At 39.7% G+C, this 115,466-nt stretch overlaps 2 protein-coding genes across 2 annotated transcripts; one reads left to right on the top strand and one right to left on the bottom strand.

Annotated features, from left to right (window-relative positions):
- The first annotated feature begins 38,996 nt into the window (after positions 1-38,996).
- Positions 38,997-87,084, top strand: GDA (guanine deaminase). The gene is made up of 14 exons (XM_081940249.1): positions 38,997-39,388; positions 54,656-54,744; positions 59,429-59,600; positions 62,490-62,577; positions 63,731-63,836; positions 69,227-69,254; positions 70,824-70,931; positions 74,852-74,959; positions 76,292-76,389; positions 77,444-77,511; positions 78,492-78,641; positions 79,815-79,933; positions 82,212-82,239; positions 84,064-87,084. Exons 1-14 carry the CDS (start codon positions 39,266-39,268, stop codon positions 84,132-84,134), a joined length of 1,356 nt encoding a protein of 451 aa, XP_081796375.1. The 5' UTR covers positions 38,997-39,265; the 3' UTR covers positions 84,135-87,084.
- Positions 87,085-99,021: 11,937 nt separating this feature from the next.
- ZFAND5 (zinc finger AN1-type containing 5) lies at positions 99,022-109,809 on the bottom strand. Its single transcript, XM_081943311.1, has 6 exons — positions 109,385-109,809; positions 105,942-106,098; positions 105,614-105,725; positions 105,170-105,270; positions 101,215-101,340; positions 99,022-100,643 (listed from the first exon to the last, which is right to left on the bottom strand). Exons 2-6 carry the CDS (start codon positions 106,090-106,092, stop codon positions 100,495-100,497), a joined length of 639 nt encoding a protein of 212 aa, XP_081799437.1. The 5' UTR covers positions 106,093-106,098; positions 109,385-109,809; the 3' UTR covers positions 99,022-100,494.
- Between the last annotated feature and the right edge of the window lie 5,657 nt (positions 109,810-115,466).

The following is a 115,466-nucleotide window of genomic DNA, read 5'->3' as shown; positions in this document are numbered from 1 at the left end:
AAGGTTTGGCTGATTAAACTACCTAGCTCCTTACTAATGGCAGGCATGAGTAAAGCATTTCCAGTGCTCCAGTTCTTTTTTATGTAAGAAAAAATAGAACTGGGTGTTATCATCATGGGAATGAGATAAATGCTATGAAACTAACAGATGCAGACATTCCTTCCCCCAAAAAGAAAATGAGCTGTGAAATCAACAATCCTTGGAGCATTACAAAGTGCTCTCAGTTGGAGCCTGCCAGCCTACCCAGGATATAATTTAGCGGCTGGTACCAGATGCCACCAGGATAATCGCTCCTCTTCTCGTGGTTTAGGGTATCTATTACACTGACTGAGGCATTTTCTGGGCCAAATCTTGGCCTGAAGTCTGATTCTTTTTCTGGATCATTTTCAGTCAGCCTTCAGAAGTGGCAAAACTCAAACAGCACCCACCCACTCCAGCATTATAACTAAAAAGCAGAGTTAATGACAATAGTTTCAGCCTTAAAGGTCTAAGGAGAGTTTTGTAACAGCCTCTTACAAAGCCCCATTGAGATCCATGAAATTACAATATTTGTTAATTCCAATGTTCAACTAGGCAAAAATTCCAGAGTCACAACTAAAAATATTGAGTCACAGCTAAAAATATTCCACTATGCAAAGCAATGTTGAACAAGAGTAATAGCAGCTGGGGCACAATCAAGTTGAAATACTTTTTCCAGAATTATTTTTTAAATAAGACAATACTAGTAGTTTATTGCTTGGATATCTGGCTAAATAAGAATGGAACATTGGAAAAATGCCTTAAAGGAAAAGGTCAACTATTTTTTTTCCTTGGGCCCCTTTAGACATTGAAAACAAGGGAGGAAACTTATCTCTTCACCACCTTTATGTCAGGTATTAACAGAGAACAAGCACATCTAACTAGAAATTTTAACAAGAAGTTGAGAAACTAACGTTTTACTGTTCTGTGCAGTGATGTTTACTCTAAAGGCTCATATACATCTGATAAACTTCCTCCTAGCAAGCAGTCATAACTGCTGGGAAAAATGGCTAAAGACATGGTCTAATACGCTAAAGGTGAAAGGAAATCCTGACAAGGTCAGAAAAATATGTCACAGAGAAAGCAATCTCTGAGAAATAAAGGGCAGCTTTTGCTACAATACGAGTGACTAAACTTAATAGTTCAGATGGCAAAGCAGAGCAAGCAGATGGCACACCAAGCAGGACAAAACAGGAATTGGGAGGGGAAGAATAACGATTTTTCTTCTTCCTGCAGTGTGACATTTTTGTTATCCCTTACCTATGTCCGGCACAAACTTTCCATTAAAAGTTGTTTCTTGTTTCCACCATTGTTGACTGGGGAAGCCTCACATGACATACAGCATAAGGCCAGTTCACAATGTTCAAGCAGCCTTTTTTACAGACATTAAGAGGGAAATGCAGAAATTTTTCAGCTTATTCCAGCTGCATTATCACAGCCCTATTTTTATGTTTACAATGATATGGTTAACCTTTCTTCAAACAGCTAGTCCTCGCTTGCCAATCACAATTGGGACTGCCAACTTTGTCACTAAGCAAGAAAACCATTTGACCATCCCAGCCTTACAACATTTCTACCTCTGTCGTTAAGTGAATCACTTTAGTTGTTAAGCAAAACATCACATGACTATAACTTGCAATTTTATTGCCAATTTCTCCATTGACTCTGCTTGTCAGAAGCTGGTTGTGAAGTTCCCGAATGGTGATCACATGACTATGGGATGCAGTAATGATGGTAAATATCCACCAGTTGCGAAGTGCCTGAATGTTGATCATGTAACTACAGAAACCTTGCAGTGGTTGTAAATGGTTGCAAAGCTATTCTTTTTTTCAACTGTTGTAATTTTGGTCATTAAACATAGCAGACAGTAAGTGAGGATTATCTATAATCATGTACAGAGATGGAGAGCATGTTCTGGCTATTTGCAGAGGTTGCTCATCCTTAACTGAATGGTTTCCAGCTCTTCCGGTTTTATAAAAATGCTCTGTGATCCATTTAAGCAACAAATGGATAGACAACTCAACATAGAAACAACTGAACATGACCACTTATTTATATTGATCTTAGGTAACTTAACCTCATATTCCACATCTCCAATGGGAAAGCCAATCATAATATGTGGAACATAATTATTTCATGAACAATGAGATGCTGAAACCTCCTCCATCTCTCTCTCTCTCTCTCTCTCTCTCTCTCTCTCTCTCTCTCTCTCTCTCTCTCTCTCTCTCACACACACACACACACACACACACACACTTAAGATAATAATCACAGTTTAAGAGGCAGATGATAGAGATTTTCTCTGAATTGTACGCAGCACAGTTAAAATATTAATTCAGTATCAGATTGTCCCATTTAAAAATAAATATTCATAACATAGCTGTCTTGGATAAAGAGTATCAGCTATAAGTGGGCAGCAACAGAAAGTTATATTTGGAATAAAAAGTGGCTTGATTAGAAAATACAGGATGACAGAGAATTGTTATTTATATCTACACAACAAGAGATGATGAAATTCTCTTTTTACAGTTTAACGAACAGGATAAGAGAAATAAAGGCTGGAGAATTTTGGAAGTTGAAATCCACAACTCTTAAAGTTGCCAAGGTTACACAACCCTGATCTACTATATACAAACACCCTGAGCTTAACAAACTACCAGTATTACACGGACAATTTCAAATGGAAGGGTCCCACCCCCATCCCCCATTGTCTCTTCTGTTTCACTTATTTCTGTGATTTCACTTCTGGGTTATTCCTTGATACACATTGTGTCCCCAGACCACACTATACAAAAACAACTCTAGGAATGCTCATAAACCTCCTCCTCCTCCTCTATTTAATGGAATCTGCCTGTGCATGTGTTTACAGCTAGAAGAAGGCAAGGATGCCTACATTTAGGTCTTTTAATCAATCCTCAAGCCTCTAAACCTGATTTTGGTCCCACAAAAAACACCTCTTTAAAGTGAAGTCCGTGGAGACCCTCCAACGCCTTCATGCCCCGACGGAGGCACCCAAGAGCGCCCGCGTCCACCGCAAGGCCATCGAGTCCGAAAGCTCCAAGAGTGACAAGGAAAGCAGTCACCGCATGCACAGTAGCCGCGAAATGCCGGTGCAGAAATTCAAGTTGCATGGCCTGCCCTGTGTCAGCTGTGGAGGCGATCACGCTAGAGCAACCTGCCATTTCCAAGATGCAACGTGCCGGCGGTGCAAGCGAAAGGGACACATCGCCAGAGTGTGCCGCAGCGAGTTCCCTGCAGCCACTGGTCGCCCTGAAAGAGCGGAGAAGGGACCGAATCAGAGACAGCGACCCAACCAGATGCCCCCCAGGAGGACAGAAACCGGCGACCAGATAGCCAACCTCACGGCGACGGCCCAGGGATGCCAGAGTCATATCAGGAAGCCGAACATCACGGTTCCTGTGCGGCACATCCGAACCAGACGCCCTAAGAAGCTAAAGGTCACCGTTTTCCTCGAGGGCACCCCTTGCAAGATGGAGATCAACACTGGGTCGTCGCTAACAATCATCTCATGGTTGGTCCTGAAACAGATGGTCCCGACCATATAGAAGAAGGACCTCAGACGCCTAGACGTCCGCCTGCGGGATTACCAGGGAAACCTGGTTCCCCTTGTGGGCCAAGGCACGTTCAGAGTGCGCTACAAACAGATCACCAAGGAACTACAATCAATCGTGGTCTGGGACGATCTCCAAAGCCTTTTTGGACTGGACTGGTTTCAGGCATTGGGGGTGGTCATTGCCGAAGTAAACACCCTGAGCGAGATGAGAAAAACACAAGCCGCTACTGCCATCGGGAACGCCGCGGAAACGATATTTAAGGAGTTCGAGGATGTCTTTGCCTCCGGTCTGGGTGAGTACAAGGGGGACCCTATTTCCTTTAGCCTAGACCCAAATGTGGCCCCCATTTGGCTAAAGCTCAGGAGAGTGCCTTTTGCCCTCCGACCAAAAATCGACAAAGAAATTGACAAACTGGTGAGCCAGGGAATCCTCGAACTAGTCGATCATGCCCGCTGGGAAACGCCGATCGTGACCCCGGTTAAGCCCGACGGGTCTATCAGATTGTGCGCCGACTATAAATGCACAATCAACAAGGGGTTACAACAAAGTGCATACCCCGTACCCGTAGTCCAGCATTTGTTGCATTCCCTCGGCCCGGGAAAAATATTCACAAAACTGGACTTGGCGCAGGCATACCAGCAGCTGCCAATAGATGGCGCCACGGCAGAGGCCCAAACCATCGTGATGCACAGGGGGGCGTTCAAATGTAATTGCCTACAATTCGGCGTTAGTATCGCCCCTGGGCTATTCCAAAGTATGATGGAGCGTCTTTTGCAGGGGATACCAGGGGTCGTCTCCTATTTCGACGACATATTGGTATCCTCCGCAAATTAAGTGCAACTTTTAAAATGAGTTCGCGCTGTACTAGACAGAATCAAGAACAAGGGCCTCCACCTAAAAAAGGAAAAGTGCAGAATAAATATACCCAGGGTAGAATTTCTGGGCTACATGATCGATGGCTCCGAAATCCACCCGACTAACCAGAAAATCAGAGCTATTAGGGAAACCCCTACTCCGAGGAATCAGATCAAACTCCAGGCATTCCTAGGGCTCCTTAACTTTTATAGCGTGTTCCTCAAGCAGAAAACGACAGTTGCTGAACCACTCCACCGCCTGCTAGCAAAGAACGCGGAGTGGACATGGGGGAGGACTGAGGCCAAGGCATTCGCCGCCATGAAGGGACTGTTATCGGCGGACTCCTTCTTGGTGCAATACAGCCAGACCCTGCCCCTGGTGCTGACCTGCAACGCCTCCCCCTTTGGCGTCAGCACGGTCTTGAGCCACTGGATGCTGAACGGCACAGAAGCCCCCATCGCATTTTACTCAAGGACATTGTCCGCCACCGAATGGAACTACAGCCAGCTGGACCGGGAAGCCCTGGCTGCAGTGGCGGGAGTCAAGCGCTTCCACGAGTACTTGTACGGCAGTGATTTCGAATTGGTGACCGACCACAAGCCTCTGTGGGACTATTGGCTGGGGACCGCCTGACACCAGTATCACTTTCCCCCCACATGACCCGATGGACTATTTTCCTGGCAGCATATTCCTACCGACTCATCCACCGTCCAGGCACCACACTGGGACACACCGATGCGCTAAGCCGATGCCCACTACCAGATCTGCTCACCAACCCCACCCCCGAGGCTATGATACTCCTGCTCGACTGCCTAGACTCAGGCCCCATCTCCTCCAGCGACGTCGCACGCCAATCCTCAAAGGACCCCATCGTCAAGCAAACTTTGAACTGGGTGTGGAGGGGGTGGCCCAAAGGGCCGGTTGGAACTGAATTCAAACCATATTTTGCAAAGCGGGACGAACTGTCATCCATCAGGAGTTGTCTATTGTGGGGGGACCGGGTAGTCATTCCCAAGCAACTACGACAGTGGTGGGTTCCTACCGGTTCGCACCGGATCGCGCGAACTGGTTGAAGACCGAACCCGGAAGTAACCGGACCCGGAAGTAACCGGGAACCGGCACCGGTCCTGTCACTTTATCCCCCTTGCCATCCCAACGGAGCTCGCTCGCTAGCCGCTCATTGATTGGCTGGAGTTCAGCCAATCAGTGAGCGGGCTGGAGGCGACCTGTTTAAAAGCGGGTCGTCCTCCATTTCAAAACTCCCTTCTCTTCGCTGGGAGCTTGCTGCTTCCCTCAGGTAAGCAACTAAGCACGAGGGGGGGCGGCGGGAGGCTTGCTTAGCCGAGGAAAGGCCTCTGGGCCTTTCCGAGACGAAGCGCCATGCTCGCGTGGGCGACGCGGCCGGCGGGAGGCTTGCTTCGCCGAGGAAAGGCCTCTGGGCCTTTCCGAGACGAAGTGCTGTGCTCGCGTGGGCGGCGCAGCTGCCCGGAGCTTTGCATCGTCTCGGAAAGGCCTTCGGGCCTTTCCGAGACGAAGCGCCGTGTTCGCGTGGGTGGCATAGCCGCCCGGAGCATCGCATCGTCTCGGAAAGGCCTTCGGGCCTTTCTGACACGAAGCCCCGTGCTCGCGTAGGCGGCACAGCCGCCCGGAGCATCGGATCGTCTCGGAAATGCCTTCGGGCCTTTCCGACACGAAGCCCCGTGCTCGCGTAGGCGGCGCAGCCGCCCGGAGCATCGCATCGTCTCGGAAATGCCTTCGGGCCTTTCCGACACGAAGCCCCGTGCTGGCGTAGGCGGCGCAGCCGCCCGGAGCATCGCATCGTCTCGGAAAGGCCTTTATATATTTACGCACTTGGACAGTGCTACTAAATAATTACATTCTTCCCCAGTTCTGTTTAGAGAAGGGGGAATATATTGTGAATTTCCACTGAATCTGTTTCTTTTATAATGTTATGGTATGTGTCATGCCAACTTTCCGTTTTTACATTGTCCCATTTCTCATATTATGTTGGTTTTTGCACTCTGCAAAAGATTGTGATTGTATTATGGGTGATATACTATTGAACAGTATATGAGGAAAAAATAATATTTATTGCTGAAAACATTTGTAATTGAATCAGAAGTCTTAAGCACATTTTCTTGATTCAATCCTGTGCCAGTTCTAGTAGACATTTAGTACTGAACTCCTGTTTTTAAAGAGTTTCCACTCAGTGGCCAATCTCTCACATGGCATTTATATGGGTTATACAGTGTTATAATAAGCCCTAGCAGCTACTTTTGGTATGTGCCTACTCTGACAAAGTTAAGAATAACACAGCAAATGCTGCAAGTAGGTTATTGCACATAGTGTGAAAGAGATTGAGAGAGAGAGAGAGAGAGAGAGAGAGAGAGAGAGAGAGAGAGAGAGAGAGAGAGAGAGAGAGAGAGAGAGAGATTGTAAAGTTACAACAATATGTACAATGGGATCTACGGTCACGACCGTAATCTGTTCCAGGACTTTAGTTGGCACCCAATTTGGTCATGACCGGAAGGAAGACTGACTGCACATGCTTGTGCACACAAAAAAGGCGTGGAAGGGGAAATTGCTGCGGCAGGGAAAATCATTGCAGCTGTGTTTGATCGCCACCTGAGGATGTGTTCATGAACAGAGTGAAACATTTAGTGGGTTTTTTTGGTTGGCACCAGATTTGGTCGTGATCAGAAGAGTTCGTGACCTGAGGTCCCACTATATTACTGTATTTCCACCCATCCAATTCAGTATTAATTAAGAAAAAAACAATGGGGGTGATAGGGAGAAAAGAGCATTAATTGTGTAGAGACAATTAGGGCAATATTTAGAAGAAAAATGTGAACAACAATCTGTTTTCCCTAGAAACTAGATAAATATTGTAAATCTTTATCTATACCATATGAGTTTAAAAATGATCTTTTTGTACCAGGCAAGTGTGTTTCTACACCAGAGAAAAACTTGTGTTTCAGTGTCTTAGTATTACGAGAAGCCTAATAATTGGAAGAGAAGCAATAGCAGTTCTTGACAATTAGCTAGATGCAGCCTACAGTGGGGTCTCATTCAACCACCCTCTCTCCATCAACTTTCTTCCTTTATTCTGCTCTTTAAATAAATTGCAGATGGATGAAAATACTAATTTTTCCCTTGTGTTTCTGTGATATGTACTGAGAAAGAAACTATCCATTGAAGAAATGCAGCTTGCTGCATCCATCTTTATCTCATATCAAGAAAGTCTATTTATCTTTTACATTGATAAATGTAAAATAAAATAGATAAATTACATTGACTGTTACGTTTACGTAATAGTCAAATAAACCAAGGCTTCATTCAAAATCAAGGGTCCACCCAGTCATTTTTTGCCATAAACTAATCCAATCCAGGGCTAGCTTGATTAACCTACATTGGATGAACCAGACATCCTCCTCCAAATATTTCTGACCTAGCATGCCCAGGAGCCCTCACTTTGGATCATGCTAGTTGGAGTGGCAGGGAGCTGTTTAATCAACCTCTGATAAATCCCTAATTAATTGTGATTATTCAATGGTACTGGCTTGCAATCTCTGTGGCTCTCATCTCATTTGTTCCCTGAACTGTTTCTTTCAAGTGGAAAATGAGCAATTCATTACTGAGTAAAATAAAAACGTTTGGTACAAGCAGATATAAAATAATTACTTTTTCCTTATGCATAGCTGATGAATAATTAAGGGTTGGGAAAACTAGACATGTATTTCTTGCATGTGAAAAGATTAACTGATGCATTTAATAAATATGCATTTATTTATATAGTTTCTAGAGTCACTTCAAAATGAGAGGGGCGGAATATAAATTTAAAAATAAAAAAATAGTTTCTACAGAAAACTTTTTTTGTTTATTTGTTTGCAGGTTTAAGTCTACCTATTGTCTTGATTCAACATTTCACATTATATGGTTTCCTGTCCCCCTGTCTTATGAAATTCATGTTTTCTCCTCCCATTCCACTCCACCTTCCTTTTTCTTAATCAATGCTGTATATTTTGTGCAGAATTTCATTTGGGACACTAGATGTCACTAAGAGGCAAGAAAACGTTTGCTTAAGACAGTCTAACTGTAAACATTCATTAATCTCAAGATTAATGACAGTTTCAAGACAGTCAGAATTCCTTTGAACTATGTGTTATTTTGTGAAAACTGGTATGATAATTCTTAAATGGTGAAGCACTATTTGTTCTCACTAACATGAATACTTCTCTCTCCCCCCTAAAAGCAAATATGTATATGTAATATCTGACAATGCTCCTATTTACAATTGTCCTATTTCATACAAATGAATGGCATAAGTGAGATATAAGAAACATACTTCTTGTTGTTTTTCATAATATGTTTTATTTTGCCATTCTAAGCTGAAAGAGATCCTTAACTGATTATAGACAGACGGTTAGAGCCAATCTGTCCAATGAAAGGAATCCCATGGTACAATTTTTTCTGGACAGCTTCTTGTCCAGAGGTAAAGGTAACCCTTGACTTACAACACTTGGTTTAGTGATGGTTCAAAGTTACAACAGCATTGAAAAAAGTGACTTCTGTGAGGACTCCTCCCCAGACACTTTCCAGATGTCAGTTCTGAGCAGGGTTAATCAGTCCCAGGACTCAGAAGGGCATTCGACCAATGGCTCCAAGCAGCCAGCTGAGAGTGACTTTGCTGAAGCACAGCTGCAGCAGGACAACCCAGAGGCTTCAGATGGGAAAGCATACAGCTGCACCCTGTCAGCGATGAGGAAGAGGAACTGCCTTCTGCACCGGATCCAAGAACACGTAGGGCAGAGAAAAGGCAGGAGCAGTGAAGATCAGCCTAGCTACTCAAGAGCAGGCAGCCTTGTTCCTCTTGATGGGTTGCACCAGAAGCTGGCTATTTAAACAATGTGTTCATTTCCTAGCAGCATGTTTCCCGGTAGTTGTGGTTCCTGCTTTGACTTTGGATTATGCCTTGGGAACATGGAGGGAAGTAAGTAGGGGGTTCCACAAAGTTCTGTCTTAAGCCCAGCACTCTTAAATATCTTCATAAATGACTTAGATGAGGGAATAGAAGGGGAACTTACCAAATTTGGGGATGAGACTAAGCTGGCAGGAATAGCTAATACCCTAGATCAGGTGTCGGCAACCCGTAGCTCCAGAGCCGCATGCAGCTGTTTTGTCTCACTGCTGTGGCTCTCCGTTGGCTGATCCCACCACTTGCTGGGCCTGTCCCTTACCCTTCCCTCCCAGTCACTCTTCACCTGGCCTGAAAAGGTAAGGGCGACGGTGGGGGATAGAGACTCGCTCCATATTCCAGAGCGGGAGCGAAACGCCCTTGTACTCCCTGTCATCTTGCAGGTGTTTCTTCTAGCCCTTGTTGGTGCTGTGCGCACTTTGGTCACTCAGGGAGATGCATGACTTGTTCTCTGCCCTGAGACACTGGCCCAGCCCTGCTGTGGCCGATGCTCTGCATCGTAATGGGCTCCAGGAGGAGGAGGAGGAGATGCCATCTCCCCCATTGAGAAGAGTACTAAATTTAACTGTACTGTGCAAAGTGCTGTGAGAGCAGTGGGCAGGCCATGGAGGCAGCAACAGCAGTAGTGTTGGCCACAGCCGAGCCGGGCTAGTATCTCGGGGCAGGGAGCAAGTCATGCATCTCTCCAAGTGACTGAGGTACGCGCAGCACCAACAAGGACCGGAAGAAGCGCCTGCAAGATGAGGCAAGTACAGGGGCGCTTCATCCCCCACCATCACCCTTACCTTCTCAGGCCAGGTGAGAAGTGACTGGGAGGGGAGGGTGAGGGGTGGGGCCAGCCAGTGGTGGGTTCAGTCGACAGGGAGCCACAGCAGGGGAATGAAAGAGCATCATTTATCTGGGAACCTGAAATGACTCTTGATTTAAATCATATGCAAAAAAAGAACAAACCAACCCTTACCTGTTTTTGGAAATGGTTCAAGAGGGAACACACACACATGAGAGAGAGAGAGAGACAGAGAGACAGAGACAGAGACAGAGAGACATAGAGAGACAGAAAGAGGGAGGGAGGGAGGGAGGGAGGGAGGGAAGGAGAGGGGGGCTGTTTCCCACAGAAAAGAAAATACCGGGAGCCACAAAACCTTGGTAGGCGTGGCTGAGGGGGTGTCATGTGACTGGGTGAGAGTCGGTGATGCCAAGTTGGCCACGCCCACCCAGGTTTTGTGGCTCCTGGTGTTTTCTGTGGGAGACAAGTCCAAATGGCTCTGAGTGTTTAAGGTTGCAGACCCCTGGTGTACACTAATTTACATTTGATCTGTAATTTCTGATTTAACTTACATGTGTTGAGCAGGAACAGCCAAGGGGACATATGTGGTCCGAGGGCCGTAAAATGCCCAGGTCTACTTTATGTCTTTCTTCTAGCTTCCCTAGACCAGTATGGATCTGGTCCAGAATTCAAGGTTAGGATGTAGGTGTTACATGATCAGCATAGCCATGACTCCTGTCCTGTTTCATTAAGGCAAAGTCACAAAAGAAAACAGTTATTAAAGCAATATTTAATGTGTAGCTTAACAAAAGAGGAAAGAGAAAACCAGAACATTTTGTGGTCAAAGAACAGGAAATAATGTTTCCAAAAAACCTAAAATCCGGAAAAAGCAACTTCAAGACAAACTCTAATAGTTTCTTATAAATACAAGCTGTTCACTGTTTCTAAAATCATCCACCCCTAATGAGTCTTTGTCAGCCCTTTGAGGTAGGCAATACTATAAATGGACAATAGAAGAGGAAAAAATGGCCACAAGACATCAGAAATACTACATTGTTGTTATAGAGCAGGGGTGTCAAACTCATGTCATCCTGGTGGCATCATGTGATGTATTCGGACTTTTTTCCCCTTCACTAAACCGGGTGTGGGCATGGCCAGCGCATCATGCATCCAGCCTGTGGGCCGGGAGTTTGACAGCCCTGTTGTAGGGCATAATTGCAGAAATTCAGTTATTTAATGAATATACATTGTATGGGGTTGGTGAACTGTTGGCTAGTTTACCACAAAAACAAACAATAACAAAGAAAACAACAGACAACATTAAAATAGAACAACTTGACATGTAAAATATACAATGATGACTAACTGGGATAATTTTGAAAGCCTGACAAAGTTTCTCTCTGTCCTTTCTTACAACAAAAGAATCGAGGCAGTGTTGTTTCAAGGTTCATTCTCATGCATTTTCCTTTTCCAAAATTAAGATGGTCTCCCTGTGTGTGTGTGTTGTGTGTATTTATGTATCCTCTCCTAATGGCTTCTGCATATTTTTAACAAGGTTATGTTTGCATTTTTCTTCACATAAATGAACAGCAATGCTGGTAGGAACATGAATTCCTTGATAGGGACTGGTCTATGACCCTAATAAAGGATTGATTGGTATGGCACCTGTCATAAGGTCAAGAGAGAAGGGCTGAAGCTATGATAATTTACAATTTGAGTTTGGCTCTGAAGTCACAAGGGAAATTACACACATCCTCAAAAATCACACATCCCCCCCCCAAAAAAAAGTTAAAACTGAACATAGAAGAGGGTAACAGCAAACCACTTTTGCATTGTTGCTGAGAAAATTATATAGACATGACTAATATATAAATGAATTTGAATATTAGATAATAAAATTGCCAAGTTAGAATCACACTTCTGGTTCCTAGGCAAATATGTCAACTGTTATGGGTAAATGTGGAAATGATGACAATGCCAGATCAATGTTTCAGGGAACAGGCTTTCTCATGGAAGTTTGATGGTGCCAGCATTAAACCAAGAGTTATTTTCTTACAAGAAGGCATACTATTGAAACATGGAATATAAAGATAAGCTGAAACCATGAAAATGAACCTGAAGTCTATTAGGTTGGATGCTTTAGCAATAATAAAGCTAGGGGACTGAAATAAATAAATCAGATGATTATGTGATATTGCTTTCAATGCATGAAACTATAGGAAGAAATGCAGTAGAAATGATATAAAGAAGGTTGTGGTTAACCATATGTTTCACTATAACCCAGTAAACAACAGATTATATTTATTAGAGTTACTGGATATCTCATGTACCTCAATACTGTACAAGTGAATGCAGTTAAGGTATTATAGTAGATACTGAAGATATTGAACAATTCTATGCCAAATTACTAAATTCATACAACTATATTAGTAGTACCGGCAATACAAAAGTTAAAGAACTGGAGGAACATGGAACTTTAAATAATGTTGTAAGGTAAAGTTGTAAAACTCAGATGTTAAGAATGAGAGAAATATGTAAGACTTTTTCCAAATGATGCACTGTAAATAGTTATTAAGACTACCATAGACTTCAATAAAAATGCAGGAAGATGCAATCGACCCATCTTGTCCCAAATAATCTCTCAGGATGTTTATCAGCAGTCAAAAATTAATATATTGTGGGAAAAAGAATGATGGACTAAAAATGACTATGGTTGACAAGACTGAGTGAAATAGAAGGAAAGAGGATGCATAAGATTGATAGAAATCAGTGAAATGTCCTGAAATAATCACAGATTATCACTATAGACAGGTTAGGGCAGGGGTGTCCAAACTTGGGAACTTTAAGACTTGTGGCATGGCTGGCTGGGGAATTCTGGGAGTTGAAGTCCACAAGTCTTAAAGTTCCCAAGTTTGGACACCCCTGGGTTAGGGTATCCAGCATTTTCCTATGTAATCAGCAGAGTTGACGTAAGCATGCATAATATTTGTAAACACACAATTTGATAATTGTTTTTATCATATAAAGTAATATTTTTCAGTAAAGGACAAGAAAGAGGGCTCTTGAAATTTGTTCAAATATTTTTACTTTTTTTCTTATTTCACTTTTCTTGGATGTGTTTGTGTGTGAGATTATGTGTGTTTACATACACATATATACTGTATATCAATCCGTACTCCATACAGCTCATAGTACTCTTCAACTTACAACTGATTGCTTAGTGTCTGTTTGAACTTACAAATGGACTTTCCCCAAAGCTACTTAATTTTGACATGATTACGACCACACCTCTCACCTCCACAGTTATATGATCATATTTTGGGTAATTGACAACTGGTTCACCATAAGGATTGTCACTGTTTGCACTGTCCTACAGTAAATATGATTGCTATTTTCAATGGGGTTTTTAAAGCTGATTTCTGGAATTTACTTTCAGTTTCCAGCAAAAAATGCCCATTGGATAAAATAGATTTATTTAGCAACTGTGACATTTACATAACAGCAATGGCATTTCCTTAACATTCACAATAAATGCTGAAAAATTGGGTCTGGTCACATGATGCCTGCAACAAATTACAACTATTTTATTTATTTTTATTTTTTTGTTAAATGTATATGCCTTTCCATCTCAATACCTGATGTAAGTTCAAGGCTCAGCTCCTTTTTAACATATTGTAAAAAGTAATGTTTATTGCTGGTCTTTGACCGTAATAAAGATTTATACTTATACTATACTACAAGGGTCAGTTATGGTTGTAAGTCAAGGAATAACCTATTCCTTAGACTGTATGATTCTTTATGATTATATAAAGTTGAACTTTATATAACTTAAAATTCATCAATTGATACAAATATAAAATATTTATATGAAGATCATATACCAAATACCCAATCAATTAAATAATATCATTCTTATTGCCTTGTGAAATGCCAGCAGGCCAGTGCAAAGCTTAATTCCAAAGGCAGGGTTCCAAAGTTGGGGGCCAGTAAAGAGAATGACTATTTTCAGTCTCACATCATCTGATCTGATGCAGGCCTGTTTAGAGAGGTAAGTAGGAACCACACTCATAGACTTGCAAGGTAGATCAGGTTAAGGAACAGACATCATGTAGGCCTAAAACTACTTTTACTGGAATGGCCAAAACTAACAGAATCTTGCAAGTCTGATTGTGTTTCCTCTCTTTTTGCCTTCATGTGAATTAAGGAGGCACCTGCTTTAGTGTTTTTGTGTATCTCTATCTTTATATGGGCTTAATTCACATTTATCTCTTTGTTGCCTAGGTAACGGATCTTCCTTCAAGGCCATGTTGTATATCACCTACATATGCTGAGGAACTTTGGAAGCCATATCTATGTACTACTGAAACTCTTGCATCTGTAATCTTTAACAGGGCAAAGCAATGCATCACAGGGCAACAGTTTCTGAACCACCATAGCTGAAATGGGCAAATGTGTCCAAAATTGAGGGGCCGTGACACCCGTGGGATCTAAATTTGGCAAATATATTGCTTCAGTGCTGATGCACTGCCACACCACTACCTTGGTTCAGTATATTGGTCTCACCCCAGCCCTCCAGGAGGTGGTCAGATGTGGCCAAGCAGGCAGAAAGCTAGAAGTCCCTCTTGCTCACACTGAATTTTTTTGCTACCAGTGGTGATTCTGTTTCTCTGCTTAGGTAAGAAACTGTCTCAAGGGAAGCATAACAGAGTAGGTCACAGGTTGTTTAGTAAAAATGTATGTGTCACGATTAGAATTTTGAATTGAATTTAGGAACCTATCACTAATCAATGAAAAACATGAAAAATAGGTGTTTACGGTAGCAATAATTGTTTGCACCTGCTGGTCTTGACATGCAATTTGCATCTATTATAAATTTTGGTGTATTTCGAAGGCTGTCCCATATGAAATGGATTACAATCCAGTCATGTGGTGATGAGCATGTGAAATATAATCGCACAGCTTCAGGGTCCAAATAGGGATACAACATGCACAAGCTTAAACTGGATGAAAGTGCCTCTTAACACGAATTCCACCAACTATTCCAGCGGCTATCAAGCTATCGCCAGGCCATGTTGCCAGTTAAACAAAATATTTTTTTATCAGACTATGTATTTACCTATCCAAACCAGCACTGCCCCCTGGCACTAGATTACCAACTGTCAAGACCGTCATGCTTTTTCTGTGATTGCAATGTAAAGAAAATTGATCTTGCTAGAAGCTGTGGTGTACATGTGTGCAGTACAGTTCTTTCCAAAGTAAATGCGATGCTTTTTCCTTCAAGTAAAGTAAATGGCTTTTTTTGAGCTATTGCACCTATCTGTCACTGGTTCAGACAAAAGCCTATGCTTCATTGTAAAGCCTAAACCTCCATTAAAAGCTGTCCAAACCCTTAGTGTTGGGATAAATTAACTCCATGGTCTTCGTTGTGGCTGTTAAGAGTGGCAAAATCAAGGGTGGGATTCAGCCAGTTTGGATCGGTTTGGGCGAACTGGATGCTAATTTTACATCTGGTTCACTGAACCAGTAGTTGAAAGGACTGGCTGGCCCCCGCTCACCCCACCCCACCCCTTCCAGGAGTCTCCACGTGGTCTGTTTTGGATGCCAGGTAAAGGCAGAGGGTCTGGGAGGGCAAAAAATGGGCCTCCTGGAAGTTTTGGAAGTCTGTGGGAGGCCATTTTCGCTTTTCTGGGGGCTCAAGGAAAGACTTAGGAGCCTGGGGAGAAAATATCCCCCCTACTGTGGTGCAGGAGGCCAAGTAGGCCACGTCCACCATGGCCACGCCCATCCAGCAACTGGGCAGAGAACCGGTTGCTAAAATTTTTCAATCCCACCCCTGGGCAAAATGTATTTGTCCCTTGTTATTGTATCTGTGGATGCCATCCAACCAGCTCTGTTTCAGGTGATAGGATTGGGAGTGGTTCTGAGGTTTACTTTCTTATCATTCCAGAGAAGAAAAGAAAATTCATTTTATGGAGGAACTGGTTCTAATCAATATGCTTCAGTTTCTGAGTGATGCACACAATTAATATTTTGCCTTTTGTGGAAAATAGATCAGATAAGGAACCCATGAACCTGTCCCAAAGGTGCTTTTTCTAGGGACCACTGGACTTTCTTGTTTTTCTGCTTCTCATCCAAGAAGCTGCTTCTGCTCTGACTGGATTTGGAAGGATTTACTATTTTTCATTCTAGTTTCTCAACCTTTCCGGGCCAAATGAATCAAGAGGAGCATGGACTTGGCTCACAGGTGGTAGAGTTAACCTACATAGAATCTTATAACTGTGCTGGTTTCCACATGGTCAAACAAATCCAGATAACAGTGCAAGGGCACTGCCACCATTATCACATTAGATCATCTCCAAATAGCATCTAACTCCAAATAAATATGAACAACGAAATTCATAAACATAACACAACAGCCGGTTGGAACATTGTCCCATCTGTTAATTTTCAGTGGGGAGCAGGTTATCCCAAGCAGGTTGTTGGACATAAGTCAGCACGCACAACAATATGATTCATTGGTCTTATTATCGCAGAGGCTCAAACCTGGGCAGCTATTTGTAATCATGCATTTCTACTTTTGGTCTTTGACCACTATAACTTTGGCCTTCTTTTTACTTGCATCATTTCTCAGAATTTATCATCAGCCCAGGATTGGTGAGCAATTTCGACCGTTGCCTATGTAACTTCAAATTCACAGAGGATAACTAGATGTGTTGTTGAACTGCTCACCATGCTGTTGGAAAACTCCTGTAGCACCATCTGGAGCCAAGATGCACCTGAAGTGGATCATTCAAGTAGGTCACCCACCCCTGTACAGATTGGATATGACAGTGATATTCCGCTTGGCTTTAAAGAGACCTGAATGCAGTAAAGGACTGAGGACAATATCCTGGCTTTTTCAGATCACATGCTATTTGCACCAAAGAAAATACCAAGGTCAAACATGGGATGGAAATTGTTCTGACCCAGCTACCCAAACACGACAAACCCTCTGAAATTAACTCAAAGTTTCTTTTATTAGGATGCCAGCAACCCCAGCAAAAAGTTTCTCTCTCAACACAGGCTAACAAGTCTGGCCGGAAGTGAATTGTTGTGTGCCAACAATCATCTCCGCCCCCTGCCTTTTATTCCCAGAGCTAGGGTGGGGCTTTGCTAGCAGCAGTGGCTCTTCCTTTCCAAGGATTGGCCCATGGATTTCCTCTGCCTTCTGCTCATCCATGCATCAGGCACTGGACCAGTGGTGGGTTGCAAGCAGTATGCCCCAGTACGGGTGTACTGGAGCCTGCCCAGAGCACCAGATACTGTTCCAGTACGGTGCTCCAGAGGGCCCGCCCGCCCGAGCTCCTTACCAGTCTTTTAAGTCTTTGGCATTTCCATGCACGCACACGGCTTGTATAGCGTCTGTGTGACGCTCCGCTGAGCAGCTGGAGCATCGCGGAGGCTCACGGAGGCACTAAGACACATGCCACATGCGCATACCTTACACGTCCATGTGGATCAGGGGTGGGTTCCTGCTGGTTCTAACTGGTTCGGTAGAAGAGGTTCCACAAATCTACCATGCCGGTTAGAACCTGTTCCAGCTGTGGAAGGAAGGATGGAAGGCAGGAAGGAAGGGGCTTCTTCAGAGGACCTGAGACAAGAGCAGCGTTGAAGCCCTCTCTGAAGCAGCTGGAAAAGGTATGTGTGGGTCAGAGGGAGGGGGAGGAATTCAAACTTCATCCTCCTGGTGCTGTGCAGGGCTTTGGCCAAAGGCTGGAGGGAAGGATCCTGGCTCCCTTGTGCTTTCTCTCCCCAAGTGTAGTTTGATTGCAGGCGGAGCCACATTGCCTTTTCAAACCTGTAATCAGTGAAGCTGGGCTGGATTTTTACATAGCCGATCCGGGGAAAGTGTGTGTGCTACAGCATGGCTCTTTGCCTGGCTTCCTGCCTCCTCCTGTGGTCTCCTCAGTGCTCACTCATGCTCTCCCTCCCCAAGTGTAGTGACTTCCTCCCCAGGCCCCCATCCATTTCTCTCTCTCTCTCTCTCTCTCTCTCTCTCACACACACACACACACAGCTGAATAAAGCTATATAAAAATCAAGCCCAGCTTCACTGATTACAAGTTTGAAAAGGCAACATGGCTCCACCTGCAATCAAAGTACACTTGAGGAGGGAGAGCACAAGCGAGCACTGAGGAGACCACAGGAGGAGGCAGGAAGCCAGGCAAAGAGCCATGCTGTAGCACACACACTTTCCCCCAGCCCCTTTCTTTCGGAAGGCTCGGATTGGCTCCTCTCCGGCTTCTCTGCCTCTCCTCTCACCCCAGCCTGCCACCAGGAGAAGAGTGGGTGGGCTTTATTGCATTCCAGGCATTTCCTACCCAGACAGCAGGCTGCACTTGCAATGGAGGAGGTGTTTGGGGAAGGCAGCGGGGGAATGGGGGTGGGATGGCAGAGGATCTGCTTTCAAGCTAATGGAAAAGATATCCAATCCAACTTGTAATCAGTGAAGCTGTGTGTGTGTGTGTGTTCGTTGGAGAGAGAGTGAGTGAGAGAGGGAAGGAGGTAGGAGAGATAATCCAATCCAACTTCTCTCTGTGTGTGTGTGTGTGTTTGAGAGAGGAGGGAGGGAGGGAGGAGGGGAACGGAGAAGAAAAAGAAAGAAGGAAACTTCTTTTGCAAAGGAGAAAAACAAATGATGTTGCTTTAAATCGGAACTGAGCATGTCTGGCTGTGGAATTCTGGGAGTTGAAGTCCACAAGTCTTAACTTTAAATTGAAAAGGTGCAGGAAAGAACAAATTGGTTATATGGTTATATGTTATATGGTTTTATGCTTTTGAAGTTTTGGGGTTTGTGCAATATGAGCATTGTATTTCTAAAAGGGTTTGGATAATTCCCTGTTTGTGAATGGAGCCAAACTTTCTCCAGGGTCATTATCTCATTATCTCTATGTGGCAGTCATATGGAATGAGCTTCAGGCAGGTTCCTTTGTTAGCAGAAAGAAAGAAAAACAGCACAGCAATTTAGGGCTAGAAGGCTACTAAGAGGTCATCTAGTCCAACCCCCTGCTGCAGCAGGAAACCTTACATTGTATGGATTATTTTGGTGCCTCTAACACAGAGGAAAATTGCCAGAAAGGAGAAATAGTTTACTAGGACAAGGCTGCCATGCAGAGGAAGGTAGAGATAGTCCTTGACTATGGCTACAATTCAGCCCAAAATTTTGGTTGCTAAGCAAAAGTGTTGTTAAGTGAGCTTCATCACATTTTACCCAATCCATGACATCTCCTGGTGAGTGACATCAAGATGGCCACACCCACCCAGTCACATGACTGCCAAGCCACTCCTACAAAACAGGCCACACCTACAGAATAGGTTCTAAAAAAATTGAAACCCACCACTGATGTGGATGCCTCCAGACCCATTCCAACCGTACTGGTTGGAATGGGATCCGGAACCCACCACTGCACTGGACCCAGCTGTTCCTCCTCTTCCTCATCACCTTCCAGACCTGAGGGCTCAAGACCTGAGGCCCTCCAGACCTGAGAGCTGTTCACTCTCCATCTGAAGGCTGACGGATGGCCCAGGCTCCACCTCTGTCTCTCTCTCTGCCAGCTCCATTCCCTCTTTCCCTTCGGAGCTCTCAGGTTGCCTTGATGCCTTGACCCTTACTCCCATGCCTCCTCCTCTGATTCAGCTGCTGGAGATGCCGGCGGCCAACAGACCACAACAGAAGTGATATAACCTGGGACAAGCCTATGGCTATCATATTGGCCATGAAATCCTGAGCTCCATCACCAGTGTCATCATGAGATCCAAGAGCTGAGATAGGTCCACTGCTGGGCATACAAGAGTCTCAGTTTGTCCTATAGACCAGAATCACATAAAAATGCTCACACCCAAGTACTACTTGGGCAATCACCAACATGGTGTAACAAACACTACTTATTTAGCAATATCTATATGTCTGTGTATATATGATTAGTTTCATAAAATCATTTTAAAGCCTTTTTTCAGTGCTAGATGTCACAATAGTCAATTTAGCAGGAAATTCTAAATCTAGAACATGTCTTTACTGGCAGCAACTATCCCAAAAATGGAGTTCTGCTTGTATCTACTTCTGTTTTGATGTGATGAAATTGTGAATTTTGAAATTGTAAAACTGTCTGTGCTTCTATAAGGTATAGAAGCTTCTTTTCACAAACTTCACATTCACAAAGTCAACAATTTCTATTTTAATCAAAATGTTTCTAATACTATATAGCCTTATTTCAGTTTGTTATCAATATACTAATTGGCATAAAGGAGGAGGAGCTTCCGGGGAAATGGCTGCTGACTTCTGAGCTCCGTACGACTACGGAGCTCTCTGACAGGGGAGGGGGCGCCCCCGGCCCTCTTTCCATCGTGAGGGTCGGGAATTAAGAGCAGCGACCACCCTGGCTTTCCATAGAGCCTAAATTGGTCCTCCAGGGTGGCCAAATAGCCAGGAGAGATAAGGAGATAGCCCCAGCTGGAGCCGACATGGGAGGTGGAGTCGGTGCCGGAGCTTCAGCTGGAGGTTGGTGATGGCGGCGGCGGCGATGGCGACTGCGGAGGTAGAGGCAGGACGAACAGGTGGCGGCGGCGGCCCAGCGACCCAGGCGGCGCGACGACGACATCGGCGATGCTAACAAGGCCGAATTGGAGGGTGAGGACCGTCGGAAGTCCGTTCAGGGGTTGAACGAGGCTCGAGACGCTGGAGGCCGGATAGAAGGCCTGCGGGAGAGCCATAGGCCAGCCGGAACAGCGCTCGGGCCAGGACTAGCAGCGGGGGGGGGGGCCGCCGAAGCAGGGGGAGGCAGGCTACGATGGGTCTAGTCCTTAAAGAACTATGCTGGAGCCTGGCAGAAGGAGGGAGACCTGTGGCACCAGGGGCAGGACGGGTTTGTGCCCAGGAGACCGGCAGGAGGCTTCCATCAGCAGGAGGTTCATTGCCAGGAAGGCAAAGGATTTATCAACCCCTGCCATCTGCCATCTACCTGCCATGGCTGTGCCCAGGTGCCCCTCTCTCACCATCAATAACCATCCATAACTACCTGCCCACTTGTTATTTTGACTATCTATAACTGCTGACTGTTGTGCATGCCTGCATGACCTCCCCCCACCATCTTTCACCCGCTTACCATCAAATTTCATCAAATATCTACTTGGACTGTCTGCCTTACCCACACCACAGACTGCCTCCTGGCCTCCATCTATTTACCATCTACCTTCCGCCTATTCACTATCTACTTACCATCCACTTATCATCCACGTACTATCCACATACCATCTATTTATTAATTGACTTACCATCTGATGTGGAACCTGGCTTGCTGACTCAATTTACATCTATAGCACCCTGGCCCTTGCTACAGCTCTCCCCAGTATATACTCGAGGTCAGACTTGCTCCTGCTGCGGGAGTCCCCCCTCTTGCAGATATGGCCCTCTGCCCTTTCAAGGGCCCACCTTAATGACGGGTTTGTTAACCCCGAGAGGTGGAGGAAGCGAAGACTTAGGGGGTTTTTAACCAGATGTTTTTTATCCATTTTAGGGGGTACCAGGGTGGGTGGGAGGGACAATCAGTCCAGGAGGGGGACTTTTGCCAGGCGAACAGGTGAGGTCAAGGGGGAAGTGAGTGGAGTGGGGGGGAAGGGAAAATGACATTCCTATAGAGGATTGTTTTATTCCAACGGTCGTGGGGAGGGGTGGGTGCGAGGACGGAAGAAAATCTCGTAGTCGGTTGGGAGACCATGGCTGTTGGACACGCCCGGTCGCTTGTACCAACCCCCGCAGCCTAGGTGGCCAGGACCTACAGAGCCAGGGCCTGAGGCTGATGCTCTGCAATGCAAGGTCCGCTGTTAACAAGGCCCCCCTCATTAATGAGTTGATCTCAGAGGGGGAGCCGGACCTTGCAGGGATAACGGAGACCTGGTTGGGCCACGAGGGTGGTTTACCCCTCGTGGAGATGTGCCTGCCAGGCTACCATGCATCCCATCAGCCGTGGACCCTGGGTAAGGGTGGTGGGGTGGCGGTAATTATACGAGAGAGTCTGGAACCAAGGGAGTTCACTGTGCCACAGATATCCGGTTGTGAGTTCCTTGGTGTGAAATGGGGCCCGGGGAGGTAGTTGGGCTTGCTGATTGTATACTTGGCTCTTCGCTATGCATCAGCGGCCCTGCCTGAGCTCCTTGAGCTGATCGCGGAGACGGCGGTTGATACCCCCAAACTTGTGGTTATGGGGGACTTCAACCTACCGTCGACGGGTGATGCATCCGAGGTGGCTCGGGAGTTCATGGCTTCCATGACAGCCATGGACCTGACCCAATTAATTCAGGGCCCCACACACGAAGGTGGGCACACACTGGACCTTGTTTTTGTCTCTGGACAGTGGACGAGTGATCTGGGAATAGGGGATTTGGTTATTACACCCCTGTCATGGTCAGATCACTCATCTCTCCGGCTCGACTTTCCCAGCACTACCCCCCACCGCGGGGAGGCGGAACCAAACTGTCCCAGATGGTTCCGCCCCAGGCGACTGATGGAACCGGATAGGTTCCAGACAGAGCTTGGGCCACTTCCTGTAGTCCTGACCCGCTCCCGGACGGAGGACCTAGTGGCCGCCTGGAATAGGGCGACTACTGGGGCCTTGCACCGGGTAGCGCCTTTGCGGCCTCTCCTGCAGCAACAAACCACCCTGGCTCCTTGGTTTACCGAGGAGCTGAGGGTGATGAAACGCCACAAGAGACGCCTAGAAAGCAGGTGGAGGTCCTCACGAATCTGACCGAACACAGGTAAGATCCTATTTACGGACCTACCTTGTGGCACTGAGAGCGGCTAAACGTAGACACTGTGCCGCTCTTATTGCGTCCGCAGATAACCGCCCTGCCACCCTGTTTTGGGTGACCCGCTCCCTCCTATCACAGAGGCCGCGGGAAGCCCCTCTGCAGGGTAGAGCAGAGGAGTTTGGGGAATATCTGCAGGACAAAATCGCTCAGATCCGGAGTGGATGGGCCCCCTTCAGTGGACCAGGGGAGACGTCGGAAGCAAGTCTTGAGGCACCACGCTGGGAGGAGTTTGACTCTGTTGCCCCCGAGGATTTGGACAGGTTACGTGGGCAACTGCGAGCCACTACATGTTTATTGGACCCTTGTCCCTCTTGGCTTGTACTGGCATCCTGGGAGGTTACACGAGGCTGGCTCCTGGGTCTTGCGAACGCTTCATTGGAGGAAGGGTCCTTGCCGGTCACCTTGAAAGAGGCTGTGGTGAGGCCCTTACTCAAGAAGCCTTCCCTGGACCCGGTGGAGCTAGCTAATTATCGTCCCGTCTCCAACCTTCCCTTTTTAGCGAAGGTTGTAGAGAGTGTGGTGGCACAACAGTTCCCGCGTCACCTGGAGGAAACTGACTATCTAGACCCGCGCCAATCCGGCTTCCGGCCCGGTAACAGCACGGAGACGGCCTTGGTCGCGTTGGTGGATGGTCGCGTTGGTGGGCTGTTCCTCTATCCTGGTCCTATTAGATCTATCAGCGGCCTTCGATACGATCGACCATGGTATCCTATTGCGCCGGCTGGAGAGGTTGGGAGTAGGGGGCACAGTTTTGCGGTGGTTCTGCTCCTACCTCTCCGACCAGACGCAATGTGTGTTGGCAGGGGAGCAGAGGTCGACCCTGCGGCCACTCACTTGCGGGGTGCCGCAGGGGTCGGTCCTCTCGCCCCTCCTGTTCAACACATACATGAAGCCGCTGGGTGAGATCATCCGTGGTTTTGGGGTTGGATACCATCTGTATGCTGATGACACACAGCTGTACATTTCCACCCCAAACCACCCCAACGAGGCCGTCGAAATGATGTCCTGGTGCTTGGAAGCCGTTCGGGTCTGGATGGGGGACAACAGACTCAGACTCAACCCCTCCAAGACTGAGTGGCTGTGGCTACCGGAGCCCCAGTTCAACCAGTGGATTCCATCGCTGGCCATAGGGGGTGAACAACTGCCCCCCGTGGAATGGGCGCGCAATTTGGGCGTCCTCCTTGATGCCCGGCTGTCGATGGATGACCATGTGGCAGCCGTGGCAAGGGAGGCGTTCCACCAGGTTCGCCTGGTGCGCCAATTGCGCCCCCTATTGGATCGGGACGCCTTACGCACAGTCACTCATGCTCTGGTGACGTCTCACCTGGACTACTGCAACGCTCTCTACATGGGGCTCCCCTTGAGATGCACCCGAAGACTGCAGGTAGTTCAGAATGCGGCCGCGTGGGCCATCATGGGGAGGACAAGATACTCCCATATAACACCACTCCTGCGCGAGCTGCACTGGCTGCCTGTGGTTTTTCGGGTGCGTTTCAAGGTGTTGGTTACTATCTTCAAAGCGCTCCATGGCACGGGACCTAGTTACCTGCGGGATCGCATCTCACCTCACACATCCCTGCGACCAATCCGCTCTCACAGGGAGGGACTCCTTCGGGTGCCGTCCACTAAACAGTGTCAACGGGCGGCGCCCAGGAGCAGAGCCTTCTCTGTGATGGGCCCAACCCTCTGGAATGACCTCCCCCCGATATTAGAACTATTACCGACCTCCGCTCCTTCCGACAGAAGCTTAAGACCCACCTGTTCCAATTAGCTGGCTTAACTGATTTATAGTCCCATTTTTAACCTCCTGGCAAACATCTTATTGGGTAGTTTTTAAGGGTAATTTTAATGTTTATTTGTATTTTAATTCAAATATTGTACAGTGCATATCCTACCTCCTCCGTTTACCTATTTGTATATTTAAGTATATCTATATTTTTTATTTATACTGTTTTAATGACTGTACACCGCCCCGAGTCCTGTTTAGGAATGGGAGCGGTTTATACATTAAAATTTATTATTTATAATTTATTATTTATTATAAACAACTGTGAGAAATGCCCTCACCATTCAGAAATTTGACAGAGTCATAAAGTGAAGCAGCAAACAATTTATTGTAAAATACGTCCTGACAAGCAGGCACACCCAAGCATTGAAAAGATCAGCTTTTTATGCCTCACCCCTGTCTGCATGATTCTCCCCATTGGCTGAGTACTACAAGGTTTGCAGCCTATCCAAAATGCCCAACAACCCCACATGAATCTCTGCTCCTGTTTACATCTCCCACTACCATGCTTTAAGCACCCCTAACTCTTATTTATTTATTCCTTTTTATAGCATAGTCCCCTGGTTAATTTTTGCACTTTATAACCGCAAGTCTAGTTTCTATTGCTTCGGTCAGAATTTCCTGCTGTCCTAGGAAGATAAGATTACCTGATCATGTTTTTAATTTGCATACCTTTCTACAAGCTGTTGTGGTTAAGCTGCGCATCATTGGAGCTTTTCACTCTTTTCTTAGTACTTTTGGTTACATCAGCTTCCAAGTGCACATTCTACAAGGTCAGTCAGGTTTGAGTGATGCAAAAACATTACTTTGCTATTTTCGACACAACTGATTTCACACTTTTTAACACAGAATTCTAACTACTTTGTATTGTAGATTTGCCTACATATCAGAATTTGAAATGAAATTGTTCTAAGTTATTGCTAATCTGAATAAGTGAATACAGCTCAGATCTCACCCTTCTATTCCCCTCCCCCCAATTACCAGTATCATAGCAGCTACCAAAACAAGAAAATAAAAATGCTTCACTTTTTTTTAGAAACACTGCATATTAATGAATCGCTAGTTTTCTTTATGGTGTGTCTTTCTTGACATTTAGAACACAAGGAAGGAGAAAAAAGTGCTGTGGTTAAGAGGATGAACTAGTCTGGGTGTCGGCAACCCGTGGCTCCAGAGCCGTATGCGACTCTTTTGTCCCCTGCTGTGGCTTCCTGTCGGCTAAACCCACCACAGGCTGTCCCTGCCCTTTGCCCGCCCCTTTCAGTCATTCCTTGCCTGACCTGAGAAGGTAAGGGTGATGGCGGGGGGATGGAGACTCACTTCATATTCCACAGTGGGAGCAAAGCGCTCTTGCATTTGTCTCATCTTGTGAGTGCTTCTTCTGGTCCTAGTGGTGCTGTGTGCACCTTGGTCACTCGGGGAGATGCACGACTTGCTCTCTGCCGAGACACTGGCCTGGCCCGGCTGCGCCAATGCTCCAGGTCATAATGGGCTCCAGGAAGAGGAGAAAATGCCATCTCCCCCATTGTGAAGCACACTAAATTTAATTGTGCTGTGTAAGGCGCTGCGAGAGCAGCAGGCAGGCCATGGAGGCGGGAACAGCAGCGGCATTGGCCGCAGACAGGCTGGGCCAGTGTCTCGGTGCAGAGAACAAGTCACATGTCTCCCAAGTGACCAACATGTGCGCAGCATCAACAAGGGCTGGAGGAAGTGCTCACGAGATGAGGCAAGTACAGGGGTGCTTCGCTCCCACTCTGGAAAATGGAGTGAGTCTCCATTCTCCGCCATTGTCTTTAGCTTCTCAGGCCAAGCAAGGAGTGACTGGGAGGGGAGGGTGAGGAGCAGGGCCAGCCAGTGGTGGATTCAACCGACAGAGAGCCACAGCAGGGGGACAAAAGTGCTTCATTTATCTGGGAACCTAAAATGGCTCTTGATTTAAAGTAAAAAGTACCCAAAGAAGAAAGAACAACATCAGCAAAACAACAACAACAAAAAACTCTCAGCTTTTTTTGGAAATAGTTCAGGAGGGAAGACACATACGAGAGAGAGAGAGAGAATGAGAGTGAGAGTGAGAGTGAGAGTGAGAGTGAGAGTGAGAGTGAGAGTGAGAGAGAGAGAGAGAGAGAGAGAGAGAGAGAGAGAGAGAGAGAGAGAGAGAGAGAGGAGAATGGACTAGGAGCAGGAAGTACCAGGTTCTTCTCTGCCCTTAGGTTTAGAAGCTGGTGTGTGTGATGTTGGGCTATTCATCTCTTTACTCATTCCTCATCTTTCTTCTGCAAAAGAAGTTAAAAATAGGATCAAGAGATTTCACATGCGGCTTGGTGGATAAGATGGATCAAGTTATCAAAGCTGGATTTAGTATATGGGTTAAAAAATCTTCAATTCAAGACTACCAGAACCTGACAATGCTAATTCTGGTAAAATTCTGACATATTGATTAGCACGTCAGATACTGCTAATATTCAGGGTATTCTTCATATAGGAAAATTCCTGGGTGAGCTTGAGCAGATCACTGAGTCTCAGCCTAGCTCTGCTCACAAGCTTGTTGTGAAGATATATTGCATATTGTAGATAAATAAATTTGTCTGCTTGCTACAGCTGTACAGCTTAGCACAAAACACAGAATAATTAAAGAGTGCTTAATGTAATATTTTTCTAATATGAATGCTTATCTTACCTTTATCTGTTTCCAAGAACAGAAGGCTTGGAACCTACTTTACAACCAGTACACTATTTGTAATTTGAGACTCCTTTTTCCTGTAAAATAGATATATAATCTGTACTTAATGGTGGCAGGGAGCTTTCAGCTTGAAAGCATTGCTAAATGATTGATTAGGTTCTGCAGACTCATATAAATGGACTATTTGGAGTCTGAGTATTGAATTCATGGTCTTAACTGAATAGACAAACAAACTGGGATGAACTTTATTGAGAAGGGAGAGTCTGAAATAGTGTAGGTCTCCCACTTTAGCAGGGGGTTGGACTAGAAGACCTCTAACATCCTGTTACTTAATTTGTAACTCTCAACAAGGTTGTGATATATGTATGTGTTAAAATGCAACAAAACATATGTCAGGAGGGATGGCAGTGCCTAGTTGCTACAAGTGATTCAATGATATGGTATAACTCTATTTCCACTGATCCCTTTTAAACATACTGAATATTCATATGTACCCAAAATGGGTTTTCATGCTCACTATCCCACTATTCCATCATTTTCAACTTTTTTCTTGGTGTATTTATGATGTCTAAAAGAAATCTAGTAAAGAAATCTAAGACAAAAATCTGTGAAGCAACTTGTGTGGGCATCCCAGTTTTATTCCAGAAGCTCTTCATTGGGTTTGCAGAGTATGTAACCATAGTGACTATACAGCAATACTTTTATATACAGTGTTGACAGAACATGGTCCAAACTGGTCATTCTGTTAACAGGCATCAGATCTTCAGTTGAGCTAATTACTTGATTTCTTCTTTCATAGTGAAATATATTTAAATTAAGCAAAGCATATGGGAGTTAATATTGGTAAACACTCTTCTTTAAAATGGCTAACTTTTAAGTTATCACACAGTGCAGAAGGGAAGAATTCAGTTTTATAAAGAAACATGAGAAAAGACTTGCCAGAATAGATATGGCAAATACTTTCTTTGCCACATTCTGCCAGAAATAAATTTTGGCAACTACGATTGTTTTCTGGACAGTCAGTGGTACAGGCCATTGAAAAGATCAGTGCATTGAGGACCACTGCATTCAGAAAGGAGGGATATGGCCCATTCAAACTCCAATAGTGAATATCAGTATTCGTTAAAGAGAAAGAGACAAATAAATCCCAAGTGCCAGTATTTTGGAAAATGTATTCCCTTTTAAGTGCCTGTAAAAATCGAAAAAAAGCAAGGACAGTGGAATGATTTGCAACATAACTATAACAATATTTCTAAAAATGTGCAATTCTCTGGTGTATATTAAGACTAATTCAGTAATAGTATAAAATAAAATAGTTTCAAGTTATAAAGTATGTATATATGTGTGGAAATGTTTGTTGAATAGAATAGTACCTAAAATCCATTTAAATAAATTATTCTATTCATTCAAACTAACACAATTTTGTAATCTACATATAATCTTATTTTTACCTAGATTAAATAGCAAGTCAACATTGTGATTGATACCAACACTCATTAAATTAAAGTATTTTCTCAGACGCCACACCTCTCCTTTTCATACTGCAATTACTCAGAGAGAAAAAATCTATATAAAATAAATCCTCTGCTCCCATAGAAACAGAATTAGCGACTTTTACTGCTGTTTCTACAGTTTGCTGGAGACATCTGTTTACAGCACATATGAACAGATGCATCCAATATACAGTAGATCAAGACACTCTAAACAAACAGGACAATTAAATGTAAGATTAATTTCATCAATATACTAGACAAACCATGAACCACTGGGTCATTGTTCATACTTCCTTACCTAAATAGACAATCAAAAAAACAAACAAACAGTGAGAGTGACAGCAACTTCCAACTTTCTATTGGTTTTACCATTGAGTTTCCTTGTGGGGAAGTGTCAGGGAGCCTTGGAAGTGAGGACCATATGATCAGAACTCACCATGGCATCACAGCAGGCAGGGTCACTGAAGCATGGAAATAAAATTTCCAAATTTTATTACCATGGAAGTCATACGTCCTGGCATTCTGTAAGTCAGCCCATTTTAAGTAACCTTGGTTTAATAACTGATGCCCTCTACCTTCCAATTTCTCCCAAACAAATAGACACAAGAGTTTTAGTAGTATATAGATAGGTGCGGCTGGACCAGTATGCATATACTCTTCATACAAAAAGTTAAAATGAATTTAAAATGAATTTATGTATAGAAAATCAAAGCATCAAAATATGTTAACTTACAGACACAATGAGCTTTAAAATAAATATTCCTTCCAAATTACCTGCTGGTCTGTAATGACTTTGAGAGCTTTATCGGAAATGTTGTAATAATGCCTTGTTTAGAGCCATTGCCTTGTTAATAAAAAGTTGATGGTCTGAACTGGCTTTAAAAAAAACATACTATTTTTTCTTACCTGAGCTATCCATGTTCCCCTCCTTTTAAAAGTCCAACAATGTATCGTTTCGTCACATGAGGTCCCAAATAACTCATGGTACCTATTGAAGAACTTTCTTTGCCTCAGTGAAGTTGCCAATCCACTACTGGGGTTGGCTGCAACGAATCGAAGTGCACTTTCTGAAATGGACAGAAGATCTTGAGGCCATGTAAGATGGAAAAATATACTTTAGAAGAAAAGGATGCATTGAGATGAATGAAGGGTTGACAGAGTGAACTGTTAACTATATCTGCCTTCCAAAATAGTTCTCAGCCTATTCTGGCAAGAGAGCAATAAGTGAAGAGTTAGGTGTCATTCATTTTCCCTCTTTGTGAGGAGAATTTTTCATTGTTTAAGTTTCTGAATATAAAATACATCAGTTCATAGTGTGTAAGAAAAATACACTCTAGATGGCAAACCTATGGCACACGTGCCAGAGGTAGCATGCAGAGCCCTCTCTGTGGGCATGCGTGTGCACGCCCACACACAAACACATTCTGGTTTTGGCACTTAGTGCTGAAAAGATTCGCCATCAATGCTCTAGATAATCATCCTCTATATTGTTGTGGCCCGCCAGCGGGACTAGTGGCAGACTCAGACAGTGAGGAGATTGAAGAAGAACATAGGCCAGTCCTGGAGTCTGGGGAAGGCACTGATGAGTGCTCTGCATTGGAGGCAGAGACGGGGCCAGGGCCATCCGACAGTTATCAGCTGCCTTCAGAGTTGGAGATCAGTGGGGCAGAAGAACAGCTGGAGCCTGTTTCAGTGGTGGGTTCCTACTGGTTCGAACCGGTTTGACTGAACCGGTAGTAGCTTGGCGGCCTGGGTTTCTGGAATTGGCAGCAACCCAGGCCTGTCACACCCCTGAACTGGTTCTCCTGGTGGCGCCATAGATGCGACCAGCTTGTTTTTTTGGTTTTGTGCATGCGCAGAGCAATTTTAGTTGTACTGCACATGTGTGCATAGTGCGCATCAAGCATACATGCCTGTGGTGCACGTTCCTGCGGTGCACCTGCGGCACACCCCTGAGCAAACCGGTAGAACCCACCACTGGCCTGTTCCTGATGTGCGGAACCCATCACTGGTCTGTTCCTGATGTGCGCGTGCACAGAGCTGCCAGGAGAAGGGAACAGTTAAGGAACAAAGGTCAACTCGGGAGTAAAGGCACAGGTGAACGGTGAATGGCCCCTCCCAGAAGGAATAAAGAGGAGTGAAAGGGGAGTGGAGTTTGCAGGAGACAATTTGTTCGTTTCATTAGTGTGAAGATTTGTTCGTGACTCTCAGAGACTCCTTGCCAATTATTTTCTTGTACAGCATTGTGAAGATATCGGCCTGGCAGATCTTCAAGCCTGATAAGGTCTGTCGTTGTAAATTCTCCCTTAAAAGACTGTTTGCCAGGACTTTACTGGATGTTAATGAGAGGAATTCACATTAGCTTAATAAAAAGGGGTGTTGTCAGGACTACGAGTCTGCTTCGTGATTTTGTGAAGCCTAAGTCAGAACAAATACAGGCAGTTCTCGACTTACAACAGTTCATTTTGCGACTGTTCAAAGTTACAATGGCACTGAAAAAGTGACTTCTAACCCTTTTTCACAGTTATGACCTTTGCAGCGTTCCAATGGTCATGTGATCAAAATTCAGATGCTTGGCAACTGGTTCACACTTGTGACTGTTGCTGTATCCCAAGGTCATGTGATCACCCTTTTGCGACCTTCTGACAAACAAAGTCAATGGGGAAGCCAGATTCACTTAATAACCGGCTTGCTAACTTATCCACTGCAGTGACTTATTTAATAACCATGGCAAGAAAGGTTGTAAAATGTGGCAAATCTCACTTAACAAATGTCTCACTTAACAACAGAAAGTTTGGGCTCAATTGTGGTCATAAATCAAGCATTACCTATTTTAATGGGTAGATGCTTTAGAGTTGAATTTTCATAAACCCCATAATGTTTCCCTTTAGATTTCAATTTGCATAATACTCCCTATGGCAGTAACTATGATGGTAGAAGTATGAAAATTGAAGTACTACACAGTTGAAGGGAATGCATTCTGTTTTCTTTAGGAATCTGATTGAGTTTGGAAGTGTTTATGTACACTGATGTGGAAATAAAATTTTAAAACTTGATGGAAAATAGAGACAGTTATTAATGAATATATTCCATAGTATATTCATCATATTATTATGAAAATAATCCACTTTCTAATGCACTGCTTCTCAACCTTGGAAATTTTAATAACAGTAGCATTTAGACTTACGTATATACCACCCCATAGCTCTTTACAGCACTCGCTGTGCTGTTTACAATGTAAGTAATCTGGGTCCTTATTTTACCAACTTTGGAAGGATGGAAGGTTGAATCAACCTTGAGTCCCTTCAGGATCAAACACCAGGCTGTGGGCAGAGTTTGCCTGCAATACTGCACTTTAACCACTGCACCACCAGAGCTCCTTTTTTAAGATGTGTGTAGATTTCAACTCCCAGAATTCCTCAGCCAGCTTGGTGATTGGAGAATACTGAAAATTGAAGTCCAAATACCTTAAGGTTGCTAAAATTGAAAATGCTGGTTCAGTAGTTAAGGCACCAAACTAGAAACAAGGAGTTCTATTGCCGCCTTAGGCATGAAAGCCGACTGGGTAACTTTGGCATAGTCATTCTGTCTTGTCCAACTCACCTCATAGGCTAGTTGTGGGAAAAATGGGAGGAGGAAGGAGTATTAGATATCTTTACCACCTTTCTTGAGTTACTTATAAAACTACAGGTAGTCGTTGACTTACGACCACAACAAAGGAATCTTTCTTTAAGAGAGGAATCAGGATGAAGATGTTTATCTCTCCATTTATGTAGCATCGTCTCTCTCTCTCTCTCTCTCCCTCTCTCTCTCTCTCTCTCTCTCTCTCTCACACACACACACACACACACACACACACACTGCACTGCAGTCAAAGAAACTGTTGGCGTTTTCAGCAGTTAAGAGTTAGGTTAACATTTCAATAAAAGCGTGAAATCAAATAAATATCACTGCCAGACATTCTATTATTATATTATAAAAATGCGGGAATTAGTTCTTACAGTTTTCAAGTTTCCGTATATCCTACACTAGCATTAAAGATACCTTCTGGAAGTTCATGTCATTTTTGCTTCCTTGGTTTGGCCATCTGGATGGATCTTGACAAGAATCATGCCATATAGGAATTTATAAGTAACCATCAACACCAGTGGTGGGTTTCAATTTATTTTACTATAGGATTTATTTTGGTCTACCAAAGAAGAATTCATCTGATGGGCCCCAGTAGGGGAGCCTTTTCAGCTGTGTCACTTGCCCTATGGAACTACATTCTCCCTGCAATCATATTGGTCTAAACTTTGTTGAAAGTATTGGTCTAAACTCTTTTGAAAGAGACAAAGAAAGACATGGCTTTGCCTTCTGGCCTTGTGATCAGGTAACGGTGAAGCCTATAAAGTAACAATGTCCTTAGTGAATTAATTGCACTGTCCTTGTTGATTATATTTGTAAAGTTTTATTGTTTTAATGTTTTAGTGGTTATGTGGGGGGGGGGTTGACATTGTTTTTTTTGTTTTTAATTTTGTAAGCCACCAAATCACATATATGAAATAGGTGGCTACATAAATTGAATGAATGAATGAAGGGATGAGTGGGTGGAGGATGGATGGATGGCTGAAGAACAATAAACAGTCTAGAAAACAAATTAAATTCTGGATCAGACTTTTGTCAAATCAATATTGAGAGAGTCTAGACAAGACCATGCAAGACAAAAGAATTTAGCAAGATAGAAAACTTAAGATGCTTTTATCATCTTTTAGGTAACTATTAAGTGACTGTGAACTTGAACTTAAGAGCAGAGTCAAAATGAAGACATTGATTACATGATGAGCAGGTTCTGCATTTCTAATTGCTTTAAACCAGTGGTTCTCAACCTTCCCAATGCCGCGACCCTTTAATACAGTTCCTCATGTTGTGGTGACCCCCAACCATAAAATTGGTGTCTCAGTTCCTAAAACCATCGAAAATATGTGTTTTCCGATGGTCTTAGGTGACCCCTGTGAAAGGATCGTTCAACCCCTAAAGGGGTCCTGACCCACAGGTTGAGAATCACTGCTTTAAACCTACATTTAAAGTCTCATGGACTATGAATGCTAACATGCTTGCGAAAAAGGCACAGAAGAGGCTGTACTTCCTGAGAATGCTTAGGAAGATAAATCTATCTCAGCATCCACTTCTGTCCTACTACCGCAGCACCATTGAGAGTGTCCTGACATACGGCATTCTTGCATGGAATGGGAGTAGTTCTGCAGTGGATAAAAAATCCCTACAGAGAATCATTAAAACTGCCCAGAATATCATCGGGCTCCAGCTACAAGCCCTGGACAACATCTTCGTATCTCACTGTTTGAGGAAGTTGCACAACATTGTCAGAGACTCCTCCCTTCCTGTTTACAATCTTTTTGGACTGTTGCCTTCTAGCAGAAGATCCACAACAATTAAAACTCAGACCATACGTCTTCTGAATAGTTTTTATCCCAGAGCTATAATTGCACCCAACAATGAACTAAAGGGCCACCATCAGTTAGCTGTTGGACAGCATTACTTGGTCTGTTGTGTAAATATGTGTAAATGTGGTTTAGGGGCAGGGAATTAAATATGTGTAAATGTGGTTTAGGGGCAGGGAATTTTTGGTATGTGTGTGAGGTATTGTCATGTGTCTTAGGCCTGGTCTCTGGCCCCTTATGTGAATTTCGTTGTATAGGTATACTGTGTATATACGTACAATGACAATAAAGTATTCTTATTCTTATTCTAAAGGGGGGAAAAGAGAGAAACAAATTTATTTTGAACTTTTTCAGGAGTAGATTGCTTTGCCAACAGACCTCTGCACTGGTCAATTTAAAGTTTTTATTCATAGATAAAGCCTTACTGGCAGCCTTGGTCTTATAATCAAATCGGCAACCTGCTTCTTGGTAATCTAATCAATGATGGAAACCAGTACTGGTATTTCAACATCAGATATAACTCATAAAAATAACGCCATAACAGCTTTTACAACCTTCTTAATGTATGAATCTCATTACAGGGCAAACTGAAAACTTTGAACCAGGTTCAGGTATATATTTTAAAGAAGATAATAGGGCTCAGAATGCATCTGACAGAGAACCAGCTAGCCTACACTCTTTGGAACTTATGCAATATCATAGGAGCCAGCCAGTCTATAATCTGTAGACATTAGTTATTAAATCTAAGGATGTCCTTTTCATTTGAATTGTGAAATGCATAGGAATGCCCACAATGAAAACCATTGTTCAGGATTATGGTGTTCTTGCTAAAGTATTACTCGTTACCCATTATAAACCCAGAACCATATCTAAGTAAACAAGGTGTTATAGCAGCATATTTTAAAAAAAATAACTAAAGAAATGTCTGTTTTAACCTGTTATATCCATACCATGATATGGTATGGTGTAGTGGTTTAGGCATAAGGTTAGAAACCAAGAGACTATGAGTTCCAGTCCTACAAGTTCCAGACTTGTAGGTGACCTTGGGCCACTCTTTTTCTCTCAGCCTTAGGAAAGAGGCAATGGCAAACCTGAAAAACCTTATCAGGAAATCTGCAGAGACTTGTCCAGAAAGTCTCTGAGAATTAGACATAATTGAACAGAAGAAAAAATAATCCATGCCATGTCCTCAAATGACTTTGTTTCTAGATAATTTTTCAATTATCCAACATATTCCTGGTAGTTTTTTATTCTAGGAAAAGGGGCCAATAAATCTTGAGCAGCACTTATTATTCAAAATCCTAGTTCAGTGATGGCTTACCTTTTTGTTGTCAGGTGCTGAAAGTGTACGACCCACCCACCCCCGCGCTCCCCCACCCTGGTTTGGGCCTAGCAGGCTTCCCTGAAACTTCCTAGGACAAAAAATGGGCCGTGGGGGAGCGCTGCACTCCCATGCTTCTCCCTTTCCCTGCACATGCATGCACAACCCCTGCCACTAAGCATGCACGCATGCCTCCCACATTCACCTTGCTCTCACACATGTGCAGCAAAGACCCCAAAATCAGGGGGCCGGCGGGAGGCGGGTGCACATATATGGTGGAGCTGAGCTGGGACAACGGCTTGCGGGCCACCTGTGGCATGCATGCTGTAGGTTCGCCATCACGGTCCTAGTTCTTTCCCCAAATTAAACCAAATTCTCACATGGACATGTGTCTCTGTAGTTTTATGAGTTAATGTAAAAGTAAAGATTTTTCCAAATTGCACTTTAGCTTCTAGTGAGTTAAAGTACATATCTATGAAACAAAAATGTTAAAAAGTTATGATATGTATTCAGTTACTTACCAAGAACATCTAAATTATATTAAAGCAACCAAAATATCTTTACAATCCCCCAGGCATGTCACAACTTTTGAGCACCCCTAATGTTTGGAAATGGAAAGTTGAAAAATTTGACACACCCTAAAATCTATGTAATTTTAGAACAATCCCACTTAACTTTTTAAAAAGCAGTGAAGATCAGCTGTGCTTCTACCTACATAGGCAGTCAGCTAATTACATTTAGTAAAATCAAGGGAAATGTGTTATTTCATGAAATGTTGTATCACCAGTAAGGTAACCAATACTCCAAAAAGTGAAGAATTCTCAAAACCAGCACTTAAACCTACATAGATTGAAAGCTAATAAAGTCAATAAAAGCAGTGTGGGCTTAAACCCCAAACACATTAAAAATAAAAATTCAGTGCCAAATCGAGCTTTTGACATGAAATCAACTCACTGCTTTTCAGAAGGCTAGTATGGTAGCGGTGTGCCAAATGTCTGGGAAAAGAATATTCCACAGGATGCCTCAGGAAAGGCATGTTTCCTAGTTTCCCTAAGGTAGCAATGCTTAAGGGAAGGGATTAAGAGCACGCCCACCCTATCTAACCTGATAGGATAGCAATAGCATTTAGACATATACTGCTTCATAGAGCTTTACAGCATCTCTGAGTGGTTTACAGTGTCAGCATATTTTCCCCAACAATCTGGGTCCTCATTTTACCGATCTTGGAAGGATAGAAGGCTGAATGAGCCTCAGGATTGAACCTTGAACCTCAGGATCGAACCTTGAACCTCAGGATCGAACTCCAGGCTGTGGGCAAAGTTTGCCTGCAATAGTGTATTCTAGCCATTGTGCCACCATCCCTCCAGGGAATGGATAGATTTCCTTAGGGAAAGACAGTCCTACAGATACCATGGTTTTGTGTCATATAGGACTTTAAAAGTCTTTAATTGTATCTAGAAGGAAACTAGAACCTAGTGTAGCTTATGTACCAGAAGTGATACAGTTTTGTATCATCATTGCTTTATTGCAACAAAAATTAATTCGAAGGGAATATGCTGATTTTTCCTAGGTCCACAGAAACTTCGCAGCAATGGAGAACTGATGATTTCAGTTGACAGAAACAGAGAAGCTACATTGATTGCAATGTTATAGCTTAATTGGTAGCTTAATTAGTACCTGTATATGGATCTACCTTTATAGTAGCACAGTGGACACAAGATGGGGAAGAAGGAAAAGTATGCTTCATTCATGCTGTCCAAAAGGTTACTCATCAGCAAGTCTAAAAATGGAACAAAGGGGGGGGGGGAAATGCAATAAACAAATACAGTACATCTCACTTTGACCCAGTGAATGGGTCACTAGAATGGGTCAGTTGGAAGAAAAAGAAATAAAGTTACTAATCAGGTAAAATATAGTAGAATGAAATACAGAGCAGCAACCAGCCATTGGCGGGCCTGGGTATACTGGGCACTGGATCTGGGATGTCATTAGATTAGAATGGAAGAACAACTACTCAGATGGGCTTGAGATGGCTCAGTGCTTTTGAAGATAAATGTCAAAATTATGATTGACGGGTGATGGGCTGAGAGCCAGCTGAATATGATGTCATTCATCACTGCACTCATATTGGAGGTGGGGTAAAGCAGAAAGGGTGGATCTGACCCATATGGGCACAAACATGTCTAAATCATACAATCCAAACAAAATTTTTCTAAGATGATGCTCACTAATCATCACCACCTATAATTTGGATGTCCAAATGACAAAATAGCTGTCTCTCATATATTCTCACACGTATATTCATGTTACCCAACAGAATCTTTTTAAGGATGAATCATTAATTAAGTCTTAATGTTGCATATCCCCCACCCCCCAACCAGTTGTTCTAGTACTACCACTGACTGCAATGTAGCAAGTGTCCAAACTACGAATTCCTGTTTGTATACTGTACATCTGTAACTTCCTAGATGACATTGTTTTCTGAGATATATTTTAGGCTAACTATGTATCATTCTATTCTTTCTTTCATCTAATTTATCCTTTTCATCATTTATTCCTTTCTAATTCCAAGTCACATCTTCTGGCCATCATTAAATGGGTCCACAAATATTAAACCTAATACTCACCTTGGTTTTCATCAATTGAGAGCTTCCCACAGTCCTTTTTTTTTTTTTAGTAAAGTGTGGATTAAATCAGGGATTTTCAAAGATTTCTCAGCCCATGGAAACTATTTGCTAGAGTTAGAGTTTTTCAACCTTGCCAACTTTAAGATGTGTGGACTTCAACTGATCTAGAACAGTGTTTCCCAATCTTGGCAACTTTAAGGTGTGTGGACCAATTCCCAGAATTCTTAGTGTGGCTGGCTAGGGAATTCTGGGATCTAAAGTCCACATATCTTAAAATTGCCAAGGTTCAGAAACGCTGCTCTAGAAATTGCCTTGCAAGCCAACGTGTCTTATTGGACTTCATCAGCTCAGAAGTAGATATAGCCTGCTAGCTACCCACTCAGGATACTTTTATTAGATTATTACTAGGATTATTACTCTAATCAGAGTATTTTGTTTGGAATCTAATTTTGGCCATCAACCTCCTCTTCACCTTCTGGGCAAGGACGTGCTGCGGGAGGCTGTGCTTGCCCGCTTCCAGCTCCTTGCCAGGATGAGTCTTGATTGTTTTGTATCGATTTCTCCCAGCCGGTCGCACTTTGGCTGCCCTCAGGGCGGGCTGAGGAGAAGGCAACAGGCGGGCCAAAAGAAGCTCCCCCCGGGATGGGGCTGAGGGAGCAACCCGAGTTGGTTGTAATCACACCCCTAAAGAGGAGAGTCCTTAAATAGGGGAGGAGAGATGGTGACAGCGCTGTGGGCGCTGCTCCTGACACGCCGGGACCAACTGCCGGGAGCTCCCGCAATCGCAACCTCCGTTCTTAACGGCCGGCTGCACCGTTCTCCCTTCCCCGCCTTTTTCACCCCCGCGTCGGCCGCCTGCGCCCGTCTCGCCAAGAGGCGCGCGCCATGGACCCCCCGCGGGCCGCTCGGCTCGCGCACATTTTCAAAGGGACCTTCATCCACTCCACCTGCGCCTCGCCCATGGTCATCCTGCAAGGCCACCTGTTGGGTGTAGAGGAGAGCGGGAAGGTGAGCCTGGGAAAGGAGGGAAGGGCGGCGCGGGGGCTCCCGGCTCGCTGCCTTCTCTGGCACGGGGTGGGGTGGGGGGAGAAGGATGCGCTCGGGACGGTGAGGGTTTCCGCGTGGAGGGTTTCCGCGCGGAGCTGAGGGGCTACGAAGGAGGAAAGATGACACTTCGGCTGGGAGCAGCGCTTGGGACGGAGGGAGAAGTTTGAGGACAGGGCTGTGGAAGCGATATTTTTAACACCCCCCCCCCCTTGTTGGCATGAAAACCCCGGCGGTTGTAGAAACGCGAAGAAGAAGAAGGCGGAAGAGCGGGTGGTTGTCGTGATTCACATAACTTACGTAACACCTGAGAAGAAAGGGGGGGGGGATGTGAAATTGGGTTTAATCCGATCCATTGTCCAAGCAGGGAGCTCGTTTTCGGGTCGCTCAGAATCCCTGCAAATGATCAGCTGAAACAGAACAGACATAGGAAGGAGAAGATAGAGAGATGTTGGTGGTTTCCCATAAGTGAAAATCTCTTCCCGTCTGTAAATGGCAATTTAGGAAGGTGCGCAAATTGTGCCAACTATAAAGAGGACCTGATAGAGATATGCATCCCAATACTCTGCCCCCCCCCTTGTTTGTTTGTTTGAAAGGGCCACAAGTGTTTTCAGTACTGGCAATTATCAAGCAGGGCAAGAAAATATGATAGAAATAAAATAATAAATACTGCTGTTTGTAATAACCACAGCTGATTCATTATTTGTCAGCATAAAAGAGAAATTCTGTGGTTATGAATATATATAAAGAAAGACTTGTCATCTTTGGGTGTCTTTTTTAAATTATGATTTTATATGCATGTAAATACTTAACAGGAATTAATCTACATTCAGTCAGATTAAAAAGTCATCTGCGCTCATTTCCTAGAAAACATCATGATGAGTGTGTATATGGTGAAGAATAAATTAATATGAGGAGTGTTGAGAACTTGCACCATTTGTACTGGAAAATAAAGAACTATAAAAATGTTGAGACATAGAAAAATAAATTACTAGATATTTCAGGACAGTGCTCAGTGCTGATCCTCTTGTTCAGCTCACCAGATTGCTCTAATCTAAGATATTACATTAACATCATGTTTAATATTATCCTATTGTATAAAAGCCTGAAGAAAATGTTTCAGGTGCATTTTTTTCACTATTTCACCTATTCTAATTTTTGGTTCCACTAGCAAAGTCAATATTTGTTTAACTATTAGATAAGCAGTATCAAACAAAGCTTCCAAGCTTTGATACTCTAGCCATCTGGCTCTATATATCATTAGATGCCAACAACTCTAGTCTAATTAGATGCTCATTTAACAAGAAGTGTAATTATATGTTCCACATTCATTGGTGGTATACAGTTAAAAGCTTAATGAAGCATATTATTGTGCAAGCTCATACAGTTTCAAATATGTGTATGCGTGTAAAGAACAGATGATTGCAGTGACTAATATATGAATGTGTTTGGCATAGCAACCACATCTACTTGGTGGCTCTTGATTTTGCAGACCATGTAATTTAACTCCTTCCACTTTTGCTGTAGTACCATGTATTTCCTTGACTCTCTATGCTTTTTTGTACACTTGCAATAGTTACTTTATGACATGGCAGTTTTTCTCACAAAATAAGAGGCTGCCAATGCTTTTAGATTACAGCACACAGCTTATATCAGTTAGGCTTTGATAAAGGTGCCAAAGTCCCATTCAATAATGGTTTGGGTTGTGGCCCATTTTGAGAGAAATAGCAAGAGGTATAAAGGATTAAATTGTGACTTACCTGTCTGCAATGCTTTAGGCAACCATTTTGTCCTGTGATATTCCTTCCATCCCATAAGAGCCAACACTGATTCCAAATTTTGGCTCTGCCAATCCTGTGATGGCCACAGAAGGAAAACTGGCAGGACATTTTTGTACTCTTCATCTAGCAGATGGTTTTGGTCAGCTGTTGTACTCTGTTAGTATACTTGAAACTTTTAGACCATTTTTCTTCTATGAAAGACAGAGCCAACAGAACATCTTAAACAACTTACTGCTTTCCCATACATATAGCACAAGTTGTAAGAGACAAGTTGTAGCGCCATCAGCTTTTGCTGGTGGGAGAAGAAGAGCCATCTTTCTGTTAACAAGTTCTTTCACACTTATTTTTTATATATAATATATTATCCTTGCTTACTAAGCCATAGTTGAGGAGAGGATTCAGTGGACTTTGGTCTTAGAACAATCCTGGGACGAATGCCATGCAGCTATCAGTTCTGATGAAATAGTGATGAAAATTACATGGGAAAAGTGGTAACCTGACAGAAAGTTGGTGATTATTATTATTTTTTGCTTTGTGTTTGATGGCTTATTATCTTCCACTCTCTTTTGAAAATTATCCTTTGACATATCCGATGCTGCTCGAACAATGGAGACAAGGCTATGTGAAAGGTATAAAAAGAATGAGATGATTGGTTCTAATAGAAGAGAATATACTGCATGTAGCTCAGGGTGTATACTAGGTACTACAAATGAACAGGGAGGAAATCCCACACTCATTTGCACTGATGATGTTACCTAGCTGGGTAACGAAATACCTGTAAGCAAACAATCAAATTCAAAGACAACCAAGTATTCCACAGGGGAATATTGGTTTTTGAAAAATTCCAGTGAGTCTGGTTATTGGATGGAGACCACCAAATGCAGGCAGATGGGCGTCTCCTGTTCCATTCTTAGGCTATGAAAAATGCTCCTTTGGGAGCTGTGATTAAGCTCCACTCTTTTTATATAAACAGATTTTTTAAAGCAAATTGTGCAATTATTCTCAGAAACAACCTATTCTTAGAAACAATCGTAAGAGAAGTAAAGCCTAACACCCCAAAGAGGGAAAAATAAAAAGCTGGGTTACTGAGTGATGGGACATGCCGGGATGCCATGGATTCAAATTCTGCCCAGATTTTCATCAGCATCCCCAATTAAGGACAAAAATTAGATGATTTATTTTCCTCCTATTACTTGTAATGGTTGTAGATATACTACTGGAAAGGAGGCATAGAAAGAAATCAATAATTCATTCTGCTGTTTTTTCTATGCTGTAATTTTTGTTTCTTCCTGAAGAGTTTTCTTAATTCTGGACATGCAGAAAAGTTCAAAATGGAAAGATATGGTGAGGCAGAAGATGAACTTGTCCCTGTCTCACCTGTCTCATTACATGTAAGCTTCTAGATTCAGAGAATAACAATTAGGTAATGTACAGTTAGGCAATGCACAATTAGGCAATGTGCAGGCTCATCACAGCTAGTGAAATAATGATTGCTTAAAGCAGTTAATAGCAATTGCTTTTAGGCTTAGAGCCAGAGGAGAAAATACCCAACTAATAGGGATGAGTGTCTGAAAAACTGGCATTCATTGCTTTATCTCATGGAGTTCACTGATGCTGTGGAAAAAATAGTAAAACCTAAAAATAATCAATATTTTGTTTTAGTGTGCCTAGGAAAATTCTTTGACATGTAGAAGCATCTCATCACATCTTTTTGAAGGTTCATGCAGAAGTTGATCCTGGCTGTCTCTATATATGTAAAGTGAAGTGGCTCCCTGTGCATCCACACACAGGCACCCCAAGACAAACTGGGGGATGCTTCTGCAATATTCATGCACATTTGGCTGGAGTAAGAGGCTGCATCTTTCATATCTTTTCTTGAAGGATGGACACAGCCCTATGTGATGGTTCCTTTAATTCCTTTAATTCAGTTAACATTTGGCCTGTATTTAACACCATAGCTGTATTTCCTCTTGTCCTTATTGCTCAGAGTTCTTCATTAGAATACAAATGGCCATAAAAGAGAAAACACAAGAAACTTTATTCGGCAGTCCTATTAAAAAGGAGATAAATGGATAATTAAATTTGACTTTTACAATCTCTGTTTTACTTTTTCTTCTTCTTTGAAACCCTTATGCTTAGCTACCGGTATGTAAAGATAGTCTTTGAATTATAACCATTCATTTAGTAACCATTCAGCAGCACTTGCTTATGACCACTCCTTGCACTTATGACTGTTGCAGCACCTTCATGGTCACATGATAAAAAATTGGGCACTCAGCAATCAGCATGTATTTATGATAGTTGCAGTTTCCTGGGATCATGTGATCGCCATTTGTAACCTTTCCAACTGGCTTCTGACAAAGTCAAAAGAGGAAATGGCCGTGCGTTTTTTTGCTTAACAAACATGCAAAAAAGGTCATAAACTTGGGTGTGATTCACTGGGGGCATAAGTCAAGGACTATCTGTACTATACAAGAATACATTCATTTCCAGTGAACTGAATATTTGGCTGGCTTTTAACTTTTTGCAGATGTAAATAATCTGAAACAACTGTGGCAGGGTTCACACAGTGTTCCAAGATATTCTTAATGTTTTCTAAAATTGTGTGGATACATGGGTGGGTACATACACACATACACACACACACTATACCAAGACAAACTGCGCTTAGGATTTACTCAGTGTGTTGAACCTAACTTCTATGTATATGGATGGAATATCCTATTGAAGACTACTTGCCATGTGACATTTGGAAAAGTCTTGGGAGAGAAAGGAAGGCTTTTCATTTAAGACAACCAATAATTGGGATTGAATCAATACTATTACTATTTTTAATTTAAGTATACACCAGTTAAGGCACTGATGTTGATATAATATCCTTCAATAGAACATATCATTTCGAATACATACAGTAGGTATAGTGAAATAAAGTCACATTAACTTCTTATGACCTGTTACACCTTTCTCTAGGTTCTTCCAACATGTCCTTTCCCTGTCCATCCTTTCTTCAGTCTAAGTAATAATTTAAAATTAGACTTTCATACTTCTGTCACTAGCCTAGTCTGAAATTCTTAGATAGTTCATAATTAACTTTTGTTTCAGTTTATTTATCTTCATCTTACACAATGTTATAGTTCATTCAAGTTCAGCAATTTGGGGGCAAGGCAAAGCAACTGGCTCTTGAACAGATGACTGCTGTAGTAGCAGAGACATTATTTTATGATCTTGCACCAGGCACGTTTTTCCACTGGAGCAGATTCACTATGATACATCAATGGATGAAAATTTGAAAAATCAGATTATGTTATCAGATATTTGCATATTGGTTTATGAAATAACCTTTGCTTTATCATCTGATTAATTTATACTTATCAAACACTGCTGACAAACAAAAGAAGTAGAAGTTGATCCTGTTGACCAGCCTTTGCAATTTGCTTTTAGCAACTCTAGTCTTTGTGGGCCATATGCATTTGCTTTCTTCATAAAATGATATTTGCATAATAAATACATTATTGCACTATATGCTGTTCTGTAATAACGTTATTACAAAAATGCTGTGCTATAAATATAGCATTGGCAGCTTGTCTTCCATGACAACAGTTCTGCTTTCAGCAGTTACCATCTGGTGCTACTGTGTATGTTTATCTTTATTTCACTTTTTCTGGTTATGAAATTTGTATTTAATCAGAGCATTAATTTTTCTTTTCAGTTTACTTCAACATTTCTGCATTACAGGATTATTTTAATTTCTTATCAAAAGATCTGAATGTATGTGTAAGTTAAATAATTACATGCTCGTGTGGAATCATGCCATATTATTTGATTCATTGTCACTCATCTTACAAATGTGACTCTGTGTGGCTTACAATAAAATAAATAAAACTAGATACCTAAAATACCAAAAATTAAATATATAATGCAAATAACCTCCTTTAGGATACTTTATTTGACAGTGCTATTAAAAAGAATAGGAGATACAATCTATCATAGAAATGAAGGTTTTACAGCACAAAAAAGGTAATGAATCTGCCTTTTTTAAACCACCCAAACTATTTGCTAAGTTGAAAAAAAATGTATCTAATGACTGGTCAAAAGTAATGAAACAAGAAGACATTTCCAGTTGTTCTTTGCTATAGGAATTATTGCTGATTCTGCAACTAAAGCATTTGATGTCTCTGAAAGGAATTTAGTTGCAACTAATCTAATAAAAATAAATTCTGAAGACTTAATATGAGATTATTACCTATATCTGGAGAATGCCAAACATCATTGCATCAATAAAGCTAAAATATTACACACACACACACACACACACACACACACACACACATATATATATATGTAAATTACTAAATGCTTTATTCCTAGATATTAACTTTAGACCTCAGGGCATGGTAAGTATGTACCTTTCAGGGCACTATCATCATCGGGGAATAAGTGTATTGCTAAAGGTCTATGGAGATTTTCAGTCATCCAGGTCATGATTGTCCCAAAGGTGCTTTTTCAAGAGGCAACTGGACTTTCTGGTTTTTCTTTGAAGACATTTCACTTCTCATCCAAGAAGTCCTTGGAAGCACCTTTTGGACATCTGGTAATAAAAAAAAATCAAGACAATAAGTTTTAAGTTATTATGTTAAAGAAGCTATCAATCCAAAGGTTAAAACAAAGAGAAATATTATTTTGTAGAGAAACAGAGTCCAAATATTTTAAGATTTAGCATCTGAAATTCTACCTTAAAACTACCTTAGAAAATTCAGGAGAATTTATCTCTTGATATTCCTCTTCAATTAGAATTCAGTATACATGAGAATAAAAATATCAAATCTATAATTAAATAGATGAATCAAATGAATTCAAAATGAAGTATATTGAACTGATCTATCAAGAAAAGCAGATCATGCCAAACCCCATCCAAAGTGTCACTGAGAGGATGAAGAGCAGAGACAGGGAGGAAGAGGAAGATCAACTATAAGCTCTGGAGTGGAAGAAAAGAAATCCAAAAGAGGAGAATGAGAAGTGATAATAATGTTAAAAGTAATAATATATAGAGAGGTGCTGGTTTCTACATAGTGTTTAATGATTAATAACTAAGTAAACATATAAGAACTTTAAAAAGGAAGATCTTTTTTTCCTTTTATTTTTAGTTAGGTAATTCATTCCAATGCTATGTTATACCTTGAAATTAAAGGAAAGCAGATGTCTATATTTACACACAGTCCCCAGAGTCTATGGAATTCCCATTATCTTTCCTTACATCAATCACTATATTATTATTATTATTATTATTATTATTATTATTATTATTATTATTATTATTATTATTATTATTATTATTATTATTACTATACGATTGTATCACAGCGGCCAGTTGTTTTGCCGGATTTGGCATTGATTACTAGTCGGGCCCCACCCATTATTATTACCATCCCCACCCCTGTGCCCATGCTTTCTGGCGGCCAGGCATCATAGGCAAGTCCGGGGACCTTGCAAAGGCCTTGTGAGGTCCCCGAACTTGTCAAAGACGCCAGCTGCGCCATGTAAGCTTCCGCCGCTGTCCCCACACCCGCGCCCATGCTTTCTCGCGGCCAGGCATCTTAGGCAAGTCCGGGGACCTTGCAAAGGCCTTGTGAGGTCTCCTAACTTGTCAAAGACACCAGCTGCACCAGGTAAGCTTCTGCCGCCATCCCCACCCCTGCTTTCTGGCGGCTAGGAATCTTAGGCAAGTCCGGGGACCTTGCAAAGGCCTTGCAAGGTCCCAGAACTTGTCAGACACCAGCCGCACCACGTAAGCCACCGTCCCCACCCCACGCCCATGCTTTCTGGTGGCTATGCGGCCCTGCGCTATAAGTGAGCCCAGGATCCTTGCAAGACCGCAAAAGGACACCGGACTCACTTATAGTGCAGGGCCGCGGCAGCCCCTCCACCCAACGCTTAGTTGCAGCTTACTTACCTCCTTGGTGTCAGCAGGCAGCAATAGAGAGCCAAGCAGGAAAAAAGTAAGTGGGTTTAGATAGGGTTCTTAGAGGCGGGCGGGGCTATTGGTGAGCCAGCCAATCAGTGAGTGATGGGCGGGGCTAGGATAGTGCGGACGGGCGGGGGAGCGAGCAATGGAGTGACTTCCGGACGGACAGGGGGGAGCGAGCGAGCGACAGAGCCGGGGCAGGCGTTCCAGAACTTACTTCCGGGTCCATCAGTGGAATCTCTTCTAACCGATGGCGGGAGCTTATGCGGTGCAGCTGGCATCTTTGACAAGTTCAGGGACCTTGCAAGGCCTTTGCAAGGTCCCCGGACTTGCCTAAGATGCCTGACCATTCTTTTTTTTCCAATGAAGGGTTTTTTTTTGTAATTTTTTTTTATTGGTTTTAAAATATTTATGGGAAAAGGGTAATAGGGTACATAAATTTTTTTGGTAGCTCCCATATTAGTAGTAGAAATCCCCCCAATTCTCAAGCTTCTACAATTTTAAAAATAGCATGTAAAGGATAAGCATATACAGAGTTCTTACATTATATCAGCCATATGTTCAATCCTCTCTTTCTTTGTCACGTTCTAGAATATCAACAATTACAATAATATTTCAAATATATTTATTTTTGTGACCTGAGCCTTTGCGATATTGCTTCGTCCTCCCTGTCCCCAGGTGGAGCCACAGCCCCCCCTCCCCATGTCTTCTAGATTACTGCCTTTCCCCCCACCTCCACTATCTTCATCCTCTGGGAGAGAAAAATGTTTTTAATAGAGGCCTCTGCCACGTCCACTGTCTTAATTCTGATACGGCTTCCCTCCCAGAAAAATCACCATTCCTTCTGGCAATAGCCATCTAAACCAAATTCTACTATTATATAGTTTCTTTGATAAGGAGGAATATTTCATCCTTTTTTCTCTTATCTTTTTTGGAATTTGTTTTAGAATGGTAATTTCTTTATCTTGGTATTTTAAAGGTCCCTCCCTTTGGGCCCCTAGCACCTCATCTCTCGTGGTCCTCCTGAGAAATTTAACATGTACCTCTCTTGGAACATTATGGATTCTGGCATAAGCTGAGTTAATTCTATAAACCAGGTCCATATCCCACCACATCTGCTCTTTGTTTCTTTTAAGGTATTCTGCTAAAATTGTGCTCATAATATCTTTAAGGTCTTCATTTTCTGTCTCTGGTAGATTATGGAACCTGAGAAAAAAAGACCTTCTTTCAAATTCTATTTTGGTCATAAAATTTTCCAATTCTAAATTCCCCTTTCGGACCTCCTTAACCTTTTCCTCCATCCCGGCTGCCCCATCCTCTAGCACCGCAATTTTCTGTTTATTTTCTGTTGTATTGTATTGTAACCCCTCTGAGTTCGTCTTTGAGGTCTGCCACTTCCTTCCTCAGTTCGTTTTGACCTCTCATAATTTCCCGAAACATTTCATTAACAGACAATTCTTCTGAACTCTCTACAGCCGCTTCTTTTTGTAGCAATGAAGTGATCTTTGGCTGTTGGATATTTGAGCTGGAAGTTGCTGAGGCGGGGGATGAAAGTGACTTGCCCGTTGGAGGTTTCTTAGGTCCCATTGTCTAAATTCAGAGATGATAAATCTTTCACAAAGAAAATGGCGCCGCTGGAGCGCACAGCCGGGATAGTCCAAGGTGACAGGCAAATCCGAAAGTAAAAAAGTTAGTTCTCCTTCACTATTCCAAGGCACAGAGGTACACCAAGAAGGGACAGATCCAAAAAGTCCACGCAGCAGAAGAGATCCAGAGCACCCTCAAGGGAAGTATTAGAAGATGCCAGAAGTCATTTTTCCCCCTGGGGTGGTTTCAAAAGGCAGCTTCATTTATGAGTACAAAAACGGGAATGGAGGGGAGCCATTTTAACTCCTCCCTTTCGCAGAGAGAAGAGCAGAAGTTTTAGTTTTCTTTAAAAACAGCTCAGCACGCACTCTTGCAACTGTGTATTCAGTCTTTCTCACATAATTAGCTCAAGTGGCAAGTCAGCCTTTGTTCTCTCTCCATTCCAGAATGGAGAGTAAAAGTTTAAATGCCGCTTCGTCCGAAGGGGGGTTAAAAAAGGAAAACTCCCCCCTCTAATCTTCGGTTTTAAATAGATTGAACAGTAATTTACAATAGCCGGCTGCTTATCCGTTACTGGTAATTGAGGAGATTAGGAAGGATCCTCCATGACCAACATTTCAGCCACACTTCCTTTGGTTAACTTATTTCCTCCGGCGCCCGTTCAGCGAAGGGGCAGTCATGCTCCCCCTTCTGCTCCCCGGCTCCTGGGGCGAAGCTGGAAAACCCCCCACCAGTTGCCACCGAGTCTGGGGGGCTCCAGCAAGCCGCCCTACAGCAGGGGGTCACCTCCAAGGCTGTGCTACAAACGGAGCCCACTGAGAAGACAAGCGGCAGACAAACGTCCGTCACCTGCAGGGACCGGAAGTCGAATCCTTCCAATGAAGTTTTTGATTTAACTGATCCATATCTGTGTTTTCAATTAAGACAAGACAAAACAAGTTATTAAGCTAAGCAGGAAATGTCATGAAATTTAAATTTAAGTCCAAGCAGGAAAGCCTGAAATGATTACAGTTTATATTCAGATAGTATTGTATTATACAAAGATGCCTGGGAGTTAAATTGCATTTCAGACAATGACCTAATGCAGCATCCTTTATAATATTAAATATATTGCAGAAAAGCTATATATAACTTAATTGCAATATTGCATACATATCTCCCCTGCTCTTTAAAACATCAGCAAAGTTGTCTGGATTTCAAATTGGAAACTTCTGACTACAGTAATTAGAAAATATTGTAATTACGGTAGTAATTTTGTTTAAACAAAATGTCCAGCCATCACTGTTACATGGAAAAGAACGGGGGTGGGGGTGGAGAAGGAATAGGAAAGGAAGGGCCCGGGGAAGGAGGAGAAGAAGGAGCAATCTGACTTTACAGGCTGAGAGGCAGAATTGGTAGAAATGTTTGGTAAAGGAAGAGTAGGCATTCCTGTTAATACTACACAATGAAATCAGCAAGTAAACTCGTGCTCCTAAAAGACAACCACTGTAACTTCTTTATTGCCTGGTTTCAAAGTCCCAAGAAAAGGTAATATTTTACATGCACAACTCGTAGGAAGAGAGAAAAAACACAAATAAATTGGAAGAAGGAAAAGGGTGGGGGAAGAAATAGTTTGACAACCTATTTCTGCTATTGTGAATTGTACTTATTTAGTAAATTTATCATCTGCCCATCTCATACACACAATATGAATTTTTGAATCTCTATGTATCTGACTGATAGAATGACTGAGTGTGTCCAGATTCTTGGCAGCTTACACCATAATTAAATATTAAAATAGTCATGGTTAAAGAAATCCCAAACAATACTGGGATGCAGATGTTCCTGGTGGCAGAGAATATTTCTATGGAGTAAAGCAGCTGGTGCAGCATATTTAGTTGGCCCTCCCCAGGTTTTAGTGGGAGGGGCATTTGTAAAATACTGCACATTAAATACTCCAGTTACAGAAATTATTTGTACAATGACTTTTGTATTCAAAGATAGAATATCTTCTTTCAGAATGTTCCAAACTTAGTTTATAGTATTTTGTACTGAGATGAACAATAAGAAGTTACTGACCTATGGGTATCACAAGATATTTAATTTAACACTATTTCTGTATCTGTGAATTTGAACAAATGGCTGTTTCTACAAGAAAAGCTTAAACTGGTATTCTGAAGGTCCAATGTATAACTAAAATATCCAGCCACACCCGCTGAATGTGAAAGTATTATAAGGTAACTGTAGGTTATTTACTTTCAATCAGGAGCAGGATTAGCTCCCTCCAAACAAACAAAAACTCTGAGTCAAAAAGAGGGTGAGGATAGATATTCTTTTTTTACACTTTTAAAAAACTTAAACAGTGGTAACAAGAAATTGCCAGGTGTGCTACCAGCTATATTGGATGCTGGGATACAGCTGGGATGATTGCTCCCTATTTCATTTGGCTGGTTCCTGTATTAATGACATACTTTTAACAGAACTAATGACAGGAATAGACCACAAGCCCAGAGGAAAACATCTTTGGTGTTAGGCTTCTTCTATTATCAGACTTGACATCAACTGAAGGTACACACTTGAATACCACAGGGCTAAACAAGTGTCATGGCTGCAGTCCTAGAATGAAGAGACTGAAGTTACTGGATAAGACTTAAGTCATTGCATTCTCTGCAGTTTAAATCCACCATTGTTATTTCCTGCCTTTTCCATGGCTTACCAGGAACTTCTGGAGTATCTAGAGGGGTGGCTGCCTTGGGTTTGGCAGACAAGGGAGATCCTCTCCTCTCTCTATCTCCATGTTTGAAAGCTCATCATCCTTGAGATTCAGAAGAGTATGAATGCATGATACTCCATCTTCATTAATAATAAATAAATAAATAAATATTTATTTCTTAGCCGCACCCTCTCCCGAAGGACATTGCAGAAGGTTTTTTCCAGTTGCAGTCAATGAGATCTATGCAGTTTCAGAAGAACTATTTTCTTCTTCAAGCAACAAAGCATTCTCTGTGAGACAATGGAAGATTCTGTACCTCCCCTCCATCATCACTCTGCCCAAGCCTCCTCTCTTTCTCCTTCTACTAAATTCCTTTCTGTCCCCACACCATTCAAAATCAGTTCATTGATCAGATAATTTGGGTTAAGGAGGTACTACAGATAGAAATGTTGAAAGAAATGCATTTCTTGTATGTTAACATTTAGCAGAAATATTTAATCTTCTCCAATGGCCCAGATGTCCCATCCTGCAATGTGCATCCAGACTGCAGTCTAATTTAAAATCTTCCTTCCCATTTATCATTGGTAGATGTACTAAAAGCAGTAAAACTGTAAAAGTAAGTAATTTTTAAAATGTGACTGGAAGCTGCAAGTGCAAAGAAAATGGACTGATTTGTGCCACAATGTAGAACCGTCCAACTGATCTGTCATCCAGCTTCTTAAATAATTGTATAGATGGAAATGCTTGGTAGACAATAAAATACAATGTTTGACAGCAGTGGAAGGTCTTCTTCATAACAGTTTGTTAGAAGACCTGGCATGGCCCAGCAGTGGAATTTCTGAATTGTTTGAAACTCCTGAAGGAAATGGGAGGCTTCTCTGATGGTTAAAAACCAGAAGATGATTAGAAAAAAAGGAAAGATGTTACTCATAAATAACCTTAAAACATACATTTTAATCATATTTTAAAAGAAACTTAGCAAGCATAGAAGAAATGGCTGGTCATCTTTCTGAAAGTCAACACTTCCAACAAAAGTATAGTTCATAGGTAACATTTATCTCTCTAGTTGTGGACAATAGCCTAAGGATAGCCGTTTTGCAGTAATTGAAATAGTATGAACCACAAGATGGAGATCAGGTCAAGAAATCAACACCACATCAAGGCTACAACTACAGTAATTTTATTAGGATTGGCTATAGTAATACATAAATCTTGCAAATGTGATTATGCTTTATCTCCTTTTCTAATACTTATTTTGAACTATGGGGGTATTCCTCAGAAATACTTACAGTGTACATACCTTCATTTTTTTGGCTGAAGCAATGTTTCCCTTTTTATTGCTTTTGTAATAGCTCTTCCCTCTCCCTGTCAAGGCCAACTTTTTTACTATCTACAAATAGGCCCTGCCAAAATTATACCATGAACTGTTGGCTCCTATCACAAATCAGGTGGTTGGTCAATCTGTTACTTCAAACAACTTATTGAATTAACAGATGGCCTCTTTAAGGTGCACATGAGAAGCCAAGGCAAGGGATAAAGTGAACAATGTTAGAGAAGAGAACAACTGCTACCAAAATGTATAGTATTTAGATTTTTGAGAAATGGTATCAGTTATAAAGATCAAGGAAATTCTTCGAAGGTCCTTGCAGGTGGAAAGTTTGTGAGGTCTGTGATAGACAAATGTCATTAGGTCACTAATCCAATCTAACCTGAATATACAATGTTTCTCCAGAATTATAATATTTAAGTAATTGAGTTGTTAGATTAATCTGTTGAAAATCCTGTGGTTTTCAGTTGAATTAGGACACAGATAGTAAACATTTGCTAAAATTTAGTTGTAATAAAATAATTCAGTTTTAAAAAGCAATTCAATGATCAAGTACAGTGGGATCTCGGGTGCCGACCGTAATCTGTTCTAGGACTTCGTTTGGCACCTGATTTGGTCATGAAATTCCTGTGAAAATTATTTTGTGGAAGTTGAATGGATTTTGGAAATGTATTCCTTTTAAGCAACACTCAAAAACACAGAAATGATATAAGAAGGGGTAGAAATAATTATGCAACATTTGCATTAAACATGTTGCAATATTTATAAAATATCAGCCTGCAAATGCATATATATATATATGCATTTGCAGGCCCAAAACCCAGCCTGAAGATGGCGAGTGAGACCTCGCTGAAACGTTGCCAAGACAGTCTCAATCTTACACGGGAAAAGACCCAAATACAACAAGACCAGCATTCCTACACCCGTGAAAATCTACGAACACACACACACACACACACACACACACACACACACCCACCCAAATATGAGCATACTGCTTCCCTTGTGCCTTTCAGCTCCACCCTAGGAGCCTTTCAGGCCAAAACCATTTTGTATTGATTTTTTTGCTGATAAATAAATGAAGGGAGACTAGTATAGATCTATTTCAAGCTATTTAGCTCTGATCAGCTAGCCATACCCTTACTGGGAATTGAACTTGGGCTATTTTACATGTTAGGCAGTTATAATAACTTCTGCGCCACAAGCTCTCCTCCCTTATCAGCTGAGCTAGGGGAAGGCTCCTATGGTGGAGCTGAAAGGCAAAAAGGAAGCAGTATGCTCCCTCCCATATTTGGGGCATACCAGGTGCCTTGACAAAACATCTAATTATTCCCCTGGCTCAGCTGATAAGAAGGAAAGCTTGTGGCTTAGAGGTTATTATAACTGCCTAACATGTAAAATAGCCCAAGTTCAAATCCCAGTAAGGTTATGGCTTGCTGATGAGAGCTAAATAGATCTATACTAGTCTCCTTTCAATTATCAGCAAAAAAATTATATATATATATATATATATATATATATATATATATATATATATATATATATATATATATATATATATATATATATATATATATATATATATATATATATAATCAGAAGTAAATACACAGATATACATATAAAACATTGTCTTCTGTAAATATATTAGTTTTCATATTGACAAGCTCTCTATCTCTCTCTCACACAATATATATATCACATATTATTTAGGATATATAAAAGAAAATTATCTATTTTAAAAAGAACCAATAAAATGAAACATTTAATACGATTAATTTCTACCATTAACAAAAATAAAACATAAAATAAGTATTTGCCAAATTGCCTTGCATACAGAATAATATAATGTATGTATTTCATTCTTTTACCCTTGTCTTAGATTGCGTTTCTTGAACCAGCTGAAGGACAAGACAAACTTGTGAAGAAGTGGGGATTTAAAGCATCTGATATACAAGAACTCAGTAATAAGTATGCATTTGTTCTATATTACATTCTCAACAAATTATTTGTCTGATTTTTTTTCAAGAACAAGTGGTGGCTTATAAATCTAGTTGACTTAAAAGCAGAACAACCAGTAGCACCAGTTTGGATATACGGTAATAGCAAAGAAGCTAGGGACAATGCCAAATAGAATTGATGAAATAATATGCACCACTACAATTGTTTTTAGTATATTAGAAGAGGATCACTATGCAAGAATTTAAATCTTAAATCTCCTGAGACTTCGTAAGATTATTTCTGTTGATTCTTGTTTGTTCTTGTCCTTTTTCTTTATTTAGCTGATAAAAAATAAATCCATTTATGTAATTTCCTTTCTCTTTCTCTGCCATGAGCTATTCATGTTTATTAATTATTTATGGCTTTCTAATTTAGTAAGAGTTGTACAGGCATCAAAACTATTGCAGAAATGTTTTGGACATTGTTTGGTCTTGAAAAAAAGTCCCACAACTCATTAAAGCAGCCACATCTTTTTTTAAAGCTTCCACCTATAATTATATTTATGACCATCAGAGGGATGCTGTCCTGATGGGAAATCTGAAGCACTTCTAAATAATTTGCAAACTATGTGCAACACCATTATCAGTTGTATCATTTGATTATCTATTTAAAATATTTGTGTAACACATTGCACAAAGAAATCTCATAACAATTTGCACTTAAGAGAGACTGTTCAAACATTTGATTAAAAATTATATTAAAACACTGTATAAATGTAAAATAATAATCTCTCTCTCTCTCACACACACACACCAGACACACACTAATATACAGTATTGGAGCTTATTGCTCCGGCTACATGAAAAAAATTAGGGACAATGCACTTTACAGTTTAAGCTGCTCCTGCTTTAAATAAGGTTAAGTAAAACATGTCCCATTGAGACACTGACCACCTTCATTCCAGAATATTGGCTGGAATGTTCATGAATCACATAAAATGCAATGTTGACAATAATACACGAAATACATGGTGTGACAAAAATAAATATTTTTCAGGCAGCTCGTTCAGTATTATGTAATTTAAGAAATTATCCTGTGATGGGCACAGTCTGCCTGCCTGTAGTGATTATGAAGTCTTGATATTACAATTGCCACAATCTTACTGCACAATAAATTATGAGATTTTCCAGTTTACTACACAGTACTGACAAGTTCTTCAGCTGCCCTACTGCAAACTACAGTTGCTTCTATCAGCAGCAGAATGTAACTTGCCACTGGAAAGGCAGATTTTAGGCAAATCCTAGACCAGTGTTTCTCAATCTCGGCAACTTTAAAATGGATGGACGGCGGCCCGAGGAATGATTGGAACTGAAATCCTCCCATCTTAAAGTTGGTAGGGTTGAAAAACTTTGCCCCAGATGATTACACTGCATGGCTCATGCTCAAACTAGTACATAATAATTCTGAACATAATTGGGATACATTCTTAAATACTGTGCAAGTCACCCGCTTTGATTGAAGCAGTTTATTTTGGACATAATCCATGCAGCAGCTATGACAGTTTTTATTATGTTTACAATGACTTTCACTTCATTAGCAGTGAACCGCTTTTTAAAATAAACACCTTGGCCCTGCCCTGTAGCAAAATATGAGGAAAGAACAAAAACAAGGAAGTTACCCAAGAAACAATGGGTGTCCTTCAGTAAACTTTAAACAGGACAAATTCTGGATAAAGTTTCTTAATAATTGTTTATAAAAAGCCCCCAGCAGATAAATCATGTAGAATTATAGTATGATTTATAAAACCATAATAAATAGTTTAAGATTTTCTGTTCTGATCACCAGATACTCAAAAAATACAATATACATAAATGATAAAAGTGAACTAAACAATGGCAGAAGCAAAACAAACAACCCCCCTCCCCAATTCTTCACTTAAACATCCAGTGGTGGGTTCCTACCGGTTCAGACTGATTTGGCCAAACCAGTAATGGTTTGGAAAACTGGGTCGCTGGAACCGGCAGAGACTGAGGCCTGCCACACCCCGTGGCAGCGCTATCTTGTTTTTGGTTTCTGCACAATTTTTATTGTACTGTGCATGTGCGCACTGTGAATATCAAGTACACGCGTGTGCTGCGCATCCATGAGCAAACCGGCAGTAGTGGCTGCTGGAACCCACCCCTGCTCTTAACCCAGCCTATTTCAACAAACTGAGTTTTATTATGAGGGGAAAACAGGAAGTAGAAGCGCCATGTAGATCACATCTAGATTGCATCAAGTTTTGTATGAAAATTATATATATATATATATATATATATATATATATATATATATATATATATATATATATATATATATATATATATATATATATATATATATATATATATATATATTAATGATATCAAAAGTGTAGAGGAGAGGTAGAACCAGTTTCCTATATGCAATTATGGATATACAAGTTATAAACATATAGACACAGCACCAACTGCTTGCATAATGCTGGCAATAATACATATGACATAACCAATCGCTCTATCTATCAATATTAACCACATATAAATTAATATGGTATTTGTTCATGTGAAAAGTTAATTATTCCTTTTCCTTAGTATGTATGTGTGTGTATATACAGCTGTGTAAAAAAAAATCCTGCACGCTTTCAGTTTTAAGCTGTATTTACATGTTTAATCAACTTTTCATTCATAGACACCACGCAAAATTAGTACTTTGATGAAAATTTCTGTAGTCGGATTGAGATGGATAATTTTTATTAATATAACCAAAGTCTTTTTAAGGTTTTGAGGGCGTTTATGTGCTAAAACAAACAGCTCGAATTTTAGAGAATCTTAGGATCGAAAGTAGCCAATCAGCAGGTCTTTGCTTTCATCAGTACTGAGTAGCGGCATCACATCATTGTGCTTCATGAAGAGGGTTACTCCTGTACAGAAATAGCAAGAGAGTGAAATGCCATCACACCACAGTGAGCAGAGTGGTTGAAAAATACCAAATAATTGGTTCAGTTGATGACAGGCTCCGCTCTGGAAGACCAAGAAAGTCAACAAAACAGCAAGATCAGGCTCTGCAACACATTTTGATGGCTGACAGGAAGCTCACCTCACCTCAGATTACAAGAATTTAAGGTGAAACATGTGATGTAAAAGTGTGCACAAGCACAGTGCATCGCAGATTGCTTGCCAGAAGGATCAAAGGCTGCAGGGCTCGAAGTAAACCTTTGCTCACAGACACCGCTCTCGTCGACGTGTGTGGGCCAAGAAGTATGCCAAGTGGACCAACGAACAGTGGGCCAAGGTCATCTTCAGTGACGAGAACAATTTCTAGTTGACTGGGAATCAGTGCAATAAGTATGTCAGAAGATTTCCAGCTGAAGAATTAATCTGTACTGCCTGAATCTATCTATGAAGCATCCATTGCACATGATGATCTGGGGTTGTATCGCTGCTTCTGGTATTGGTCGGATACAAATCGTGCAGCGAATCATGAATTCCAAGCAGCATGTTGAAGTCCTGGAAAAGACCATGCTTCCTTCAGCTCAGCAACATGTAGGGAAGGGTTTTTACTTCCAGGATAACAACGCTCCTTCTCATCAAGCCAAGTCCGTCCAGCAGTGAATGAAGAAGCATGGTGTTCGACTCCTGGATTGGCCAGCTCAGAGCCCCGATTTGAACCCAACTGAGAACTTGTGAGCCAAGATTGGTTACGAAATAAGCAAGAAGCATCCAAAGACCAAGCAGGAGCTGATTGTATCCATTATTGCAGCCTGGCACCACGTTGTCACCAAAGATCACATGCAAAGGCTTATACAGTCTATGCTGAAGCGATGCCGCCTGGTGATAAGCAATAATGGCTGGCCAATTTCATATTAATAACCATGTTTGGTTACCTAAACGGTCCTTTTCAGGGCCACAAACAATAAAAATGTTAACAAACACTAGCATTGGCCTTAGTGATTGCAACATGTATGCCACTGGTATGCATCAGTTAATCTGTTTTCATAGTCATTGTAAGCATGAAAGAAAATGTACAATCCCCATCAAAAGAGCACCAAATTGCAAAAACCTTATGCTTTTCACTTAAAAACCACCAGTATTTATTTAAATATAACAATATTTGCATAGCAGTTAGCATAAAATATCATAAAATCAATGGCCTATCCAAAAAATGTCGTAAATCATAAAGCGTGCAGGACTTTTTCACACACACACACACACACACACACACGGTCACCTCATGGCTGCTGCTGTGTTGCATTATTTTTGAGGCTTATTTATGGGGGAAGGCTTATTTTAGTGCATGTGCTCAAAAGCCTGATTGGGCTTATTATCCAGGGAGGTCTTATTTTCAGGGAAACAGGGTGCATATATATCGGATGCTTTGGTTTCCAGATAAGATTATTCCACGAGCATATTAAGACATCCAGGTGAGATTTGATGAGGGGCTCTAAAGAAGCAGGAGAAAATGATGCATGATAATGTCATAACAGAAATACTGTACTTACATGCTTGTGTCAGACATTATGATGATGATGTAATACTGTACTGTATGCAACTGCAACATTTGTGTGATTACATCATCGTGTAATGATATATGATAATGTTAATATCACTGTTACTGAAATCACTGGGTGTAATAAAATGCAAATAATTACATTTGGAAAGTTGATGTGCTTGTTTCTCATACTTTTCTTTCCCAGTGAATTCTTCATGCCAGGTTTGGTTGATGCACATATCCATGCCCCACAGTATTACTTTACAGGGATACGAGGAAATCTGACTCTTTTGAAATGGTTGGAAAAAACCACTTATCCAGTAGAGGCTGAATTCAAAAAAATTGATTTTGCTGCAGAAGTGTACACTAAAGCTGTGGTAAGACAGATCTGTCTGTCTACTTGTCAGTTTGTCCTATCTATTGTACCTCTTTTCCTTGTCACCATAAGCACCTCAGGATTCTTTCCCTACTATTTCTATGGTTTACAATTATATAAAAAATATTATTTGGGATAGGTTATGCTGAATTTTATATAATAATTTGATAATCCTTTATCTCTTCTTCTGAATTCTCCATTTCTAATTCAATACAAACATAACAAAGAAAAAAAGTCTTCTTCCTGATTCCTTACAGTTTAAAACGTATAATTCATTAATAAACAGGAGCAATTGGAATAGATAGGAAACATTATTCTAAAGCTAGAATAATTAAACCTCTATGTCATGGCCTGCTCCCAGATAATAACCAATTTTGTTGTATTTATTCTGTACAATGACAATAAAAGCTGTATATATTAAAAAAAATAAAAATAAACCATGAGCAGATAAAGCTAAAAATTGCTTTAAAACTTAAATTTTACATTTGCTTCTAGATCCAATTCAAGATGTTGGTTAAGATCTTTATAGCCCTTTGTGGCATGGGACCAGTGGTAGGTTCCTACTAGTTTGGACCAGTTTGGTCGAACCAGTAGTGCTTTGGAGGCCTGGGTTGCTGTAATTGGCAGCTACCCAGGCCTGCCACGCCCCCGAACTGGTTCCCCAGTCAGAACCATTGGCGCCACCATCTAGTTTTTCAGTTCTGCCCATGCACAGAACAATTTTAATTGCACGTGTGCAAAGCACTCCCATAAGCAAACCGGCAGTTGTGCCGTTCGGAACCCAATCCTGCAAGGGACCCATCGGAGGAACTGTCTTGTTCCAATTACATCAACTCGGCCTCCCTAGTTAGGCAGAAACACTGGCCGCCATTCTTCTGGTTTTCTGGAAGAGCATTAAGATCTGGCTCTGTAAACTAACCTGGATACCCAAGAGGTGTACGCAACCTGGGGGTGTTGGTGTCTTGAGGGTGCTCTCTCCATTTTTTGAACTTTATCTATTTCTATAGGATGTTATGGAGTTTATTTGTAAGCCACTAAGAGTCACTTAGTTTGTGAGATGAATGGTGCATAAATTTGATAAATAAAACAAAATAAAATGCAAAATGCTGTTGTCTGGAAGAAGTCCAGTGGTGGTTCCGGATTCTGTTCCAACCGGTATGGTTGGAACGGCCCCGGTGTCACCCACATGGACACGCATGGCGCACGTGCATACGTGCACAGCTTGTGCATGCATTGTACTTCCCTGCAACGCTTCCACAAACCTCCGCGATGCTGCAGCTGCTCGGCGGAGCGTCACACAGGCGCCGTATGCACCATGCACGTGCGCCGAAGCGCCAACGGGCTTAAAGCACATGTAAGGAGCTCGGGTAAGCGGGTGAGCCCTGCGGAGCACCGTACCCGAATTAGTTTTGCATGGAGTAGGTGCCTGGTGCTCTGGGCAGGATCCAGTATGCCCGTAACCGGAGCGTCCCGCCTGCAATCCACCACTGAAGAAGTCCCACTGAAGTCAGAAAGATATAAAGAGTTGAGCAATTATTTGGACTTGATTTCAGGAAAGTACTGCAGAATGAACATTGCATCCATCTGCAGCTCTTTAAAATAGCTGCAAAGATCAACTGTACAATTCTGGGGAAAAACATGCTTCCTTTAAAGAGCTCATAATATGTCCTTTCTGAAACAGCTTTGAGGAATCAAATACAAAATGCTGCCTACCTAGCCCTTGCGAACAGATATGTTTATACAGCTGGAAATCAATGTTTTGTACAAATAATTTTGCATGGAGTAGTTTTCAACTCTTTAAATATATATGGATGATTTCCTAGTTATTACATCTGATTTATACAACAGGAAAGGCTAAGTAAATATAATATGTTGTTTTGGTAGAATGCTTTATAAAGCACTAATTAGATGCATGCATCATTTTTAATCTCTGCTCATGATCTAGCCATTTTTAAGTGCAACTAACCTCAATGGTGAAATCGGTTATATAGTTTTTTTCTCTCTTTGGAATCTGTGGGATTTTAAAAGGGAGCCAACTCTGAATAGATTGGATTAATGAAAGGTTAGAAATGAGACTGTGGCACAATTTAGATGCTTAGAGCCAATTAAATATGATATAGTCTTAGTTCTATAATAAATTTAAAAATGACCAATCCTATCACTCCGCTTCCCTTTAATATATACTCTTTTTGCTTTTCTTCTATTTTCTCTGGGAAATCAAATCCTTCATTATATGAAAAGACAAGATGCAAGTTGATATGATTTGCAAAAACATAGACTTCAGAAAAATTTTTTATGACAAATTAACACATTTGTACAAAGGAAAAAGTAAAATGAGAGTCTATAATCTGTACACACCCACATATTAGTCATTCAGATTAAACAGAGATAAACCAGCTATTCTGATTTATCGCTGGCTATATTTGCACAGTGGATTTGTTTCACTGTTATTTACTGAATAAATTATAATGCTTAACAATATGTTAAACTGGAGACAAGAAACAGGATATTTGTTTTGCATAATTTGAACTAAATCTTTGTAGAGGAAAAAGACTAATAGTTTCTGCTTTGTTTGCTGAAGGCCATAATTGAATTCTTAGTAGTTCTCAAGAGACAGAATGGAAGAAACATGCACACCCAGGAAAGATAGTACCCTAGGACACGTTAGATATATTATTAAGTTAATACACCGCTAATTTTTTTTAAAATAGATGACAGGAGGTAGAATAATAAAGGTATTTTTTTTCTATAATGCCTATAATATTTTTGTCCTGACAATTGTCATTGATTATATTGATGTGCAGATTTTTTAAAAAAGAAAATGGTACCATTATTCACTGCATAATTCTCTCCTGAAACAAATAAATTGTGAGGGTTTTTTTTTAAATAGAGGCGAACACTCAAGAATGGTACGACTACAGCTTGCTATTTTGCCACAATTCACACAGATGCTGCTTTGCTTCTGGCTGACATTATAGGTAAGATTGTCAGGTTGTCAAGAACTTTTAGAATGGGCTAGCAGAAAATAAATTGGGATTTATTGGTCAGTGATTAAAAATAGATTGGTAAGGCTTTCTGAAGTACAACTATCTAACAATAACAATAATTAAAAATGTATTTCCTTCTCAAATTAGTTGCCAATAAAAAAACACACATGAAGGAAAATCAGGACTACTATTGATTTCAAATTCCTGGACTAAGTGTGTGAGGCATCTTTTTTTTTCTTAGTATGTATCTGTGTACCCACATGATTATTTTGTATCTGGTTTCTGGGTTAGTGGAACTTGAGAATTTTATTTTTAAAAAGGTAAACAAAAGTTGCAAGTACCGGTAGATCATACTTTTACAGGTAATGAGAACTTTTCAAAAGCTCCAAGTATAGTTCAGATTGCCTTAGTCATTGTAAACTGGATCAATTAATGATATTCCTGTGTTGAGTATAACACACTTTCAATCCTTCAATTATTTTCTATACAATTAAAAATATAGGGATTTATTTTCTGAAGTCATCACTCACTCAAGCTGTTCATTCTGTTTCAACAGCAGTGAATAAATCTAGGAAACTTCCCAACTAGATACGAAAATACCGTAGTTATTCTTTGCTCTTAGTCAATGAAATCTGCATCACAAAACCTAACATAAATTCATCTGATTACCAAAAACAAACTGACAAATCCCAATTAAGTTTGTAGTTTTCATCCTTATCATGAGTAAATGTGTCCATAAAGTATGCATTTTTCTTCTGTTATTACTTTTTCCAATGTTTGAAATACTTTGTTTTGCTATCAATTACTCTAAAAGGATCTACACTGTGTACAGATTAAATAAATTTTAACTAAGGAACTTATAGCTCACATCTCACAGTGGTAACTATATTATATTAGATCCTATATTTTGTAAATGCTTTTGGGTGGTGGGGGAACTATAATGGTGTCGCGAAAAAGACACAAACTACACAGATGGATAATTATGAATTGCATAGAAGTCTTTCTATACTATTCCAAATGAGTGTCTGTAATTGTGAGATATGCTTGTAATGTCAGAATTTATTGGCAATTAAAAAAAAAAGACTTGTAAACAACGAGGATCAAGAAAATTATTCTTAATCTTGTTCTCCTTCGTATTTTATAGATAAATTTGGCCAGAGGGCATTTGTTGGTAAAGTTTGCATGGATATCAATGAAAGCTTCCCAGAATACAAGGAGGCCACCAAAGAATCAATTGAGGAAACTGAAAGGTAAACCAGATAGTTCTTCCTGTATGATTTAAGCAGAAACATTTTTAAAGAATGATGAAAGAAAGAGGGCATGGATTACCAAAAATTAAAGAAAGACTAACATGTGACATCTGTTTCTATTTTATGTGTTTCTAACAGGCTCATACCACACTAGGAATAATTTCACAGTATTTGGGATTTTCTTAAAAATATTGCCAAAATGTTTGAAAAAGGAAGAAAAGCAGCTATAGAGAAACTAATGCTAGTATTGATGTAGCAATAGCGATAGCAATAACACTTAGATTTATATTAAGGTGACCAACTTTTTTACAATGAAAAGGAGGACAAAACATGTTCTATTGTCCAAAATGCTAAGGTGACCAACTTTTTTACAATGAAAAGGAGGACAAATAAATTGGAAAAAATATATCGTAAATAAAAGAAATATTTTATTCATTGCAACAATAATACACTAAAATATGATATATGCATAATGAAAACATTTGCAATGTTTTATATTGTAATTATGCTTACATGCCTGTTAATTATTATTTAAATGAGTACTTTTCCATTGAATTAATATTTTTTGTCAATGTATCATCTTCTAACAATATTGGAAATATCTGAACAAGAAATATCCATATTGAATTTTACGGCAAGTGCTGCAGCTAGAGTATCAACATTCAATCTCGATTTCTCACTTGTCGAAAAATCATTGGCAATTGGAAAAAACTCCTTCAACTGCTGCATTAGTTCCAGGGCAGCACAACGTAAATTGAACAAGTATAAATAAATGTTCACATGGAATATGTTCATTTTTGAAATGGCTGAAAATATCCACCCATCTTTTATCAATTTCAACATGTTGATTTTCCCATTGTATTAATTTTTCAGAATTTAAATATACATTCAGTCTTCTAATTTCTTCAAAGAGACAATTGTTGTCTGTTTTAATGTCTAGCATTTCTTTAGATAAAAATTCAACCCAAGATTCAATATCTGTTCAATATACTTGCGATGAAGTAAAAAAAACACCATTAAAAACTGTTTAATAAAATGCGTCACATAACGTGCAACAGATTAGCCTTCAAATATCGAAAAGGAGGACATGTAGGAGGACACTTTTCGAGGGAGGACAGAACTTAGAAAAGGAGGACTGTCCTCCCTAAAGGAGGACGGTTGGTCACCTTAATTTATATACATTGCTTCATAGTGGTTTCCAGCCCTATCTAAACATTTTACAGAATCAGCATATTGCCCCCAACAATCTGGGCCCTCATTTTACTGACCTTGGATGCAGGTTCTGACGTTCATTCAGCAGGTTCTGACCAGTTGTGGAGAACCAGTAGCGGAAATTTTGAGTAGTTCAGAGAACTGGTAAATACCACCTTTAACTGGCCCTGTTCCCATCTATTCTCTGCCTCTGGAGTCCCAGCTGATTGGGAGGAAATGGAGATTTTGCAGTATCCTTCCCCTGCCATACCCACCCAGCCATGCCATGCCCACCCAGCCACAGCCACAGAACGGGCAGTCAAAAAAATTTTTGAATCCCACCACTGCTTGGAAGGGTGGTAGGATTGAACTGCTGGCAGTGGAATGCAGAGTTAGCCTGCTATAATACTACATTCTAATCACTGCGCCACCACGGCTCTTATGTAACACATTTATGGGCATATAACTTTTCTAACATTTTAAAGGTCGTTGAACTGAACTCAAAGCTCATGTGTGAATAACATAAAGGTATAAGCAGAATAATGCTACACTTTTATGAAAGTTCAAGTATTAAAGGTATTATTTATCTTATCTTATCTTATTTATTTATTATTTATTTATTTATGGCTGCCCTTCTTAAGCAATTTTGGGTTACTTACAATGTATTCCAGACAGCACAGGCTGATTATGTATATATGAGCATAATCATATATTTCTGCTCATGTGAAGAGAGATCCTTCTCCTCTTCAACCTCTATGTAGCTTGATTGATTGATTGGTTGATTGATTCATTGGATATAGTCACCCATCTTGCCTTAGTAATTCCAGACAGCTTACAATATATAAAAGCGCAATCCAAATAAATAATAAAACAGCATTAAAAAAAAAACAATGAAGGCAGTCAAGATAAATCTCTACAATGACTTTAACCATAATCATATGGGCTCCCACTATCTACCTGATTCTCAAGCATGGAACATATCTATGTTTTCAAAGCTTTTAGAAAGATTAGCACTGCATTGGCATTCCATTGGAAAATGGTTTGTTCTGTTTGCCTTGCTGGGAGCTTGAAAACTAATAAGTTATAGTAGAATATATGTATCGTGAGACAAACTCAGATACTGATCCTAATTTTGAAGAAGAGGTTTCAGCAGAAACTGTGGAATTTCAGCCTCAGGAGACACAAGAATCTTATAAAAGTAATCAAATATAGGTATCACATGAACAGCTGGAGTAGTCAGAGAAGAACGACATAAGGCATTCTGCAAGTAAAGGAGAGGAAGAGAGTAAAGAGGCGAGGAGAGTAAAGCAGTAAAGGGTAAAGCAGGGAGTTTGCCAAAAAGGGACAAATCTCTTGAATAATGGCAGCTGACTGCAGCCTGATTTAAGACCCAGCCCTGATCCTTGTTTCTTTGCTGGAAGCAATTGTCTGATTTCTGGCTCTTGTATGATAATTTAGGTAGATTCTTCCCATGAAATTCTGATCTCTGGAATGACTGACAACCCTCACCTAGCTCTTGGAATCTTGGAATGATTTTGGAGTGTTCTTCACTCTTCATTTGTCAGACACTGTTTTGACTTGTATGCGTTGACTGTTATTACTCTTTTACCTTGAGTAAACTGTGAACTACCATAGCAACTTTGTGTGACTTTCAGTATTTGAAATCAGGAACAGAACAGTTTGTTTCCAGCCTCATTAACTCTCAGCTGACTAGGGAGTAAAACTTTGACTAACATCCACACTGAGAAAAATGATCAGCATAGAGAACTGTGCCATTGGGAATGCCCAGCTGACTCAGCAGCTTGCTTTACTCACAGCCCAAATTCAATCATTACAAGTCTAGTCAGCATAAGCAGTGACTTCAGCAACAACCACTCCCCACTTGCAGAAAAAGTCCTGTTGCAAGGGTGTCAAACTCAATTTCATTGAGGGCTGCATCAAGGTTGTGTTTGACCTCCGTGGTGGGGTGGGGTGCGTAGTCATGGTAGGTGTGACTGAGATGGGTATGGCCAGCTCTATGTCATTTGTCAGGGGCATCTGTGGTGGCCCGTTCGGGGCTGGGGGGGGGATCCATTGTCTCCAGATGAAGAATTTCTCAATGTCTCTTGCCTTGTGATCAAATGGAACTTTTGCTAGTAGTTTGTTTTGCTAGCCCTCTGTCAGTGAAAACGGAGCTCGGGAGGGAAGCGCATGGCTCCCGGGTTCTGTTTTCAGCTGTGACAGGCTCCTGCAGTGCTCTGCCAGTGAAAATGGATGAGCTCCGTTTTCACTGACAGAGGCACCATGGGCCAATCCTTCGCTGTTTCCAGGGTGGCCCCATGGGCCAGATCTAAGCACCCCCATGGGCCTTGAGTTTGACACTCCTGTCCTATTGCCTGTCCAGAAAAGTCTGATGGGATGCTGTATCAATTTCTTACCTTTTGGGCACAATGCAATCTATATATGAACATGTATGGGGTGAACCTTTTGACAGAAAGACATTGAGGTGGGTTTATAATCAGCCTTTTATCTAGAATTGTTACTACCGGTAAATGGACCACATCATTGTTAACACAACAGAGCCCCCTACTTGATGACTGCTGAATTTAGTTGACAGATCTAAACCCATTTATTCTGACCCTGTGACAGCACATTGCCCAAATTTGAGAACTGAAACAAGGGTGCTACTCTGTGGCTGTATATGTAAAAGCTTTCCAGCTAATTCCCTAAGATCTGGCCTGGATGAAGCAGCACTTATTAATCAGTTTCAGGAAGGGTTGGCAGATGAAATTCTGGATGAGCTAACAAGACATGCAGGAATTAGTTCAACTGTGCCTTATAATAGTTAACGACAGCAAAAACTTGAACTTGAGCTAACAAACATCTCTACCCACTAAGGTAGCAAACATCTTTGTCAAGCATCTCTGTCCACAACAGAGTTGGGTTGCTGCTGGTTTGGCCTGGTTCATCCGAACCGGTAGTGGAATTCAGGCCTGGGTTGCAGAATTGGCAGCGACCTAAACCTGACGGGCCCCCAACCGCTTCCCTTGCCATCGCTCAGCCGTCGCCGTTTTGGATTTTAGTGACTGCACGTGAACAGTTCACTGTAAATTGTTCTGTGCATGTGCACAGAACAATTTACATTGAACAGTACACGCATGCATGGGGGTTGCGAACCAGTAGTAAAACTGGCAGCAACCCACCCCTGGTCCACACCTAGCCTTCAGAAAACATCTCCAGAAGAGCCCATGCAGATCAGGGGTTCTCACCCTCAACTGACTGATATAGAAAAGGCACAAAGGTGCAGAGATGCTCTATGTTTATACTGTGGGGGCCAGGACCACCTAGCTCCCACATGCCCTGCCCAGAGACCAGTTCACACATTTTTCTTGGTAGGTTATAATGAAACACTGCACAGAAGCATGCCTTTAGTAGCCACATTTTACATAGCCTACGTTATAAAATGCTATCTAACTGGAAGTGTTTGTAGCCATGTCTAATTAGTTTAGAAAGAACAAAGTTCTGAATTACCTCAAGAATTATATTAGCCATCACAATGCAATAATTGTGGAACCCACCCATATCTGATCTATTTTAAGATTTTAAGAACAATGCTTTTTTCTCTGTATTGCTCAAAAGCAGATAAATGTTACTAAAAAGCCTGTGGTGGAGAGAGAGGTAGCATCAATTAAATAATGTAGGAGAGATGTGAAATTAGAATTCACATTTTCAGGGTATTGTCAATGAAACATGTTTATGCCATACAAAATGCCGCTTATGAAAATAGAACACTTCAGTTTTCTGATACACACCCAAAAGTTCTTACTTTCTAAGAAATATGCCCATAACTATAACATATAATTATGCTTTCACTTGATTTTGTATGTTATCTATTTAGTTGTCACAGAAAACATAGTAATAACCAGTTGTCTACTGTTAATTATCAACAGCTTGTGCACATTTAAGATAAAAATCTTTAGCTAGTGCACATTTGCACAGTCTCATTAACTGCCACAGAAAATGTTGATTTCCTGCAGTCTTTCCAAATATGGCATCCTTTGGATGTATTGGGAATTAAAGTAACAGGGAATTCTGGAAACTGTAATCAAGATCCTTGTGAAGCATATCAAATTGAAATAATAATTGATTTCATGGTTGATCACCAAACTCGCACATTCATTTATAAGTCTTTTTCTAATTCCCTTTTTTGATCTTTTCAGATTTGTTCAAGGAATACTGGGGAAAAAAGTAAGCTGAGTTTTCTTCCACAGAGCAGTATATATATATAATTTCTTTATATCTTATGTTTTAGGCATATCTTAGGTTTTTTAATGCAACAAAATGATTTTGCAATATGAAACCACATACTGCCTAGATGGTGAACCTTTTCTTGGCACTGAGTACCAAAAAGGGACCTTGTGTGTGTGCTCATGGGGGCCGCAACCCAGAAGAGAAGCTGACCAGGGGGCAAGCACATGCCGGAAAATGCGCACCAACCATATAGTCTTCCAGTTACCACCTTGCATGCACATGCAACAATCAGCTGGCCAGCGTGCATGCTCCTGCCAGAAAACGGAAGACCAGCTCTTCCACTTTTTGGCACTGCCGCATGTACAAAGGCCAGATGATCATCGCGCAAAACCCAGAAGAGGAACGGGTAATGGCGCGCGCGTCAGGCGACAGGGCTCTGTGCGCCACTTCAAGCACATGTGCCATAGGTTCACTATCACAGGCCTAGATGTTTTATATTGAACTCTGTTTCTATACTACCACAAATCAGGGATTATACGCACTTATCAGATAGGACAACAGGATGTCTCATATTTTGCCTAGAATGTTATCAGACTACAGAAGGTATTGCTTTAATTTTTTAAAGTTCTGCCAAAAGTTAAAATCAAACTGAAAGTTCTAATCTATTAGAAACAGAACATTATTAAACATCAGCTCTAATTAATTACATATGAACACCATACAACTATAGTTTTATCCTGGTCTTTACATTTTATTCTTCAGTTCCCATCCAATTTCTTTTTGTATGTGTGAGACTCCATACAGCTCCCAAGAACATAGCTTTCTTCTCATTTTCAGATTGACTTCTAAAATGTTGGGATGTAGATTAAAGGATGTCCCACAGGTGATGAGAGGAGATAAAAAACTTCACCTTAAAAAAAAGTAGCCAGAATGACATTCAAAGAATTGAGTCAGTTGCAATCATATTTTTGGGGGGAATGAATTATGAACTTAAGAATATTAATTTCAGTGAATGTAGTTAATTAATTTCACTGTCTCTTTTATAATCTATTTTTGTAAAGCAGATCATATCAATGGCTTATTTCACAGGCTTGTTATGTGGATATTTCGCTTTGATAAAGATATGGGAAAGTATTCATTACTGATACTTTCCCCAAATAGCAATTCTGCCTTATTTATTTAAATTGTTTTCTAGATAACTCCCCACAGTACATCTTTTAGGTTGCATTTAGTTATCATTATAAATATAAGAAAATAATAACTTTTATATACATATTAATCTTGTGCTAATTATAAATCAATAGACTTTCTAGAATCAAATAGCACTGTATATGATTATTAGTTTAAGCCTGAATTTGGATACACTTGGGACTTTAATTTTATTAGCTGATAATCACTATTTTGCTATGTTACATTATGTTTTCATAATAGTGGGGTTGAAAATGAGCTTAAAGCCCTTTTAATTATGGTTTAATAGATGATACATATACAGCCATAGATATAGCTTAAATGCTGTTGTGCTCACATATTTATTGTCTATTTGTTCTATTACTTGAATATCCTTAGTATGCAAGAATACTTCCTATAGTAACACCCCGTTTTGGACTATCTTGTACAGAGGAATTACTTAGTAGCCTTGGTAACCTGGCAGAGACTCATGATATTCATATACAGGTAAACCTTTTGTTATTGTATTTACTAAGATGTTATTCACACCATAGTTTTCAGAGTACTGGTCCTCTCTCTCTCAAATTAAATTGTGACTCTCTTCTTTCTATAATCTGCCCTATATAATCTTCAAAACCATCAATCATAACTTCATTTTTTACAGAAAAAGTCCACAAGGGCTTTCCAGTCACCAGTAACTGTAGTACATATGGTCTTTTCTCTATTTAAACAAATCAGTGTGTTCCATCATTTTCACCAACCGTGCTTCTGTTGTAGGCATTGCCGAATCTTTCCATTTTTGTGTATACAATATTCTTGTTACAGTTGTCATATATTAAAAACAACGTTCCACGACTTTTTCCCCAATTGTTTAGCCATCGGTCCCAAAAGTTCTGATTTCAATTGAATTTATCCTCTGAATATCTGTGTGTATTTGAACTCCAAATTTTCTAGCTTGTTTTGCATGCCCACCAAACATTTAAAAATGATCCTTCTTGTACTTCATATTTCCAACATAAATTTGAAGTATTTTATACATTCTAGATAGCTTTTCTGATTAAAAAAAATATCTTTAAGATTATAACATAGTGTACATTTCAACCCTTTCAATGAAATATTTTCCCATTGTTCCAACAGTAAATTATAATAAATTATATATACCTTATCATACATTTCTCTACTTGTCCTTGTTTTGTCCCAAATTTCAATAAAATTTTAGGAATCAGTTCCTCCTTTGTATGCAAATCTCTTTCAAATCAATCTTAAAATGTTCAATGTTGTAAGCTGCCCAGAGTTGAGGCGGGCAGCAAATAAATAAATAAATAAATAAATAAAACAACAACAACAATAATAAATTTTAAATCCTTTGAATTTCTGTAAATAAGGAAACCATTGTCACATTTATCCCTCTGCCCATATCATTGCCTTACTGATTTTATTCTGTTATCTCAGGTTAAGTTAGCCATTTGTGTTTGCCATTTATTTCTTGTCTATTACAAGTAGTCCTTAACTTACAACTGTAATGAAGTCTGCCCATATGATTGCCTTACTTAATGACCCCTATTCATGCTCTCCTTGTTGCGGTCATTAAGTGACTGCATGGGTTGTTAAGTGAAGGACAGGGTGCCTTTGGGTTCGGAGAGGCCTAGTGCAGGCCTACGCCTACATGCCCTGGGCCTGCACTAGGCCTCTCCCACCCCAAGGCACCCCTATCCTCAGCTTCCTTGCAGTCCCAGGAGGCCATTGGCTTCTCCCCCACTGGGTCCCACTCACTCCTCCCTCTCACTCACTTACATTTTTTAGTTCTCCTTCTGGAAGCTCCAAGGATCACATTGGGGAAGGAAAGCAGACTGCTCTGCCCCTCGGCCTCCCTACAGTCCACATGTCTCTGTTCCAAAAGCGGGTTGCCTTTTTGGGAGAATCACACAGAAAGATCTTGCTGCATTTGCCTTGTATTTTTACTATACATATTACTGCCTATGTTAAAGTCAGTGGCATGAATCCATTTAGATGCAGTATTTGAAGACCATTATGTCTGTAAGCTGGCCCTGAGGTCAGAAAACTATTCTAGGTAATTTGAGAAGACTATTTAAATGCTAGATACCATTATGTTGGTCCTTTTCCTTGTTTTTCCATTAGCCTATCTTTTAGGTAGAATATGACTCTTTCAAAAGCCCTCTGATGAGTCAGTCAGCCTCTGACATTCCCTTTGTGAAAAAATAAATCACATTCAGGAGCTTAGGGCTGGTGAATTGCTATTATGTTGACATTTACCTTCTGGGAAAATGGGAGTTCATTACTATTAGATTGTGATTCATATTGCTTTTAAATTTGTACTGTTATACTTCCTTGGGTTGGGTGAGCTGGAAATGGAGTTATTTATTTTTATTTCCTGCCTTTATTACATTTTTATAAACAAGTCAATGCAGCAATAAGTCCTTCCTCCTCCTGTTCTCCCCACAACAACAACCCTGTGAGATGAGTTGGGCAGAGAGAGGGAGTGAGATTGTCCAAAGGTCACACAGCTGGTTTGCTTGCCTAAGGTGGGACTACAACTCCCAGTCTCCTGGCTTCTACCTTGATACCTAACCACTAAGCCAAAGTGGTTCTTTAATTATTATTTATTAATTCTTTTCTTTCATGCAACAAAACATGAGAGAACTTCAAAGACACAATTCAATGTTCACTTTGGTTCTTTGAGAAAAAGATAATCTTCTAGTCTATGAAATAACACCTCATTATTAATATGAAGAAAATGGCTCGTGGGGATTCTTTGCTCTTCAACGATTGGGCACACCACAACATAGCAAATCTATACAGAATTCTTTATTACAATACACACCTTCCCCAACAACAAGCTCTTACTCTGTATTGTCACTCCACCCCTCTGTATTGTCACATCTTGAAAGGTGATGTTGCCACATGAATGTTTTTAATGCTCAGACCTTTATAATCAATCTTTTAATACTCAGTCCAAGCAAAAGTCTCAAAGTCTTTAAAGTAACACACAATCTTTTTGCGTTTTCCCAGACATTCTCATTCTAGTAGGGATGAGTTGCTACAGTATTTCAGTGTGGTTGTTCCTAATCTAGTTGCTTCTGAGCTACAGGTAAAGGCCCAGGCAGGGCTCCTATCAGGATATGCTGCTCACCATAGCTTGTGGTGCTGGCACTTGAATGAAAGTCCTCTTGCCTGCTTGCAATAACTGCCAATTTGCAGACATCATCTCCACTTAATCGCATCTAGACCATTTGCTTTCATTTTCCCTGGTACACCCTCCCCCCTTTCACCAGTCTGACTTAGCATTTGCTTTTAGTAACCTCAAATAGTTGATGGAGTAAAGTTGACTCTGGCCTCTGGGCAAATCTGTGCATTCTAGCCTAAAACAAGCAACCAAAAAGCCAGATAGAATATTGGAAAAGTGCAATTGAGTTTTATTAATGAAATATTTTACTTGATAGGAATCCTTGCATTTTTAAATAGCTATCATATTTCACCCAATACAAGGCAAGAATTTGCCATACTGAAAATATGCAAAATAGCTAAGTAAGACACATATATGAAATGAACAGATGAAGAGGGCTTTTGCTATGATGGCGACTGAACTATATAGGTTGTTGTTATGATCCTGCACTACTCTTATATCCCTTAAATCACAAGTCACTTCATTTCAATATCCATTTGTTTCAGTCTTTAATTACAATGTTTTCTTTTTTCTCTGCAAAGTATGATTCATGAATTTCAACTGTTGCTTTCCTAAATCATCAGGTACTATAAAATAAAATGATTTCCTGCTGACCTAGTTCACCTTTGTTTTCCAGGATTAAGTTAGATCGTAAATATTGGTGCCAATTGAAAATTACATGGAAGAAATATTTTAAAACTTGAATAAACACAGCACTATTCTGCTATGCATTGAAGCAGCCTAACATTATTCAGGCTTCTTCTATGATATCTATATTATCTATATCTTTAAAATATTGTTCTCAGCAAATGAAGAAAGATTCCATCACCTGCTTTTTTCATATTAAAAATCTAAAATTCAGTATTCTAACTTTTCAAAATGTGGTCTAGATTAAGCAGTTTTGCTTCATATGATGCTACCGTAGTTCTTTATATCATTAATTTTTGTAAGGGTTTCAAAATCTGTTAAAGCAGACTGTTTCTTTTCTGTTTTTAATTTTTTTTGCATTAAGTCTAAAAAACTTCTCAAATAATCATTTACGTAATTTACCATAAAACTACCAATAGTACATGATATGGTAAGAAGTTTTATAAATATTGTTTTCATTAAAAATGTAGCTTTGTAAATGCTTTGTATTGAATAGCTTCAATAGCTTGCATGTATGAAGGCATTCATATTATTATCTAAAGGTGTGAAATGATGTGAGATACTGATCATTCTCTGTGTTTCTCCCACCTTACAGAGCCACATAAGTGAGTCTAAAGGGGAGCTCAGACTTATAGAAAGCACATTTCCACATTATCAACATTATACAGAGCTATATGATAAAAATAAGCTGCTTACAAACAAGGTTTGTTATTTTTATCAATCATGAAGATATTTTGAGTAATGCAAGCTAACAAAATGGGCATTATTCAGTTTTATGTGTTTTGATCTTTCTTCATCTCATCATTTTTATAAAGATCTTAAAACTTGTGGATAAATTATTTCTGTTAGAAAAACAAACTTTTGTTTTTAAAAAATCAATCTTTATTTCAAGAAGCTATATACTATTCAGCTCTGGATTGCATAAGTTCAGTTGATTACTAGGTAGCGGCATAGGGATACACAAAGTTCTATCCCTTGGCAGTTGGCTGAACATAAAATATATTGTTTTGTATTTTGCCTGTATTTTGCATTTATGCTTACCTGGCAAGACTGATAACGTGGTAGCTCACAAAATTTTAATATTATTAAATTTAATATATTGTGTCACAACCCCTGGTATGCCCAAATATGGGAGGGAACACTCTGCTTCCCTTTTCTGTCCTTTAGGCTCACTACAGGAGACCATCCAGGCAGAAAACCATATTTTTAATGTTGCCTTTGTTACATTTGTGTTTGTGCTGATAAATAAATAAAGGGAGACTAATATAGATCTATTTCAAGCTATTTGACTCTCATCACCTAACCAAATCCCAGTAAGGGTATGTCTAGCTGATGAGAGCTAAATAGCTTGAAATAGATCTATACTAGTTTCCCTTTATTTATTTATCAGCACAAACACAACACACACACACACACACATATCAGTTATCATTTACAAAAATGCATTTGAAATACATACTAAACTACTTTTAGAATATTTTTTTAAAAAATAACTAAACTTTTTAAAAAAACTTTCCTATATTTTTCCTCGTAATCTAGCCTTGTTCTATTACGTTAAGCTCACAACTTTAAAATTCTAACTGCTCCAGTTTTCACATGCTATTACAAGAATTGCATGAAAATTCCACATTCCACAAGAATAGCACATACTTATTTATCTACTCAGAAAGAACTCCCACTATGCTCATTGCGTATTGCTACCATAGAAGTAAGCAGTGGTTTTTAAAGGGTTATATCATGGGCCTATTAAGATGAATGTTTATTTACTTTATCTGCAAATGTGAACATCTGAAAGAAACATTATTAAATATAAGCATCTAACTAGTAACCCAAAAGAGGTGCCAGTTTAATTGCCCTTCACTAAGGAATTGAAAGATTGAAAATTTTACTAAAAACGTTGAGCCACATGTGATTCATTACAGGTTATTGCTGTAGTGATTTTCACAATAGATTCTAAAATGTTATTTTAAAACCTGAACTGTCAAAATAAAATAATTCAAATAAGTAAAGGTAACATTACTGTATTTACTTTTAGACAATAATGGCTCATGGCTGCTATCTTTCTGATGAAGAGCTGGACATATTTAAACGTAGAGGAGCTGCCATTGTACATTGTCCTAATTCAAACATATCGTGAGTAATATAATGTCACAAAGTAATAACACTTTCAAGAAATGAGTTTCTGTTCAATCTTTCCCAATCTGGTGCTCTTGGGCTACATATTGAATTATTCTCACACTCCTAAATAATGAAGATAAAAATGGAGAGTTCAGATTTGTGGTAGCTTGCTTTAAAAAATGTCAGTCATGAGTTAAATCACAGGTGTCCAATCTTTTGGTGATGAAGAATTGCCTTGGGCCACATATAAAATATATAAACATAATTAATGTATATAAATGACATAATAATGTTAAAAGTTGACAAACTTGTGGGACTGCATAACTAGATGTCCAGGGCCACAGATTGGATGCATCTGAATTAAATATTGAAAGTATTTCATTGTTAAGCTTTTCAGATATGAATCTTAGGTGTCTGAAAGTGAGACAGGGAACCTAAAATGTACTTATCAATTCCATAAAACAAGTTCTCATTGTTTCTAATGGTTGATCCATTCAATCTTCTTTCACATATTTATATAGCAGAAAAATCCCATTTATATGCTTGGATTTTATTGATTTTATGCCCAAGCTTAAATAGCAGGATTGTAGACATTTCAGAAATTATTCAAAAGATATTTTTAAAATTTCATAGGACCCCAGCATTTGTGTCCTGTTCATTAAAACAACCATGCCTTTTTTCAGATCTGTGTGGGAGTCTGAATGGCATTAATTTAAGGGATCCGGTAATTAAAATTAATGTGATTCTTAAAGCAGCCACATCTTTGTTCCAGGTCACAAAGAAGCATGAAAATATTTAAATGAACAATATTGAGATACTATGTTCTCATTAGGTTTGCAATCTTAATCTTTTTGATTCAGCTGCATTAAATATAACATAGCTTAGTTAATGTGGAGCATGCTCATAGCAATGACACTTATGAAGTTATACTTAAATCAATGGCAACGCTTGTTTTACATCTTGTTCTAGCACTTTGTGAACAGCTTTTAATGTGTCAACACATCTGCTACATCCATTTTTTTTGTACTTAGGAAAATGATACCCTTTCATTCTTCTGTTTTCAATCTAGATTAAAGAGTGGTCTTTTAAACACAAGGAAGATTCTGAACCACAATGTAAAACTTGGATTAGGCACAGGTTTGTGATTTATTATGTATTTATTTTAAGGTACTGTTTTAAAAGATTAAAAAAGAGATGGGTCACATACATAAGCACACAAAGCATATGAAATACAGATAATTGTTGTTTACTCACTCAGTGACCATTTGAAGTTACCACTAATCAAACTTATGTAAAAAGATTCAAAGGAATGTGAAATATTCCATGAACAAAATGGAAGTATGTAAATAAAATGGAACTTTTTCTGACAGCTGCTTAGGAAAGTGCATAACTCTCTTATAAAACATCTTTACAGTAAACATTTTATATATTTATATAGCCTCCCAAAGTCACTTGATTGTGAGATGGCAGCTATATAAATATGATGAATAAATAAAACATAATAAACCAAACAGTTGCAACCATCTACAGGCCCCTCCAGCCACTGCCTGGTTATCAAATGTTTATAAACATCATCCCCATCATGCCAAATCATCTCAGATGTTGACCCTGGATCTGTTTATCATTTGCCTGTTAACCATCCATTGAGGAGCAGCTGAGATACAGAATCTTGGCTTGAGATTACAACTATCCTGAACTGGAATGGCCTGTGGCAAGAATGCTCAACGTCTGTCACCTTATTGGCACCACATGGCCTGCCCCTCATAAATGGGTGGAGGCTGGGCTTCTTTGGGGGAGGAGATTCAGGAGGTGAAATGAGTGGCTTAAGCAAACTTTTTGTCTGACAATTTAAGCTTTGGGACCCTCAGATATATGCTGGCAAGCTACATCTAATCTTTGGCAATACGTTTTGCACCTCTGACCTAGAGCATGGATATCCTCCTGTTCATAATGAATTCCTGGAAGATACATTTAAGTTGCCAGCATGATAAAAAGCCTGGATGAGATCATACCTATGTTGTAATCATAAGCATCTGCCTACATATTTAATGAAACTCCTGTTTCCATCTAATGCATAAGCCTTCCCGATTGATTGCAATGTTCTGCTCTATTGTTAGATGTTGCTGGTGGCTATTCTGCTTCCATGCTTAATGCTATCAGAAATACGATTGTGGTATCTGAAGTCGTTCATCTTAATAGTGAAACAGATGAAAAAGGCTTAACTCTGAAGGAGGCATTCCGACTAGCAACTCTTGCAGGAAGTCAAGGTAATTCTCTTCTTCTTAATTGTCTATCCCCAAAACACAGAAATCACATCTGATAGTCTAGCCTGGCTTGGAATAAACTTTTCATTTGGATGTTAGCATGTCTTACATCCTAATCACTTCATTATACTAACCAAATGCAACCTGTATGTGTAACTATAGTTTTCTCATTCATGGTTTGTAAAACAAACAACAACAACAACAACAAAAAAAACACCAGTTCACGCATCATATAAGACAAAATTAAAAATACTAAATCTCTTTAGCTTACTGTGACATTGTTAACAAAACTACTAAAATATGTGTGTGCCCATGTGGTGTGGTAGATGCAGTGCCGAATGAGGACCAAGATGCTCTACTTAAGCACTACTTTTAACTCTGAAGATTTAATGGTTGATTTTGGATCATTTACTATTTCTTCTTCTCACGTAACTCACATGACTATTTTGTGTGGAAGATTAGAGATGATCTAGCACTGATCCCTTATGCTATGAAATAAGGGAGAATATATATCTATATGAGTGAACAAATAGGATTCTCATTTGTTGAGCTCTATAAATAAGTTTAACAAGTTTAAAATATTTGAATGATGTTTTCACAGACTACAAGCATTTAACACGTTATTTTTCATGCTTCTATGGCTGGGATTCAAATTTGTTCCCCTGAAGCTCCTTTTCCTGGTTTGAAATAGATGATTTTATGGTCTATATAGCCATAAATTTACTTTGATCTTCTTCTGCTTCTCTTATTAAACTTTGACAGGCATGTAGCTATTGATATTCTACTGCCCCCTGCTGTTTAACATGGAAATTTATATTAAAGAGGATTAGGAAAACACCATAGAAAGACACACACACAGTTTATTTCAGTACTAAGTTACTAAAATTTAGTATTTCAAAAACAGTACTCTTCAGAAATGATGCTGGCTCAATTACATGCTGAATGTTCATTCTTTTTTTGGTCATCATCTTTTATTTTAAAGAATTTGAGTCATTTTCGCCTCTTCTATTATGTAGACTAGAATTATAGTCATAACAGAATTGCAACAAAGAACACAAATGTAACCCCTGTAAATGTATTACTGGGTCCTTTCTATTGATTTAAAAAACCATTACTTGTAATGTACTTAATATCATGGTGTATAAATAAAGAGATTTGTTTTTTTTTAATTTACAGCTTTAGGATTAGATCATATAATTGGAAATTTTGAAGTTGGCAAGGAATTTGATGCACTGCTTATCAACGCCAAAGCTTCAGATAGTCCTTTTGATCTTTTTGCTTCTGACCATATTGAGGTAATCAAATACTGCACAACTTAAGTACATTGTATATGTATGGAGGAATCCACACATGATGGAATGTCTAGCAGGCCCTGGGAATAGGCAGGAAGGAAACAAATGCAAGAGAGACACCTCAGCCATGCAGCTGGGGAGGAGCATGAGAAAGAGACTCAGAGTAACTCTGTCTTAAAATATAAGTTGATCTGAGCAGTGTTTCTCAATCTTGGCAACTTTATGATGGGTGGACTTCAACTCCCAGAATTCTCCAGCCAGGATTTGAAGTCCACCTATATTAAAATTTCCAAGGTTGAGAAACACTGATCTGGAGAATTCCTTCAACAGTTTTTTAAGGTTATGTACTTTACCCTACTGGAAGTATAGACCATCGCAGAAACCCTAATAATTCTTGTCCCTGAGCTTGCCTGCCTCACAAGTATCACTCAAGCCCAGTGAGTTTTCTGTTTGTTTCATAAAAATGTAAGAGTCTTGCTTGATCAGACAACAACCCATCTAGTTCAGCATCCTCTGTCACACAGCAATCAAACAGATGTGATAGGAAGCTCATAAACATGAAGAAGAGGTTGATACTCCTTTTGCATCATTACTTCCTGGAAGCTGATATCTATGGCATGCATAGAGTAGTTTAGGAAGTAGTTAATCAAGACTAGCGCTTAACTTACAGCAGAATTTTCCATAAATGTATCTAATCTCCTTTTAAAATTGCCTAAATTAAGGGCAATCATTGCATTCGCTCATAACGAATTCCATAATTTATTTTTGGAAAGGTAAACAAAGTGGCTCCTTTTATTGGCCCTCCCTCCATTTACTTCGAATGAATAGTTCCAAGTTCTAACATTGTGAAAGAAAAAGAAATCTTGGTCTATGTTTTTCATACCATCCAGGATTTTATTATCTCTATCTTACCTCTTTTTACTGCTCTTTGCTCTAAGTTAGAGCCCTAGAAAAGCTGCAAATTTTCCTTAAAAGCCAATCATTTTGGATCCTGTTTTTGCATCTTTTCCAGATCTACAATATATTTGGGAGACGTGATAGATTTTATGTTAGAGCTCTTATATTCTTTTGATACAAAACTTTTGGTATTACAACTTTCCTAATGATTGCTGCATGAAATTTGTTTTCTTTTTCTTTTTAATAGTAGCAACTTACTCGATTGACTTTCTCACTTTCCTGTTAATTTTGACTCTTTGGTAACTTTTTTTTATCAATTATAGTAGCTCAAATTATAGTAATATCTTTGTTTTAGAAGACACGTAGACCATTTTCCACTTGATCTGATTCCACAGCATTTGCTTCTTAAAAGCCATTTCATTCATTTGAAAAAGCACTGTTGAAATTATTGCAATTTTTTATTGAGATTAGTACTCTTAAACTTAGACTCATAGATAAAATGTGTTGCATCTCTAGTCCTGGTAATTTCACACCATTTATTAACAAGTTAACAAGTGCCAATCCGGATGTTAATCCTTGGTGATTCCATTTTACATGTCACTAATACGGTCTCTAATTTTGTGTTGATTCCAGTTCTTTCTTTCCTATTCTTATCTCATGATCTCACAATTGGAATTGTTTGCTGCAAATTTTTAAGGGTTTCTGAAACTCCAAGTATACAGTATTTGTGAGATCACTCTTATCTCTTAAACGTTTAGATGGGTTGATGCTGAATTTATATTAAAATACTTGTAATAAATGCATTTTTTTTTAAAAAAAACTTGATTTATGAGAAAAAAATAATTCTAATAGACATGTTGAAGTGGGACTGAGGAAACCCAAATTTCACTCCATTTGACCAAACAGCTCACTTGCTAGTCCGTTTTTCTTAACCAGCAGTGTATTAGGTAGTATTTTTTGTGAAGTTAACCCTAACCCTAACAGTTAATTGATTAAATAAACAATCTCAGAAGAGTCCTAGAAAAATTGCAACAATTAAACTGAACCAATATCAGTTCACTTCATGGAACAGGTCTTTTGATGTGGGGCCCTCACCCTGAAAATTCCAAGATTCCATTAAAAGAAAGGAATAGGACACCCTAAACAAAAAATAAAATGAAAGAAATGAAAATATTTATTGAAAAATAATTTGTATCAGAAGAAACTTTATTCTAGTTCTTCAATATTTTACAATGCTGAAATTCTTGGATTCATACTGTATTTGAGTTTTTCTTTTTGTGATGGCATGTTTGTTAAATTTTACAAATTATTAATGTTTTATTATCTACTTTTACAATAAAAAAGAACTACATTTGAATATTTCCTTTTTCTATTCCCATTCTAGGATATAATTGAAAAATTCCTGTATCTTGGTAGGTATACAAGTTATAATTTATACAGATAGTTTCATATGATTGCAATGTGGTTTTTTTCTTCTATAGTTATTAATGTATTTCCCTTTACTCTTAAAAAATTCTTAAAATATCATTGTGTGTGTATATTTAGTACTTATTAGCTTTATTGAATATAATGAAATGAATATCATTATGAACATTCACTATAATGAAATGTTATCATTAACACTGAGCATTAATTATTCCATTATGGAAAAATATGTTTTTTAAATCACTTGTAAAAAAGGTGATTTCTGTGTACAAAATGCTGGGACAAGATGAATTTACAGATTCAAGACAATTTATTTTGTCTTATATTTTCTTCGTATTCTTGGCATATTGTGTTTGAAAGGATACATATTGCCATTGATCCCTTAAAATTGAAAAGAATATTATAGATGATTCTCATTGATGTCTTCTTGTACAAATAACTTTTTTCGTATATATTGCCTTTGAACTGAATCCAGTATGTCTTCTAAACCTTTGAACGTATTCAGAGCAGACACCAATCTGGTGTCTTTTAGCCTTGTTGCAGGGAACATGGGGATTCTTGTAATGCTTGTAATGGTTAACCCAAGCTTAACAGAATCAAAATCATTATAAAATAATAATATCTACATCTCAGTAATGGTTTGCTCTTACCTTCGCTACCAGTTCGGAACTTGAAGCGCACATGTGCATGCTCATTTTACTTGCACACGGCACTTCTGAGCATGCACAGAGCATCCGTGATGATGTTTGGGTGAGTGGGTGTAGTCTCCCGCTGCTGCCGCTACCAGTTCACCTGAACCGGGGCAAACTGGCAGAATACCACTTCTGCCACATCTATTGAGCCACGGTAGAGCAGTGGTTAGAGTGCAGTACTGCAGGCCACTTCTGCTGCCTGCCAGCTGCCTGCAATTTGGCAGTTCGAATGTCACCAGGCTCAAGGTTGACTCAGTCTTCCATCCTTCCGAAGTGGGTAAAATGAGGACCCAAATTGTTGGGGCAATATGCTGACTCTGTAAAACCATTTAGAGAGGGCTGTAAAGCGGTATGTAAGTCTAAGTGCTATTGCTATAATATTTCCCAAAAGACTTTGGATGTAATTTATTCCAAAGTATAGCACTATGACAATATTTCCTGCCATTATGAGAGTCCCTGCCATTATGTTTATGATTTTCTGGTTTATCCATGCAGCAACATAGTTAGGAGATGATAAGATTGCTTGAATGAGTTCAGAGTTCTGTATGTGAACTGTCTCCAGATATGAACTGTGCATGGTAGCACCAAACTATGTCCTTAACTGTGAAATCTTACTTCTATGCGGACTTATGGGGAGTTGGAGGTGGGGGAGGAGAAACAATTTAACAGACTTCTGGGTAAAAGCAGAGGGTCAGGGAATGCTTAATTCTGGGTATCCTTCAATACTTCAAATCCCACTCCATGGCCTTCATTAAAAATCACTGGGACAGAATTGTATCTGAAGAATCTGCTACAAACATATACTCTGGAACTTAATCATGACTATGGATAATTTTCAATTTTATTGCAACTTATTTACATTATTTAGAAGCTGTCCAACTCCTGGGTGGCTTACATTTTAAAAAGCAGGAACAATGAAAACAAATAAATAAAAAACAGATCATAGATATCCAGTAAAGAAAATATAATCAAACTCAGATTTTTTGGAAGAATGTGAACTATGCATGTTTATAAATAAAATTCACAATTATATGTTTATCATTTAGGAAAATTTAGAGAAGTCTGTAGTAATGGATGCATACTTTAAGAAAATAATCCCATTCATATTTATATTTTCAGGTGATGACAGAAATATTGAAGGGGTGTATGTGGCTGGCAAACTGGTGGTTCCATTTTCAAGCTCTGTGTAAATTGGATTCCCGTTCTGAAAAATGCTCAACTAGTTATCGTTTGGTTTGGAAGACCTGGGCAAAAATGCAGTGCCTTGTTGTTATGCTGCTTTTATTTAGTATGTTTCTGATATGCACAAGAAAGGTGATCAACTTGGCAGTGACAAAACAAAACAAATATATGCCAAAAATCTATCTTGTTTGAGCAGGACAGGATATAACTATAAAAACCCAAATCCTAAAAATGTATCTGATGAGAATTTAGAGATCTTATTTGTGAATATATTACAATTACTCTCATTGACTTAGAGGCAAAACACACTTGTTTTCGGTGGTGTCCATTTTCTACAACTTTCCTCCTTGAATAGACATCATGTGATCTTGGCAGGGTTTCCCAATCAGGAATTGAAAAATCTGTTTCCTTCTCTCTCTTCAGGGGAGTGACATGTCTCCTGAACCTTTCACCTTTCCATTTGTGCATCTAGAGTGCAGATTGTTTAACTGCAAATATGGCATGATGAATGAGGATATAAAAAGAAGAGAGTCAGATCCCATGTTCACAGTTTATGTCACCCAGGATGGCCTTGTTCACACATAACGCAAAGCTGTAATTTGGTTAATTTAAATTTGGATTAATATGATGGATTCATTATGGATGCATTTCAAGTGAGAAAAAGGCCCTTTTTAGTATGAGGATAAGGCTGTAGCCTTGATATTTTACTGATATGGGTCAATTGGGTGCAATCTAATTGGAAGTGTTTGTTCAAATTGTAAATTCATTCTTACCCTACAGTTCAAAGCAATCTTGACAATCAAATCAATATGAAAAAGGGGGCTTTTGCTTTAGAATATGATCTCTGAGTTTAATATTTGTATGACTGCTCTATTTTACTTTGATAAAGTATATAAAGCACATAGGATAAATACTCAGTAAATAGAACAATAAAACTATTGGGTTTTTTTTTTTACCTTGCAACCCAGAGATGGCAGGTATAAGTATGATAAGTTTGCACAAAACACCTTTGGAGGAATGTGTGCCTTTTAGGATCATTATTGGTTTTTCTAGTTTTGGGGAGGATAATTTGAGGATAATTCTATTATGCAGCAGTTGCCTCTGAGAGATTCTCAGTGGGAAACAAACTTTTGTTGATAATTGTATAAATAAAATAGGACACTTTTAAAAGGGATTTGTCTCTAAACGTTTTGGAAAGCCTGTTGAAAACTGTCAACCATCTCTCAGTCCACGGAATGCCTTCTTCATTCGCCTCTTTGTTCCCTCTCAGCATGAAGTTGAGCTGAAAAGGTTGGGGCAGCTGGAAAAAGAGCCTTGGAACTTTACGTGGGAGAAAAGAGAAGCCTAAATGTCTGTTTTGTGAAAAAGAAGCATTTTGAATGACAAATAGAAATTATTTGAATTTCCATCTTATTGTGCCATTAACCTTCTGTTTGAAGATATTAATGAGAACGAATATAATTTGTGCTTTGTGGAGTTAGTTGAATGATTTTGGTGTGGCAGTTGGATTTCAGCAGTATAAAATGTTGACTTAGCTTTAATATGCATGCTTTACAATATTTGCAAAACAGAAGTCTAGGGGAACTCAGGAAAGGAATAGCACTTTATTCACTTATTTATTTTATTTTACTTTTCCAGATATAGTAAGTCTGTGAAAGGAGGAAAAAAATGGTCCAACCTCTGCATTTATGCCAAAAACAAATTTTTATTCCTGCTGATAAAAAAAAGTCAAATATGCATTAGAAGTCAAGGAAGGAGAAATATAATATTTCACAGAACTATATTTGTTGCACTAAGAAGTTAACTTGATTTAGTTTTATAGTTTGAGTATCAGCATGTTAGTAAACTCAGGTAGCCATGAAATATGATGGTTAAACCATGGCTTAACATGATCTGTCCACCTCTTACAGGCCTCATTCATAAGATATTCTAAAATTGTCTTTATATTATTTAAATATAAACTATAGAGTATATAATATATACTGTAGTAATAATAGTATACTATTTGATTATATTAAACTAAAATATATTTATACATATGTGTTGACAAAGTCATATAAAATTCAAATGAAGGAATAAAGAAAAGTGGAAAAAGCTTGGGAAATTAAACAAGAAACAAAGTATTTAAGACAGAACGAAACTTTCAAGTCCTCTTTAGAAATATAGAAATTCATTTTTTCCAGCAAACCAAATAAACTATATATTAGCATCACCTACAAGCCCAATTGCCCAGTTAGTTTCCCTTGGTGTGAAAACAATTATGATGTGTTTGGAGTAGGAGTGAAGGAGTAAACATTCTCATTTATACTCTTTGGAAAAACCAATTACCTGGATACTATGTTCTGCTGTTGATATTGCCTATCATGTACTGATTTCCATCACATCGTAAAACCATTTAAGCACATTTTTCATCTCTTGTTTTGTCTGGTCCTCAAATCAATGTAACTAAAAGTATGATCCTTTAAATGGTACCTGTTTATAAAAGTATAGCATTATCATATCACTAATAAATTTGGAAAGCTGCTTGGATATATTGCTAATTACAGCGGGAACGTGTGGGAGGGAAGTTGGCCTCAGCAGCATTGGGGTAGGCGGAGTCAAAAAAGGGCAACGTGATGATTATGGAGTCTGAATTGCCCCGCCCCTTTCCCTACACCTCCTGCACATGGCTTTCTCTTTTTCACGCGCATTTCAATCTTGGTATGAAGAGTGCTTGTCATGAAGAGCGCTATTATTTTATTGTACAGCTTTTGGTTGATAGGAAAAAAAATGATGTGAATTAATCTTACCAGATTTTTATTTTTCTGACTGTATACTTTCAAATGCAACTCCTCCCCTCCAAAATAATTTGTTGCTCTGTATTCCAATTGCTTGATTGTTGTTAGCTATAAATGAGCCCCTCTGTGCTTGTTTAACAGAATAAAGAAGATATGTTTACTATGTTTACATTGGTTCATTTCTTAATGTTTTGAAGGAAGTGGAAAAAGCATAATCCGCTGATTGACTCCAGAGGAATGCATGCATTGAAGAGAGGGAATCTATGGATGCTGAAGATAAAAAAAAAATTCCTAAATAAGGTTCTCAAATAAACCAAACCCCTCAAATTGAGGGGAAAACATATCTTTGCATAAGGTTCAACTCCCTTGTTGTCTAGCCACCAAGGTTGTGCACATCCATTAACACTGCTGCTTCGAAACGTGCTTTGGACTTAATGTTCAGAGTTTGGAAACTAAATTATATAAGCTTTAACTATTAATTCTAAACTATTAATTAATTCATACCTAACTCCTCCTTAGCTTTCCCGTCCCCCGTTTATGCCAGCATCATCCAGGGGCTGTTTTAAGGTATACAAAATCTGTTCAGCTTTCTCATTCATTGCCCCGGAGAGAGGTTAGGTGACTGGCACTGTGCTTTGTTATTAGGGGCAGGAAAGGATTACCATTGGGGACAGAAAATGTCACACCAAGCCTGTTTTCTGCCAGGTGACGCTCAGCTCATAATGGCCTTGAGTAAATCTCTCTCAGCCTAGCCTAAACAATCCTCTTGCTTTTTGGAAGTGAGGAAAAATTGCATTATTTCAGCAGGCTTTGATTCCTTAACTGTGCTTGGGAAGCCCTCGCAGGTACTTTCTTGTCATAGATTTTTAATGTTTAAAATTTAAAATTGTTTGCTGCCAAGTGTTTGCATGGATCAGGGAGGCCTGTGAATGTTCTTAGCCTGCAAACTGAACTGAACAGAACGCTGGAAATGAAAAATATATTTAAGTTAATATACATAGGATTGCATTGTTACCGAGTCCAGTTCCATCCTTCTATGTTAGAGAATCTGTTGCTCTCAGTTTAATTTCTTTTCTACAAGTAATCATTGCAGGGATCTTACAAGGGGCCTGTCTGTCTCACAGCTACATGGTGGATAAAAAAGGGTGAAGAGAGAAAGAATTACATTCACTCACCAGTTTAGGATCTAGTCCTACCACCAGCAATAGTGACATTCCTATTCTAGTGAAATTTTATCCAAAAGAATCCAATCCTAAAAACCCCAGCAAAATGGTATTAGAACTAACTTACAAGCTTCCGTAGCAATAGAAATTTGGAAATCAATCTATTGAATCTTGTAGAACAGCAATATCTTAAATCAAGAGGTCAAACCCCATTCCTTCCTAGCACTGATGATGTTACCCAGTTTGGGTAATGAAACATCTGCAAAAAAACCCACCAAGCTCAGGGAGTACCAAGAACCGCTCATTTCAACCCTGAGCTATAAATATTCTCCTTTATCAATACCTTAAACCAGTGATGGCGAACCTTTTTTGGCTCGCGTGCCACAAGTGGGGGGAGCGCAGGAGGGTCGAGTGCAGGCGTGCCGCACCCATAATGCAACACACGACCCCCCAGTGCGCATATGCGCAAAATGCGCGACCCCCCCATTTTTACATGTTTTTTTGCCCTCCCCATGCTCCAGGGGCTTTATAGGAGCCTGGGGAGGGCGAAAAGAGCCTCCCCCGACCCCCCGGAGGCTTCAGGAACTGTCCAGAGGCTTCTTTGAAGCCTTCGGAGTGCTTAAAACCACCCTCCGAGCAAACCGGAAGTGACTTCCGGGTTGCTCGGAGGGTGGTTTTAAGCGTTCCGAAAGCTTCAGGGACGGTCCCTGAAGCCTCCGGGGGGGGAGGCTCTTTTCGCCCTCCCCAGGCTCCTAATAAAGCCTCTGGAGCCTGGGGAAGGCGAAAAATAGCTTTAAAAAGGTGAATTCAGCTGGCCAGCGCGGGCATGCGTGCTGGCCAGCTGACAGGGCAGCGCCTCGCGTGCCCTGACAAATGGCTCCGTGTGCCACTTGTGGCACGCGTGCCATAGGTTCGCCATCACGGCCTTAAACCCTTCAACCATGTTCAGTGGAAAGAGCAATCATTTCATGAAATATCTTGAAACCTTCACAAACAAACCATTGGTTAAAAGCAACATCTGCTCGCCTGTCTGGAAAATAACTTGTTTACCATCTCCTTGAGAATTAAGTTGGCTTTTTTTAACATTTTTTTTTTACAAAAATAGATTCATTGCATTGGTGTCGCACCATTCCCTCTGGGAAGGAAGCGTTAGAAACTTGCTATTTGTTGTCAGAATCTTTTACAATCAGCAGGAACACAACCCTTTTGATAAATTCAGAGGAAATGCATTTTCATGAATTTATTTCCACAACTCAGCTTTGGATGGCAGCACACGGACAAGAAGAAAAACTGGAATGAGCCACTTTCCAGCATATATGAAAAATAATAGCCAGTTCTTTGGCATATAAACATTAACCATTTTTTTTAAAAAAGCAAGATTTGTGGCTTCTTTTATTGTCTGAATAGTTTTATTTTCTGAAGCAGGCACATAGTTTGGATCTATTCGTTTTAATCAAATCTATTCATCCACGATATTACACTCATGGAATCCATTACAATACTTGAATTCCTAAAGGAACAGCTTTTATACAAATCTCCAGCCCTCATAAAACGCCGATATGTGACCTCAATCAATACAAGGTTAAGGACGCTGCACTGGCAATGAAATAATAGAGTCTATGAAACGTTTCCAGAGTTAGTTAGCGAAATGTTCTCATTTGTTTTATACAACACAACCTCCCATATTCATATTCAAATCACTGTATTGCTGAAAAGAATATCGCATTTGCATATCTCAAAATAGACCCAAACATGTAATATCTCTCCTTTTGATTCTCTCAAATCAAGGGAATTTTTTTATGTATTTTAGGGAGGTTGCTAAAGCCACAAAGGAGAGATCTGTAACTTGGTGACATCCCTGCAGTGTGCAACATTTTGAGAGAGGCATGTTGACATATTTTTCTTTGATTAGGAAGGGAATGAGTTAGATCTATTCAACCACCCACCAACAATATCCAATTATTTCCTCTAGTCCAGTAGAAAAATCACACAATCATTTCTTGGCAGTTTGTTGACAATATTCAAGAACACATTTTCTAGAGCATGCTGTAGGGGAATTCTGGGAGTTGAAGTCCACAAGTCTTAAAGTTGCCAAGGTTGGACACCCCTGTTCTAGAGCCACACAGGCTGCAAAACTCTGGGCCAGTAACTTTCTTTCAACCCCAGGAAAAAGGCAACGGCAAATCACTGCAAAAAAGAAAAAATATCCACCCTTAAAAGTAAAGCAGTACAGATAATAGTTCTGAAGCGCTACTTAACTTTAGTTGAGGATACTCTTCAACTCTTGTGAATCTTCCTTAGCTGCTTCTCAGCTCACACTTGAGATTCTATAAAGCACATTTCTCTTTCACATAAAGACATCTTCTGAGTCCCTATGGTTAGTACTTCTGGGCTGATTCAGAAGTAGTGAGGTGCATTTGCTGGTGGAATCTTCTCATTACAATGCTTTTGTTCTTTCCAAGTTCTCTTTTGCCCAACTAGTCTTTTGTATCAGCCAACTCTTCCCTGCCTAGTTTCAACAGGTTTTGTTCTCTCTTGAATGCCTCCTTGCTTTACCTTGAGAGTAGTCTTCCACTATTCACGTAAACAGTTCATTCTAAAGAATTTTTAAAAGGTGATACTTTTCTTCTTTTTTCCTACCAAGTAACCAAGAGAATATTTCAGACTAGAAAGCATCTTTCACCTTGAAATGTATACATGAAAAGCTTTCCTTGCAAAGTCTTATTCCCTATTTTTAAAACTATTGGTTGTCTTAATGAAACAAAATAAAGTTCCTGAAAGGTTAATTATATTTGTGACTATTGTGTGAGCCCTTGCTGACTTGCCTGGACAAATCTCTGTCATTTTCTTGGCAAATTTTCAGAAGTGGCTTGCCACTGTCTCCTTTCTGGGGTTGAGAGAGAAGGACAGACCCAAGTTTCCCAAATTGCCTTTATACCTAAAGCAGTTTCTAACATGGTACTTTAGCTACTATATTAGGGGGTGTCCAACCTTGATAACTTTAAGACATGTGGAGTTCAAATTCCAGAATTGGCTGGCTGGGAAATTCTGGGAGTTGAAGTCCACAAGTTGCCAAGATTGGACACCTCTGCGCTGCACCAAACACATTCAGGATTACAGTACAAACCATTTTAATTGTTTTCCTCAGATATGTTCTAGGGCAGGGATCTCCCACCTTGGCAACTTTAACACTTGTGGACTTCAGTTCCCAGAATTCCTCAGCCAGCAAGCTTAAAGTTGCCAAGATGGGAGACCCACATTCTGAAACATTTGTTTCAGTCTGAAACCTTTATAAATCATTAATTTAACCCTGGAATTTACTGGGTAAATTTTTTAGGTGAAAAAGACCACGTGGTTCCTCTTCTTGTCCTTCCCATACCTTCTATCCTGAGAGACCCATCAGTGATGTAGAAAGAATAAAGCATCTCTCTCTTTCATTGAAGAAACGTGTTCTGTCTGAAAGGCAAATGTGGATATTGTGATATGTTATAGCTCTCTTCCTTCAGAAGATGGCACTCTTTTCTCCAGATCTTCACCATGTCAAACTGAGGAAATTCAGCGGAACTACTGAATTGCAATAAAACCACACTCTCTACAACATGAGAATATTTGTCAATACTCTATATTTTTAAAAAAACACATATCCTTTAATTTCTTCTGTAATAACACTAAGAACCTATTTATAATAACCAAAATGTCACTACAAGAGTCAAAATACTCAAATATGCCACTCCAACAACTACAGAATAAGAGTTGGAAGGGGCCTTGGAGGTCTTCTAGTCCAAACCCCTGCTCAAGTAAGCAACCTTATATCGTTTCAGACAAGTGATTGTCCAATCTCTTCTTAAAAACCTCCAGTGTTTGGGCACCCACAACCATTCCAGTTAAATAGGAAATTTCTTCTTAGTTCTAGGTTGCTTCTCTCCCGGATTAGTTTCCCTCCATTGCTTCTTGTCCTGCCTTCAAGTGCTTTGGAGAATAGCTTGACTCCCTCTTCCTTGTAGCAGCCCCTTAGATATTGGAACACTGCGACTATGTCAGCCCTAGTCCTTCTTTTCATTAAACTAGGAATGTCCAATTCCTCAATTATTCTTCATATTTTTTGGCCTCCCTTAATCTTTTTTCTTCAACTTGTCAGCAGAGTACATAAATTAAGCTATTTGATTAAGTAATTTTTGTCACCCAAAATAATAACAACAATAGTGCACCTGTATAATAACAAACAGCATTTTCTGAATAAAGGCAAGATAGCGTTTTTCAATAATTAATAAAAAAATCACATAAATACTAAAATACTAAAATGACAGAGCAACTCTGCATCCTCTTGAAAATCACTACATTTGTAATATACCAGTATTATCTTTCTGGGATAATTCTCGAACACTGCAAGAAAAAAATGTGTAGCGATTATTTGATGTAGGCTACCCTTAAATGATTAAACAGAAACATCAGAGTAGAGCTTACCATTAACCTACTCCAGAAATGAATGAAACCTGCTGGGGCAAAGCAAATCATTAATTACTGATACACTTTGCCAGAACTTTAGCTGTCTTCCTGGGGATAAGTAGAATCTTTCAGCCATGCTTGTATCAAATCTGCCCCAGCAATTCTATTGGAAAAATCTTAATTATACTGGTATATAAAACCCAATATTAACAATACCAATAGCACTTACAATTATGTATCACCTCACAGTGCTTTACAGCACTCTCTGGATGGAGTAATGCAGATATACTGCATTCAGTTTTGGTCGCCACGATGTAGAAAAGATGTGGAGACTCTAGAAAGAGTGCAGAGAAGAGCAACAAAGATGATTAGGGAGACTAAAACATATGAAGAACAGTTGCAGGAACTGGGTATGTTTAGCTTAAGAGAAAGAAGGACTAGTGGAGACATGATAGCAGTGTTCCAATATCTCAGCAGTTGCCACAAAGAAGAGGGAGTCAAACTATTTTCCAAGGCACCTGAGGGTAGAACAAGAAGCAATGGGTGGAAACTAATCAAGGAGAGAAGCAACTTAGAACTGAGGAGAAATTTCCTGACAGTTAGAACAATTAATCAGTGGAACAGCTTGCCTCCAGAAGTTGTGAATGCCCCAACACTGGAAGTCTTTAAGAAGATGTTGGATAGCCATTTGTCTGAAACGGTATAGGGTTTCCTGCCTAGGCAGGGGGTTGGACTAGAAGACCTCCAACTCTGCTATTGTATTGTATTGTATTGTATTGTATATCATAAGAATAGGGGCATAGTAAAAGAAGTGTCAGATCATGCAACCTGATTCTAGCATAGATCATCTACAAGAGGGATTAATGTAGTCTCTGCCCCATTCCAAAGGGAGGTCGGAGATAACCACTAGCTAGTCCACAGTGGAGAACAAAATTTAACTTGCTAAGCAAGATATTTGTTGAGTTTTGCCCCATTTTACGACATTTCTTGCTACAGTTGTTAAGCAAATCACTGCAGTTGTTAAGTTAGTAACAATCTGGCTTCCCCATTGACTTCCCTTTGAGGTCAGAAAAGGTGATTGCATGACTCTGGCACACTGCAACCACCATCATATATGCCAGTGGCCAAACATCTGAATTTTGATCATGTGACCATGAGGATGCAACAGTGATGGTATGAAAAATGGTCATAAGCCACTTTTTTCAGTGTTGTTGTAACTTCCAATTACTTGTAGTAATAAAAAAACCAGTTGAATTGAAACTTGTCTTCCTCCTCCAAGGCAGGTAGAACTACTGTTATCCAAGGATGCATTAACCACCATCCTTATCCAGTCTCTTGCTATCTTCCAGGTAGCTTTCACCAATGAGAACCAGGATGTAATCTATATACGGCAGAACCAATGAAGAATCTGATCTACTTCCTCAGGATCAACAGAATGAAATGGCTTTGTTAATTTTGTGACATATGGTTTCTATTACCTGTCAAGAATTAGTCCAGCAAGATTCCATTTCGGATTGAATATAAATGATTTTATCTTCCATATGCCTTGCAAATTTCTCATAGAGACTCAGTCAGTTGACTTCTACCCATCCTTCCCAGATCAGTCTGGGTTGGCTTAAGCAGGGCTTCTGGATGGTAAGAATAAGTATTGATGCTTTGCTGTTCTTCCTCCGCTTACATCCATATTTAGACATATATACTCTTTTATCAACTTTCTTCCAGGTGTCTTTTGTTTCTTGATCTCGTGGTGGGCCAAACTACTATAATTTCCTGATTGTACTTTCAGGGAACACTCGCAAAATTGACCAGTCCGCCGACACTTCCTTTACATCAATCATCGGAACCTTCTGCACGACAAAGCATTCTTAGTCTGTAAGGCATACATAAAACCCCTGAAGAATACTTGCTGGTTGGGTATCTTTATTGTCGGGGGAGGGGGGACATAAGAGCATAGCAATTAAGATCAAACTCATTTGACTTTTTTATTTTGCAAGTGCAATTATAACCTCCTACTGGTAAGTAAATTGGGATGGAAATGTGCAGTGAAAAAGACTTCACTTTTAAACCATTATCCTTCACATTGCAATGCCATTAAAACATTCCCCACCAGACAACTGGAATTAGACCTGGAAGGGCAGCTTCCATATCTGTTTTGCTGCTCCTGCATACTTACCTGGGCATAAGAACTTCTGAATTCAGGCGGTCATACTACAAATGCATGCATACGTTCATACTTGTTGAGCTTTTATTTCTGTAGTCATTTTCTCTCTGGGTCCTTTAGCCGTTATTTTGAATACAGACACACTAGTATGGCTGAAAGCATTTAGGCTGGAAATATGCATAGTTCTTTGTGCTCACAGCCATGTAGAAAAACGTTGATCAGTTGTCTTTTGCAAAGAGAAGAAAGGAACAGTTCAGTTACTCCATTTTTAAGGTTTTCTTTGTGTGAACTTGCTATAGTTTTGGGATCATAGACTGTAGAATGAGTGAAGGCACCAGAATGGAGATGATTCACCTCACCTATGATCAAATTAGATAGTATATTGAAACAAGAGAGTTTATTTCTTCTTTAGCAAACAGGGAAGAATTTCCAAATTCTTTGAGGTGGAAGACATGGAGGATACATTTACTGTAATTGTAAGCCTCTTGCCATTTTAGGTAGAGCTGAAAGTGATTAGCTTAGTTTTACATAGAACAAGCAAGGCAAAATCTTCAACTTTGGAACATTTGAATAGGGTACAAAACATTACAAAGACTACAGTGAAGTTTACACACGGCATATTCGTATAAAACTGTACTTTGCATGATTATTCCACACCATTCCACTTGAAAATAATAACAAACATTTGCAGTAATTAGTCTTTCCCTCACATTTAAGGCACCATGCTTTTGCAAGTTTGGTTTTAGATACAATGATTTGACTGATATGAACTCTGATATGAAGTGGATACGAATCAGATTGGATTAGCTGTTTTGCTGCATGCCCTTAACTTTAGGAAAGGATAATTTTTTAAAATAATTTCTGCTGTTAGGATTATTGCCTAGGATAAAGGAGAAAGTTATTTGGAATACTAAAGCTTACTCTTTACAAACGTATTTCCTAGTTGGTTTCCAGTCATAAAACCCAGCATCTATTAGCAAGTCAATATAACCAGTGGTGGGCTGCTGCCGCCGGCGGTTTGGACTGATTTGGGCAAACCGGTAGTTCCGACAATCAGTTGGCCCTGCCCACCCCCCACTATCTTGTCCTATATGTCCTTTCTGGCTCAGTTGATTTGTGCAGCACAGCTAATTTCCACGCCTCCGCTGTTCTACCTTCTACACAGCTCTGCCTTAGAAGGTAAGCAGCTGAGCTTCAAATTGCTGTATTTTGAACGCAGCATGCAAGCACATTAGGCGCATGCACTCACCAAACCGGTTGTTAAACCAGTTGCAGCCCACCCGTGAATATAACTCTTACTTGGCAGTAAGGTAGAACATCCACCTATACATGAATGAGATGTTATGAGACTCATGTTGGTTTTTTAACGGAATGGGCAACCTATGGCTCTTCAGAAGTTGCTAAGTTTGAGCCAGAGTGTGTGGCTATGTGGACAAAATGAGAAATTATCAGTGACTGGGAGCTTTGCACACTACTGATAATTCTAGTTCTCAAACTAAAGTGGCACAAGCAAGGTGGTTGCATCTTGCCATTTCTAAAAGATACAATGAATATAACTAGAAAAATTAACAAAGGGAATCAGGACAGATTTTGGGTACCTGTTTCTGTGATGCAAGGAGCTACTAAATGCAGTCCATATAAGTAGCCAAAATTAAAATCATGTGACTCCAGCTAGATGATGCTGAAATAAAAGTTAAAAAGGAATTCCACATTCTGATTCGCATGGAAATATACAATCACAAGATATTTGAGTTGATAATTGTGAAGACAAATCTTTTTCAACATGATCAAAGAACTGGTTTTCTTTTCTTTCTCTGAATTTCCTAAAGTACTTCAAATACGTCATTATGTCCTACTTTATACAAAATACACATGCTATAATTTAGTATGCATTTTCTACTTTACATACATTTGCAGTTTTAAAAATTAAGACTATACAGTATTTAAAATACATGTCAGTTTCTTTTATAGAGATTAGCAGAGTGGTATGCATTTTTGCAAACAATTTTGCACTCACATTAGCTTTTGTGTGTACTAACATGCATTTTCTGCTTTATATTGCAACATTGTAAAATTCAAAGAACTACAGTTTTTGAAGGGTATGCTTTACTTCATGAATGGGTTGGAAGTGTTAGGCAATTTATCAGAAAAGAAAACACTGTTATGTCTTCCTTTTTCATTTTGAGGAGAAACATATCCTTAGTTTTTACTTGCAGCGCTGTTCCTTGTCTTTGAATCCACTGAAATAAGAGATGACCTTCACGACTCAGCTATTGTCACTTTTTCCATTGTAGAAAATCCAAATACAGGTAGTCCTTGACATACGACCACAACTGACTGCAAAATTTGTTACATGACATTGAAGTGGATTTTGCCCCATTTTATGATCTTTCTTGCCACAGTTGTTAAGTGAATTGTTGCAGTTTTCAACTTAGTAACATGTTTAAGTGAATCCGGCTTCCCCATTGACTTTGCTTGTCAGAAGTTCGCAGAGGTGATCACATGGCCCCAGGACACTGCAACCATCGTAAATATGAATCTGTTGCCAAGTACTTGAATTTTGATCATGTGACCATGAAGATGCTGCAATGGTCATAAGTTTAAAAAATGGTGGTAAGTCACTTTTTTCAGTGCCATTGTAACTATTCAAAGTTACAATGGCACTGAAAAAAGGGACTTATGACCATTTTTCTTTGAATAGTCACTAAATGAATTGTTGTAAGTCAAGGGTTTTACCTATAATTTTATAATTTATCTATAATTTTAAAGGATAGGTAGCTTTTAGAGTGCAACAACTCCTCACCATTTCCTTATTTCACAACTCAGTCTTTTACATCAAAAAATATTTGAAAAACAACCATACCCCAAATATTTATCGTGTTTTTCTCCACACATTAGTCTACTTTATCAGATATACTAAGTTATAATTATCTCTCTGGAAACAGGTAAAATAGTAAAGCAGAATAAATAATCAATTGGCAATTCACTGAACTTTTGTACTCCAACAGCACATTTTACCTTTAAGGGGCAGCATTTCCAAAATGTTGGCACCGTTCTAAAAGCTTTTCTTGGGCAATTTCTATAGTTTGCCAATTCTGTATAGGTTTAGGCTAGAAACTAGAAGACCTAGTTCTGCCTTGGGGACAAAGCCAGCTTACTGTCCTTGGGCAAATCATGTTCTCTGTTCTAGAAAAGAAGCAACAGCAAACCACTTCTGAAAAAGAAAAGCCATTCCAGGCAACCAATCTCCAAGAATCGGATGTGATTGAATGAAATAATAATAAACAGATATTGCACATCTTATGAGCCAATAGTAATGAAAGTCCAGCAACTGGTTCAGCTCTGGCAAAATGCTTATCCCAGAAACCTCTTATACTTCATTTTTGAAGCACGTAGTGCCCTTTTTTGATTTTCTGACTTCAAAAAAGAAAAAAAAACAGGTTGATTTTATATAGTGCTTCCACCAATATAAACACCCTGCAGCAATCCTTCAATACTACAGAGAGCTAATAGACACATCATAAATTGCCCAATGACTTCATTATTCCAAGCAGAAGTATATAATATTTATATCATATGGAAGACATTTTTTTCTCTTTAACAAGGCCACAATAGAAAATTAGAAGGATTCAGCCTTTTCACAAGTTCCGGTCACTCTTTAATACCTAACATTAATTGCTGTTCATATCAGATACCCACCAAGTCAAAATATTTTTCATCAGGATAGTAAATCTTAATTTCCAAAAGGAATTTTGGGATGACTAAATGGAGCATGTGATTTGTATAAAACTGGAACAGAAAAAAGGTCTTTATAATTTGAACTTAATATAAATCTAATTTATACAAATGCAAAAAGAAATGTGCATAGTAGGCAATATATTTTTTTTAAAATGAAGTGCACTTTTCTTTATATTACATACAATATAAATTGCCTTTCCGTTTCTTTGTTCAAATCATCAGGTATTAACCAAACTACAAAATAGTTACATCCAGTTAGTGAATCATCAACGGCTGCAATTATGGCCAGAGAATTGCTGCCAAAACTGGAGAAACATGTAGAATGTAAGACATTTCCCCTTTCAATCATACTGATACAGCTGTTTTTGAATTTCTGTCAGGTATCTATATATTCCTGCTTAGACTTTGCTCACCTGACTAGATCATCTTTGAAAGTGGAAACAATAAATAAAAATTCAGCAAGCAGAGAAACGTATACTATTGTAGTTAAATCCCCAAATTAGAAACCAATAAAGTTTGAACAATAAATTACAAACACCTCTTCTTCCCCACCAGCAGAGCATTCGTTAATTAGTTTCCATGCCAATGAACCATCACAAAAGGAACTATATCCCTCTGTACATGATTTTATTATTTACATAATACAATATAGCATAGATGCTGAGTAGCATGATTATGTGCAATACATAAATATGAACTATCTGTACACATTTGCTTATCTAATAACTCAACTGAGGACAAAATTTAAAGCAAAGACCTGATGCTTTTAATGAAGAAAACTAAGACTGAACACTGCAATAGAAATCAGAAGTAGTGCCCTATGTATACACAACTATTTACAAATGAGAACAGGCATTACCACTAGACTACTCTAAACTGTACTTGTTTATATAAAAAACACAAGTTTCATACATCACAAAAAACCCTTCCATTATAACACAGAAGTGATATTACCAGACAAGCATCAGTGAAGTATACTGCCTTTTCTAGAGTTGTTATTGTACAATGCTGTAGATAATGCAGCCCATGCAATACACCCAAGAACACTACAGTCCTACACCCAAATACTATTAAAATGATAAAAGCAGCCCCTCAGAGTGGTTCCAGGTACCACTTAAAAGTGTACAGCAGCCATATTGGGTATGATTTCTCCATGCAAAAGGGTGCAATCTCACTACATTTGGAAACTATAAAAAATTAAAGGCTAGCCTTCTTTTCAAACCAGAACACATTCAATTTAAGATGCATATGAGAAAATTAAAAGGCTTGAATACATTTGCAAACTAGGTTCATCAGATGCAGGTGCTTATTTGAAAGAGCTGCTGTGATTAACTTTTATCAAAAATGTAGCCTTTATTTTGTGAACTGAAATCAATTCTTGTTGCATTGTGCTACACAATGTATTTAGCTACTTCAGAGTAAGAAGCAGACAAGTCTTCTGTTGTAGGCTAGTTCATAAATTTTTGAAAAAAGTTTCCTTCAAGAACTACTTAACAGTTGAACAATTTTTATCACTTCCAAAAATTACATCCTCTAGAAGGTAATCTTAAACTGCAGTTTATGGCACCTGAACACCCATTTCCATTTAGAAACTGGCTCCTCTGCAGTTCAGCCTTAAAACAATGAAGTGTGGAAATTAAAGATTACGGTTAACTATGGTAAAAGTAGACTCATTTTTCTTGGTGTATCATTTAATCAAACAGGCACATTAGCACTATTCAAAGATGATATACCTCTATCAACAATCCCAAAAGGCGAATCTGCTGCAAACATGCAGATTTTATGCATCTGTTTGGCACATGTGAACTAGACAACTCTGTCCTTTGCGCATGTCTGTTTTCCAATGCAGGTCTTACTCTTTCATTCATTTGGGGGAGGGCACGTATACATTTTAAAGGGCTGTATCTATCCAATTCTGCCTGTAACACCCACAATATCCTAAAATATCAATCAATAAGACAAACTAAAGTAAAACTCTGGAGAACATCAAAGGAAAATGGCCATGCATCTGCTCTTTAATGTTTTCCTAGGATATTTTAAAATAAAAACAAAGGAAGTCAGTCTTTGCACCAAGTAGGTTAGTTTATATTCTCTGGATTTTTTCAGCCACAACAACTGGATTCTCTTTCCTGATTTTTGCTGCAGCTTCTGCTTTGTAATCATATGGGCAGTTGTGCTTGTCAGAATAACGGTGAAGTCCACAAAACAGATTTCCACATCGGCAGTCAAATCCTGTGAAAACACAGAAATAGTACCTTGAAGTAAATTATGGTGTAGTCTTATAACTAAGGCATTATCTTTCTAAGCAATACATCTATTCTTATCCTCTAAGGATATTTGTCTTCTCTGAAAGACGTTTAAATGTTTCCCAAATACCATATTTTTCGGAGTATAAGACGCACCAAGATTTTGAAGAGGCAAATTAAAAAAAAGTTTTTTGCACTCTGCAGATCTCCCCAAAAGGCCCCGTTTTTTGTCAAAAAATTTGGCATGCATAGCCTTTAGGAGGTGTATAGAGGGCTTCTGGGGGCAGGGGAAAACCGAGCAAAAAACAGACCGTTTTTGCTCATTTTTGCCCTCCCCAGCCCCCAGGAACACTCTGGAAGCCTCCTAAAGGCTATGCATGGCCATTTTTGCAAAGGGGGCAGGGTTTTGGGAGGCCAAAAATTCTGTATTCAGTATATAAGACGCACCCAGATTTTCAGCCTCTTTTTTGGGGGAAAAAGGTGTGTTTTATACTCAAAAAAATACGCTACATTCTTTTAAAATAAGGAGCTGGACAAAACGAACTCTAGTATCCTACCTGTAAGTCCAACTTTCTTTCTGCACATAAAACATCTGTTCTTCTTTGGTTTGGGCATTTCAGGTGTTTTTTCTTCATTCTGAGATGTACTAGGTTGAGTAACTGAAGGACTTGGTTGTGTAACCACTAAAAGAATAACAGAAATTGGTTAAATATATATTTCTGCTTTAATCTGAACTTTCATCTCCATCACCTTTTCAAATGCTCCATTATTAAATAGGATATACAAAATATTCCTATTTAAGTTTGGTATTTGAACTTGAAATGAAAGTTTCATTTCAAACAAAAGACCAGTATTCCAGAACTTCATTGAGACTGAAACAAAAATGTTCTGAATTTTCTGCCCCCTAAGCAAAGCTTAACTGTTAAAATTATGTTGCTTTGAGTGCTAAGACTTGTATTTTCTATTACTTTTTGCAAAATATGTATCATCAAGTACTGTAGCAGGACCAGTTTCATCCATGCTATCAGATGTGTGATGCAGGAATGAAAGGAAAAAGTGATTACCTAAACATAGGATGAAACTGCTATTATTGAGCATTAATCACTGACTTTCCTAGGTGATATCTCTGTGTTCAGAATAAGTTTATTGTTGTGGTTCTAATGCAATTACTGTTAAACTGCAAACAAGAATTTTAAAAGCCACACTTAAACTTCTGTCAAGATTGGTTACTATGAAGATTTGGGAATTGTTTTTCAATCTGGAATATTATGTCTAAAACACCATAAACTACTTCCAACCCAGAGAAATAACTTGTAGAAAATAGCCAGACCACCCATGGAACAGTCAGATCAGCATGATCCAGAGAAAAAAACAGAATGCTTCTGAGTTCCTTGTGCTCGGATATTAAGAACCATCCTCTTCAGCATTTTTTATTTGGGCAATAGCAGGACAGCACCCTGAAACCAATACCCCATCTATCTTTGTCATATGATGACACAATTGTTTTGAAGCAGTGGAACATTGGCTGGAGTTGTTTCATGGACAATGTTAATACTGAAACAATTATTTCCATAAGAATTATTTGGTGAAAAACATTCTTGAAGATACTGGGTTTACAATCAATCTCAAGTTATTTTTCTTCTCTTTCCCATTTTTCTTTTTTCAAGCTATCTTGAGGAATATTTATATAATGAGTTGTTTTAATACTTTGGACAATTTGAAACAATCTTGTAATAAATGAGTTTCTACTTTGGAAATCAAAGAACTTTTTCCAACACTGAGCTTTATCAAAGGCACCAAGAATCAGAATCAAAATACTTGGTGGTAATGGCTCAACCAGTGGATTCAGAGTTCTGCACAGTCTAGCAATACATGTTGGGAGATGAGAGAACAGGTGTGGAGAATCTTTCAAATATTGCTTAACTTTAACTTCTATCAACCCCAATCAGCATTTCCAATAATGGAGGGAGTCTATGATCTTCTGTTATTTGGAAAGCTAACATTTTCCTGGTTCTCAAACAGACAGTAATATTTATGAGTTATTACAGCATTTTAATTTCTACTTATGCCACCTTTTTGGAAAATATTTATTGAATGAAAATGCTTTGAAGTAGCTTTCTTTCCTTCATCAGTTTCACATAGCAGCTACAACAGCTTACACTTGCTCAGAATAAACACCTAAAAATAGACACCTAAAATGTGTATGTGTGTTACAGAGTTGTTGCTATTATTTCAATACAGAGCTAGGATTAGTAAAGACCTATAATCAATTGTATGGATAAACTAGAAGTAAAAACTAGAGACTACTCTGCCATTTTCCAGAGATCAATTATCTCCTCCACTTATGGTATTGCCTATATAATAGAAAGTTTATTTTATTGAGCAAACTGAAATATGCATTAAACGTCTACAGGGTGACATATATAATTTAAATGTTGAATTAAAACAGCCATTGTACTGCCAGTGTAGTCATTTTTAATGATGTAGGAATGTTTTACAGATAATTATATAAAGTCATGTCAAATCATTTTAGAATTTTGAGCCGACAGGATTGGATATTAAAATTTTTATTTGCTTTTAAAGGTCACAAAGGATGAATAATGTTGTTTATTAATAGTATACATGTGAGCTGATTTTTACCTCAAAGCTACTTTGTCTCATAGCCAACTCAAATTGACCCTTATGATAAAGTGCATCAAGGGTGACACTATTGGGAAAACTCTTTAGATGTTTCAATTATTAAATATGTAAGAACAAAATATTGCAGAAAAATATGACTCAACTAGCACAAATAGTGCTAATAAATCATGAGAATTATAATTCAAAGTGTTGGGAGAGTACAAAGTTCAAATGAATAAAATATGTCCACATTAACCATCCATTTAATATTAGTGAATATAAACAATGTGGTTGTTATCATATCAATACATAATTCATGAAAAACATCTAATGTGCAATCAACTTCAGTTGGTGTAAGCTATAATCTATGGAGGAAAAATGTGTTGTTGCTTAGAACATCGGGTGTGTGCAAATTTTAATTAACCTTTGTTTACAGATATAAAGTGAGTTAATTAAATTTATATATAACTTGGTTGCTCATAAAACTGTTTGATATATATCTAAAAGAGATTGTTTAGGCCATAATTATGAATGCATTGATTATCTTAAAATATTGTTATAAAAAAGCTACTATTATCTAAACATGGATTTCTTCATTTTTAAGAAATGTATTGGTATTAACGTTCAAGTAAAAAGCCTAATTGTATTTCTCACTTTATGCTTCCACTTATGTCAAGTAACCATATAAAGTATTAATTTTTAGAACTTGAGAAAAGGTAAAAATATGAAAATATGACTCAGTCAGGTGTCTGAATTTTGATTATGGGGATGCTGCAATAGTCTTGGGGATGCTGCAATAGTCATGTTAAAAATGGTCATAAGTAATTTTATTCAGTGGCGATGTAACTTCGAACGGTCACTAAATGAACTGCTCTAAGTCAAGGACTACCTGTATAGATTTTTGCCTATATTGAAATACACCTATCTTTTTATATAGTTGTTTCCCCTCCTACTATATCTACTAATGTTATGTGAAACTTTCCCATATTATAAGATTCCTTTAAGTAGTCAAGGAATTTCTTCCCATTATTTAATTTCTAGCAAAACCATGAAGTTATTGCAATACTTTCCCTTTAAGCTATATTCAATTTAATACATTTAAAAACGGGGGTTTGCACCATACATTAAATAAAACATTTACTGCAGAACGTTTACTCTAAAAATACTATTTACCATGATGATACAAAAGAATGATTAAAATAAGCTTTGATAAAAACATTTAATGACCCACTTAAAAAACTGATTAAAGAGCAGAGTATGGATATGAAAATGAATGAATACATATGTATGATTAAATGAATGTAAATTTGCTGATATCACAAATGAACTTTTGGAACGTGTCAAAATTTGTAATGTAACCATAGCAGATGTATTCAGTTCTAAAACACACTAAACATTTTGCATGGGGTTTTTGGTTTATTTTGACTACTGAATTTATTAGCTGTTGATCTGACTAGCAAATTAAGCATTTTTATAGGAAGAAAATTCAATGATCTAATAACATTTTGGTAGTTTCCTGTGTGTTTCCCCCCTTAAATATATAAGGTAAAAATAAAGTTTTCTTTGAACTGAGTGTGACAAGATATTCTTCTTGGCAACTATTTGGAAGTGGTTTGTTCTTCCAATAACCCCTCCCCCCCATGCCCACCCCTTTGGACTTCATACTTTAAAGGCTACAACCCTGGGATTTCCTGGTGCCTCTCAACCAAGTCCTACCTTGCTTAGCTTTCTGAGATCCACCACAGTTGGCTAGATTGCTGCCTCATAGCTGGGCTAACTGTGTAAGAAGTGTTCAAATATCAAATATTATAGTTTTCTTCCTTGATTATAGATGTTTAACGTGCCAGGTCCCACTGTACTAACTGCACTCAAGTCACTTTTAAAGAGGCATACCTGGCTCTGTTGTCTCTGTTTTCGGAATTATTTTCTCCTCTCTTGAAATGCTCATTTCTGTCATTTGCTGTGTTACAGGCAAGGCGGCAGCAGGCACATTTCTGCTTGCATTCAGTAAAATGAAAGCAATTTGTTAGTGCTATTACGAAGACTAGAATTTTTATAAAGCTAAGATTTTTAACAACTTCAGCTCTTTTTGGTAACTGAATTACTGAACCCACTGATAATAAATTCTGATAACAAATTATTAACAACTGACCTTAAAATCTATTCTTATAGTCATCCAAGATATTATTATAAACGTTTCATCATTATAATTCTCAGATTAACTGCAAAAATAGACTAAGTATTACCTCTATTAATTAAGTATAGCAGATTCTAATACAATTGTAAAACAAAAACATTTTAAGTAATTTCAAGCTCAATTTAACATTTTTGTTTTACCTTGATTTCTCTGATGTGCTGCCAGCAGCACCTTCACAGTTGTTTAAACTAGTATCTGCTCTCTGTATAGATGTAGAATCTGAGGTAGGGTTATTGGAACCACCTGATGTTCCTGGTAGTAAAAAAAAGGGAACAAATACATTAGAATGTTTAAGCAAACAAAATAGTTATTAAATGCTTCCAGGTCTTTCCAACTATAGTGAATGAATCCAGATTTAGGAAAAACATTTCAAAGTTTGGAAAAGCATGATATAATATTAATTCCAGCGATTTCTGAAATGTACTATATTGACATTTAGTATTTCATTTTTGTTTCTCGAAAACATACCCATTGGACTGATTCGGCCACTATTTTGCTGTCTCTGAAGATGTTCTTTATAGCAGACGGAACACATTCCATTAGTTCTAGGATTCCCATAAAATCCACATCCTGTGCTACACAGCATGGGTCCTGGGGTCTGGTTGGTTTCCTGAGCCATCTTGTACTGTAAACAGAGCAAAAGGATACCTAATTAGGAGTTGCTATACATTCATAATTCAAATAGAATTGCTATTACAAATGCTAAAATGGCACAATTAGCCTTCTGCACAAATATAGAATGTATATCATCACAAAATGGCAGATTATCATAAACAGGGCATGGGACAGGACTGGTGAAAATGTATATATTTGAAGTCTGTAAACTATGAAGAAGAAACAATCTTATCTGTCCAAAGGCAGGTGGATGGAGAAATTAGTAGGTACTCTCAATTGTTAAAAGTTGTGAGTTAAGCTAAAAGAAAATAAGCTGCTTGTCATTTGAGTCCTTTCAGCCTAAAGCCATTCCCAGTTCAGCCCTCACCTAAGAGATTCTTTTTATATAAATGGGAATGCTGCTTGCATCCTAAAAAACTAAAAGTAAGTGGAATGTGCAGGTACATATGACTTACCCATATGGCATAATCATACAAATGTGCCTATAACTGCATATTCTACTGACAATTATGTTGTTTACTGAAGTCCAAAATTCCTGAACTACTAAATGGACTTCAAATTGCTTTTATATAGGTTTATGGGAAGGAAGAGTGGAGTTTATGCAAATAATATAATGATGCACAACCCTGTTTTAGCATAAGCATTGCATTAACAAAAACACTGCCACAATCCCATAAACAAACTGAAATGTTTTGCAAGACTAATATTGTTTATTAATATTTATGTATCATTTATGAATAGGGAATTTGCCCTATGATATATTATTATATGTGGATATAGGTATGAAGTTTGCTTTCTTATACCTATTTTCACTCCTATTAGAAGTTCAAAACAAAACTTGACAGGATAGTTATATTTATCCTTTCCCCAAATAACTAAAAAGGCGAAGACATCTCAGTATATATTTTAAAATGCATGTTTGAAAAAAGTGGAAGAAAACATCTATTAGCCTTCCAAAGTAGGTTTATTTATTTACAGATAGATTTCCCACCACCATTAAAACATTCAGGTTGTAGTTTTAAACAATGCATGAAACTTACAAAACATAATCTGCTTTGTAAACCACATCTAAAATTGACACAATTTAAATCAGGCACAGTAGATATCAAGTAAATTGTCCAAAAGCAACAGGGCAAATATTCAAAAAATGGGGAATGGGTAAATGAAATAAAAATTGAAAACTGATACTAAATTAAATAAAGACACTTTTGATTTTCAGATAGCTTCCAACTGGCACTTGGCATGGAATTTATAATCTCATGCTATTGAATATGCTTTACACCTTTAGTCTAACTAGAATGCTGGTTTCTAATACCACCTCATGTGTGTCCTCTAGCTTTAGTTTTTCCTCAGAAGCTAAGGTCACATGGGGGAGCGCATTAGCTTCCGCTTGTCACAAGGCTGCAATGTGACAAGCTGAGCTAGAAGCTCAGATAAAACCCTGTCAACAGGGGCCTCTGAAATCAGCTTCTATTTTTATCTCAAAAGCTGCCTAGTTCCAGTACAGCTCACAAAATTAAAACAGCAAAATATGTATTCAGTTAAAATGTTTTTTTTTAAAAAACCTCAATAATAGGGCAATTCATAATAGCATTAAAGAAAACAAATGGGCAAGGCCAACAATTAGAGAATTTGCCAAACTAATTTAGTTACAGTGGTATAAGCAATTCTTCCGCCACTCCTACATTCATGGGCTACAAAAATCAGATGGTTGCTTTATTTTTTAAAAAATAAAAGTTTGGTTCCTGCTGTCCAACAGAAGATGACACATTGTAAAATAAACATGCTCTTTGTTCAACCTTACTTTCAATTATCAACAAGAACTCCATCAATAATTGTTCTAAAACTCCAGGGCGCAGAATGGGATAGTACTATGAAACCAAGAGTGTATATTCCATGTTTAAAAATTCAATAAAATAAAAAATGGTTTAAAAAGTTACTCCTATCACAAGGAAGAAGTCACAGAATGAACTCAACAGCCCTCCGATTACTTAACACGAAAAAAATGAAACTTCTTCGGTAAAGAAAGGAAAAACCGTGATTACTAATTCAGTATTACACCCACAGAAATTGCATCACTTATGGCACGCAACTGCTCAGCTCGTCTACACGCATTCAACTTTACAAAGCAACAAGGCGCTTTGGGGATTCAACTCGGAGGCCCTGGAAAGAAGGGCGCCTCCAAGCAAATCCTGAAGCTTTTTTTTGGGGGGGGACGGGGGACCCAGAGTACCAGAAAACAAGGAGCCAGGGATTTTTTTCCCCCGTAGTGGCACAATGGATACCGGCCAAGTCGGAGGAAACAAAGGAGAAGCCGCTGCCAGTAATTCAGCGCTTCGAGGGGCGGCGGGGAGGGGGAGGGAGACAGGCAGCGGATAAAAGGAAAGCGGAGCCGCTCTCGGGCGCCAAGGACTCCGGGACGCCAAACGCGCCGACCAAAAAAAAAATTAAAAAAATGGGAGAAAATGGCAGGCGACGATGACGGTCAGGGCGGACTCTCCTGGTTGAGCTACCGGGAGGGGATGGGCAGAGGAGCTGGAAAGAGGCAGCGGCCTCGCTCCGGCTCGCCGTCTCCCCCCCTCCCCTAGCGACATCCACCCAGCTGACAAACACATACCGAGGCCTGAGGGGCCTCGTCAAAGAAAATCACTGAGTCATGGCAAGGCCGAGCCAGCCCGGGAAAAACCAAGCGGTCGTCCACCGCGCTCCGGGGCAACGCACACCAACGACTTCCCCACCCCCGGTTCCCAAAGGTCGTTTCGGCCCTGAGGAAAAAAGGACGGGAGTTGATGGGGAGGGTGGGGGGCGAAGAAGAAGAAAGGCGGGAAGGGGAGGAAGGCTTCGCTCCCACCCCGCGCCGAGGAAGCCCATTGTCTCCCTTCCAGTTTCTTTGTTTCCCCTTCCGCCACTTCTTCTCCCTTTCAGCGACTTTGCCCTCCCGCCTCCTCGCCAGCTGACACCGAGCAGAGAGAAAGAAAGAGCATCCATATTTTTCCTCAGTTTCACTCCCTCCCCCCCCCTCCACAAGCCACGCAAACAAGCGGCCCTTTTGTCCTCCTCCCTTGCCCCGCCGTCCTCCTTGGCCAAACAAAGCGAAAAGGCACCCCCCCCTCTTTCTTCCGCTCCTCAGTTTTCGCGGTTCGCAACATGGAAGGCGAGACCCCCCCCTCTAATCCAAGCGCCCCCACGCCTCTTCTCGCTCCTCTGTGGAGGCGAGACGGAGAATGACGCCCCCTTCTCATCTCCCACCATCCACCTCCCCCGCCCGCCCGCACCTGGAACGAAAGGCCACTCACCGTCGCTCGGCGTCCCAGATACTTCGACTTGCAAGGGAAGAGCCGAAAGAGAGACGGGGAGGAGACGCCGCCGCTGTTTGGGGCTTTAGCGGGAAGAGGGTCCCCGGAGCTGCAGCAGCAGCAACCGCCGCCGCCGCTGCTGCCGCCGCTTCTTTCCTTTGTTCCAAGAAGAGGAGGAGGAGGCGGAGGAGGAGTTGCTGGTGCCGCTGCGCGGAGCTAGACACGGCGAGGAAGGGAGGGGAGGGGGCCCGATGATGGTTCCTCGTCGTCGCGCGCTGGTGATAATGGCGGCGGTAAAGCCGCCGCTGCCGCGAGCCTCCGGGCCTAGATGAAAACGCACCCACTTCCCGCGCGCACAAACCGTCCCTCGAGCGTGGAGGAAGAAAGCGCGCGCGCGCGGGCCGGCAGCCCCGGTCGCTCCGGGTGAAGAAAAAGGTAGGCGGCCGCCGGGCTCTTAATGCGCTGACTGGCGCGGGCGCGCTAGCTGTGCCCTGATGGGAGTCGCTCACGGTGGGCGAGGGGGAGGAGCAGAAAGGAGGAAGGGCGACCTGATACGTCACCATTCCAGCCCCTCCCTCGCTCTTCCCCTCCCCCTCGCCTTCCTCTCCCCTCCCTCCCGCGCACATTGGGGAAGGAAAAAAAAATCAGTTAGCCAAAGGGGGGCTGGAGACGTGTACACTAGCGACGGCGCAAGCGCCTCCTCATAGTTCACAGTCAGTGTCAACGTCACCGTCATTCTCCTTTCCACGCCCCCCCTCGCTCGCTGAAGCGCGGCCAAGCGCGAGGAGGCTGAGGGGTTGGGAACGTGGGGGGGTGGGGGGGTGAAGGCCGGTTGGGTTCGGATCTGAAAAAAACACGCCGAGAGGGGAGGGATTAAAAGCTGATCCTTCAGGAGTGTTGCTCGCTTTAACCTGGAGTTAGGACGTTAGCGCGGGCCATTCCTTCTCGTTTCCAATGCGCTCTGAAATCAAAAGACAAAAGGTTGGCTTGTGCTATCAGAACCGGACATGTTGCATATTCCCCTAGCGCTTATTGGGAAATAGAACCACAAAGGAAAATGAGGAAAGCCTTCAACTTGTAAGCCTATCCGGCCTAATTTTTGGATCTTCTTCGTCCCCTCTCCTTTACGTGATTTCTGGGCTAATAAACAAGAAATTTGAATTGCTTAAAACCCTGCACATTTTTAATCTCATTTTTTAAAAAATGGTCCTAATAAAGATATGGCTAAGCCATAGATTTTTTTTGGGAGGGGGGGAGTGGTTTTGTTTTCTACCCAATATAGTTATGGTCACTTTTATTGATATTTAGTTTATGAACAATTGATCAGCAATTACTTTAAATTGTATTTTAGATTAATGTGTTTAAGTCTTGCCATGCGTTTACAGTTCTGTTAACACAACATTGTTCTCTCATGTTTACAGGTTAAGAAGAAAGGAATAAGAAAGACTAACTGGGGAGCTCAAACCTTGGTTTACAATTTAGAGAGCCACTTTAGCATAAGAATTAAGACCACAGATTAGAAATCAGGAGACTGAGTTCTAGTCCCTCTTTAGGCATGAAAGCTGGATGGATGTCTTTCATGAATTTCAACTTTTGTAACATCTAAATGCTTTGTCTGCTCCCCTATTCCCATGGAGGTTTGGCTATATCCACAGGACTGTTTCTATGAAATAATCCAGGAATTATGCTTGTGCAACAGCACTGCTTAGTGTGGCGGTTTCTCATCAGGCAGAATGAATTCCTTTTTCCTCCTAAACATTGTTGGAGAAAGAGAGCATACTAGTAAATGCACGAATTCTTAACATATCTTGGTTGTTTCTGTTCTGTATTACTTTATAGTAATGGATTACTGTAACATTTCCATTTTGCAATTTTTTGTGTGTGGTGTGCTAGTATTGGTGAGAAATATTTTGTGATGTGAAATGGTTCATCATGAATATGTACTAAATGACAATGATTATATTTACCCCCAAAGAAGCCTCATGGGTCTTAATAAATCATTTGGTTCTGGCTTTTATGATTGGCTAGAAGCTATGACCTTTATCCTACTTGACTGAAAGCAGTGATCATTATCACATGGTACAGCTTTTTAAAGCAAGACCTTTTTTTCAAATAGGGGCAAGTTGAAATTGGTGCCAAGATTATTTTGCAGCCTCATAATTATCCCAACTTTTTCAGTGTGTTGGTCTCCCCAGTGTTGCAATGAATATGTTGCCAGACAAATCCTACAGTCCTTAACGTAAATGAGCTTGTACTGTTAAGATATAAACGTGGCTCTTTCACTCACTCATTTGGCATTTTTACAGAATGGGGCACCCTTCACTACAATTATAAGAAGAAAATCATTTCCAGAGGATAGGACAGCTGAAGTCACTACAAATGAGAACTTTTCTGTAGTGTCCATGTTCAGATTGAATAATTGGTGAAACCTAGAAATCTAAAGATTTGGGATCCAAAAATGTTACCAAAAGTTAATATTGCTGCCCCTTCCCTGTGTTCCACTCATTTTGTCCTGAAAACATATCCAGGCTCAAAATTTGTAACATCTGTAGTCTGTTATACACAAAGATCACATTTAGCTGAGTATTATTTCTCAGTAAATAGACATGCTATGGCTGTATTCGCCTTTCATTATTATTCATCTTTACATGATAATTCTCTAAGGTTTCTTTAACATTCTACTTATCAGAATCATTACTATTAAAATTCATATCCTATAATTTTGAGCCCTTTATGTTATAGTACTCTAGTAAAGATAAGGAATACTGGGAACAGCTGCAGTTGATGCAAATAAATGTTCACAAGCCACTGTTTGCATTCATTCAGAATTCAGAGAGTACGAATATGTTTTACTGCCATCAATGAGAATGACATAAGCAACAAAATAAATACTATAAATCAGTTATGCAGCACAATCTATTTCCTTTATCTTTAACTCCTGACTAGATTATAGCTTTGTTTCTTCCTAAAAGCTCATCAATAGGATTACAGTTAGATAAACCATTTGCCTTGCACATTGGCTAGAAGTTACAAAAATCCTCAAATCTTTTGTTTCTTGCTTGTTTCATTCATTGCAATGATTTCTCCTGTCACAAAGAAATGTTGCCTTGCTGTTTAAAAATAATCTGGAATTGTGAAGCTATAGCTTTTTAAAAAAATTGTAAGTCAGCTTTTTTCATAGGCTTATTTTCTCTTTGGGTGTCAACTTCAAGGAAAAGATTGATCTACCTAGTTATTCTAATATTTAAAATCAAGATGTACATTGGTTGGAGTATATGTGTAACCACTACTGTGGGTCACCTGTAACTATGAGTTCTGCTCATGAGCTGAAAAAGGCATGTTTCTAAGGCTGAACTGTCTAAAACTATTGCTACAACTTGGGAAAATATCTTGCCCTTATTACAGCAATTAACTACAGGTGATCCAATTGAACTCCAAATGCTGTTGCCAAGTGCTACTCATTTTTCTTGTCAAAAGTTCACAAAAAATGATCACATGACCCTGGGACACTTCAACCATCATAAATATGAGCCAGTTGCCAAGTATCCAAATTTTGATCATGTAACCATGTAACTCATTGCCCAATATAACAGGATAAATTCAAGTTACCTAACCAACCAATCCCTTCCTATTCTATAAGGGTGTAGCAGGTAGAAAATTTGTACTTAAGCTCTCCTTTGATCATTGCCTCTTATTGAGATTTCTTTGTTCTTCTAATCTCCCGTCTTGAAAACTTCATTATATAATTTGATGACTTCTGTATCATTTTGAGTTTATCCTCCTTGTACAAGAAAAAAGCTTGAATTGGAGACTTTGTTAACATGGAATACTGTACTAAAAGGACACTTGTTTCAGATGCTGTTGTTAGAAGCTTCAGTTTACAGAGCTGGAGGGTCTAATTTTAAAATTCATTTTAAGCTGAAGATCTCTGCTCAGAATTGTAGTATTAAATTTATTTATGGGGCTTATAGGCTGTTTCAATTAACTGACTCTTAAGTGGCACATAGCTTCCCAAATCTGTAACTAGTGGTAAAACAAATATGTAAAGATTATAGAGTTCATTATGTTATATTCTTTTTCAAAGAGGGGAAAGGAGGTTTCCATTGATTTTAGCAGGCTAAGGATGGGAAGTACTTCATCCATCTTGACCTTCTCTTTGTGGCCTTTGTTACTATCAACCATTATAATCTTCTGGTCTGCTTAGGGCAAACTCAAGGCCCGTGGGCCCCTTAGATCTGGCCGGCGGGGCCACACTCTGGAAACAGCAAAGGACTGGCCTGCAGTGCCTCTGTCAGCAAAAAATGGAGCTGCTTGGGCTGCAGGAGGCTATTGTGGCCAAAAGCGTGGCCCCGGGGAGGGGGGGGCTGCACACTCCTGGGCTCTGTTTTCGCTGGCAGAGGGCTAGCAAAACAAACTAAAAACAAAAAGAGGAGAAACGTTTCCCCTTTTGCATTTGAGCATGTAAGAGGGGATAGGAAAGGGAAAGGGAAAGAGGAAAGATAAAGAAAAAGATGGGAAGAGAGCAAAGAAGGAAAAATGAAAGGGGATGTAAGAAAATGAAGAGGGAAGGAAAAAGAAGGGAAGGGAAGGAAGGAAGAAAAGAGATAATGAAAATGAGGGAGGGTCAGAGGGAAGTCCTGCCTTAGCACTTGGCCACCACAGGTGGCCCCAACACAAGTGATGTTGAACTGTCGACGCCCACACCACCAGGCCCCCCTGAGATCAAACACAACTCTGATGTGGCCCTCAATGAAATCGAGTTTGACACCCCTGGCTTAGGGAATTCAAACCGGGAAGCACCATGTTAGTATAGCTCCTCTCGTTGGGGGTAGCTGTGGTGGTTGGGAGAAAGGTGGTACCCACACTCCCTGCTTTATGGAGTACTTCAAGACTTTTGCCACTTCTGTTTAATATCTCATGGAGCCCCTGGCTGAGATCATAGGTTTCGCCAAGGTCTTTTCCTTTACTATAGCTTTTGGAAACTGCACCTGGTCCAGTGGACAGGTATTAATATTTCTTGTTACATTCATATAACACTACCATGAGATGCCCTCCATTCCAGTAGTTTTCTAGGTGTGATTCAAGAGTGCTGCTTTTTACTTATAAATCCACTATGCCTTAGAGCAGATTTGGGCACTTTATGCCCCCTTAGGCCACACCTGGCCGTTTGCCTATCCCTGTCTAGTGTACATGGATTTCTTTTATTTGGAAGGTGACTTATTTCCCCCCAATTTACATATGTTCATGAGTGCCTGCGTATGCACCCTCACAGCTCTATTGGTTCGGCCCTCCACAATACTCCCAGTTTTTCACGTGGCCCCTTGGGAAAATTAATTGCCCACCCCTGGCTTAGTAGTAGGCTACTTTTCTAGCCTGCATAAACTATGTTTCCCAGGGTCTTATTTTCTTTTGACCCCCCCCCCCCCAAATAAGCATTTGGGCTTTTTTTCAGTTTGGAGGCGGTGAACGTGGTCACTTCATGGCTGCTGCTTTTTTGCAATATTTTTGGGGAGGGCTTATTTTTGGGGGAGGGCTTATTTTAGCACATGCGCTCTAAAGCCCGATTGGGCTAATAAATGGGAGGTCTTATTTTCGGGGAAACTGGCTGTTCAATCTATTGTTTCTGTTTGGCCTATCCAATCTACAAGAGCAGGCATGCCCTGGGCTCCCTCCATTAAACTGTAATTTTTTTTAAAGCTTGGGAATTGCACCTTCTCTATGGCAGTGCCTGCCCTGTGGAACAGCTCCCACCCCCAAGATCTGGATGGTGCTAATCTTGTTAGCCTTTTGTTTCCACAGATGTTGGCCTAGAAGTTAGGTGAGATCCATTGCAGATGTGATTTTTCTGATTGAAACCTTTCGTTTACCTTGGGCATCATGGGTAGTAGTTTGTAGCCATTGTTCTAATCTTTAACACCAAGGGTCCCCAACTCCTGGGCTGCAGCCCAGTGCTGGGGTGCAACCTGTTGGGAACCAGAGCGTGGAAAAGGCTGGTGAGCGTGGCATGCACACACACAACCACATTTGCAGAAGTGGCGGGTGAGCATATGCATACGCAAAGCTGTATTTGTGCAAGCAGCTG

The sequence above is a fragment of the Natrix helvetica genome, assembly GCF_964273705.1.
Source record: "Natrix helvetica genome assembly, chromosome: 2".
Classification (NCBI taxonomy): domain Eukaryota; kingdom Metazoa; phylum Chordata; class Lepidosauria; order Squamata; family Natricidae; genus Natrix; species Natrix helvetica.
This window is presented reverse-complemented; position numbering and strand designations above follow the sequence as displayed.

Excerpts from the sequence above, each read along its gene's own strand:
- GDA (XM_081940249.1), top strand. The coding sequence starts at position 39,266 with ATGGACCCCCCGCGGGCCGCTCGGCTCGCGCACATTTTCAAAGGGACC. Across the intron at positions 62,578-63,730 it reads GCTTCTGGCTGACATTATAG|ATAAATTTGGCCAGAGGGCA; the intron begins GTAAGATTGTCA and ends CGTATTTTATAG. Across the intron at positions 69,255-70,823 it reads AAGGAATACTGGGGAAAAAA|TATGCAAGAATACTTCCTAT; the intron begins GTAAGCTGAGTT and ends GAATATCCTTAG.
- ZFAND5 (XM_081943311.1), bottom strand. The coding sequence starts at position 106,092 with ATGGCTCAGGAAACCAACCAGACCCCAGGACCCATGCTGTGTAGCACA. Across the intron at positions 105,726-105,941 it reads TGGCCGAATCAGTCCAATGG|GAACATCAGGTGGTTCCAAT; the intron begins GTATGTTTTCGA and ends TTTTACTACCAG. Across the intron at positions 101,341-105,169 it reads AACAGAGACAACAGAGCCAG|TGGTTACACAACCAAGTCCT; the intron begins GTATGCCTCTTT and ends TTATTCTTTTAG.